The 114,000-nt window shown below is 47.6% G+C and overlaps 3 protein-coding genes across 8 annotated transcripts; 1 reads left to right on the forward strand and 2 right to left on the reverse strand.

Moving 5' to 3' along the window:
• Positions 1–297: 297 nt before the first annotated feature.
• On the reverse strand, positions 298–13,833 carry LOC306648887 (chemokine-like factor). Of its 2 annotated transcripts, XM_079119313.1 has the most exons (4): positions 13,626–13,827; positions 7,316–7,474; positions 3,251–3,346; positions 298–475 (listed from the first exon to the last, which is right to left on the reverse strand). In XM_079119313.1, exons 1-4 carry the CDS (start codon positions 13,701–13,703, stop codon positions 353–355), a joined length of 456 nt encoding a protein of 151 aa, XP_078975439.1. In that variant the 5' UTR covers positions 13,704–13,827; the 3' UTR covers positions 298–352. The 2 variants fall into 2 exon arrangements, with proteins under 2 accessions (XP_078975439.1, XP_078975440.1); XM_079119314.1 differs by lacking the exon at positions 7,316–7,474 and having other exon boundaries at positions 13,626–13,833.
• Positions 13,834–15,380: 1,547 nt separating this feature from the next.
• On the forward strand, positions 15,381–39,890 carry TK2 (thymidine kinase 2). Of its 4 annotated transcripts, XM_079119289.1 has the most exons (10): positions 15,639–15,835; positions 16,755–16,786; positions 21,763–21,837; positions 25,779–25,832; positions 28,052–28,141; positions 30,698–30,771; positions 34,096–34,184; positions 34,786–34,865; positions 37,115–37,195; positions 38,219–39,890. In XM_079119289.1, exons 1-10 carry the CDS (start codon positions 15,733–15,735, stop codon positions 38,315–38,317), a joined length of 777 nt encoding a protein of 258 aa, XP_078975415.1. In that variant the 5' UTR covers positions 15,639–15,732; the 3' UTR covers positions 38,318–39,890. The 4 variants fall into 4 exon arrangements, with proteins under 4 accessions (XP_078975416.1, XP_078975415.1, XP_078975418.1 ...); XM_079119290.1 differs by lacking the exons at positions 15,639–15,835; positions 16,755–16,786 and adding an exon at positions 15,381–15,429; XM_079119292.1 differs by lacking the exon at positions 16,755–16,786 and having other exon boundaries at positions 15,799–15,835.
• A 16,639-nt stretch (positions 39,891–56,529) lies between these two features.
• BEAN1 (brain expressed associated with NEDD4 1) lies at positions 56,530–103,335 on the reverse strand. 2 transcript variants are annotated; one of them, XM_079119310.1, is made up of 5 exons: positions 103,201–103,335; positions 93,464–93,570; positions 66,101–66,361; positions 60,414–60,564; positions 56,530–58,716 (listed from the first exon to the last, which is right to left on the reverse strand). In XM_079119310.1, the coding sequence occupies exons 2-5, from the start codon at positions 93,486–93,488 to the stop codon at positions 58,377–58,379; spliced, it is 777 nt and encodes a 258-aa protein (XP_078975436.1). In that variant the 5' UTR covers positions 93,489–93,570; positions 103,201–103,335; the 3' UTR covers positions 56,530–58,376. The 2 variants fall into 2 exon arrangements, with proteins under 2 accessions (XP_078975436.1, XP_078975435.1); XM_079119309.1 differs by having other exon boundaries at positions 66,101–66,364.
• Positions 103,336–114,000: the final 10,665 nt, after the last annotated feature.

The raw sequence follows: 114,000 nt of genomic DNA on the forward strand, positions 1-114,000 counted from the left end.
AGGGTTGGAAAACCTCTCCCTCCAGCTCCCGCACTGAGAGTTGGCAGAGCCTTTGGTCAGGAAGAGCCAGTGCCTTGGGCGGGGGAAGCAAGACTCCTGAATGGAGGGAGAGGAGGGGAGGTGACCACTCCTTCCATCTGGGAGCCTGAGGACCTATCCGGGTAAGTCGACCCTGGAGTGTGGAATTGGACACCTGGCCTCAAGGTCCTACAAGGGACCCTGCTGTGGCCTTTCTCTTGATTTTTCTTAATAAATGGTGCTATCCCTGCCAAAAAAAAAAAAGAACTGCAGATGATATGTGGAATAAGGAAACATGTTTAATACTTATTGCCAACTAAAAAGAAATACAAAATTAGAACAATTCTTTGTCGTGAACAGGTTTTTTCTGGTAAGGACCACTTGGATTAAACAGAAGCTTCCGGTAAAGTAGGGCGCCATCTGCAATACAGCACACTGCTGTCACGAGTCCAAACACCTGGAACAAAGACACGCTGTCATTGGCTTCCATCATCACACCAGTTTTAAGTGGTCTGTCCAAGGAGTTCCCCTTTTCCTAGGGTACTGAGATTGCTCCCTGCTACTGCCATTTAAAATTAAAATTGGAAAAGCCTTTACCAAATTCTCCTGCCTACAGAAAGGAAAAGAGAATTTGTGAGCAAAAATAATAGTGAAGTTGTGTATAAATACACACACACACACACACACACACACACACATATATATATATATATATATATATATATATATATATATATATATATTTGTGGTACTGGGAATTGAACCTAGTGGCACTCTACCACTGAGCTATAACCCTGACCCCTTTAATTAAAAAAAAATTATTTATCAATGGATCTTTATTTATTTATTTATTTATATGTGGTGCTGAGAATCATCAAACCCAGTGCCTCACACATGCTAGGTAAGTGCTCTACCACTGAGCTACAACCCCAGCCCAATAATTTTTTACTTTGAGACAGATTCTTGCTAAGTTGCCAAGGGTGAACTCAAATTTGGGATCTTCCTGCCTGAGTCTCAGGAGCTGCTGGGATTCCAGGTGTACCTTACCACACCTGGCTTGTCTTTCTCCTGATTTGCTCCTGCATGTATTCTTTTCAGTCCTACTGACCATATTTAGTTATCATCAACTGTTTGTCTTCTCTATTGCCAAACTATAGCAGAAAGGGTCAAAGCTAATACCAGTTCAAGATTAAATCATGGGGACTGCAACTGTGATAAAAGCATTGGAGAACTGGAGTGATAATTCAGTGAAATCCCAATGGCTGGCTACAGCTGCTTAAGGGGTGAGATTCTAAACAGACCTTGTGAAAGTGAAATTGAGCTGGGAGTGGTAGTGCACACCTATAATCCTAGAGACTTGGGAGGCTGATGCAAGAGGATTGAAAGTTTGAGGGCAGCCTCAGTAATTTAGTGAGACTTTCAGCAACTTAGCCAGATCCTGTCTCAAAATAAAAAATAAAAAGGAATGGGGATGTAGTTCAGTGGTAAAGTGCCCCTGGGGCAAAGTCTCAGTACCAAAAGGAAAAAAAAAAAAAAAAAAAAGAAAAGATAAAGGGACCAATTAGAACAGGAGGTGGCCTTTAGGTACTCTGATGGCTACTTCACAGCTAGCACCTGGGCTGGAGAAGGGAGATGTTATTCCCTCCATACACTGGTCAGCTTTGTCCAGCCACCAGGAAGTCTAACTTCCTGGCTCCTCCAGTCTCCTTTTCCACTTAGTCTCAAGCCACTCCCTCCTAAGTTCTACCACACTGAGTACCTACTCCCAGTTCTTTTATGACTTCGATGTTTCTGCACATTGCTGGTTCTTCCCTCGGGAAACTTTCCCCTTTTCCTCTCCTCATTGTAGGTGAACTGCAATTCCACTGCCAGGGGGAGGCAGTTATCTCCTCTCTTCTGTGCCCAGCAGTACTGTCAACTGCTTATATGTAGCCATTTGCAAGTCTTTCTCCTGGGAAGGCTCTAAGCTAACTTGAGGATAGATAGGGCTCACACTCTAGCCCAGTACCATCCGAAAGGGATATGTGAGTCAACAATACAAGCCACATAATTAAGATTTTCCAAGAGCCACACTAAAGAAGTAAACAGGTAAAATTGACTTCATTACTACAATTTATTTAGCCAAATATATCCAAGATGTTATCATCTAACATGGTGTTAATATGATAAAATTATTAATGAAGTGTTATTTTTGGGGGGATAGTAAATCTTTGACAGTCAATGTGTATTTGATACTTACATCTTATCTCCAGACTGGCCACATTTCTGGTACTGAGTAGCTACATATGGCTAGTGGCTACTGTACTGGATAGCACTGTCTTCTACTGTGTCAGCACTTAAGGGATGAATGAACAAATGAACAAGTAGACAGATGGATGCATGCAAGTCCTATGCCTGGTCGTTTTTCTTCATATTAGAGAGGGATAATAGATTGTCCTAGAAAACAGTTAGGGGAACTGCTATTATAGTGTTGCCTCATTTCTAGAATAATTCTGATCCCTCCAGAAGTTGCTTATGGCATAAGGAAGATGAAAACCATGGGCTCTGAAATATATGGCTGTCTGAGAGTGGTCCATTCTTCTAAGTGGTCCATACTGTGAAAGTACAAGGAAGCAGGAGGGAAGAACTTGGAAATTCAACTCTCCAGATTAGAACTTAGAGGTGAAATGATTTGGAACCTCAGAAGAATCTTAGATGGAAGCCTAATTAAATTACTTGACCCTTTTATTTTGGCTTCTTTTCTAGGATAAAGTCTGATTAAACTGATTTTCTCTTCTTCAAGTGGTGTTTGGAATTAACCTTTGATTGCAAGTCTTCCTACTACATTCCTTTATCATAAGGGCATCTATTATATTCTACCTGAAAAAGTATCAGAACAGTCTGTCTCACTTTAATGAGTGATATGTGTCTTTTTATTTAAAAATGTGAGCTATGAAACTCAATATTATTATTATTATTTTTGCTTGATATCAGGTTTCTCAGAGCTAAGTGTTGAAACTGATTTTGCCAGTATTTCTCTATCAATAAGGACTGTATAGGAACCTCATATCTCTTCGTGTTAATATAATCAGAACATGTATTCACTTATACAGAGCATCAAGCCAGTAGGCACCGTATATTGGCCTTGGAATTCCAAAGATGAATATAGTATAGTTTTTTGTACTTCTGTTTTTCAAATAAATTTGCATTCTGATAAAACCTGAAGAAAGAAATTAGGAAGACCTCTACTTACCCCTCCAAGGATTGTCAGTGTTGTGGTTTCTGGTATCAGTGCCAAAACAGATACGATAATCATGAATAATGTTGTTACCATCGAGTTGATAATATCCTAAAACACAGAGTAGGATACAGAACAGCTTTACAAAAGGATCACCAAAGGATAGGGGTGTAGCTCAGTGTAGAGGCCTTGCCTGGCAGGTGTAAGGCCCTGGGTGGTGTGATACCTGGCAGCACAAAAAAAGAAAAAAAAAAAAAAAAGACAAGTCCATCAAGCAACAACAAAAGGGCCAGTTCCCTAAAGAATTTGAAAATCACATTTTATTAAATTTATTTAGTATACATCTTTCAGGAAGCCAAAGTGCTACAGTAAAATGACATCTATATACTGTTTGGTCTACGATGACACCTAGTGGTTCTCTTTACCTATAATCCATCAAACATTTAACTACTTTAAGATGTATTTCTTTTTTACATAATATAAATGTAGTTGGAAGTAGGCTGGGGATGTAGCTCAGTGGTAGAGGGCTCCTGGAGTCACTCCCTAGTATAGGAAAAAAAAAGTGCCATTTATATTTTTGAATGGATATGTAGAGTGGGTAACATGGGGCAAGTACATTGTCTTTATTCTGGAACGGTTTATGTATGTTTGCAGATAAGCAGGCAGGAGGGAATCAACACAGGAATACTAAATGTCAAAATTGATAACTTAGAGAAGTAGTTATTCAAAAGAAGGCTGGAAGAGATTGGATGAGGGTAGGACAAGATTAGACACTTAGGAAAAAAGTTCTCATTTGCAGGAAATATTGAAACTGGCTATCCTAGGTTAATTTTCCTGTATGCTGAACATTTTGCTTCCATTCAAGGCAAAAGTCCACATCACTACTTCAGCCCTGTAGTCCTGCCTCTTGCGGGCAATTTGGTCTACATATGAATGACTTGGATAAAAGTGGTGTTTTAGGGAGTGTAAGAACCACAGGGAAAAAAATGGTGTGCCTGCAGAACATGATTCTTAGTGGAAAATTAAAAAGATTTTAATATTAAAAATGAAACATCAATATGCCATGAAGTAGAATATACACTTAATTACAAAAATAGAGATTTCACAGAAATTTTGAGCCTCAAATGCCTGGGTTGGCTCACTTGGTGTGCTTTCTGTTATGGGGTACTTGAGGGGGACAGAGCAGGCCTGCTCTAGAGATTGTTGTTGGGGACTACAACTGTGGGACAATAACAAATCCAAGTGCAGATGACCAACCCTTTTCCTGATCACTAAAAACACAAGCACTTCAAAGTTGCCTTGTCCCTACCCACAGGTTACCTGGAATCTTCAGCCAGCTGAGTCCGTCACTTGAGTTGCAGCTAAAGAGTTCCTGGCAAATTCTCCAGCTGTGTTCTGCCTCTCATTCCACTCTGCAGGGACCTCATTCTGTTCTTAACCTTTCTTTGTTCCTGGTCAAACTTCCTCCACTCTCCTGTGGCCTCTGTGGTTACAAGTGTCTTTCCTTTCCTGCTGTGTCCCACAACTTTCCTGTTTGCCACTTGAGGCAAACTGCTCTGGGAAAGACCCCTAGGGGCCTCTTTATTAATATAGCCAGTGAAAGAATGTATATGTATATCTCAGCACTTATCTTTCTTTCTATGTGACCCTTCTTCACGAAATGCTTTTCTATCTTGGCTTCTGTGACACTGTCTCCCTTGGGTCCTCCACTGCCTTTCCCTGGCCACACTCCTCACCATGAGTGTTGGTTTCCCAGTTTCACCTTCAGCTCCCTCCACTCTCTCTCTAGACCCATCTGGCCAGGCCAAGCTCAGTTGCTATCACCAGTTGATGACTCCCAAACCCCAGCTGCAGCTCCTCCCTCTAAGCTTCAAATGTAGTAAATATTGCCATCAGAGTCTCCCGTAAACAATTAAAATCTAACATTTCTTAAACTGAACTTGTTGCAATCTGGTCTCTCCCACCCTTTCTTTCTTAAGACTATTCTTCCTTTTGATATCCTCTTCAGATAGTTATTTAAAAAAAAATTTTTTTTTAGATATTGATAGACCTTTATTTTATTCACTTATTTATATGTGGTGCTGAGAATCGAACACAGTGCCTCACACATGCTAGGCAAGTGCTCTACCACTGGGCCACAACTCTACCCTTCAGATAGTTATTTAAACAACAAGTATTCTACCTAGTTCCCCCATCCTATCAATTCTACCTCATTAACACATCTTATCATTTTCATGCTTGGATTATGATGACAGACTTTTAAATGGTTTCTAAGAACTTCTAGTATTTTTCCTCTTCAAGTCATTATAGACATGGCCACCAGTGTCTATAATGGTAACCTGTAAACTTGTCATGCCCCCTTACTGAAAAACCTTCAAAAGCTCCCACCAGCCTTTCAGTTAGAGCTCAGGGCACAGAAACTTGCATGCTCTGACTCCCTGCTGCCTCAAGCCTTCCCCTCTGCCCCCTTTCTTGTTCACAACTTGATACCCCAGCCACTCAGAGCTGCCTGCAGGTCCTGCAGGGTAATGCTCTTTTTCCACCCAGACCCTCACATATACTACTACTTCTGAGAAAGCCCTTTCCGCTCTATCACTCTGCTGCTAACCACTTTGGCTCAAGCAGTCTTTCCTCACAAGCCTGTTGTGACTGTCTCCTTTTCTGGCTGGATGCTTCCACACCATCCTGTATATGTCAATCAAGCCCCGAGTCACTGCATTCTCATCCCTCTTGCTTTCTGACTACACTGAAAGTTTCTCAAGTGCAAGATTTATGTTTTGTTTTATCCGAGAACAGATTTAAAAACCTGGGATTAGCAGATGCTTATCATTTGTTGAATAAAGCATTACATTAAATCAAGATCAAGATCAGAGAGGAATCTGGGATTCATAATTCAGCAGTCACTTAATTACTCATATAGCATTATTTCTAAGAGATTACAACATTGGCAAAGTTGATCCTGAGACTTGGAGACTACCTCCAGTATGCTACATATAAGCTGCTCTCTCAGTGTATTCTGTTAAATTTAGGGCTCCAATTTTATCACTGGGACATATAAGAAGCTCCAGAAAATTATTGCATTTGGAGAAAAATACTAAAATCTGTCAGTTTTGTTAACTCTGGAGAAGCAGAGCAGGAAGACTAACTACACAACTTTTAAGCAAATGTGGACCCATATTCCTTATCTCCTTGAAGAAATCCTTGGAATAACGTATCTTACCTCTTTCTGCTACTGAAGGTCATCTGAGAAAGGCCTTGTAATCTCTTTTCCTAGACCTCCCTCCAATCAGGTTCAGCTCAGAAGTATAGATCAAGTGGGAATTTTGAGAGGGGCTATGAAGATGTTAATCTATTTCACAGCTTTTCCCTTTGGGGACTTCTTTAGCTTGTGATTAGCCTGAAATTTTCATCATTAGCTTTTAAAGGTGGTTCCAAAAGGTACCCTTTATAGTCAGAGTAAAACTCTGAAGTCCTCTCTCCTCAACAGGAGTTACTAACTTGGATATAATCACTTTGGAATCCAAGAGGCCAAGACATGGCAGCTACTAGTCCAGCCAAAGATGGAAAGGGCATTAAAGACTATAGACATTTTCAAGCAAGATAACATCGTATTATATTTAGCTTTCCCAATTGGTTTGATTTTCCAGTTAGTGATCAGGGTTGTATAAGGATAGATATTATATACCTGCTCTCATCTCCATCCCCCAGTTGTGAGGTCACATCAACATGCAGTTAAAAGGGAGGTAAAGATTAAGAATGCTGTAGAATTTTATTAACATGATCCTAAATTTAAATTTCTTCAGATGACCCATACTTGAGTGAATTCTTTAAACAGAAAGGTCAGCCACATCTACTGGTAGAAGGAGCACAGAGAGAATTTATATTCTGTGGCAGCCCAGGATCCCGGAGACCCTCTCCCAAGGACAATACAGAGCACATGAGCAGCAAGTAAAGTTCCTCCTTCTTAAATCTATCAGGGACCATCCTAAACATGTAAAGAACCAACCAACAGAGTTTACTAAAATGTGTCATGGTGGCAGGAAAAGTAATTAAATCTTAAGGATAAAACTGAACACTTACAAGCAAAGGCCAAAATAACCATTTCATCAATCGATCAAGTCTAAAGATATATAAAATTATGAAAAATAAAATAATAGTGACTTCAAATCCAGTGATAACAATGTATGGTTCAGGGGCTTGTGCGAGGATAAAGCAGGTCATAGATGTCACAGTTAGTACCTAGGAGAAAAACAAACAAACCATGCTTTATTCAATGATTTTTTGAATATAGTTTAAACTGTAAAAGTGATCATTTCTAAAATGATCAAATAAATAGGTTTCTGTCATATGCACATACATATAAGAGGTATGACAAAAATGTATGAATACTAACCTTTCTTTGTATTTTAGAGGATTAGGGGTGCCCCTTTATTTTAACTAATTACTCTACTTAATTAATTATTATGTGGTTTTTTTTTTTCAGTATTGGAAGTTGAACCCAGGGGCTCTTTACCACTGAACTACACCCCCAACCCCTTTTTTTCAATTTTGAGACAGGGTCTCGCTAAGTTGCTGAGGCTGGCTTTGAACTTACCATCCTTCTGTCTCAGCATCCTGAGTAATTGGGATCATAGGCAGGTACCATGGAGCCCGGCTTCACTTGTACTTCTGGTATGACAGTTTACCGCATCTGTTTCCTTCATCTTTTCCACCAAATAGCTCCTTTCCCTCTCATACTTTTAATTTGTCCTCCTCTCCTACTTATCCTATAAATATATGTGAGGGAAGCCAACCTTATTTAGCAGAATCAGACTGTTCCTTGTCTCGTTTCTCTGAGAGAATGGCTCCCTAACTCCATCCTATCCTGTCCATCACAGAAGAAGCTCTTCTGGGTCTTGGCCTCCATTACCTGTGTGTATATAAATTAAAGAGTTGGGCTACTCCATGTTGTTGTTAGAGGCCAGAGTTGGTATGGTCAGACCATCACACCGCCCTCTCATTTAGAAAGAGTATTGGCTCTTGTGTGTTTATTGAGTAGTAAGTTTTTGGGTAACTGACTGATTAACAGCCAACATCATCCTCTGGCAGTTAACACTTTTCTCATCTACTGGGGAAGTGGCATGTGCTTTAAGTTGTGTTTTCCTAAAACAAGTACACATACCCTTTTCTTCCATCCTGTTCCCCATAGAAATTCCTGTTGTTTTCTACTTCTTGTTATGCTTCTCAAAAATGTCTGTGTACTTGACTGTCTATAATTCCTTATTATTCACTTATCATTCCTTAATGCTTGGCAATCTGGAATTTTCTTCAAACTTAAGTTGAATGTTGCCATGAAAAATACCAGTTTAATACACGTTGTTAGAGAAAAAAATTTTGATGCTTAATGGCTCTATTCAAAATACATTTTTACATAATTTATCCCACTAAACACAATGCCAACAGAATTAAAGACATTGTAAGTGTGGGGAAAAAAACACCCCTGAAGATAATTAATCTAATTCAACTTTTTCATTTCTAAAGGAAGATAGAGAATATGGTAACATTAGGTAAATTCTTAAAGGAAAAGATGAGTTGGTGGATTCCAGGCAGTTCTGTCAATGCCACGAAGTTCTTAGGGAATAGAGCTCTATACAAAGTCTCTTTGTGTCCTTGGAAGTGGTTTAGTCAAGAGTCTTCCCTGGCTAGATATATATTAACTTTCCAGATAGTACCATCTACACATTCTTTTTAACTTTAAATCTACATAGGCTCAATTACTTTATTAGTGCAAAAGTACTCTATCTTTGAGTTTCTAAATTGGTGAGTTTGACTACCAATAACTAGTCATTAAATTACTTCATTCTTTTTTTAAATTTTAGTATTTTTTTTTTTTTTTAGTTGTAGATGGACACAATACATTTTATTTATTTATTTATTTATTTTTATGTGGTGCTGAGGATTGAACCCAGGGCCTCATAAATGCTAGGCAAGTGTTCTACGACTGAGCTGCAAATCCAGCCCAATTACTTCATTCTTTATAATTACTTTTAGCAATGTGTCATCTCAAATGAGTTCATGGATAAAAATCATAGTGATGCATGCCTGTAATCCTAGTGACTGGAGAGCCTGAGTCAGGAGAAGTTGGAGGCCAGCCTGAGCAATTCAGCGAGACCCTGTTTCAGAATAAAAAAGGGCTGGGGATGTAGCTCACTGGTGGAGAGTCTCTGGTTTTAATCCCCAGTACTGCTAAGTATATAAATAAACAAGAAAGTAAAATCAAGCTCATTTTTTTTTCAGTTCCCATCCTCTGTAGCCTTTTTGTATGATAGTTATTGGCACTGGTGATTGTCCCACTTCTTACAATTTCCTGATTTCTGTCCCACTAGGTTCTCCCTCCATGCACCTTTTCTAAACTTCTGGCCTTTGTTTCCAGTTATCTTTTAAAACCCCACTCACATCCCCAGCATCTCTTCAGTGTTCTATGGAAACTGACTTTGTTATCACTGATTTCAAAAGTACTAAATTTAATGAAGGCTTTCTCTCTCTCTCTCTTTCTTTTGTGTTACTGGGGATTGAATGTAAGGCCTACTTCCCATTCATCTGGCTCCCAGGTTATCTTCCCTTGTTATTGTACTTCCTGCAACTGTTCTCTCTTGGTGGGCTCCTCCCCTTTTACCCACCTCTTTAAAATGCTGGCTTTCCTCTGGATTTGGTCCACATCCCACTCTGTGAGTCTATCCCTGGTCTAAACCCAACAATTCACACTTAGACATTCAGAAACCCCAACCAGATTAACAGGAATTTCAAATCCATCAAAACTAAACTCATTTTGCCTCTCCTCCCCTATTCATCACCTCAGTTGGTGGTACTACAATCTACTTCATTATCCACCATAAGAACCTAAGATCTGGCTCCTTCTCTTCACAACTGAGCTGGCTTCATGCCTAAACCTGTTTGTCATTCTCTGCTCTTCAACCCTACAACTACTGCTCTTCAGCATCTTTTCCTTGAACTACCATGACAAAGATGCTACAGTAAAATTTCTAAAATGCAAATATGTTTGTATTGCTTCATCTACTAAAAATCCTTCAACAGCTGTCTGTGGACTTTAGAACAGAGCCTACCTCTCGTCTTGTATTCAAGGTCTTCTATGATTTAGCTCCTGTCTACTTCTCTAGCAGACTTGTCTCACAACTTACCCAAAAGATAATTCCAATGTTTACTTCTTGGTCCTCATTTTACTTGAATTAATATCAGTATTGGATGCAGTTGATCATGCCCTCCTGTCTTCACTGAGCTTCCAGGACACCATACTCTTGGTTTCTCTTACCCACCCCCCAACTGCTCCCTCTAGTTCTTTGCTAGTTTCACCTCTTCACCCCGATCTCTGAATATTGGAATGTTCTGGGGCTCAACCCTCAGTCCTCTTTTATGCTCTATCTATACTTCTCTTTTGATGACCTTGTTAGTCTTATGGCTTTAAATACCTTTACTTCTGAAGCCTGACCTCTCTACCAAAATCCAGTCTTGTTTATTCCAATTCCCTATTCAATATTTCCACTTGGATGTCTAATAGGTATCTCTGATTTAACACTGAAATCCAAAATTGAACTTCTGGTTCTCCTCTCACATATGATTCACCCATAGGCTTTCTGATCTCAGCAGATGACAACTAAATCTTTCCAGTTGCTTAGGCAGAAAGTGTTGGTATTATCTTGGATTCCTTTCTTTCTCCCATTCCACATCTAGTTCATCAGCAAATCTTGTTGGTGCTACTTTCAAAACACATATTGAGCATCCCTAATCCGAAAATCTAAAATGCTTCAAATCCAAAAAACTTTCTTGAGTTGCTAACATAATACCACAATTTGAAAAATTCCATACCTGACCTCTGATGGTGTGAACAGACTTGGTTTCATGAACAAAATTATTAAAACTAGTATATAAAATTACCTTCAGGCTATGTATATAAGTACCTGAAACATAAATGAATTTTGTGTTTACTTGGGTTCCTTCCCCAAGATATCTCCTTACATATACATATACATGAAAATCTGAAACTCTTCTGGTCCCAAGCATGTTGGATAAAGGATACTCAACTTGTATATCTCAAATGTGACTACTTCTTTTTTTTGGGGGGATACCAGGGATTAAACCCAGGGGTGCTTAACCACTGAGCCACATCCCCAAACCTTTTTAATATTTTTTATTTAGAGACAGGGTCTTGCTGAGTTGCTTAGAGCCTCACTAAGTTGCTGAGGCTAGCTTTGGACTTGCAATCCTACTGCCTCAGCCTCCTAAGCTGCTGGGATTACAGGTGTGCACCACCACACCTGGCTCAAATGTGACTACTTCTTATTATCTACTTGGCTACCACCAGCCACCATCATCTCTTGTGCAGAATACCATAATAGCTTTAAATGGCCTCCATGGTTCTACCTTTACCCTATAACAACCCCCTCCTGTCCCTTCCTTAAACTATTTATTGTTAGTATACTTGAAAAAAAAAAAAAGAGTCAAATTATATAAACCTTTACTTAAAACCTTCTCATCTCCACTGTGTTCCTCTCACTCACTCCACTCCAGGCACACCGGCTACCTTGCTCAATCTTGATCCCTTTAGGCACATTTCTACCATAGGGCCATTACTGGATTTTTCCTCTGACTTAAACACTCTCCTCCACATAACTCCCTCAACTCTCTGATGTCAAGTCGACAAGGACTAACTTATTACTGCAAACTTCCTCTTCAAACTTCCCCTCCCCCATCTCTGTATCCTCCCTTACCCAGCTTTATTTTCTCTTGTTCCATAGCACTTATCACCTCCTAGAACATCACATGATTAATTTTTTGTGTTTCTCTCCCTGGCTCTCCTACCCCAATATGTAAACTCCATGAAGATAGGGATCTTTGCTTTGTTCACTGAAACCTCTCAATGGCCAGGAACAGTGCCTGACAGATGTCATGCATTCAATAAATATTTGTTGAATGAATAAATAAGGCAACATTCAAAACTTCTTATAGTTTGCTGTATAAATCATGGATTTTTTTGTTTTCTTCATGCCTTGGTGAATCTCTCTTAGACCCCACCCTAAGTTCCTTTATGAAGAGTTTCCTAACACTTCTCTTTATTTCCTTGGTTAGAGGTCTTAACTTTATACCCTATCTCTACCTTGTTCCCATTATAGTTATTTGTTTCTGTGCCTGTCTGACTAAATTGAAGAATTCTAAGAGTCAGGGACTTGTCTTGGTACGTCTTTGTTGTTCCTGGTATTAGCCCAGAACCTGAAATACACTAAATGTTCAGATTGCTTTTTAAGGAAGTAATACAAAAAACTAAACTTTTCTCATGAAACCTGTTCCTCTTCCAGTGTACCAGAGCTTTTGGTACCTACCACAAAACTCCAGACCTTCAGGTCATTTTCCACCTGATTATTTATTCCTAACCAAAGGTCTCTCTCTCTCTCTCTCTCTCTCTCTCTCTCTTTTTACTCCAGAGTAGTTTTCTAAGCTTCTCATATGCATCCTAATTTGTATTATAATATAGGTATTTCTCAGAATCTCAGACTTTTCGTATGGAAGGATCTTAAATACAATTTGTTCTACTCACTCACCTAAAGTCTGAATCTTTACCACATCCTTCCCAAGTGCTCCTCTGTGCGTATTACCTTTGTTGCCTGGGAATTGACTGTTTTCCCAAGTAGCCATTTTGACACCTTTTCTGAAAATAAAATTCTTTCCTATGTTGTTACTTTAAACTATTTCAACCTCTTCTCCCATGTTAACTCTTTAAAATTTAAAACAATTTTTCCCTTTCCCTTGAGTTTTCTAGAATCCCTTCAGCTAAGATTGTCTCCACTTAACTACCTCAGGGCTCCCCTCCAAATGATAATTTTCTCCAAACCACTGTTCAGAACTGACAGCAATGCTCCTAATAAATATGAAGCCCTAAAATAGGCAAGTTCCCTCTTTGTCCTTGCTCTGGACTGTATGTCTTGAGCTTGGTCACATCAAAAGTCTGACTTAAGTAACCTTAGCATCTCCCGAAACCCCTAGGATCTTTCTAATTCTGTTTGGCTTCTGAGTGCTACAGCACTGACTGCATCGCCTGGTCACCTGAACTACAGTTCAGGTGCAGGCTTGGGAGTCCAAGTGTAGGTCATTCAGGTAGGTCTGGGGACTTTGTTTAATGACTATCCCTAAACCCTCTCAGGAGAGGACAGTGCTTTATGACTCTTTCTCCCCCAGGGGGCAGAGCAAAATGCCTTGCTTGTGGGGAAGCCCAGATAAAAACAAGATTGACAGAGCAAATGTGGAGTTCCGCTGCACACTTAATGACCGTTCTTCCGGCCCTCGAACACCCCTGCTGACTCACTTCGACCCGCGCCCTGTCCCCAGCCTTGTCCCTCACCAGCCGCAGCATCTTCACGTGGCCTTTCACGCTGCAGCAAAAGGGGCGATGTTTTCCTTTCGGTTGCACGGTCTCCATTGCACCAGCAGACTTGACAGCCGCACTTCTCCTAACCTTCTCTGCAGCGCCGCACCCTGCCAAGCTTCGCGCGGAGAACCTTAACCGCCGCCGCCCCTCTGGGCTTCCCGCCCTCGCGCGCGCGTGCGCAGGGCGCCACGGGTCCCCGCACTCGTGCGCATGCGCGCCACGGAAACCTCTCGCTCCGCCTGGTGGACCCTGGCACAAACGCGACTTAGCGGGGGCCAGCAAAGTGGGTCGGCCTCCTGTTAGTCCGCCTCATCCTGCCTGGTACTAAGGCTCACAGCTCTCCCTAGGAGCTTTCCTGTCTGCTGGCGCTCGCAGGGTTGGGGTAGGGGAGGACAGGCAAGGGAGGGTGACCCAGGATGACTGCTCTGCCTCCGCAGACCCTGGGCATCTCAAATGCCACCTCCGTAGAGAAAGATTTCCCTTGATCACCCTGTCTAGAGTGGCCACCGTCACTCTCTCCTCAGCCTTTATCTCTAGCTGATATCATAAGACTGATTTCTGTGAGGAAAGGTTGATTAATATGTACCGAGTTTTATATAGTTAGGAGAAAGTTCTGGTGTGCTATTGCACCCTATGGTGGCTATAGAGAATGATAACTATTTTACTTAAAATTAAGAAGCTCGAAGAAAGGGTTTTGAATGTTTTCACCACGAAGAGGTGATAATGTTGATCTACCCTGATTTGAACACTACATAATGTATACATGTATTGAAATATCACAGGGTACCTGGTAAATAGGTACACTATTTAAGTATTAATTAAAAAATAATATAAATTCCACAAAAGCAAGGACCTGTCTGTGTCTCTCCCTGCAAGGTCTGGCACACAGTAGCTGTAGCATATGTATAGCCTGAACTAAGGGTCTGGACTTCATACCCTATCTCTGCCCCCAGGGCATCACAGCCTAGCTGGGTAAGTCTGTTAGTTCTGCATAGTTTTACTTTTGCCTCACACTGATGCTAGTGTTTGCATATCTAGAATAGCCTTAGGTCCCTCAGATACTCCATGTTTTCCACAAGTGCTCTGTTGAAGGCAATGAGGTCACTCACAAAAGTATTGACCTTAGTCTTGAAGTTTATTTACAGAGAGCACACCTGCACTTGTGAAGTGTGTGAAAGGCAGGAATCTCAAGATGGGATGGTGGTTTTCTGGTCACAGATCTAGAGGCTAAGGTTAAAAAAGATTTCTTTCTCCCTGCCCAAGAATTACTGCCAATATCCTGTACTTGGGAGAGGGGAAAACTACCTACCTACTGAAACTTTCATACAGTCTAGGGTGGCAACAGTTGGGGTTACTCGGCTTGGGCCAGTCGAATTATATAATACCTTGTCTAGGGCTGGGTAATCGCTCAGTAGTAAAGTGCTGCCTAGCATGCATGCAGTTTAATCCCTAGCACCACAAAACAAACAACATCTAGTCTACCTCAAGCCGGGGCTGAATTTTTGTTACCTGACTATGGGGAGGATTTACAGGTTTCCTCCCTATACCCATTTGTCTGTCCAGTTGGAATACTGGTTGTGCCTTCCTGAGGGATCTAGCGCATTTACTGTCCTGAATTCCGGTTCCCCTGCCCCTCCCCACCCTTTTTCCGGTACTGGGGATCAAATCCAGAGCCATTTTGTCCAATTCTCCAATAGCGAACTCGGAGAAGGGGAGTGACAATATCTACATGTAGGGTTGTTGGGAGGAATACCTGACATGTATGCGTACGTGGCAGGTATGGATGGCGTAGGCGTCAATAATCTGCAGTAATTCACAAACCAGTCAGTCCCTGGGGATATTGCCCATCCATCCTCCAACTCTTGGGTGCATTCTGCTAGCTGCGAACCCCTCACTTGGGATCTCTCCCTTGAACGGAGTGGGTGAAACGCGACAGGGTCTCTTTAAGGGCCGGCCCAGCAGGCGCCCGGGCGGGCGGGGGAGGGGGCGTGTGGCGCGCCGGGCTGGACGTGCGGCGGAGCCGCGCCTGCACAGACCGGCAGGGAAGGAAGCCGGGGCCGCTGCATCCGCACGCCGAGCCATGCTGCTGCGGCCGCTGCGGGGCTGGGCCGCCCGAGTGCTGCGCAGCGCGGGGTCTGGGGGCGCCTGGCCGCGAGGGGCGCAGCGACGCGCCTGGCCTCCGGGTAACTTGTGCCTTTGCTACTGATCGGTGGTGTCGCCGTGCGGCCCCCGCTAGCCAGACCCAGAAAGTCCTCTTCCCAGGCGCGGGACTTCCCCGGGCCCCAGCGAGGGGCGGGGGCGGTCATTAGCCGCCAGCTGGTCGCGAGCCGGAGGCGCGCGGGTGGGGCCGCGGCGCGTGGGCGCGTCCCTCGTTCCGGGATGGGGAGTGGGGCTCTGAAGAGCGGGGAGGACGCCAGCCCGGGGGGCGGGGGCGCCCTGAACCTCCCGGCCCGGCTGGGACCCTCGGATCGTTCCCTGGGGCGGTTCTTTCAGCCTCCGGGGGCCGCCTGACGCCGGCCTTCGGCCTACGCAGGCGCCCGCGGGTGGCCTGTGGAGTTAGGCTCCCGGCGCCCTCCACCCTCGCCGGCAGCGGCGACCCCTTCCGAAATGGGAGCCCCTTTTATGGCCAGCTGTGGCGTCGCCGGCCTCGGGCTGTTGAGAGGCGACCTCAGCACCACCTGTGGGGCGGATGGGTGCAACGAGCCCTGGGGTTCCGGCCCCATACCCAAGGCCCGAGCCTGCTCTTCCCCAGTGCCGAGTCAGGGCGCTCTGCGTTTTCGTTTGCCGGACACCGATCAGTGAGGACCCCAAATGTAAAATGAGTGGAAAAATGAAAAGTGTAATATACTAAGTGAAAGAACCTGGGCATACTTGGGGCCCGGATGTGCTGACAGGACCCAGGCAGCTGCTGCAGTGTCGCACATAGGTAGGCCGCCGTGCCCTGCCTCCATCCACTCAGGGAAGGGCCCAAGAATGGAAAACATTTTTAGGCCAGGGAGCAAACATAAAAATTACTGTTTGTGGTCATTTAGGTTAGTTCAGAGAAAAGTGAGTTACTTAAAAACTAAGTGAGTTTAAAAATTGATTTCCTTTCTTTTGTAGATAGAGAAAATGAAAAAGAGAAAAAATCAGTGGTAAGTTCCAATATAGGATAATTCTTTTTGAGGAGGGAAGTGGAGGAATATGTGCACATAGTAAATAACTAGTCAATAATAGAAATATCAGATTATTTCCAGGGATAAGAGCATGTTCCTATCCTGGGCCTCAGAACTCCTCAGAGGCCACCTCTGTAACCAGTTTCTTGATGTTCCTCCTTAGAGTCTGCACAGGTAGGAGCATACTTGTATTCCTATTGTTTAGGTAGACTGGGGCTGCAGCTTGAACGATTGTAAAAGTATTGAAAAATGCCCATCCTAGGGCTGGGGAGATAGCTCAGTTGGTAGAGTGCTTGCCTTGCAAGCCCAAGGGTGTGGGTTCAATTCCCAGCACCAAAAAAAAAAAATGCTCATCCAGTATGGGGAAGGTCAGTTTCACTGTGGCTTGGGCAGCCCAGATGTGAAAGATCTGCCGATCACCTCCTTCAAATTGTCCAGTGCTGAGAATGGTGGGTGGAGAGGGGATCAGAGAGAATCCATGAGGGTCTGCAGGTATGTACTCAGTCATTCAGGTGACTTGGGGAGGTCCTGGCTCTGGGGTGGGGCTGGGGCTGAGGCTGGTGTGCAGTTGAAGGTAATAGACAGCTCAAGTTAGACATATCCATAGGGATGTTGGGTTCTTCCGCTGGCTGGGGTCAAGGACAATATTTTGGTCACCATCCATCCAGAGGCTCAATATCTTAAGGGAGCTGGAAGTCCATGGCTTCTGTGGCTGGGGAAGTGATGGCTTGGTTGGTGACGGCATGAGTTTGTTAGCCAGGCTCTGCAGAGGCTGGAAGGTGTGGGCAGGTCCTTGGTGCACTCGGGATGATGGAGAGGGCCTGGGAAGGTGTGAGATTGCAGGGAGGGGGCTGATGATTGAAATGCTTGAGTTTTATGAAAGTTTGATGAAATTATAGGAGGGGGCCAGGTATGGCAATGGGTATCATAGAAAGGGAGGGGAATACAAAGTTGGCAGTTTATGTATTGTTGATTATCTGGCTATTGGCCTGTTCGAGGTCCTTTCAGGTATCTGATATGCCCCCAGATACACAGTAGCAAGTCCATAGAAAGTGGTATCCTATAACCATTCAAGTCTTGTGAGGTCCTGTGTGGGAAGACACTGCATGAGGACCATAGGGACCAAATGACCCATGTCATTAGGGAGCCTGAGCTCAGTCTGCTGGGCTACACAGTAAATAGGACAGTGGTGGATCTAGAGCAACACTGAGTCTGGGGACTATGAGGAAGCAGGCAGGGGACTGATGACTGAGCTTTGAGAAATCTTGATGCCTCTAGACAAAAGAGAAGGAATCACAGGTGCAACTGACAAAAGGAAGAGAATCTGCAGGTCTGGGCTTGTGTTCAATTCCTAGAGAGTGACTGGGTAGGGCTTTAGGGTATCCAGAGGGACTGGGGATAGATCCTAACACCTACAACCACTGAAGGATTTTATCCCCATCTTAATCTGTTTTATGCTGCTATGATAGAATACCACAGACTGGGTACCTTCTAATGAACAGTAATGTATGCGACTCATGGTTCTGAAGACTGGGAAGTTCAAAATAGAGGAGCCAGCATCTGGTGAGGGCTTTCTTGCTTGATGTGTGTGTCATCCCATAGTGGAGAAGATGGTGAAGAAGAGAAAGAGATTGGGGAATGGGGCCCAATTTATTCTTTCATCAGGAATCCATTCCTGTGATAAATAACGCATTCTTGCAATAATGCCATTATCCATTCTGAAAGGCAGACCTCATAATATAATCAACTCTCTTTCTTGGGTACCAGGGATTTACTCAGGGGCACTCAACCACTGAGCCACACCCCCAGCCCTATTTTGTATTTTATTTAGAGACAGGGTCTCACTGAGTTGCTTAGCACCTTGCTAAGTTGCTGAGGCTGGCTTTGAACTTGTGATCCTCCTACCTCAGCCTCCCAAGCTGCCCTAGTCAACTCTTAAAGGTCTCACCTCTCAACAGTGTTGCATCGGGGATCAAGTTTCCAATACATGAATTTTGAGGGATGCATTCAAATCAGCATCCCTGTGCAACATGATTTGGTTTGCCTCTCAGGGAGAGACACTGGTGGGCCATGGGTTGAGTGCTCTCTGGGGTGAGGCTGGAGGTTGAGAGGCCAGTAGGGAGGTCACTCCAACAAGAAAGAACAGAGGCCTTTAGCTAGGGGTGAGGTGGGTAGGTATTGACTGCAGATGAGTGGGAAACAGGGCCCAGAGGGATTTGTTTGATTGGTGTTGCTGGGTAAGGAGAGGTGTTCCAGGGTGTGGAGCGTGTTGGGTGGATGGTACAGCCATCACACAGCATTATTATAATATCACACCACTGAGCACTACAATTTTTATAATAGAACAGTTGGACAGACTTCCAGCAGGAAGATTTAATAAATCATGATGTATCTTACGTGATGGGATATATAAGCCATTAAAAATCTTGCTGTTAAAAAAAATATTTAAAGCTAGGTGCGATGGTGCATGCTTGTAATCCCAGGGACTGGGGAAGTGGAGGCAGGAAGATTGCAAGTTTAAGGACAACCTGGGCAACTTAGACACTGTTTCAAAATAAAAAGGGTTGGAGTTGCAACTATCTCACTACTCCATTTATATCCAGAAGATTTTAAATCAGAATACTACAGTGATGCAGCCACATCAATGTTTATAGCAGCTCAATATATAATAGCTAAGCTATGGAAATTATTTAGATGCCCTTCAACAGATGAATGGATGAAGAAATTGTGGTATATATACACAATGGAGTATTAGCCATGAACAAGAATGAAATTATGGTATTTGCTGGTAAATGGATGGAACTGGAGACTATCATGCTAAATGAAATAAGCCAGGCCAAATGTTTTCCCTGATTTGTGAAAGCTAACCTACAATAAGTGGGGAAGAGAGGTAGAATAGATATTAAGTAGATTAGACAAAGGGGAAGGAAGAGGGGGATAGGAAAGGGAAAGAGTGAAATCAATCTGAAATAATTTTCCCATGTACTTACATGAATACACTATAGTGAATCCCATCATCATGTACATCCAAAAGAATGGGGTCCTTACTAGAACAGAGTATACTTCATGCTTGTACCATTATATCAAAATGAATTCTGACTTGTATAACTAAAAAGAACTAATAAACTGGAAAAAAAAGAGCTGGGGTTATAGCTTAGTGGTAGAGTGCTGCTGGGCTCAATCTCCAATACTGAAAAATAATTCAATGAAGCTTTTTATTTTTTTAAAAAAGGACCCAGTTCAATGTCATTTAATATCCAAAGAACTAAGGGAAGACTCCCCACTTTAACCTCCAAACCCTCATACACCCCTATTGTTAATACAACTTTCTCTTAATAGACTGAGAATTTCAGTTTGTAGTATTTTTTTCTTGCTTTTTCCTTAGGGGCAGTTTACTTTTTTTTTTTCATTTAGATCACACAATATATTTTCATTCTTGTTGGTTTGGGTGTGTGTGTATCTTTTTTCCTTTTATTTTTATTCTTTTACATAGTACCTTCCCATTTCCTTTTTTTTTCTTTCTTCTTTTTTTTCACACATATGTGAAACCACTCATTGCTTCTTATGATCTGGAACCAGAGCCACTGGGGCCTATGTCACCAGCAGTGCGTAACTGAGCAGAGCCTTATCTGAATTTCAGGGCAGTAAGTTGGAGGGCTTCAACCCAAAGTCTGATTCAGAGAGTCTGAGTGCTACCTCATTTTTAGCAAGCCCCTCTAGGGTTAGGGGTGTAGCTCAGTGGAAGAGCACTTACCTAGCATGTTTGAGGTCCTAGGTTTGATCCCTGCACTGCAGAAACCAGCCAAACATACAAAAAACCGAACTCCTTTGGTGTTTCCAAAGCAAGTGCCTGAGTTACACACTGAGACACACTGAGAAACCCTGCTGCAGACCAGCGATGTTCAACCAGGACTGCTTAAAATCACCTCGGGAGGGGCTAGAGTTGTGGCACAGTGGTAGAGCACTTGCGTAGCGTGTGTGAGGCATTGGGTTCAATTCTCAGCACCACATATAAATAAAGGTCCATTGACAACTAAAAAAAATTTTTTTAACTCACCTTGGGAGCTTTAAAAATTACTGAGGTCCTAGTCCAGTGCTCAGAGATTGTGGTGTGATTGATCTGGGTTGTGGCTTCCTTGTAGAGCTTTTATAAAGATTTCCAGGTGATTCTAACACATTGCCAGGGCTGAGAACCACTGCTTCCAACTCTTCCATCTATTACTTGATCTTTAATATAGATAGATCCCAGATGGCTGACTACGGCCCCTTCCACTAGTGCCATGACACCCCCTCCCCAGGTGAAGTTAGTGGGAGCAGGGTGTGGGTTCAAGCTGTTCCTTCTTTCTTCCTTTTTATAAGCCTCAGTTTTCTCTTCTGTGAAAAATGTTAGAACATGTTTCTCAAGTTCTGGTCAGGTTAAATGTGAGGATGGCATGTTAGCTGTCTTAAGGCTTGGCCTATGACAAAAGTCCTTGTTATATATTCCCCTTTCTTAATACTTTATAGTCAGTAACTGAGTGTTTTTTTCTGTACAAAGCAGTGAGTTAAGATTCTAGATAACATACATGTGTTTCTCTACCTTGAAACCATTGATTAGATTCTGGTTAAGGAGGCAGAACACTTACATGTAAAATCTAACAGTTTGAGGGGTTGACCTAGGCATGGGCAGATTTGGCTGGGTAGGTAAGTTGTCTGTGATCCAAGACTTGCTGGAAAGGCGGGCCTGGTCTGAAGGGACCACTTGAGCCTGCCATTGGAGGTGAGAGGGTGATATTTGTCTGTTATTGCTAACAGTGGGATTCTGGGGGTGTCTTGAGGAGGGAATTTGGTTTACCTGTCAAAGTCTTGGACTGCACCAGTTATGCTCTTCACCTGAGACCTCCCCTAGAAATCATCTCCTAATGTTGTTCTAGGCACTCAATTTTCATCTCTAATGCACATTTGTCATTTGCCAGATCTGTGTGGAGGGCAATATTGCAAGTGGGAAGACAACATGCCTGGAGTTCTTCTCCAACACGACAGACATTGAGGTACGGCATCCAAATGGGGTTCCAAGGAGCGTGAAAAGCCTTGGTGAGATAATTTATAGAGGGTTTGGCCCACCCTGTCCATGGAAATATAATGCAAATCACAAGTGCAAGCCACATATGTAATTTAACATTTCTAGTAGCCTCATTAAAAAAAGAAAAAAGAAGGGCTGGGGATGTAGTTCAGTGGTAGAGGGCTTGCCTAATGTGTGCATGACCCTGAGTTTATTCCCAGCACTGCAGAAACAAATAAAACAAAATCAACAAACAAAAAAAAGAATACTAACAAAAAATATTTTGAATATTATCATGTCAACATGTCATCAGTATAAAATCACCAATGAGCTATGTTGCATTCTATTTTCATACTAAATCTTTGGAATCTAGTATGTATTTTACACCTAGTAGCATCTCTTAATTTGGACTACAAATAGTCCCCAACTTCTAATGGTTCAACTTAACAATTTTGGACTTTACAGTGGTGCAAAAGCAATATGCATTCAGTAGAAACTGTACTATGATGTTCATAGTGTGTAGTTCATAAATTAGATGTGTTAAATGCATTTTCAACTTGGGATGTTACCAAGTTGGGGTAGGTTTATTGGGGCGTAATTCCATTGTAAATTGAGGAGCATCTGTAGTCAGATTTCAAAATTGTAATAGCTGCAAGTGTCTCATGGCCACTGTTTTGGACAGTGCAGGTAGATATAGACTTCCCATCATGTGGTTAGGAAAAGAGTGTATATGTGAAAGAAGAAAAATCAGACTATTGAGCAGGACTGGAATATTACTGTGTGAGATCTGAGATATCAGGGTACAAGCAGGGGAGTATTAATATGTATAGCCAGTTAATATAATTTCTAGTTCATTTAAAACCCAGTGTCTGAAAATAACCTCATAAGTGTTTAAGAATCATCTCTATACAAAGAACCTGACCTTTCTTCCTTATTCTAGATTTTAGTGGTATGATCATTTCTGTTTAAGGCTCCTTTTTTGTTATAGATTAAGTGATCGCATGTGTTTCAGATTTTGGAATATTTGCTCATGTATAATGAAGTATCTTGGGCATAGGACCCAAGTGTTAACATGAAGTTCATGTTCATCTCATATACACCTTATACACATAGACTGAAGGTAGTTTTCTGCAATATCTTTAGTGTCTGCATTCTGTGATCTGTCGTGTGAGTTCAGGTGTGGAATCCCACACATGGCATCATGTCGTTGCACAGAAAATTTTGGATTTTGGAGTAGTTCTTCAGATTATCAGATTAGGGATAAGTCAAACTGTACAACAGATCTTACAGTGCTCATACCATTATAGTACTTTTCTTCCTTCCTTTTCCTGTTTTTACTTCTATTAAAAATATGTGTGCTTTGATAAAAATAATAGACATCATATAGTTCTTGTCTTGCTGTGCTCCTGTGCTACTGGGCAGAGAAGAGTTGCCATAGCAGGTCTAAGACTGGTGTTATTAGGCCTGCTTGCAAGGAACATAGGAATGTAGATCTTGGGAGGATTCCCACCATTCCTAACTGATAAGAGTGGCTTTCTGTGTCTAAACTGTGCAAGCAATATTTATGTTGAACACCTGTTTTCTTCTTGGAACTTGGGATTTTGGTACATGTCAGGTGGTGGTTGCTTGTGTGATTGAGTATCACTGAAAGCCTCGAATTCCCAGGTTCAGGCCAGCTTCCCTGGTAGTCAACATTTCACACGTGCTCATTGCTGGGGGACTGAAGTGTGTCCTGTGTGACTGCACTGGGTGAGAACACTTGTAAGTTTGTGCCTTGTTTCTCCCCAGGTATCTTTTCCCTTTGCTGATTTTGCTCTGTATTCTTTCATGGTATGCTGTGTCTCCTGAATCATCAAACCTGGGGGAAAAGAGGGTCTTGGCAACTCCCCATACCTGCCCTGGGCAATATAACCTTCAGTAGAACTTTAGAAGCACTTGTATTCTCATTGAAGACCAGTCAACAACAACAGTTAATATTTATCTAATGAGTATAATACTATATGTCAGGCACACATTAAGTGTTCATCATATTATCCAATCAATTAAATCCTTACCTGAGTAGTTTTTTAGTTGTAGATGAGGTAACCAGTGCTCAGTAAGGTTAATTGGCCTATAAATTTACATGGTGGATAGTAGAATGAATCAGACATTATTACCCTGTGTACATATTTAACTATATGACTGGTGGGATTCTACATCATGTATAACCAGAAGAATGAGAAATTATACTCCATTGTATATGACGTATCAAAGTACATTCTACTGTCATGTATAATTAAAACAAATTAAAAAATAAAAAAAAATTTAAAAATTTACATGGTGTGATGGCTAGTTTTAGGCATCAACTTGACTGGATTGAAGAATATAGTAGTTACCCTCCCCCCCCCAACCCTTATATGTGGTTTTAGTTACCTGGAGTCAACCACAGTCTGAAAATATTAAATGGAAAACTCCAAAAATGAATAGTTCATAAGATTTAAATTGCATATTGTAATGGGAAGTACTCAGTGAAATCTAATGTCATCCTATTTCATCCAATCAGGATGTGAATCATCCTTTTGTCCAATGTATCTGCATTGCCTATACTATCCTCTTGTTAACTTAGTAGCCATCTCAGTTATCAGATAAGTTGTAGTTGTAATAGTGCTTGTGTTTAATTTATTCTTATTTTACTTAATAATGACCCCAAATCTTAAGAGTAGTGATGCTGGCAATTTTATTATAGTATATTGTTATCATTATTTTATTTTAATATTAGTTACTCTTAGTCTCTTATTGTGCTTAACATTTTTTAAATTTTAATTTTTTATTCTAATTTGTTGTACATGACAGTAGAATGCATTTATGCATTTTGGTAGATCATACATAAATGGAGTATAATCTCATTTTTCTGATATACATATTGTAGGGTCACATCAGTCATACAGGCATACATGTACATGAGGTAATAGTGTCTGTGCTTAATTTATAAATTAAATTTTACTATAGATAGCGGTATGTGTGCATAGGAAAAAAATAGTATGTGTGGGGTTTGGTTCTATCTGCAATTTCAGGCATCCCCTGGAGGACTTGGAACATATCCCTCATGAATAAGTATGTGGAGACTACTGTACCTAGAGAACTGATGGGTCATCATTTCTGGGTTTGTCTAGGAGGGTGTTTCCAGAGGAGATTGGTGTGTGAGTTGGTGGACTGAGTGGGGAAGATCTACCCTCCTTGTGGACAGGCACCATGCCATTGGCTAGAGGCCTGAATTGGACAAAAAAGAGAAAAGAATCTCCTCTCTCCTGGAGCTAAACATCAGAGCTGCAGGTTCTCCAGCCTTGGGACTTCAGGACTTAGACCAGAGGCTCCTGGGCTTTTGGGTCTTCAGCCTCGGAATGTGAATTACACCATTGACTTCTCTGGTTATGAGGCTTCAGACCTAGACTGAGCCATGCTACCAGCAACCCCAGGTCTGCAACTTGGAGACAATGGGTAGTGTGACTGAGTACTCAGCCTCCATAGTTGCATGAGCCAATTTCCCTAATTAATTTCCTCTCATGTATGGATTTTATATTTATCCTATTGGTTCTGTCTCTAAAGAACCTTGCTAAGATACATGGCTAGTGTGTGGACGGTCTAGTCCCAGCTCAAGCTGTCTGGCTCCAGGACCATAACCTTGTTTGTTTCTTCTGTGATATGAAGAGCTAGGTTGGTGTTGGGAGGACCACTCATCCTTCAGATATCAGCTAATCTTTGGTTATTCTCATATTCTTTCTGAAGTTATAGGAAGAGGCTGCGTCTAGATGGAGTTATAGCCTCAGAGGAGGTAGCTTAACTATTTTGTCTCACCCCAGCCACCCAAATCTTGACAGTGCACTTACATGCTGTCACAAAGCTCAGAACTGGGGAACAGCAGCTCTGATGTGATGTTTTCTTTCTTTCCAGGTGTTAATGGAGCCTGTGCCCAAGTGGAGAAATGTCCGTGGCCATAATCCCCTGGTGAGTGACTTTTTTCTCGTACAAACTGCCAGTTTCCCCTTAAGCACCTGGGAATGGCGATGCCGACACTCGAGTGTGTTATAGCTGTTAGGTGAGTTGGAGAAGAGCAGGAGAAACAAGCAGAAAATGGTGGCATGTTGGTTTTCTGAGTTTAAGGATCTTCAAGACCTAGTGGGGTGTGCACAGAGCCTAGGAACCTTCTCTCTGAAGTGCCTGTTAGAAACCAGGTCTCCTTGGGCCTACCCCTCCCCACTCCACTTCCAGGACTTACTTCTAAGTGTCAAGGTTCCTTGGTGAGCCCCGATTTGAGTTTGTGTTTGCAACGTTCGGTAACGGGCTGCTATGGCTCACCCTGAAGCCACCTGTCTGCTCTCTGTGGTGGATCTAGAAAGTGGAGGCTATAGTATGCAGGAGCCCCTTCTTCTTTCCCCATTCAGAAGGTCATACTCTGCCTGCTTGAAAGAGATGGCTAGAATCTGGGTCCTGCTGGAGAGGGTGTGATGAAGGATTGTTGGTTCTGGGCTTCCATTTCTTAACATAGGGATCATTTTTTAGCTGAGGAAACTGAAGCTTAAATAGATTGTCCAAGGTCACACAGTGGTGTATGACGGATACAGGTTTGAACTTGAGACTTGGAAGCCTGTGCTGCCCCTGCATTTTTAGCAATGCAGGACATTTCCTTGTCTGGTTCATTAGACTCTCGAGTTCCACTGCAGGCAGGGCCAGTGTCTGTTTTGTCACTGTTATTCACTCGAACATAGTTGCACTGCCTAGCCCTTAGTGGGTGCTTGTTCATTCATCCATATGGCCATTATTTACTGCATTTCTTCCATGTGGCAGACAGTTAGCACTTCAAAGCCCCTGTTCTCTTGGCCCTGATGTTCCAGTGTGGGGAGGTAGGAGACAGTTAGATACAGAATGTAGTGGGTGGTGATAGGAGCTGTGAAGAACACTAAGAGGTGAAAGGATGTGATTTAAATAAGGCAAAAGCTCTCAGAGTTCTTGAATAAAGAATCCCACAGAGATGTGAAATGAATTTCACCTGTGTGCATGTGGGAGAAGCTGGAATGCCAGTCATCTTCTTTAGGTATAACAAAGGACCCTTAGAAACATATTCTTCAGAAGTCAGGGAGGACCAGTGCTTGGTTATAAAGTAAAACAACTTGAGATTACAGGGAATATATCACAGGTCAGAATCACAGTCTCAGGGCAGAGTGTCCTTGATATAAATAGCATTTCCAGTGAGAGTATTGTGATAAGAAATAACAACAGAATTCGATAGTTGTACACAAGTTTCCACTCTGGACTTAAGAGCAAGATCAGTGCAGTGAGAAGTGTTGGCTCTCTCTTGCAGGAAGGTGTCTGTTGCTGCATTCGTCAGGCTCCTGGCCTTTCTAAGATTTTCTTTCTCATCTGCAGTTAGGAGGGTCTGCCATTTTCCTCTCAGAACCCTAGAGTGTCATGAGTTTGTACTACAAAAAAAGTTTAAAAATATATGGTAGGAAAGAGCAGAATAGGATTATTAGTGAGCAGACTAAGAAGTGTGAAGTGTCTTTCATCTGCAGGCAATTGAGTGATTAGGGCGGGCGATCTTCTCTTTTAGACAGCAAAGCCAGGGAAACACGTTTCTGATAAGGTGACATTTGAGCAGAGACCTAAACATGAGGGAAGGGGTAAAAGAGTCACCTGGAGGAAGAATGTTCCAGAGGAGGAATGACAGGTAAAAAGGCCCTAAGATTATCATGTTTGCAGAACACTAAGGAAGCTCATGCAGCTGGAAGCTGACTGGCCAGAGGGAAAATGGCAGGAGATGAGAGAGGATAGCAGTGATTCTCTAGGCCCCTGGGGGCCAATGATGAGAGTTCAGATTTCATTCTGAATGCAATGTGAAGTCCCTGGAAGATTCTGAGCAGGGAGGTGATAAGAACAGGCTCATTTTGGCTACTGGATGGAGAACAGGCCACAGGGGGCTCAAAGAACACTTATTGAGTAACTGAATGCATGTGCCTTAGGGAATATCCCTATCTAGTCATTACCGAGCTGTCCTGTAATTGCTTTAGTTTCTTTGTCCACCCTATTCTCAGGATTCTGTGATCATGCTGGGTTCCCTTCTGGCTCCAGTCCAGTCCCATGAAGATTCTTGAGATGACTTTCAGTGACTGATAGGCCAGGGTCCTTCCTACAGATGCCACTTTGATGCTGCGTTCTGCTTTCTGCAGGGTCTAATGTACCATGATGCCTGTCGATGGGGTCTCACACTGCAGACATATGTGCAGCTCACCATGTTGGACCAGCACACTCGTCCTCAGGTATGTTTCACATACTCAGTTCCAACCTAGTCAAGCAAAATTTTCTTCAAATTAGAGGTATGTGATTACCAGAAAGGGAACTCTCACAAGGAAGCCCACCCGGACCTTCAGTGCCACATAGCTTTCTCTGCCTGGGGCCAGGTCTTCTGTCCTTGCAGCTTTCTGAGGACCAGCCTTCAACATCCTCCACCCACCAACTTCAGCCAGCCAGGTGGCTGCCCCAGTGCCATCCCGAGTTCACATTTTCTATGACCTGGACCTGACCCACTGCTGGACTCAACACTGTTTATCTCACTTGTCAAGGTGTGGTGCCTGGACTGGCAGCAGCAGCATCACCTGGGAACTTGTTAGAAACGCACATTTTTCTGGTCCCACTTCAGATCTACTGAATCAGAAACTGTGGGGATGAAACCCAGAAATCTGTGTTTTATCACACCACCCGTGTGTTTGCAATGCATGGTTTGTATATTTGCATGTTTGAGAACCACTGATCTAACCTTCAGGGGTCTGGCTTTTAGCTCAGATTCTTGAGGGAAAGGATCTGATCAGTTCAGCATGGGTCAGATGGCCAGCTCCAATTCAGTCAGGTATTGGGGCAAGAGCACAGGACAAGTAGGGTTGCTTAGGACGCCTCCACAACAGGGAAGTGACTAGGGATAGACTTTCTTAAAAGATAGAGTGACTTGGGAGACCCTGATTGGCACCTGTGGGTCAAAGCTATTAGCACAACCTGAACACCAGCGTTAGAGGCTCTCCATGAAGGGGACAAGACATCCCCAGAGCCAGTTACATTGGCACAGCCACTGGGCTGGGCAGTGTGATCCAGGTCAGGGTACTTTCAGGTGTAGTTATTCTTCTATTGACACAGATCTGTGCCTTCTATTTGTGTGTGTGTGTGTGTGTGTGTGTGTGTGTGTGTGTGTGTGTGTCTGGTACTGGGTATTGAACCCAGGGTCTTGTACATACTACGTAAGCATTGTATCACTGAGCTATGTCCTTAACTCTTCTTGTTTTAAGCTAGCATTTCACGAATAAGTTGCCCAGGGTGGACTTAAATTTAGGAAGGATTACAGGCTTGTATCACCATGCCCAACTAATCGATGCTTCCTAAAATTGTGAGATGTAAGAACCTTTTGATGACTTATAAATTTCTTCCCAGTTAATGCATTTCCCCTTGGCTTACCCTGCTTTTCCCAAGTAGGCACTCAATTGCAAACTTAAGTTTGTATATAATAATATAAGAAGGGAATGGGACACAGGTAGAAATCTGCTGAATCTGTCCAGAGATAGAAAGAGCTGGACAGACCAGGGAGAATGAGCAGAAGGAGAGAGGTGACTGAATGGGGACCCAGGGAAAGTGGTCAGCAGTGCTGCAAGTACAGAGGGTGGAGAGAAAGATGGACAAGCAGGGGAAGGCATAGGTGATTCCCTGGTTACTGGCAAGCTTCAAACTTGCCTTTGGTTTGCTGACCAAGGTCCTAGGGGTGTCATGGACCATGACAAGTGAAAACAGTGTTTGTCTACTTGGCGGCAAAGGTAAGGGCCCCTCCTACTTCCTGAAGGGACAGTGTGGGCAAAGGGTATATGTGAGTACCCTGCCAATGTCTGGTCATTCCCTTCCCTGCCAGGCACAGTCCTTCCCAGGTTCCACAGGCAGAGCCCCAGAATGCTGCCCCTACCCCAGCCCTCTGGGGGCTCTACCTCAGCCACACAGGTGCTTTGCTTAACCAAATTCACCTTATTTAGGTCCTTAGTCACCACATTGTACCTTAAGAGACAGCATGTAGCAGGGAGACGGCATGTAGCAGTTTTTCCAGTACCTCCTCATGTTCTAGTTGAGTCTCCTGTCAAAAGAGGCTGCTGCTGTTAATTCACAATAGCTAAGCTGTGGAACCAACCTAGATGCCTGTCAACAGACAAATGGATAAAGAAAATGTCATATATATATACACACAGTACAATATACTTAGCCATAAAGAAGAATGAAATTATGATATTTGCCAGTAAATGGATAGAACTGGAGAATATCATACTAAGTGAAATAAGCCAGTCCCCAAAATCTGAAGGCTGAATGTTCTCTTTGATATGTGGATACTGACCCACGATAGGTGGGGGGCAGGGGAGGTTCACTGGATTGGACAGGGTGGAGTAGGGGGAAGGGAGTGAGGAGGGGAATGGGAAAGACAGTAGAATGAATTGTACATAACTTTCCTATGTTCATATATGAATACACGAAGTGTAACTCCACCTCATGTACAACCACAAGAATGGGACATTATATTCATGTAGGTATGATATGTCAAAATACATTCTACTGTCATGTATAGCTGGAAAGAATGACAACAAAAAAGAGGCTGCTGCTGCTGCTGAGCCCTCAGCCCGCCTTGCCAGGCTGTCCTGGCAGCTTGGGGTGGGATGTGTGTGGGTGGACCTCTTGATTTTTATGTTCAGAAAAGTTGGGTGGATATGACTGGGGGTGGGTGCAAGTTTTTCAAAGTCTTCTAACCCCTTCCTCTTTGCCTGAGTTAGCAAATCACTTTTTTGTTTTTTTTAAAGACCTCACCTGTACGACTGATGGAGAGGTCGCTTCACAGCGCAAGATACATTTTTGTGGAAAACCTGTATAGAAGGTACCATAGTTTGCATAATTAATACTTCATTACACCATTGATTTTTTGAAAGGGGATTATAACTTGTTCATTTAGTTGACAGATGTGGAGTGCCTGCTGTGTGCTGTCATCTGTTGCCACAGTAATGATGTTAACAAACGATTCCATGGCCCAGTTAGCTACCTTTGTTGCCAGGCCAGCTAGGGTCGTCTGCTGGGTGGCTCTCCCACCTTGACAGGGCTCAGTGGGACATCTGGGCACTGGCTGGCCTGGGATGGTGCCTGGGGCACTCATCTCTCTTTCTCATGCTCATCATCCTCCCTCAGAAGTAGGCCCCTCAGAAGCCAGCAGCCCTGTGGTCTACAGGGAGTCTTCTGTCCCTCTGCCCCTGCCCTTTCCCCAGGAGTCCTGCCCTGTGGCTTACTTGGGACATCACTGGACCTTTGGGGGTCAGGAGAGCAAAAGCCAGCCCTGAGAGTTGTCTTCAGGGCTCAGGACTTACTGTGCAGGATTTCCTGTTTCCTGCACCTGGCCTGCAGTTTCGTCATGTCACTTTTGTTGCCTCAGGTTTTGGTGTCTGGGGTTTTGTTATCTTTGTTTTAAAGTTTTCTGGGTTTATTTCTAGGCCTGGAGTCAGGCAGTCACAGGCCAAAGGTCTTTTCTCATGTGAAAAGTACTTTTGGCTAGAGGTAAAGGGAATGGGAGGAATAATAGGATTTGAGCTTTCTTTATGGTCACTCTTCCTTTAGTGCCAACTTCCTATCTGTTATGTCCTTACTAAAGTTTGCTCATGGCTGACTTTGTTCTCTCTTGGGCACCATACCCTCCTGTTGCTCTGTCAAGCTCAGCTCTGCTCTTTAGAGGGTATCTGCTCTCAGGGATAAGGGAAGAATGCTCTTCTCTAGTCTCTGCCAGGCCCTGCCATTTGGTCCCCAGGGCAGGGCTGCTTATGCCCTAGTCTCCCAGAGCACCTCCCTCAAATCTTTTCCAGCTTCTTAACCTCCTTCCATCACCCACTACCAGGGCTGAAGTGGTCCACAGCTAGGCAGGGACCAGCCCTTACCATGACCTGCCAGGACCTTCATCCTCCCTCAGTCAGATGTCCCTCTCACAGCACACACCCTGGGTGTGTCCACTCTTCCTGTGGCCAGCCTTGCCACACCCAGAGCTGAGGTGGGTCCCACACTCAGCTCCTCTACACTCCACTGGGAGGGTGGGGAGGAGGAGGAATTCTCCTGGACCTTCAAGGCCCCCTGAGCACTGGCTGGTGACCTCCAGCTGCTACCACTCCTATCCCTTCCCTGTCTGTGTCCTCTTGGGCAGAGCGCTCATGGGAATGCCAGGAGCTGGTCTTGTCCACACTCCTGGGTTTTTTCTTCCTTCCCTTTTTTGTTGTTTTTCTTTTAGGTTAACATTTGAAATTTGTAATAATATCCCACCCCTACTCCTGATTTGAGAATTAATATATTGTTAAAATTTGGAAAATACGAAAGATATAAAAAAAGAAAAACAACGAAAGTCTCCCATAGTTCCACAGCTCAGAGAAAAGCCCTGTTAACATTTTTGGTATTTTTCTTTCCAAATTTTAAAAAATGTGTGGATGAATATTAAAATTTTTTTTAAATTAATGCATTATATATTGGGGTTCATTTTGAAATAGTCATGCAAGCATGGAATATAATTTGCTCCAATTCAGTCCCCATACTTCCACTTCCCTTTCTCTCCTCCCTCCTCCTGTTCCCTTTTCTCTGTTCTACCAGTCTTTCTTCTATTTATTTAGGTTTTTTTTTTTTTTTAATTAGTGCATTATATGTACATAAAGGTGAAATTCTCTGTGGGGTGTGTGTGTGTGTGTGTGTTTGGTCAGCTTCATTCCCCTGTTTGTCATTTTTCCCATCCCGTCCCGCCCCTCAATTTCCTTCTTCTACTCCACTCATCTTCTATTTTCATGGAATTTCTCCAACTCTTTATTTTACTTTTTTTGGTATAGCTTCTGCGTATGAGAGCAAACATTCATCCCTTGACCTTCTGAGTCTGGCTTATTTCATTTAGCATTATGTTCTCCAGTTCCATCCAATTACCAGCAAATGCCATAATTTCATTCTTCTTTATGGCTGAGTAAAACTCCATTGTGTATTTTATATACCCTGTTTTCTTTATGCATTTGTCTGTTAATGGGCATCTGGGCTGGCTCCATGGCCTGGCTATTGTGAATTGTGCTGCTGTAAATATTGATGTGACTGTCCCTGTATAGTATGTGGATTTTTGATCTTTTGGATAAATACCAAGGAGTGGGATAGCTGGGTCACGTGGTGTTTCCAGTCCTAGTTTTTTGAGGACTCTGTATAGCTTTCCAGAGTGCTTGTACTAATTCGTAGTCCCACCAACAATGAATGAGTATGCTTTCCCCCACATCCTCATCAGTGTCTATTTTTATTTGTATTCTCAATAATTGCCATTCTCACTGGACTAAGATGAAATCTCAGTGTAGTTTTGATATGCTTTTCCCTGATTGCTAGAGCTGTTGAACATTTTTTCATGTATTTGTTGGCCATTTGTATTTATTGTTTTCAGAAGTGTCTGTTTAGTTCTTTTGCTCATTTATTAACTGGGTTATTTGTGTTTTTGGTGTTAAGTGTTTTGAGTTCTTTATATATTCTGGATACTTTTATGTATCTCTGTCAGATGAGTAGCTGGCAGAGATCTTCTCCCTTTCTGAAGGCTCTCTCTTCATGCTCTTGATTGTTTCCTTTGCTGTGGGGTAGATGAATATTTTTGAAAATGTGGTTGGGTCATACTGTATATGCAATTTTATATTCTTCTGTTTTCATTGAACATCAGATTCTGGGCATTTTTCGTGTCATTAAATATTATTTTACAGCATCATTTTTCAGTTACTGCACAGTTTTTCATTATAAAGATATACCAAGATTTAGTTGTTCATTATTTTAAATAGTGTGGCAGTGAGCACCATGATTATTTTCACAAAATAAACTTCTAAGAGTGAAATTGATGTACTTATTCATCTCCTAGCCCGAATGCTGTCTGTATAGTCAGTGGGTACATTTTAAAGTGACTTTCTCAGCTTGGAGCTCAAATTCCAAATGACCCTCCTGTCTTTCATTCCTGGGGCTCTTTCTACCTCATACCATAAACCATTCCCAGATAGTGGGAAGTCAGGAGTGCTCAGGTCCTGGCATTACTTCATGTCCAGCACCTTGTGGACTACACTGCTCTTGGTGACACCCTTTCAACAAAAGCCGTCCCTAGCTCCTTTTGGGGGAATGGCACACAACCCAGAAACTTTCTCATGGGTGAAAAAAACTGATGCAACTCTTGCTCCAGTGGGAAGATGCCTGAAGTGGACTACGTGATTCTCTCTGAATGGTTTGACTGGATCGTGAGGAATATTGATGTGTCCATTGACCTGATAGGTAAGATGCCCCTCCCCTGCCTTCCTGCCTGTCCATTCCCCTGGACCCAGTGAAGATGTGCTTGGCAGGAGCCCCCACCCCACAGGGCAGGGGGTAGAGGGTGGGGTACTGCTCATGGGTGTTTTTTCCCCCTTGCACTTATTTAGCCTCCTCCCTCTCAAAGAGCAGACAGAATTTGGGGGCTTCTGCTTGCTCGTGGAGAGGAATCTGACCCTTGGTTCCTTAAGCTGTCCTTTCCTGGGTCAGCTACTTTCAGACCTGGATCCGTTATGATTTCATGGATTTTCTGGATTGTGAAGGAGGGGGAGGGACAGAAGCTGGCCCTGTGCCAACCTCTGCTTGTGGATGGGATTATATTCAACCTCACAGTGACACTTTGGGATGATGACATGGAAAGGGGACAGAATTTGGGGAATGAGGGTCAAGATGCCTCTTTGGTCACACAGCTGGCCAGTGGTGAAACTGAGAACTGGCCTTGGTCTGTGTCTGGCTCAGAGGTGACAGTTCTTCTCCACCTGGCCCGTGTGCTTCCTTCCCCTCTCCTTGCTTTTGCTCCCAAGCCATGAGCAAAGCAATCAGAACCATGTATGTTTTTTATCAGTTTATCTCCGGACCACTCCTGAGACCTGTTATGAGAGATTAAAGAGGAGGTGCAGGCAAGAGGAGAAGGTCATTCCGCTGGTAAGAGGCCAGAGGCGGCTGGGAAACCACCCCCATGGCAGCCTGGCTCCCTCTCCCTGCCCTACCTCCCATGTCATCACTGTGCAGTTGTCTGCTGAGAGGGAAGCCGAAACAGAGTAGGGAGGGGTGAGCTCTGACTCCCTCTGTGGCTGGAGCCCTGTGGATGTTCAGAGCTGCTTCACTTCCCGTGGTCCTTGGCTTGGGCCGGGGCACCTCCCTTCCTGCCTTGGTGAGCCCAGGGCCTGCTCCATCAACCTCCTGAGGGTTGCTCAGCTCTGTGCTCTCTGGATCCTCACTAGAATGTGAGTTTGGGGAGGCAGGACTGAGCCTTTTGCTCCCTGCTGCATCTAGTGCCTAGCACAGCGCCTGATGGAGATGGTGCTCAATGCTTGGTGCTCAAAGCACCCTCGCTTAGTACAGGGATGCCTCGCCTTCTGGGATCTGGCCTCAGGCCACATCAACTCTGATTGGGGCCATTTTAACAAACCTGGTCTGTTCTCCTTCCCTGGGTCTTGGCTTTCCACATCTACCCCTAAAATCCAGTCTCCAGGCTGCTGCATGGGTGATATTTCCAATAACAGAACACTATCATGAGATTCCCTGGCCTAAGACCCTCCGGTGCCTCACTGCTGTCTAGAAGTCCCTGCTTTATAGCATGGTACATGGGATTTCACATGACCCTGTCCTAGCTGCCTCTCTGGTGTTGTCTCCCTCCACTTCTGCTTTCCATGCTCTGACCATAAGGAACAGGTTGTGACTATGGTCATGTGCACTATCGGCATGTGCACGTGCACTATCGGCATGTGCACGTGCACACACACACACACACACACACCATGAAGTTAGGCAAATGTGCCTTTGCAGAGTGTTTTTCTTTGCCTTTCAAGTTCATCTCAGATGTCCTGTTCTCCAGGAAGCCTTCTCTGTGCTTCCCTCCATTGTCCACCTGCTGATAGACTTACTGCAACCACAGTCTGTAGAATGTACTGATAGTATTTGTTTATGCTTTTGTTTCCCAAGCTTTAAGAAACTGTGATTTTTTTTTCAAAGATTTGATGTTATTCCCTTTTTTGTCCTCAGCATGTATCCTGGGGCCTGGCACCTAGTAGCTATTCAGTTAATATTGAACTTAACATCTATTGTGAGCAGCAACCCCTGCAGATATACAGAGGCTGGGTATGCATTTAGTGGGAGCTGGAACTCAGGATGACTGGGTGCCCTGAAAGACCTGTCCAACTCCTGAAGCCCTGCCCAGCCTGGTTTTACCCTGGACCAGCAAGGTACATTCCAGCCATGAGGGCTAGTGCCTGGCTTTGGGCAGCTCCTTTGAAATCCCAGCGGCAGGAGTGATTGGAGGATGAGAGTGCACTGGAGCAGGCCTCAGATGGGCCATGGCAGCTCTGTGTGGTGACCCAGATGTTCCCGAGCAGTGCTGTCAGGCGTCCTTCCAACCATTATCCATGTGACTGAACGGTTTTGATGAGGTCTGTGGGACAAGTCTGGTTTCTGGTATCCAGGGAGAGCTCAGTGGTGGATGAAAAGGTGGCTGCATGGTTTAGTTGAGAGCTTCTGGGGCGGCACTTGAGGAGGTCCCCGGGCAGCCAGCACACATTGGCTGAGCAGGGAGAGTGCAGTATCCATGCACAGGTAGAAGCGTGGGTGGCTTCATGGAGCATCTGTACCCTTTCCCCTTGGGCTGCACCTTAGCAGCCTTCTGCAGATGGTGGTCTTTATCATCTGGAGAATCCCTCCATGATGAGTGGGGTGGAATCTACACCGGGAGGGTCATGGTCCTTTTGGTGGCAAGCCAGAGGAGAGGATGCAGAGGCTGCTCAGGGCGGGACCCCTGTTCACTGAGTGGCTGTGGACCCTCTGTGATGGAACTGGGGCCCTGCTGCTGGAGAAGTGGCAGGAAATGGGACAAGCCAGATGGGCATTTCTGCCTTTGGACTTGACTTTGACTGGGCTCTTGGGGGGGAAGGGCCAGTATTCGTGCTCACAAAACCCAGTGAAGCAGGGCAGAGTGGCTGGTGATGCTTCTGAGTGTTGATTGTCCGGTCCAGTGTACCGAGCACATGGCTGCATTTATTGCTGCCCACCTGAACCAGGTTGACTGTTGTAGTGTTCCTTTGTCCCAGTCTCTGCCCTGTGGTCATTGAGAACTTTGTCCTACTTACCAGGACCCTTGGTGGGGACTTTTGCTGCCCTCTGTTCTCCTGACAGCCTGCACCTGTGTGTTTCCATGGCAGGAATACCTGAGTGCTCTTCACCAGCTCTATGAGGAGTGGCTCATCACGGGAAGCCTTTTCCCTGCCGCAGCCCCTGTTCTGGTAAGTGAGTCTCCCTCACAGGGCAGAAGTGACCCAGGGAATGTCAGCTACTTTGTAGATCAGGGAAGGGCTGGGTCCTTCAAGCTCAAGGATTTGGAAGGAGGAAGATGGAAGGTTAGAAAAGGCTTTCTCTCTCAGTCTGCAGTTTTGGACTCGCAGTGACAGGCCTGAGATCATCTTAGTACCCTCATAACTGGTGATTGCAGTAACATGTCACTTACCCAGCATTGGCTGCAAAGAAGCCCCTCAGGTGCCTGAAGCCTCTGGTTCTAGGTTTGGATTTGGACCTTTAGGGATGGTGGTCTCTCTGCTGTGACCTTCCCTCTTTAGTGGATAACACAGAGCTTCAGTTTACCATTGCTTGGTGACTTAAGTCATCAGAAGGCACATCAGTTGCTGTTCTAGGCTGTTACATACAGGGTGATACCCTGGGGAGTCTGTGCCCAGACTACTACCATTGCTGAGCTCCTGTGTTGGCTTTTCATAGTAACCCTCCTGACTCTTGCTGACTCATGCCATCCCTAACTGATGCTGATGTGTCTGCCCCTCAGTGTTTCCTCCCCTGTGTTCTGATTTGCTATTCCCAGATTTCTTCAGGCAGGCCAGCGACTACAAAGCCTGTTCCGCATGAAGTGGGGGATCATGAGCTTTCGTGCCTGGCCCTGGACTGCGTAGACTCTCATGGCTCTTGCAAGCATTGAGGCTGCTGGCAAGGGAGAGATTACTTTGGGGCATTTTTAAAGAAGTTTATGTTTTTTTCTTTATAAAAAATTGGAGGTTATAAAATGATGAGAAGAAAAAAATTATTTTTAGGTCACTGTGGTGGATTCTTAGGTGAAAGTTGAGTTCAGAGTGTAGACTGCCCCAGAACCGGGAATATTTGGCCCTGATCTTCCTTTCTCTCTCCCTGTGACCTTGACTTCTCTGCCTCTCCCCACCTCCCTCTGCCACCTCCTTCTCCCAGTGAAGAGAGGGTGATGTCCAGTTCAGTGCAGCCCTGTGACCTCTCTCTTTCATTTCCAGGTGATTGAGGCTGACCACAACATGGAGAAAATGCTAGAACTCTTCGAACAAAACCGGGCCCGAATATTAACTCCAGAGAATTGGAAGCATGGCCCATAGGTGGAAACGTCTGTAGGACCATGTCAGGAAAAACTCTTGTAGTGGCCAAGTTAGCTGTTAGGAGCAATTTGGAAAAATCTACTCTCAGGAGGGCCTTTTTTCTGGCCAGATTTATTTTCCTAATGGTCTTTTCTCCTTGGCCAGTGTCTTCATCATGAGTAAATGACAAGTGGGACCAATGGTTTGTTTTATAGCTTCCCATCCCCCCGAAGCCCTCAGTACAGCAGTTGCTGTGTGCTAGGTCATGCTGGCCTCTGTACATTCAGACCACCAGGAGAGTTAAGTAGCAGCTTTACAAATTCAACCATGGAATTTGAAGCCAGTAAGTTAAGGGACCCACTAGGATCATGCAGCACATGTGCAGAAGAGCTGGTATTATTTAGACTTTTAGCCCAGGCCATCTTGTCCTAAAACCTGTTCCCCCAGAGTCTGCCTTTCTTTGCCACAGACTCTTACGTCTTTGCAGGGAGAGCTGGCAGTGAGTGGAGTGACCTTATCTTGTAATTGATCAGTTCTCAAGGACAATCAGCAGTTCTAGACCTTACAGAATTGCATTTTTTGGCTTGAGTACAGTGTTTGGTGGTTTCCCAGCATGAAACTGTGGCCCCTCAATTGCCTTGTCATCTGGACTTTCCATGACCACAGAAGAAGCACGTGTCATCTCATGATCGATGCCTACTCTCCTCTCTGAACTGCTGCCAGTTCCACTTAGGGAAACAGCATTAGGGACCTGGCCACTTTGCCCTGTCCCAGGCTGGCCGGGGACAGCCAGCCCTGGCTTCAAGGCTCCATCACTCCCTCTTTTCCTTGTTGCCTTGGGAATTATTGAGCATTTGTGGCCCAGGGAGAGAGACATAAGTGGCCTTAAATCTTTTTGAAATGTTTTTCCACCCAAGGGGACACCTTGGGCCATAGAGCATGAAACCATCTTCATTGGTTCAGAAAATAATGTGGCAGTGCACTGCCTCCAAACTGAACGGGAAGCAAGAGAAAAGGAAGAACATTCCCCTTGGGCCTAGTCTGGACAGGAAAGTCAGGGTTAGTGAAGGAAGGCTTTTGAAACATTGTTGCTCCTGACATTTGGGAGGTGGTCGGAGAGCTTCAGGAGACTAGGTGCAAACACAAGAAGGATTATTGGGAACTCCAGAGAAATGCCCAGCTGATGGCCTGGGCCCCGCCTCTCAGGACGGACATCTGTGCATGTACACTCAGCCTCTCAATAGGTGCCAGGTACTCCTGCTGGTCCACGTACAGAGAGAGTGCTAAGAGGCAAGGATGCCAGTTTCTGACCCTGTTTGGACCAATTCTTGGGTCCAAACAGATAAAGGACAGCACCCAAGGGGACTGTGTCCCTCGGCTCCTGTGGTCCAAATGCTGGTGATTGACCAGAAAACTGGAGAAGGCAGGATCCTCAGCTATCAGGAATCCTGACATGCTGGGGCTGTCTTTGGGAATTTATTAATGAATAGTCCAGGATTTTTCCCTCAGCTCAATTTGAACACCTGTTTTTGGAAGAAATGTGATTTTTTTTCTTGCTTTATGGTAGCCAATAAATCCTTCACTTAGATCCTGATGTTAGTCTTCAGGTGCTTCCTATGCCAGCAACTTTACCTCCCTGCAGCATCCTTTTGCCAGTAGAATAATGTCTTTTTATTTTGTAAACATTGTTTCCTAATGACGTGGTATCATGCATGGGTCCAAAAAGATCCCACTGTCTTCCCACCTGGGTGCCTTGGAGAGGAAGCTGTGTAATCACTAGAGGATGCAGCTGGTTGCAGAAACCTCCCAGTCTTGAGCTCTCACCTTAAATGAATGGAGCCAGCTTGCACAAGAGCTGCTGTCCCCTGTGGCATGCAGGGGTCACAGAGAAGGTATAAACACCACCATGAGCTAGGGCCAGAAAAGAGCAGATGGCTTATGGCATGAGGGGGCCTATTTCTTAGTCCTAGGGGGCCCTCCCTAGAGCCTTCCAGGAATAGCTCAAAGGACCATGGCAAGGGCTGTCGTCCCTGAAGAGCCAGAGTAAACCAGGACAGTGACATTCAGACCTGCTAGGGTCACCCTGATCTTACTCAGGCTGGGGATCCCTGGAGTGTAAAGTCGTATACTCAGAGCTGCCTCAGGTGCTCCAACTCTTGTGAATATTTACTTAAATTCTTGAACAGCATGTACATTTTCTTCCAGTTGCATTTTTAGTGAAATAATTCCAATTTACATTTAAGCTTTTTCATCTTAGTGTACAGTATAGATTAGAACCATTAAATATATATTCATGTACCTTGTGATTAAAAAACAAGATAGAAATATTTTTCACACACACCAAAAAAAAATGTGTGCAGGTGGGTGATCCACGGCCAGGTTGGTGGTTTTGCAGTCACCACAGTCCAGGCTCTCCTTTCTGTTCCTGGTTCTGGGAGCTTCCACTTCCAGTTCCCAGCATCCCTTCTCCAGGAGCCTGCTTAAAATGGCTGCCAGGGCTCCTTTCTGGCCTGTGTTGGCATCATGACTGGCTTCTCCCCATTCACACTGTGGTTTGTATTCACATAATGACCCTTTCCGAGGCAGAACTAAGATGTCAGGACTTGCTAGAGGTCTTGGGGTGGGTAGGGAAAAGGCAGAGGGGAAGTCAGTACCCGCAGACTGGCTCACATGATCTGGCTTCCGTACCTGGTGCCCTTGGGGCACCACATCCCCTCACCCTCACTTCCTTCTGCGTTGCCTTTGTCTCAGCTGGACTCACACACTAGGTGTAGCCCCGGGAAGAGTGAGACCACCTTGCCCTTGTCCTATGATATGAGTGAGTAAATGTGGACTCCTAGAAGAGATTTCACCCAGCTTGTTTCATCTTTCAGTTTCTCTTCTGCTTCTTCCTCTTACCTCTGAGCCCTTCTCCCTAGATGAGATGAGCCCCCCTGTCTGAGGGACATGTTTATCCATCAGAAAACTTCCTCAAAACTCCTCCGAACTGTTACCGTCAGATCTGGGAAGGATGGTGATATTTAAAACTCAAAGCAGGTAAAAGATGTTTCTAAATCCTGTCTACTGTAGAGCACCGCTAAGTCCAGGCCACCTCTGTTTTCCTTGAGCCCTGGGGTCAGTGTGGATGCTTACTCAGATTTCAAGTGTACATGAAATGCATAACATTCATCCCCTTGATCTGTCCACTCTGAAGAGTTAGTTATTAAAATAATTGATGGGCTCTTGAAACTTGCCCGACTGTCTGTGCTGTGGCACAGGATTGCTCACTGCTGGCACAGGACCCCCTCACCCCCAAATAACACCAACCCCACGACTCCTGAGGCTTTAGAGAGTTTTGTGTTCCTCTGCTTTCTTTAAGATGGGAGCTTGGCCAAAGCTGTCATTAAACAGAAGTGAATATAAAGCCCATCTCATGGAATCCAGAAAGTGTTTGGCATTTACTGCTCTTCACAGAAGCTGTTTTGAATTTCTGTGTATCTCAACTCTTACTTCTTCAAGACGAGTGCATTCCAGACTAGGCTATTGGGATCACTAGCTCAGTGGTTCTCAAACTTTGGAACATCCCAAAGGAAGGCCCCACCTTCCCAGTTTCTAGCTCAGTTCATCAGGGATGGACCTGAGAACTTGTTCTCCAGCAACTTTACAGATGACTTTGAACCTGCTGGTCCAGGAACCTCCCCTTTGAGAACCACTTCTTTAGCTTTACCCTCTGTAGAATTGGACATCCAGGAATTCAAGGAAACCTTAGCATGCCTGCCCTTCACCCTGAGCATTGGTTATCTTACCTGTCAAGTGGGAGCATTGCTGCTCAGGGTTGTGAGGCCCTGGACTGGGGCCTGTTGTGTAGCAAGTGAGTTCAGTTCATGTCCTTGCAACAACTAGGCCACAAGGCAGTTAACGGATTTGTTAACCACAGTAGCGGACATTTCCCATCCTGGCAGCATGGATGCATACCCTTGCTCATCCATCAGGGAACATCTCGACTGACCTGTTCCTAACCTGGCCTGACTGAGCCTGATCTTTGGGGCTGTCCCTCTGAAAAGTGCCTCATGACCTTTCTGCAGTTACAGACCATGGGACAAGAAACTGACATTCCTTTTCTTTTTGAAAAATACTCCCATTCTCCAGAGACTCTGATCCCAACACCTATGTTATAGAGCATGAGAGGAGGGCTGGCAGAGCTGGGGTTGCTTCTGAGTCCATGGCGGCTGACACCTTTTTGTACTAAAAGGACCCTGGGATTCCTTATACAGTAAACTGATGGTTGTCTAGTCTGATGTCACATTTCTTGGCAGACCTCCCTCTCCATGGGACCTCAGTGACCTTATACCCTGCCCTTTTACTCATTCACAGAGCAAATTTATCTGTAGTCAAGGATGGGCAGAACTTGACAGTTACAGACTCATTTTAGGAAATGCATAGAAAAATGAGCAGTGAACAATGAATCTCACCTTTTGAGAGCCACTTGACTTTGTGGCTGGTGCCTCAGCTTTGGGGTCACAACAGGGGCTGCAATCCCAGTTTCTCTGGTTATTGGCTCTGAGACCTTGGACAGGTCACCTTGCTTCACTGGTCCTGTTTCCGCCCCCGGACACTGGAATTCTATTTCCTACTTTGCAGGGAGTAGGGCCACACAGACTAGGAAGAGGTAAGTTAAATGAAGGGGAGAGATGGTCTGCCTGGCTCCTTCTGGCCCCTTCCCCTGCTCTGTACTTGGCGGCAGAGGCAACCAGCCTTTCTTATGTTTTCACTGGAAAATTGGAGGGGGAAGTCTTTGGTGGAGTACTCCACAAGCTAAGGCAATGGATGCTGTGTTTACGTTTTCAAAACATACTTCTTGTCAGGGTGATGGGGGAAACATCTGCATCCTTTCCTGCCATTTTGCTAAATCCTCTGCCACAGGTGAGCATCAGCCACAGCCTGATTCCCTAAAGGCATGCAATTTAGCTCCTCACCGCTGCCTCAGCTGGAAATAGCTGAGAAAACCTCATGAAGGCAGGAACGTCAGTGCCGTCATCTGGTGAGGTACAGAATTATGATAGTATGCCCCAGAGTCCATGATCAAACTAACCCAAACGAAAAAAATGTCAGTGAAAAAATGTTTTTTCCCCCCCAGTGAGGTAGAAGTATATAAAATTGACACACAAAAGCAATGAACAGATTGTACTGGTGAAATCCTATTTACAATAGCAACAAAGACAACTAACTACTTTGGAATAGCCTTATTAAGAAACCATACGAGAAGATTGCCAGAATACTCCTGAAAGATCTAAATAAGACATGAGGGGGCTGGGGAGATAGCTCAGTCAGTAGAGTGCTTGCCTTGTAAGCACAAGGCCCTTGGTTCGATCCCCAGCACCCCAAAAATAAATAAATAAATAAAGACATGAATAAACCTTATTCATTCTTGGATAGGATGGCCTAACATAAATATGTTAATTCTTCCTACGCTAATTTATAAATTCAATGCAATCTTAATGAAAGCACCCCAAACTATTTTATAAAGTTAGACGTTTCATACTAAAGTTCATATAGAAAAAAAACCGTGCAGAAATCATTGTGAAGCCAATGAAAAAGAAAAACCATAATGTAAAACCTCAGCAATTCAAACCATGAGGAATAGCTAAATAGATTAGTGGAGTAGGACAGAGAACCTAGAAATAGAACCCGAGTACAGGGGGAAATCTAGTGTATGATGATGGTGGCATTTCAAGTCAGTGGGGTAAACTGGGCTCTAATGAGTGGTTCTGAGGTGACGGTAACCATTTGAAAAAAGACAAAAATAGATGCCATACCCAATGGTTAGGAATCCAAAGGTTAGGAATGAAACCATGGAAGTACCTGATGAAGTAAAAAATGAAATCACGGAAGTAGCTGATGGAAATAGCAGGGTCATGGTAGACAAGGAAAATCCTCAGCAACTCCTACAGACTGGAGGAGACGAAGACGAACAAATGCAGTGGGGGATCTGGAGAGGCTCCTGGGGTGGAGGAAGGATGTTGACTGAATACTGGTGAAATCTGAATAAGGTTTGTAGTGCAGTGAATAATATTGTATCCATCATTGATCAATGTTCTTGATCATGATAGTATGATTCCATAAGATGAGAACTTCAGAGGAAGCAGAGGAGGGGACATAAAGAATTTGTACAATTTTGCAACTTTTTAAAAAAGATATGTTAACTCCTTGAGAAATACAAGCAGAACACAACATAAATATTACTTTGTGTGTGTGTGTGTGTTTCTAAGACTGGAGTGCAGTAACACTGGGTATCTTGGGTGGGGAGTGGTAATTTTTTTTGTTTTCATATTCATCTTATGTACTTTAGAGTTTTCTTCTCATGTGATGGTGTGTTGCCCCTTGGAAAGAGTGGTGAGACAAGATGAAGTTTATCTTTCATGGAACTTATATTCCAGTGGAGGAAATGAACATTGAATACATTTAAAAAAACTTTGTTCAGAAAATTAAACTGAGTTGAGGTGACAGAGATATGGTTGGTCAGAAAAGACCTCTCTGAGGAGATATTTCAGGTCATGTGAATTACAAGAGAGAACATGGGTGGGGGAGAGGGCAGAGGGAACAGCCTATGCAGAGGCTTTGAGGCAGGGTCAGGTCTAGCATGTTCCAGAACTTAGAAGAAGCCAGAGTGGCTTGGCTGCAGTGACAAGGGCAGAGGGGCAGGAGATGAGGTCAGAGGGGAAGTGAAGGACCAGCCTGTAGGGCTTGGTATGGCCTTGGGTGCCCTTGGAGGAAACTGAGCAGATGAGAGTTGTGATGGGACTTAGGTTTTAATAGAATTCTCTGGCAGCTGAGGGAGCCCAGAAAATGAGGGCAGAGCCAGGCAGGAGGCCAGCATCCTCCAGGGACTGGGCTGAGAGGTGATGTTAGCTTGGATGAATTGTAGTCACTGGAAGGAGGAGGGCCGTGGTCATATTTGGATTGTTATGAAAGAGAGCTAGGGTTTGGATGAGGGACGTGAGAGAAAGAGGAAGAAAGAAGCAAAAAGAGGAATGAATTCTACATGGAGCTTTTACTAGTGAGTGGCTGGTGGGTCATTTCCCTGGACAAGGAATGCCAGTAGGTGAGGAGCAGGCTTTCTGGGGAGAAGCAAAAGTTCTGTTTAGATTTAGGGAGAAAGATGCTTATTATTTTAATGGTCAGAAAAGAATGAATAATGTTCAATGATTAAAGAAAAATAATTAGCTTGCCTTTTGGCCCCTGGAATCCTTGAGCCAGGTTTCTCTCCCAGGCTGCAGGTCAAGGTGCCCTGGGGACCATTCTCTGGAGTGGTTGCCATGCTTCCTGGGTAGGTTCGGTCTATCTCCCCATTCCTTCTCCTGAGTTGCCTCCAGTCTTGCTTCTTCCTGATGTTTCCTTCCCCTGAGTGGAAGTTTGTGGCTGGGATCTGGCTCCCTTATTCTCCCCTCCCCCAGTACCCCAGACACTGACAGCTGGCCAGCTTCAAAGTGGATTGCTGGGTGCTATGCTGAGGGACTGGGGTGGGCTGGTGGATGGATAGATGATTACTGTGTCCCTCTTGCCCCCAGTACACACAACTTCTTGATTGGGGTCTCAACAAGCCCACTAGGGGTTAAAGGACTGCTCTCTGTCTAGGATGGAGATGGGGCCAATGCTCCTCAAATCCTTCCTGCCTGAGATCCCCCTTGGTCATTTGTTTTTATTTTTCAGAACTGGAGATTGAACCCAGGGGTGCTTAACCACTGAGCAATTTCCTCAGTCCTTTTTATTTGTAGTTTTGAGACAGGATCTCACTAAATTGCTTAGGGCCTTGCTAAGTTGCTGAGGCTGGGCTTAAACTCGTGAACCTCCTGCCTCAGCCTCTTGAGTGAGTCACTGGTACTACAGGCGTGCCCCACCACACTGGGTTCCCCTTTGGTCTAAGGGAACTGAAAGTGATGTGGTCATATGCTCAGTTCCAGGGAGAGCAAAGCAAATTGCAAATTAAGTGCTTGCTAGGTTCCCTGAGGGGGCCTTCACTTATATAACTTTATTGCTCACCACAGCCCCAGTAGGCAGGAGCCATCTCCTCATTTCACAGGTGGGAAACTGAGTAGCCATCCTGGGCCAGTGCCACACTGTGTACTACTTCTATGGCAGAGAAGGTCTGGGCTAGAGGAGGGTGCTCTCTGTTGGGACCCCGAGATGGATTGCCTGAGGGTATGTGCCGGTGCCTGGCCTGAGTCGTACCCACTCATGTGCATGTGTGAGTGTAATGGGTGCATATCTGGGGGCAGCAGGGGCGTCCCCACTCAAGACTCAACCTTGACTCCTGCAGTCCAGATGAGCAGAGCGCCTGGCCCTGAATGGAGAGCAGGCAGGAGACTGACCCTGAGCTCCCCTCTGTGGTTATTTCTTGTATCAGCCAGAAGGAAGCCAGGAGTAAAGGGAGGCCAGCAGGGGCCCTAAGTGGGTGAAGGGCACACTCCATGTCTGACTGTCTCTGCCTCTCAGCTTCCTCTGCACTGAGGTGAAGTGGGTGTAAGTGCAGAGGGAAGCTGCAGGATGGGGAGGAGCTGGGATGTGGAGGGGACAGGAAGCCCCTTCAGGGGCCCTTCCCCGGGTCAGGCATTGGTGGGCACTGTGCGCATGCTGCCGCTAACTCTTCCCCGCCTCCTGTGGGGCGTCTGACCTTACTTTGGTTACAGATGAGGAGAGGGAGCTCAGGGATGTTGAGTGAATTGCCCAAGGTCACAGTCAGTAAGTGGCAGTGCAGGGGTTTGAAACCAACTGGGGTTAACAGATCTGTCCCTTTGCTTGATAAAGTATGGGCTTGGGCCCCTTTTTCCTTCCCAACCCTGGTGCCAGAGCTACCACATCCTTGTGGTCACCTTCCTGGCAGACATCATGGTCAGAGCAACTTGCTTACTCAGGGTGTCCGCCACTGTGATGTCCAGGGGTGACACCCTCAGATGTTGCCTTAGTGGTATCCTCAGGTGGGAACTGGTATCTCTGAGCCCCCACAGGACACACAGTTTGTGCTGGGGGCTCTCATACATAAGGCGGGGCCAGAGCTGAGTGACCCTACTATCTGGGCTGCCACCATCACCATCTGGCTCTGGCTCCATAGGAGGCTCTACTTGTCCATTCTCAACCCCAGGACTTGGGAAACTGCCAGGTGGCTGAGACAGTTGGGGTCCTGAAAGGTGGGGGAGGTGCTCGTGGAGCCCATTCATCCCAGAGGAGGCGCTTGGAGGAGTGAGGTGTGTGTGGTGGGCCAGCTCCAGCTGTGCTGGCTCTGGGTCTGAGGACCCCTGCAGGTTGAGGGCCTGGTATTGGGCAGAGTTGGCTGGGGATGGTGACTCTGTGCTCTCAGGAGCTGCTTCAGGGAGAAGAGGTTGTTCACTGCTGCTACTGAGGGGGCAGCCGAAGAGGAAGGCCTGGGGGAGAGGGTTGGGTTCTGAAATTGGTTTTCCTTCAGGCTGCTCAGGAAAATGTCCTTGAGTAACAAGGGTGTCTGGTGCAGAACAAGGTAGCTGGCAGCTGAGGAACTCTGAGTCCAGGGTGCTAGAGGTCTGACGGGACTGGGAGGCCATTGAAAGGGACTTCAGGGCTTAACAAGACCTCGGACAGGCTCAGAGCCACTGAAAGAGATGTCTGCTTGTCAGTGCCCTTGGCCAGGGCCTCGTCAGCCTCTGCCTCTGCGGAGAGGCCTTTCTGCAGCCCCTGAAACCCAGGTTTGTCCAACCCCTTCAAGGCAGTTGCGGGCCTCCAACAACCTTCTCTCTGGGCTTTGCCTGCCATTGGTTTGGCTAGTTTCTCTGTCTGGCCTGGAAAACTGCTTGCCTGGCTTCTGAGAAGGACCTCATATGGGACTTTGGCCAGGAAGACCTCAAACACCATCATCCTGGCATCCTGTTTCCTGGTGGCCTGGACCAGTGGAAACTTGGTTTCCATGTGGCTGTGGACTCCTGAATGGAGTCCAGTGTGTTTTACTCGGTAGGTTAAACTCTCAGTGTACATCTGGAACAAAGAAGGGTATTTGTTAGAGATGTGACAGGCTTAGCAGAGTGGCCAAGGTGGGCCAGGCCAGGCAGGACCAAAGGAACACTAGGGCTCTTGGGAAGCAGGTGGGTAAGAATAGCATTTAGCCAAAGGGAAGCCTGGTACATGATTGTGTTTTCCTGTCCCATCTCACAGAGGGGTACACTGAGGCCCAGATACCATAGGACCTTCTTAAGTCATGCAGCAAGAATAACTGAGCTGGGGTCATTCCCAGGCATCTGGCCCCTGGCCCAGCAGTCAGGGCTAGCGATGGAAGAGAGGACAGCTCTCTAGCATCCTTCTAAAGCCAGATCCCTCCCCCAGTTATTATGAGCTCCTTGCCTCTTCCTCTGCAGACAGGATCTGACATCTTGTTCTGTCATCTAGCAGTTAAGAGGCTTCATGCCACTTACTAGCTGTTGACTACACACAAAGGGCATTCCCTCTTCAGTCCTCAGTTTTTCCCACTGTCAAGTGGGACCAAAGTGGGTGGGTCTGATAGGCAGGCTGCTTTCCTGAAGGCAGAGCCCCAGGCCTACCTCAGACACCCTTGCTCAGGGGCATGGTGGTGCCTGCCTTCAGGTCCTGATTTCCTTCCTCCAGGGAAACAAGCAGGTTGACAGAACTTCAGCACCTGCACAGAGCTCTGATGTGTACAAGGGCAGACTTTGGGGAGCAGGAATGGGAACCCCCAGCAGCAGCTGTCAGAGTAGGAGCCACTTCCTCTGGGAGACAAAGCCAAGGAAGAGCCACCCCCCGCCCAATGCAGGAGCCACCGGGCCCAGTGGGTGAGACCCCTTGCCTGCAGACCCTAGCCAGTCCTCCTGCCTTCTTCTGGGTAGTGGCTGATGGGGGCACAGGTATCAGGGGCATTCTCATGGTGGCTCTGAGGGATAGAGGTGGGGAGAGGAAGTGCCATGGGTCTCCCCAGGTCAGCCCAGGTGGGACACTTGGAGGAATGGAGGGGCCTCCCTCTGTCTTGAGATCATGGAAGGAATTATATGAGCAAAAGAGAAAGCTGTGCGTAGTCCACCTGGCACTGCTTGTCACTCAGATGGAGGGCTGCCATCCAATCTGAGAGTCCCTGGGCCTGTACTCAGCCTGTCCCCATCCCCTCCCAGTAGAGCAGGGCCTGGGTCAGTCTGTGTCCTCACCTTGACCCCAAAACAAATGCAAGGAGAGCCGGGCTCATGAACGCTTGCATCCTCCACACCATACTGCAACCACTGTGTCCCCCAGGCAGCTCTGGGGGGCACCCGCTAAGCCTCCTCATGTCCATGCTTGAGACTCTCGGCTGCAGGAATGATCTCTGCTGGCAAGTGGAGCAGGTGGAAGTGCCTGGGAGCTGACAGGTAAGGGGCAAGGCTCAGCCAGCCAAGGACAAGTGGGGTGAGAGTTCGAGAGAGTTTATGGGTGGTGGAAGCCCTGGCTTCCTTCCCCTTGGTGGTGTGTTCTGCATGACTCTCAGAGTCCCTAGTGGGACTGGCCCATAGTAGGGATGACTCATGCATGCACCCTTAGTCAGCTCTCCTCCCTTCTCTGCCATCCTCATTCTCAGCTCCCAAATGAGCTGCTCACACCCAAATCCTGTGACTGCTTTGAGGGGAGATCCAGACTGAGACAGTCCCCTCCCCAATTTCCCTTCTTCCCCATCACCTCCCTCCCTCCCTTCCTCACATCCAACAATTAATGAGTTGATTCACTCATTTGCAATGACTCTTCACTCCACCTGGGTCAGCGTGTCAAGTGTGCTTTACTTGTTTGGACTTCTTCAACAGTCTTCTGTGAGTAAAAATTTCCTGTAGTCAAATAAACTTGGGAACAGATGGCTAAACAAGGTCCCTCTGGCCTCTTCAGGTCTTCTTGGGTTAAGCGTCAGGCCAGCTGGGTTGTGAACTTCTAGGAGGGAGCAATGCATGCAGAATTTCCTGGCGTCTTGGATCCTGGCTTCCTTTTTAAATAGCTTCACCCAGTGTGTGGAGAAGTGCTGTCCTTGAGTAGCCAGCCTGTGTTCCATCCCACTGGCCTGGAGGCTTCAGGCTTCAGAAGACAATGAGGTAAAGTCCTTGCTCTCTCATAGCCAGGAGAATTGAGCTCCCAGTGGGAGCTGGCTGTGACCTTTTCTTCTGTTTCATCCTCCTCCTCCTTCTTCTCCCAGTGCTGGGGATCAATCCAGGGCCTTACACTTGCTAGGAAAGTGTTAGCAGTCTACCACTGATCTATATCCTCGGCCCCGGACATGGTCCTTGCACCTGTTTGCTTTCTATGAGACTGCTGGGCTCCTGTGCCTCCTGTCACTGGGAAGGGCAGGACTATCTGGGCACTTGGGCTTGGACTGCCTCAGACCTGGGATCATCATGCCTGGGGTCTCTTTGTTCCCTGCCCCCAGGTCCCCTGCCCACCTGCAAAGTTTTCTGAACTCAGCAACCAGGGCAGTTCACCTCCCTTTAGTTGGTGTTATTTCCCAATTGCAGTTGGACTTGAAAATGGATCCCCCTTGAGTTGTACCAGGACGCTCCCTGTGCAGACCTTTAACTCTCCCTCTCATGGATTGGTCTGGATGAGTCAGTCTGTGTCTAATACTGAGTACGGCCCTTTCACACACATTAGCTCATCCGATCTGAACCTTAGAAAGGATAGGCAGCCAATCCAGGTTCACATCAGTCCACCATTTGGTTTCCCCCTGTACCTCACCTTGAACTGAAGACAGGTCCAGAGCAGGCCAGTGTGAGAGGGTGGGGAGAGGGTTGGCATCATCATGACCAGGGCCAGCCATTGCTGAAGAAGCCTCTGTCCATTGCTTATTCAAGTCCCCCTTCCTCCTTTTTGCAAAGGAGACTGAGGCAGAGAGCGCAAGAGCCAGGACTGGAGCCCAAGTGTATTAGCTTCCAATTGCTGCTGTAACAGGTATGATGTAACAGGCATGATGGCTTAAAAGTACACAGAATTTATTATTTTATAAGTCTTGAGGTCAAAATCCAAAATCAGTCTTCACTGGGCTGCTTTCTTTTGGAGACTTTCAGGCAGAAGCCATTTCTTGTCATTTTCCAACTTCTAGTGACCACCTGTATTCCTGGGCTTGTGGCTCCTCTATGGTTTCAACGTCCCCACTAAAACTCATGCTGAAAAGGAATCCCTATTGTGAAGCATTAAGAGGTGGGACCAGGTGGACCTTTAAGAGGTGATTAGTCATGGGGACTCTGCCTTCCTCAGTGGATTAATCCATCCATGAAATAGTTTTTAATGAGCCATAGGTTATTTTGTGAGTGGGTCTGTTATAGAGTCAGTTTGGCTTTGTCCTTGTATGTGCCCTCTCATCATGTGATATTCCCTGTACCACCTCAAGATTCTAGAGTCCCCACCAGCAAGAAAGCTCCTCCCCAGATGTGGTCCCTCCCTTGGGCCTTTCAGCCTTCAGAACCATGAACTAGTACACTTTTATTCTCTAGAAATTCACCTGTGGTATCAGGCAATAGCAGCAGAAAATGGATAGATCAGGCCCCTCTTCAGACACCAGCAGGGGAGCGTCTTTAATCTTTCATCTCTCCTCATTCTGCTTCTGTTCTTCTCGTACCTTCTCTTCAGTCCTCTTGCTTCCCTCTCCCAGGACTTGTGACTGTATCAAAGCCACTGGATAATCTAAGTTGCTTCATCCTGAGGTCATTAACTTAATCACATTTGCAAAGTCCCTTTTGCCATGTTAGGTAACATGTTCATAAATTCTTGGGATTAGTGTGTGGACATCTTTGGAAGTGAACCCAGGCTGAGACCAAAGCCATGCCTTGTCCATGATACCAAAAATTTTGTAGATGAGAGTGGCAGGGTTCTGGGCCCTACAGTTGTCATGAAGGGTATGAAGTGTCAGGTCTGGGAGGGTCAGACTATAAGCGAAAGCATCTCAAATCTCTTTCTCTTTTTCATTCCTTGGTCCCAGGCAGATTTTCTCCCTGCAGTGAGGACTGGAGCTGCCTTCATCTTTTCCTTTTCAGAGTGGAAAGCAGAGCCAAATTTCACAAGTTGGCACTCTCAAATCAATCCTTTTCCTGTCTTTCATAATTCTTCGATTGCTGTTGGTTACGTATTGGTTTAATCACACATCTTAGTTCTCAGCTCATTGGGACCTCAACCTGCCTGTGCCACCTGCCACCCTATCTCTGAAAGCACGGCCAAAACCAAGTGTGAAAATACCAGGCACGGTGCCTAGGTCCAGCCTTCCCTGCCCTCTGGGTTTGAGCCAGCCCACTTCTCCAGTGCCAGCCTCCCCACCAGTCTACTGCAGCCTCCTCCAGCTGCTGACTGGTGTTAATTGCATTATTCACACTTTCTAAGCCACCAAGGGAGTGATGGGCTTAGTGAGAATCTGTTTATTCTGCCTGCCAGTGTGACTAGCTTTGAAGTGGACAGTGGAGTGGGTGGGGGGAGGTGGGACAAAGGATCTGCAGGGCTGCTTTGGCGTGGACTGATGGAGGGTGGGGGCCCTGAGGTTCAGAGAAGGGAAGGGTCTGACCCAAGCACAGGATGAACTGATGACCGAAGCAGAGATGAAGAACTCTGGGTCTCAGCCCGCACTTCCAACAGCTCTCAGGAGCCCTGCAGAGCCTAGGAACTCAGGAGTCACAAGGAGAGCAGGTGTGTGTGTGTATGGGTGCTGCCTGGGAGGGAGTCCCGGATCTGGGAGTCAACACTTATGTCATCAAGTCTGTGTGTGACACACTAGCAGGGACCTATTTCCTTAAGAATGGAACTGCACATTCTTGCTAGATGTCCATTTCACACACCCCTGCCAGCCCGCTAGGCTCTGTGTTGGTCCCACTACCTGGAGAGGAACCAGTTTGGCCCTGACACTTGGCCCCCAAACTGGGAGGGATTACTCAGGTAGTTGGGAACAGTTCAGGAAGGGAGAGACTGGGAGGAGGAGAGTCAGGAGCTGATGGTGAGATGGCCCTTAGGGAGAAGACAGTGTCTGGGCTGGGGCTTCAGGTTCAGTTTCATAGATCAATACGTTGTATGTTTGTTTTGTCCAGATTTGTGTTGTTCTTCAGGAACAAAGCTATGTAACAACCAAACTATGGCCGGGTGTATTTCTTGTGAGTCTTGCATGTCCATAAGTCACAAAGTAAACTTAGTGTGAAGTTTGGCTAGTTTCTTCCAGCTGGCTAAAGTCCTGTCCTAGTGAGTATTGAAGCCAGGTTCCTCTGGTCTCAGTGCTCTGTTCCTCCACAATAGGGAAATCTTGGGAAAGAGCCAGGATGGATTCAAGATGGTGCCCAGTGAGTTGGGTGCTCTCAGGCCCTGCTGGAGGCTGAGTCTGACTCCCCTTACTGTGCTATGGGTGCTGGTCAGCAATGATTCCCTGCTCCCCTGCCCCAGCATCTGCACTCATTACCCTATGGTCATTGTCTACCTCTGGCTTGGTACTGTCACTTAGACTGAGAGCTGGTGGGTAGACTTTGGACATGTCAACCACCATCCTCATCTATCTGTCCCCTTACAAAGGGAACATGGTAGAGCCTGCTGTTCTGAGTGCCCGGTCCTTCCAACCTCTTTCCATCTTTTCCTCAGAAAACCCATTCCAGGACTGACTGATTTGGTTTTCCCTCTGCCACTCTCCCCAGAATGGGCATATGACCCAGGCCCAGCCAACCAGAGAATCTGCCCCAACCTCAGCCATTCAGAGGTTCAGGGATGAATATGTGTCTGGGCCAACCAGTTTTCTTTGAGGTTTGATATTTGTTTTTGGGAGAGAGTCTTTCTTCATTTTGGATCAGAAACCAATCAATTCAGACTTGAGGCTTCTATAGCTATTGTCCCAGTGGGAGAATGAAGGCAACAGAGTGGAAAGCAGAGTCCAAATAGACAACACATCTGCCCATATTCTAGAACTTTCTGGGTCTAGTCATGTCTGAAGTTAGAATCATCACTTGGACCATGGAGTTACACCAACCAGTAAGTATCTTTTCTTGCTTAAGAAGATTCAAATTAGGTTTCTGTCTCTTGAGATTGAGTAATGGGGGAGGATGATGGGGCTCACAGCTTGTCAAAAGATGATCTGCTACTCAACCCTGGTGGTGGACCATGTGCCACAGGAGCCCTGGGTTCCCCATAGTCACACTGTGAAGATGGTCAGCTGTAGTGTGGCTGAGGCTGAGACAACAGGCCTGGAGAACTGCAGTCCCAGGAGACAAGCTGGGCAGGCCCAGTAGCCCAGGGGGTAGAAGCACACCCACCCCCAAACCCAGAGGTAGCAGACCTGATTTGGGCAATGGGTCCTAGGCTCCAGAGGCTCACCTGGGCTCAGCGGGGTGCGATGTGACATCAAGTACAGCAGAGCCCAGAACGGAAGATTTGCTGCTCTGACGAAGCTGCTTGTCCTTCCACTGTTCATGCCCAGACTCTGGTCAACCAAGCAGGTGGACATGAATGGGAACTCCTAACTGTGAGGATGGTAGCATGGGAGTGTGTGATACCTGGGTGTGCACCGAGGGACTCTAGGGTGGGCACCAAAATGTCTGAGCAGATGTGTACAAAACCCCAAGTAGTGGAACTGAGATAGTTCCCTGGGAGCGTGTGTGCCCTAGCATCTCTTGGAACTTGGTTTGTATGCAGGCTTGGCTGGTGACAGTGGTTGGTCCCCTTGGTGGCTGTGGACAGCCATACTTTGTATCAACTCCTTCCTCCCTCTCTTGGGGGATGTCTGTTGTTCAGATATGGCAGATGCTATTGGTGCTCAGTCCAGAGACCTGGGAACTCACTGTCCCTATGCATGCTGACCCAGTGGCAGCTTGTGCTACCCATCGTGATGGCTTCATCGGCCAGCAACTACAACTCCTCTGTCTGAAGACCTCTGACCAGAGGAACTCACTTGACCTGCACAAGGCAAGAATCAACATCCTCCAAAGAGCACCACCAAACAATACCAGGAAGGCTGACGTGGAGGTGGCGATCCACTCTGTCTCTCAGAGTTGCCATATTGGACAGAACTCCATAGTTCACAAAGATACCTACTTGACAACTTCCTCCTTGGCTTCCTTCTCCTTGTTTTCCTGCCCCATCCATCTGATTTTCATGAGATCACCTCTCTAACCAGCCCCTTGGATCCATATCTTGATTGAGGTTCTGGCCCTGCCCCCTCCCTTTGATGCCACTTCACCTCCTGTTTCTTTGGGGCCTTGATAGGTCCAGGCCAAGTCCAGGTACTTAGAGTGTTGTCCTTGGTCCCTATCCCTTAGGCCCCTGGCAAAAATGTCAGCTTCCTTGTAAGAATGTGCAAAGGAACTTGAATGTGCTGCTATTTATGGACATATTTTGATGGAGGAGACAGGGAGAGCCAAGAGCCCAATGGTTACGAGGATCCATGAGATCCTGTGTTCAGAACGGCTCTCAGTATATATGGTGCAGGTTGAGGTCAGCATGTGACTGGACACCATCACCATGAAGGGGGAATATACTGCTATTTTGTGTGCATGTGTGAATATGTAACAATGAATCCCACCATTGCATATGTACAATTATCATGCACCAATAAAAAATAAGGGGTGGGAAAGAGAGGCTGGCCTGCAAGGGGTTTGTCCTGAAAATGGAATGCTTGAATGCTTTCAACCTCATAGACCATCCCAAGGGTGGAAGACAAGCCCAGGATCAAAATGACAAGTTTCATCTACAACTACCAGTGTCTGTGGGCAATGACTTTCAAAGGGGGAGACTGAAGTGTCCTCATTCTTGAAGGGCAGGCGTGTTCACTTTGAACAGTGGCAGCAGGGAGCCAGCAGGTGGCAGTGTGGGCTCAGAGTGTGGGTAGTGGGTGCTGGACAGCTGACCTCAGCCCCTCCCACTGGGATTGTGAGATTGGACCTGGGAAATGGAAGGAGCCTGTGCTTCCCTCTCTCAGTCACCTTCCCCACCACTGTGCCCTAGTTGAAAGCCCATCCTTAGTGACATTCACACCAGCCAAGACTCAGAAACGATTCCATGTTTCAGGGAGGTATAAAAACAAAACAGTAGCTCCTGGAAATCACCGACTACCCAAATACTTATCTCAACAGCAAAATGACAAGGCCTTAGTGACTCCTAATCCTGAGAAGGAACAGGACATGCCAGCCAGGTGGAGGTATATTTTCTGATTGTAGTTGCTTGAGTTGCTTTTCCTTTCAAATTTCAGCAGCAAGAGCTGAAATACTCTTCACCACCATATACTCTTCAAAAATGTTACTTCTTGCTACATTTTATTGATATGATGTATTTATTTTGAACACAGAAAAGATACAGTGTTGCTTATTCAGCGCCTAGTCCACAGGAACAAGAAAAGCTGTTGAGCTCCATCCTTCAAACACTGGTGAGCAGGCAGGGATTTTAATCTTCCCCCAGCACTCTCTAGAGTTGCAGACACAGGATGCATTTCTTAAGAGTCTCATCCCTGGGGTGCATTTTGAAGGCTATACAGTACAACAGACAGATATTTTTGCCTAGAAAACAGTACACCACAAAGTTGGACAGAACTGCTTGTAAACAAGGTCCCCCCCCAGGTGGAGTCTGGGGGCTCCAGGGTGCGGCCCGCAGGATGCGACAAAACCTCTGGGTGGACTCCTTTCAGCTCTGCACCAGAAGAAAAGCTATTTCTACAGAAAATAAAATTCAAGATTGCCATCTTTGCCACCCCTCTGCTGAAGAAAGGGAGTACTGAATTGTCTTAGCCCTTCATTGGAGGAATTGGAATGTGGGGAGAAGGAGGTTGGGGGGGGTCTGCTGTTTAAGGATAGGTGACAAAGGGTGGGAGGGAGGGAGGCAGGTTAGCTTGCTCCCTGCCATTGGCGATGTTGGCAGGGACACCTCAAAGATGCTTGAACATCTCAGCAGACTGGGTGTTCAGAAATCACCTGTGTGATGGACATGGTCTTGCTGGGGTTCAAAGGCCAAGAGCTGAGGCTTTCTACAACCAGGCTGACCCCACATATCTCCTATGGCAGGACCCTGGCAGCGAGGCTGGGCACTGGTCCTTTTATGGTGGCATGGTGGTTTTTAAGAGGTTCATACCCCTTTTATTCTGCCTGCACAAAATCCCTGGAGAGAAAGGCCAGGATATGTTGATGCTCAGTTCCCAGCTGTGAGCGGTCACCCAGGATGACAGCACCGGCTCCTGGGTGGGGTTTGGCTCCAGCCCATCTGGGCACAGGCCACAGTGGCTGGCTGGGCGCATGCTGAACAAGGGGCCCTTATCTTCCTCAGAGTAGTGCCTAGGCAGCATTGTGGTGAGGCCACCTGGACTTCTTTGAAGAACCTCAGCACTGGGCAGTGGTTGGACTGACTTGGGAACTACTGTGACCCACCTGCACCACTGCACACCTGCCAAGGGTCCTGTCCACCCCCATAGCTTGCGGTGGGCTCCTCAGAGAATTCCCCTAGCACCACCAGACTGAGGGTCCTGGGTTAAGGGGGGGCCTGGTGAGCTGCAAGGGCCTCCAGGTTGTGCCCAAGCCCCCAGACCTGTGTCCCCACCCTGTAAGTGGCAGGATGGTGATGTGGCTCATCTGCCCTGGAATTGAAAGATAGGCACAGCACACAGCGGAACCTCACTGGGGCCTGCCCCACCTCCCAGGAGAACAAGCCCTGGGGTAGGAGTCAGGGCAGGCAGCTGCCCTGGGGTGGCTGAGCGGTTTCTGGAGGCAGAATCAATTTGGGCACGGCCTGGGGAGAGGGACGAGAAAGCCTGGTTTCCTCCTTCACCCCTCTCCCCCAGCACTGTCCACAGAGGCGCAACCACCAGGCTGGGGAGGAGGAGACAGGAGGTCAGAGAGCTTCATTCATTTTTAATGAAACCTCTGCCAGTAGGTTCTGTGTGGGTGTGGGGGTCCCCCGTGTGTGCACACAGGTCCACATACATGTGGAGCACATCTATAGGTGCACATGGGGTATGTCAGTGTACGTGTGTGTGTAGCCATGTGTATATGTGTGTGTGTGTGTGTGTGTGTGTGTGTGTGCGCATATTGGGGCATCTGTGTGAGCGTGTGTGTTGGTGGCTGTGTATGCCACAAGGATGTAACTCAGCCTGGAGGGACCTATTGGACCTGGTGGGCTGGGTCATTTACACAATCCTCTCAGGACCAGAGGCTGGGGCTCGGGTCGGGGTGGGTGAGCCTTGTGAGTTCCTTGGCCCTGGTTCCAGTCCGGGCAATGGCAGCCGATCTGATGGGGAACCGGGTCCACACACAGCCTCGTAAGGGGGCAGCATGTCCATGGAGATGGTGCGGAGGCCACCCTGGCCCCAGCTCCTCTGCTCCTGCTGGTGTCCACGGGGGCTGCGGCTGCTGCATGAGTGGAGGGTGCCGTTCAGCATGGGACAGGAGTCTGTCAGCGAGTAGGGCGGCGGGGCGTCCGTGGGGACATACAGCTGAGTGGCCCCTGGCCCCACACACTCCTCATAGCTACAAAAGAAGAGGCTGCCTCAGGGCTCTGCTGAACCTGAGGTCTTGGGGTGGGGGTGGGGTCTCTCCCTAATCTGAAGTGGCGGACGTGGACCAGATTGGGCCTCATCCATGCTGGCTCCAGTGAGACCCCACTGGGGAGGGGCGCCCCCGTACCCCTGAGACCTGGGCTTTGGACCTGACTCACGGCTCCTGTCCTTTGGGGACTCCCTTCTCTGGGATTCAGATTCCTTAGAACGAGAGTTGCCTGGGAGGATTCCGGGCAGGGCGCCGTGTGGGTAGGGGCTGGGTAGGAGCAGCTCAAGTCACTCCACAGCTGGCTTCTAGCTTCAGGGGACCTCTGAGCTCAGGAGTACAGGCGAACAGCACCCATTGCCCCTCCCGGTGCCCCTGGGGCGGGGAGGGTGAGGCTGCCCAGGCCCTGAGGGTTCCTAAGCAGGGAACTAATGGAGGCTGTGACCCCTCTCCCCTCTTCATGTGCTAGCTGTGCAAGAGGCGGGTCTGCCTGTGGTGGCTGGGAGGAGGGGACTCAAGGCCCTCAGAGAAGAACCCCCTGGATAGGACCCGAGTGCCCTGAGTGCAGGTGGGACACCAGGACCCCCACCCTGACTGAGGTGATTCAGGATTTGGAGCTACTAAGGAGCTAGAGCCTGGACCCCCAATCTTAAGAGCAGAGGTCCAAAGTCCAGCAGACCCCCTGTCCAGCCTCCTCTCTTCTCTCTGCCACATTCCCTGGGGTCCTCAGGAGCAGTGGACATGACTTTCTCCCTCAGGCTCTAGGGCCCATGTCCTTGGCTGTAGATGGGGGTGAGTAAACCTGATTGACTGGGTGGGAAGAGGACACGGAGGATACCTGGAGCGTGACCCAGGGTTAGGCAGAGTCCTATTCCAGAGGCTGTGCCCAAGGATACGCAGATTTCCTTCCCCCAGGGAGCTCAGTGGCTTTGGCCTATGTGGGGAAAGGCCAGCTGGGCCCCAGTGATCAGGAACTGGGCCCCAAGGAGACCTCTGTCCAGTGTGGCTTATCTGAAGGACAGGCCTTTGTGCTGCACAGGAAACTTGTCTGGGGTCTGAGAGAGATGGTGCTCTCCCTGAGCTGGCTTTATCTCAGGCAAAAGGGGCACCTGGCTGAGTGCCCCCACCTTGCCAGGCTGGTTGGAGTTAGTGCCTGGGAAAAGCTAGGCAGGCAGCGGGGGCAGGAGTGGGGGCAGGGTGGGAAAGAGGAGGGACATGACTGGGAAGACAGGATTGACCACACGAACACCAAGACCTTCGGGGGCTGGCGAAGCCTGCAGCCACTGAGGTAGCTAAATAGATTTTCCTTCCTAAGGGGAAATTGATCCCGTGGGCCCTGGAATAACTCTACTGGTCTAACTCCCTGGGGAGACACCTGGAGGAGCAGAAGCCCAGTAGGCTCAGGTTAGCTGTTGTCTCCCAGACCACGAGGGCACCCCTCTCCTCTCCCTGCTCATCAATCTGAAGGAGCCCAGCTTATCTCTTTCTTGGTGCATCCTGGTGACATCTGCTGAGTCACACCCTGCCTCAAGGGGACCTACTTGGTCAGGAGGGGTAGGGAGATGACCGTGCTCACTGAGATGCTTGCTGTATCTGTGTCACATGCGCAGAGGTGTTGCTATTTCCCTTGGTGTTCAGAGCCCCACCCTCCCACGTGCCCCTCCCCCATGTGGGCTCCTTACCCTGGTGGAGAATCTGGGTACAGCTCCCTGAGCACTGTAGCATCCATATCCCCATCAGAGCTGATGTCCAAGGGCGGGGGCCAGTCCTCTGCAGGGCTGCAGGTGGATCGCATCCTGCGGCTGGAACGGCTATACGTGTGCCCGTCCGACACTGCAGGGAACAGACCAGCAGCCTGAGCCTCAGGCCAGTGCCAAGGACTGTCCTCTGCCTGAGGCCGCTGAGGCTCTGCTTCTCCCATCTGACCATCCCCTCACCAGTACAGCTACCTCCATCCACCCAGCAACAGCCCAAGCACGTGAGTGCCATCTCTGTGCTGGACACGGGGTCACAGGGAGGATGGAGAGCCTATCCTGTCCCAGGGACAGCTAAAAACTGGGTAGCATGTCATGACCTTTGACAGTTAGTCCAGGGGCTGTGGGAGAAGAGACAGGCCTGACCGATTGGGAGGCTGGGACGGAATTCCTGGAGGAGGGGCTGCCAGCACTGAGTCTCCTCTGGGATTAGCCTGGGGAAGATGGCAGGCCACAGGTCCGGAACTGAAAGGCTGAGGCACAAGGAGGGTGAGAAAAGGAGTGAACAGGGAGCTGTGGGTAGTGAGGTCAGGCTGGGGCATGAACCGGGGAGGAGGGGGCCAGGAATGAGGGCTGCAGAGGCCTCTGGGGTCAGCCTCCCCTCCCCTAGGTGTCCCGGGGAAGGAGGGGCTTCTGTAATGGATTAGGTGATTTGTTTTCCTTTGTTTTGTTTGTTGTTTTTACATCACACATTAGCACTGAAAAGTCCTGCAGCTAAGACTCGCAGTTAACTGTGCTCATCCAGCATTTGACCACAGAACGTCATTTTCTTAGACACTGCTTAGTGAGTGCTGCTGGAGCACAAGTCTCATCCTGCAACTGAGGTTCAGAGAGGCCAGGTGACTTGCTTGAAGTCACACACTGAATGGTAGGGCCAGAGGGCAGCTGAATGTCTTGGCTTCTCATCTGAGAAGTTTCTGGCAGTTCTAGTCCTGGGAGCTGCCAAGATGGCTGAAACACACAGTCTCCCCAGCCCCAAGGGCTCCTGGAGACGCCTTCCCTCAAGGGGCGGGGCTTGGCATTGTGCCCACTCTATAGACTGGGAAGCTGAGGCTCAGGGTCACATACTCAATAAAGTAAGGAGACGGAATCCATGCACCCCAGAGACTTCTTTCCCACTCTTGATTCAAGAGGAGCGGAAAGACCTCTATATGAAACCACATCCGCAGGTTGAATTCCAGGATGATTTATGGATATGGAGAAAGCTCTTAGAGGCCAATATTCTGAACATGTTCATTATCCACGGCTCTGTCCAGATGGCAAGATCATGACCCTTATTTCCTTCTTTATATTGTCTATATTTTTAAGGTTTTCTGTAATGATCACATATTACTTTTGTGCTAGGAAAAAATGAGCCCAACATCATATGCTGTTAAAAAAAAAAAAAAAAAAGGAACTAAACTGAGATGTGTTTCCCTTCAGGGGAGCAGCTGAAAGATGGGAGTTTTGGAAGGAGTTTGGGAAGAAATTCAGGAAAGATCAAAGCAGGAGACAACAGGACCTCTGGGCTCCAGAGGCCCCATGTCCTTTCCGTGCTGGGAAAGGTCTTGCAGAGTTCCACCCGCAGGGTGTGAGGCTGCGGCTGCCGTGCAGCCATCCCTAGGGAGCTGGGGCTATCTCCTAGACAGGAGCGGAGCCCTGAGAGCTGGTCGGGCCCAGGCAAACTGCTGCTGATCCCCTCTTCCTGGGCCACTGTCTCTTGGTCCTCTCAGAATCTGAGCATCTTGGGGAAACTAAGGCTTCCCTGAGCTGCTCTCCCAGCTCAGTCCTCAATTCTGAGGTGACCAACTTCAATCCTAGACATTCGGCTGAGCAGAGTCCCTGAGGAACAGCTGAGGAGAAACCAGTCCTCAGTCCTTTCTTATCCTCCATCTCTCCTGACTTCCAAGTTAGCACAGGTACAAATAGGTCAGGCCTCTGGAAGACCCACTTTCTACCTCATGGAAGGTGAAATCTTTCTATGGCCCCTTTTCACCAAAATTAAGAAATACCTCGGTTCATTATTTAACCCAGTCCTGGGTTACCCTCCCTCGACAGGTTCCTGGAGAGGGAAGGAGGAGATCTTGCACCCACAAACACCCACGCTTTCTATCAGATGCAGCGGCTGAGAGGCGAAGTCAGAGGAGACAGAGGCAGCCACCACTTAGTGCTCTAGATCTTTCCATCTTATGAAACACAATCTTTTCTTCTCCCTCCTCTGTCATTGTTTGGCTCCTCTCTGTCTGGCCAGACTGCAGAAAGGCCCTGTGGGCAGCAGAAGGCAGACACTGTCCTGAGGACCATGAGGAACCACTGAGTGGTGCTAAGCAGAGGATGGGAGTAGTCATGTCCAGTCCCTTTGGGTCCCTGGGAGACTAGGCTGGTGGGTGGGCAGGTGGGAGAGGGTGGTCTGTGAGCAGGTTTTCTTGGAAAAAGAAATAATGAAAATAGTTAACATTTATGGAGCATGGACTTATTAACCAGAGCTGCTCTTAGACAGTCTTTACAATCACTTTTTGAGCTGGCTCCCTGTGCAAGAATTTTGTAGACACAGAGAGGTTAGGCAACTTTCCCCAGGGTGCACAGTAAAAAGTGGAAGATGATTTGGATACTGAATCTGGTGCCTGTGAGCCCCCATGGAGGGGTGACTAGGGACCTGGGAGGAGGAGCTGGAGGCAGCTGCAGGGAGGAGATGAAGCGGCTAGTGGGTGTAGGGAGAGGACGGGGAAAAGGTCTGGGCTCTAACATGTAAGGGGCAGAAGAGAGAAATCCACAGAAAAGTCCGAGAAGCAGCAGCCAGAGGGGCAGGGACTGACCTGGAGGGCTTTGGTCTCCAGAGCAGGGGGAATGTCTGGGAGATGGGAGGCCCCCACAGGGAAGGCAGGGGCTGTCTGATGCTCTCTGCCCTTGTCTTCTCCCCGCAGGGGCTCACTGTGCATGTCCCCTCACCCTGGTGTCCTCTGGAGCTTCCCAGCAGCCCCTGCATACTCTCCAGAAGGCTGGAGAAAGGGGTGGGGCAGCAGCACCTCCGGACCCCTTGCCCAGGCCCCAGGGAGGTGCCAGAGCCAGAGAGCAGAGGCAGGGCAGGGAGGTAGTGTGGGACACTGCGTAGGTCAAAGGCCTGGCCCTGAACTTGGTGTGCCTGTGGCCTCCAGTCACTCTGACTGCTCTGAGGGTCAGAGCTGGGACCTTGCTCATGAGGGTCTGGCCTCAAGGCCCAGGCTGACCTCTCAGCCCTCTCAGTTGGAAACTCCGGTGGGCCCCTAGCCTGCGTTCCTAGCTTGCTGGGAGGATGAAGTGAGGTGGCGCCTTCCATTGCCCATGGAGAACTTCTGGGCTGGGCCCAGTGCCAGGTCCTGGGCCTGAGTGGGGTGAGCCACACGCAGGCCCTGCTGTCATGAATGCCACACAGTCACCCCATGACCGAGGCACTGACGGAGGTGTGGGTACAGTGCTAAGGGAGTACAGAGAAGGGGGTTAGGACTCGACTCTGGTAGGGGCAAGGAGGGGCTGGAGATTCTTCCTCAGGGAGGCATCTGAGCTAGGCCTAAAGGGTTTTGGTTGGGTGGGAAGCTGGGGAACAGCCGTCGGCAGAGGGCAGTGTCTGCACAAGGGGCCCAGACTGGACGGAGCTGGCTGGTCCTTGGAGAGGAGCAGCGGTACTGAGGGTGAGGGGCAGGGGGGCTGTCCTGGGTCTGGCAGGAGCCCGGCCTCCCCAGGCTCAGGATCGGGCTGTTGGTGCCAGACGGGGACAGGCCCATCTGATCTTGTCGGTGCTTCTGGCTGGTCCTCTTGGGGCACCCTTGGCTCCTTGGGACTTGGGGGGACTGGCCGGCTGAGTTTCAAGCATGTGAGCTGGCCTCTTTCGTCCTCATCCTTGGTTTCCGGTTGTCTTTCTTCCCTTGTGACCACTTTCCCTCTGGGTCTTGCCTAAAATCTGGCCCCCACTCTTCTCCCAAAGATCAACAGCCAGCTCGGAAGTCCTCCTGGCTGTGGGCGTGTCTGCTGGGTCCTCGTGTGTTCCCAGGGTGACTCCGTGGCATCTCCCCAGTGCTGATGCCCCCAGGGGCTGAGACTGCCCAGCCTCCCAGGCTTGCTGTGCGATGGTCAGCCCAAGGGCTTCCAGATCAGAGTGTCTGGGCTCAACTCTTGCAGACTGGGTGATTCTAGGCCCATTACTTAACTGCTCTAACCTCAATTCCTGATCTGTAAATTGAGGTGACAAGAAAAAGTAGCCACTCCAGGACCACTGTGAGAAATTTGCACAATGAGATTCTGCATAGGAAGTGCCCAGCACACAGGGAGGTGCTCCTGGCCCATCGGCCAGGGCTTCCAGCCTCCCTCTGCTTGTTGGCTTCCAGCATCTCTTATTGCTAAAGGAGGCTCCTTCCCTAGCCAATTAACTCAGTGGAAAGAAAACAGAAATGTCTCATTCCTACTGGATCATCAGGGTGTGTTGGGGGAGGCTGCCGAGGCCCAGGTTCGCCGGATTCAATGCTATCCATTTAAAAACTTTTCCAGCGAGGTGTGGTGAACAGGCCTCTGGCCCCAGCTACCCAGGAGGCTGAGGTAGGAGGATCACAAGTTCTAGGTCAGCCTGGCAACTTAGTGAGGCCCTCTAAAGATAAAAGGAGCTGGAGATGGATCTCTGTGGTAGAGTGCTTGCCTCGCATGTGTGAGGCCCTGGGTTCAATTCCCAGGATTGCAAAAAATAAACAAAACAAAACACTTTCCCTTCGTTCTTTCCCCAGGCCCTTCCTGCCCTGAAGGGGAAAGGACCTTAGGTCCTGCTGTGGCTCCAAGTCCCAGGAGGCTCAGGTCAGATCTGCAGTCCAGGGTCTAGGCCTGCTTTTCTTTACTGGGGAAAGACGGGTGGCCTCGGACACCAGATAGAGGCCCCAGAAGACCCCAGTGCAGCTCCTGTGGGGAGAGGTCTGGTTTTTCCCCGCCAGTGAAAACTGTCTGAGAACTGAATGCAACTGAGTTCCTTCCTGCCGATGTCAGACGACTGGTCCCTGCCAGGAATGAGAGGGTGTCAGATGGCTGCATTCTGGCCACATGGACACTTCTGGGTCTAGTCCTCCAAGGATTAGCCAACGACTCTCTTTAAGAGTGATTCTCATAGTTGAGACGCCGGACTCGGTTCTAGCGGCACCTCACAGGCCCTCTGGGTCATTGTTCCCTTGTCATTCATTCTATCCCCGCATCCACTTTAGCACATACCTACTCACCCACCCGCCCCACCCATCCCTGACTGTCCATCTCTCCACTCAAGCGTCGCGTTCAATCCCGTCATCTACCCAACCCTCGGGCGTCCCGTTCACCTGTCCTTCCGTCCACCCACTTATCCATCCCTCCCCTCCACCCGTCCATCCACAGACCCCTTCTCAGCCCATCACCCGCTCATGCCCCTACTGATCGGTCCCCCCACGCAGCCCCCATCCCTCTCTCCATCAGGCGGGGATCCATTCGGCCTCCCTCTGGGTTTCCCACGCCAAGAAGAACAGGATGGTGGGCACCGGGAGCGCTTCCTGGTGGACCAGGACCTCTAGGATCCCTCCCCTGACCACTCCGCGACACCCGGGCAGAGCCGTGGCCTCCTGGACGCCCAAGCGTCCAGGAGGGCAGTCGCTCACCGTAGCCAGGCTCGTATTCTCGGTGCCGGTGCCGGTGCCGGCGGCGATGGTGGTGATGGTGGCGGTGGTGGCGGTGGCGGTGACGCTGGAGCCGGTTCTGCCTGTCCCTACGGATGCTGCCCACGATGATGGTGATGCAGGAGAGGACGATGACCACCCCGATGACGGCACTTGCCACCAGCACGGGAGACACGAGCAGGTGGCTGTGCTCCGAGCTCTCCGAGAACGTGGGGTAGAAGTAGCTGGTGCGGTTGTATCGTGCTACTGTGGACAGAGGGAAAGGACGCTGAGCCCAGGCCTGCCACACCTTCCCCCGTCTGCTGCCCTGGAGCTATTGATTCCTAAGTCAAAGTTAGCTAGTCTGGGGTCCGTCGTGGGGTTCTATCCTGGTGGCTCCTGCTAGCGGGGAGGGAAACGGTGCCTCACCCCACTGATTGCCCTCCCTCTCCTCTGAAGTCTCTGTCCCTGAAGCTCAGCTTCTCACAGACAGGAAAAAGGAAACAGAGAGGGCAATGGACTTGTTTGAGGGCACTCAGAAACTGAGTGGCAGAGCTAAGACTCGAACCCATGACTCCCAGCAATGGACAAGGTCTGTAGTCCACCTAGATATGAGATGGAAGGTTCAAGGAGAATTTACCCAGGTCTTGGGAAGGGCAGGGGATACACAAGGTGGGCAGAGTTTCAGGACAGACTCTGCTGGCCTCAGGCAGGCCTGTGGCTGCAGTGACCTGGATATGTCAGGGGGTGGTCCAGGTCAGGGAAGGTTTCCTAGAGGAGGTGATTTTGGAGGGGTGAGAGCAGGCTAGCTCAGGGGAGGCAGGGGGAGGCATTCCAGGCAGGGCACAGGGCTGGAGGGGACTCCCGGGGAGGGGTGTGGTGTGGGGAACAAGGGGACGGGGCTGGAACCTCCTTTAGGACTAACAGCTGGGTCCCTGAGAGCCCTGTGGAAGGAAGCTCCTGGGAACAGTGGTGACTGTCCTCCCACAGTGATTAGATGATGGTCTTAGGGGCTGGAGTAGCCACAGGCACCAGCGACACTGCTCAGAGGCAGCTACGCCTCGTTAGTGATTTCCTCCAATTCACTTCTCCCTTTTCATAGATGGGTGGACTGAGGCTCAGTGGGGGCAGAAGACCAGCCCTCAGCCACCCAGTTACTCATGGCACAGCCAAGCCAGAAGCCAGGAGTGGCTTCAAAGTCCAGTGCTAACTCCTCTCCAGTGACTCCTACCCTGGGTGAGCCCTAACTTAGGCTGCCCGCCAAGTCTATGGCTTCAGATAGTGATTGAACCTCAGGGGCAGGGGCAAGCATGGGGGCGGGGGGCAGATCATTCCTGGGCCCTGTTCTGAGGGGTCCCCTTGCCTGTCCTCCCAGAGCCCAAGTCTGAGGCCCTGTTGCATGGGATCACATGTAGGCATTACGCAGAATCACGACTGGATTCCCGGTCTTGCATTGGATCACTCTGTGTCCTCAAGCTCAGCACCAGGGCTGGGCAAAGCAAAAGTGCCCAACACATGCATGAGTGGCTCCAGATGAGTCTGGATGGGGTGACGGTAGGGAGGCCTTGGCCTGCCTCAGGGGAATCAAGCAGAGTTTGGGTGGTGACCTGCTGGGTGGCTGTAGAAGGGCTTTCTATCCCAGGGGAGGGTTTGTCCATTTGCCAAGTGGAGGGGTTGGACATTCAGCTGTGATTGCTCTGCTCCCTTTCCGTTCCTTCCCAGCACTTTCCTCTAAAGTCTCAGCCACACTCAGCCCACAGCAGGCACAGCATCTTAGCTGGGGCTAGGAATGTGCCTTGTGGGCAGTTATGGCCCTTGCTGGTGGCTTCTGCAGCCTACTGACCTGGATTGGGAGGGGCTGAGCCAATATGTTATCCTTGTCTGAGATCCAAGCTTGGGGCATATGCCCCAGGGTGTGGTGGGATGCCAGCTGCATCAGGCTCTGACAGAGAATGCCAGTGTAAGTAGGTTCCCGGGGTTCCTTGAGGGCCACACATAGGCCAGCTTTCAGACCCCCTACTCTATATAGGCTCAGTGCTAAGACAATTCATCTCTGGAACTATCCAATTCTCCCCATTTATAGGTGAGGACACTGAGGCTCAAAGATGTTAAATGACTCACCTTTAGTCACTGAGACACCACCCTCAGTCACCTCAGCCTGACTGAACCAGACCTCTCTGGGTCTTGGTCTCCCTACTAAACTCTAAGGAGGTGGGTAGGAAGCTTTCTAGTGCCTAGGAATAATAGCACAAGAAGCAGGAAGAAAGAAGAGAAGTACGGGAGTAACTTCATCCTGCTGGAATTGTTTGTATAAATAGGAAGTAGATTCTGATAAATGAGGATGCACATGGTAAGCCCTGAGGCAACCACTAAGAACATAGCCCAAACACATATAATGGGAAAAAAAAATCATTAAAGGAATTAAAATATTACTTGAGAAAAATATTCATTAAAAGCAAAAAGGAAAAATAGAGGAACCAACAAAGACATGACATATATACCAGACAATAGGTAAAATGACTGATATAAATCCAACTGTATCAATAATAATGTTAAAAGTGAGGCAATTAAATAATCGACAGGCAGATATCTCCAGTCTGAGCCAAAAAGCAAGAGCTAAGTATGCACTCTCTATAGAAGTCTCACTTGGGAATGAAAGTTAAAAGTAAAAAAATGGAAAAATACATACTATAAAAATATAATGATAAGAAAGTTGGAGTGGCTATGATATTATCAGGAAAAAATAGGTAGGAGATCAAAAAGAAAATATAAGGCTTGAATACCACTAAACGCCATTAGCCCTAACAGACATCTCTAGGACACTCCACCACCAACAGCAGAATATACATTCTTCTCGAGCACAAGTGGAGTGCTTTCCAGAATTCACCATATGCTGGGCCATAAATGAGCCCCAACAGATTCAAAATGATTGAAATTCTACAAAGTATATTCTCTAATTACAATGAAGTGAAATTAGAAATTAATAACAGAAATTTGTGAAATTCACAAATATGTAGCAATTAAACAATATACTAATAAATAACAAGTAGTCAAAGAGAAAAATCATAAGGGAAATTTAAAACTAATTTGAGATGAGTTAAAATGAAGATGTATCATACTAAAACTTGGGACATAGAGGCAAAGCAGTTTTTAGAGGGAAACTTACAGCTGTAAAATGTCTACATTAAAAGAAAAAAGATCTCAAATCAACAAATAACTTTCAACCCCAGGACACTGGAAAAAGAAGAACAAAATAAATCCTAAGCAAGAAGAATGAAGCAAATAAAGATTAGAGTAGGAATTAGTGAACAGAGAGTGAAAAAATCAGAGAAACTCAATGAAACCAGAAGTTGTTTCTTTGAAATATTAACAAAACAGACTAGACTTCAGCTGGGATGATGAAGGGGGAGGAGAGGAGAGAAGACTCAAATTACTAAAATCAAATGAAAGAGGGAACATTACTACAGACCTTACAGAAATAAGTTATCAAGGAATACTATGAACAATTAAATGCCCACAAATGGGATAAATTGTGTGAAATGAAAAAATTCCTAGAAATATACAAGATGAAGCAAATGGACTCAAGAAGAGACAGAAAATCTGAATAGAACTGTCTACTGTTATGTTTTAAATCTTAAATGTTCCCTCAAAGCTTGTGTGTTGAAAGCTTGGTTCCCAGATGATGGCACTATTGGGAGGGGGCAGAAATTCTAGGAGGTGGGGCCTCGTAGGAGGAAGTAGGTCACTGGGGGTGTGCCTTGAAGAGTATATTTTTTCCCTGGCCCTAGGTACTTGTGCTCTCTCTCTCTCTCTTTCTCTCTCTGCTTCCTGGGCACCATAAGATGAGCAGATCTGCTTGGCCATGTCTCCACAGGCCCAGAGTGATGGGCCAAGTGACCAAGGATGGAAACCTCTGAAATCATGAATCAAAATAAATCATTCTTCCTTTAAGTGGTTTTTCTCAGGTATTTTGTCACAGCAACAGAAAGCTGACTAATGCAACTAGTAAAAGGATTGAATTAATAATAAAAAAAAATTCCACATATACAAATCCAGGACCAGATGGCTTTACTGGTGAATTCTACCAAAGGTTTAAAGAAGAAATTGTAACTTTAATAGGTACAGGAGTTCAGTTTGGGAAGACAGAAAAAAAAATGTTCTGGAGATGCATGCTGGTGATGGTTGTGCAACAAGGTGAAGGTACTGCCACTCCAAGGCATACTTAAAATGTAAACTTTATGTTGCATATATTTTATCACAACTAAAAAATTAAAAAAAGAAATAAGCCAATTTTCATAAACTTTTCTTAAATATAGTAGAGGTGAGAACACACATCAACTCATTCTATTGGCCAGTTAGCATTGCCTTGATACCAAACCAAAGATATTACAAGAAAAGAAAATCACACACCAATATTTCTTTTAAATATTGACATAAAAATTCTCATCAAAATGCTAGTAAATGGAATCCAATAATACATGACTTCAGGAATTTGGATATGGCAAATGATTCTTGGATCTGACAATAAAAGCATTATAAACATAACAAAACTTTTGTGCATCAAGGGACACCATCAAAAAGTGAAAAAACAACATATAGAATGGGAGAAAATATTTGTGACTCATATGTCTCATAAGGTACTGATAGCTGCAATATGTAAAGATGGTTACTATTCCAATAATAAAAAGATAACTTCATTAGAAAATAGGTAAAAGATCTGAATAGGCAATTTCTCTAGAGACAGCAACTGGTCAATAATCACATGAAAAGGTGCTTAATGTCATTGGCCATCAGGGAAATGCAAATCAAAGCCATAATGAGGTAGCACTTCACACTCATTAGGTTGGCTATAATTAAAAAATAGTTAATGCCAAGTGGGGGTGTGGAGAAATTGGAACCTTTGTGCACCCTTAGCAGAAATGTAAAATGAAGCAGCTGCTTTGTGAGGTCTCAAATCACAATACCATATGATCCTGCAATTGCCCTCTTAGGTATATTCCAAGAAAAATGAAAACAAATGTCCATACCAAAATGTTTACATTAACATTCATAATAGTGTTAGCATAATCATCGCAAAGGTACCTGGTGCATGGTTGCCTCTTTGTCATGCTGTAGATATTTCCTTTTAAGTTACCTCCTCAGAGATGGCTACAGTGTGGATGTTGAGTGCCCCCAAATGTCCATCTGTAAAGGCTTGGTCCTGGGGTGGTGTAATGGGCAGGCAATGGAGATTTTGGACCTTATGGGAGGTCCCTGAGTCATTGGGGGTGTGATCTCTAAAGGGATTATGGGATCCTGGCCACTTCTCTTCCTGTTGCGGCTGGAGATGTATGAGTTTTTTTGTTTTGTTTTTGTTTTTGTTTTTTTTGCAGGGCTGGGGATTGAACCCAGGGCCTTGTGCTTGCTAGGCAAGCACTCTACCAACTGAACTATATCCCCAGCCCACTGTATGAGTTTTGTTCCAACACTCTTTCCTCACCATTGTCATCTATACCACAACATGATGCTGTCAAGGGGAAGTCCTCATCAATTTGACGCATGCCATTTGGATGTTGAACCTTCAAAACTGTGAGCTCAACAAACCTTCCTTCTTCATAAAAGCCTCAGGTATTTTATCACAGTAACATAAAGCTGACTGATGCAGAGGTTGCCCTGATTGACTCCTGGACCACTATATATCATGTCAGCCCACGTGCTTTCTCCAAATGGCACTCAATACAACCTCTGGACATTCTGTTTATTTATTGTTTTATTTGTTTATATTGTCCTTGGGCTCCCAATCCACCTTACTAGACTGTTAGCTCCATGAAGGCAGGTATTCCAACTGTTCTGACTTATTTAACAAGCCTGCATCACCTAGCCAAATGCCAGGCATTTGTTGGATGACAGAGTTTAGTTGACTCTGTGTCTGTTTTACCATTAGCCGAGAATTCAGTTTCTCTAGTTTTTGGCTGAATGTGACAGCTTGAGTTTTGGATGAAGTGCCAACTTTCCATTTTTATTTCATTGGTTATCAGTTACTGTAAGATAATGTTTCCCATTTTTCAAGATTTGCAGATGAAAGATGAAGCTCCCCTCCATCTCTTTCTCACAGGTGAAAGGGGTCAGCTTCAATTGTCTTGTCTGACTTCAATTTAGCAGCAGCCTCGTCCTTGGCTAGATAGCATGCTTGCCACCATTTCCTGTCAATGCCAATGGCAGACATTACTAATCAACCATGGTTCTCTTTCCGGTTTGGCTCAGAAGACAGCTTCAGCTTCCTTTTCATCATGACACTCCATGCCATGACTTCAACTGCCTAGAGCTGATCACAAAATGGAGCTTCTGGCCACCACTCATCCAGCCTGACACAGTCCACCATGCTATCACTCCTGGTCCAATGGCTATGCTCTTCTCTCTATCATGTAGTCCCTCACCTTCAGAGCCAAGGGCAGAGACACTAGGGTCAGAGTGTGTGGGGTCTACACTGCTGTGGAACAGGATCTTGCTCCCAGTGGGGCTCCAGCCTGTTCTATTCTGACCCCAGGTGCTGCTGTGGTCTGGGATGCACTGGTCACACCATGATCCTGAGTGGACATGCTACTGCCTGCGTGGCCAGTTGGGAAATTAATCTCCCAGTCACCGCGACCTGCAGAGGAAGGTACTACTTCAAATTATGAGGGAAACTCTTCCAATTTCAAAATCCAGGGCCCATTTTACCAAGAAGATAAATGTGTAGGGAGGTAACATGTTGACTGCCTCCCTTCCCGCCCCCTCCCTCCCTGGCCCCTGTACCAGCTGCAGCAAGGACAGAGGATGAGGCAAGCTTTGTCTCCATCCTGGATTTTCTTCCCAAGCAGCCTATACAGAGATGCCATGATCAAATGGAAACCCTACTCAAGATGTATGTTCTTCTCTGAGATGCTGTCTTCTCCCACATTCTAGCAGTACTTACCATCTCCTGAGTACCTACTGTGTGTCCTGTGCCATATTAGGTCCTTTTCATGCACTCTATTATCTCATTTAATCCTTGTGATGGCCTGGGAGGGGTCCCCACTTAATAGGTAAGGAAACAGCCTCAGAGAGGCTATGTGGCCTCCTTAAAGTCATCCTCATCTGTAAGGGGCAGTGACAGTGGCATCCACACAGAGGGGAAGGCAGCCAGACTGGATCCCCACAGCCCAACTGGGTCATTTAGGACTTCTGAACCAATAGTCCCAGCCCTGGACCAGAAGTTCAGAGCCACCAGAGCTGATTTCTGCCTGGCCCAGCTGTGACCCACGAAGCCCATGGGGAGGCCTTGGTCCCCACCTGTGGAATAAGAACACTGCTAGGTTTATCTCTGAAGCCTGCTCAGGGGACCACAGAATGGAGCTGAGGAACTCTGCGATGTCATCGAGTGCACTCATCTGAGTCTTTCTCTGATCTGTGTCCTGCATAGTGTGGGGACTGGGCCCAGTCTCCTCTAACCCCAGCTCTGAGCTCCTGAATGCTTGATGGGGTGGGGGGACCTACTGTTATCGTTGCGGGGTGTGGGGGCGGGGCGTGAGGAGCCAGTTCTCTTCCTGGTCTCACCACTCACTGGTGTGACCTTGGTCATGTTCCTTGCCCTCTGTCTGAAGAGGCACTTATTCTTGACCAGTTCTCTTTCCACAGTGGGTGGTGGGTCTAGGAGGATGGGGAGGGGGTGCGGGAACCATGAAGGGAAATAGGCTGAAGTCCAGGGAAGCCAGGGAAGATGCAGGGTAGGGACACTGAGGCAGACCCCACTGCCACATCCTTGCTGAGAATAGCACGCAGGTGGCTCCACCGTTGCCCTCTCTGGGTACAGAGAAGTGCTTTTTGCAGCCCCAAGCTACCTGAAAGGCAGTGACAAAGGGACAGCCGGATATGGAGACACTGTGGTGCCTAGTCAACATCTTTAAGCTGCAAATCTTGCCCTCCCTCTCCAAGAGGCTGGTGAGAGGAGAAGGGCAGACAAGGACTCAGATCTGACTGATGGCTCCTGTCACAACGATTCTGAGGACATTTATCACAGGTCCACTCCGCTGGCGAATCTGGCCTTGGCAGGGCACTTCTTCCCCACTGCCGAAGTCTTCAGGGTGGGGCCATGCCTTGAGGGAGGGAAGGGAGAGGAACATCTTGCGGGCGCCATCTTCCCTCTGCTCACCACTGGAGGGCTCCAGTCTCCATGGGCTTGCAGAGGGGCTGAGGCACGGGACAGGCCCGGGCAGGGCTTGTTGGTTTGAACGCATCTGAGTCTTCTCTCTTGCTCTGTTGCGTGACTTCTCAGCTCACTTTCTCATATCCACCCTCTAGTCACCAAAAGATGGAAGGAAGGAGGGCTGGGGGTGGGTCAGGGACTTCTCAGAAAGGAGGATACAGAGGGCTGTGTCTTGAAGGATGGACCAGAGAACAAGATCAGGAGAAGGAGAGAGGAGCAGGGGCAGAAACAGAGAGAGGGGTAGCGTTCCTGGAACTTGGGAAAGGGGGCATACTCCCAGGGTGAGGCTGTGGGATGTCACCCTGAAGGCAGTTGAATGCTCCATCATTGGGGTGAGGAAAAGGTACCTGGTGTTTAGGATCCTTCCTTCAATGGGGATGCATCTCCACAAGAAGTCAACTAATATCATGTGGAGGTCCATTTGTGGCACCAGGAGTGGGCAGATTATGGTGGAAAGGAAGAATGGAACATGAAGTCCTCCACTTATTCACCAATCCTCCATCAATTTAGTCAGCTAACACATTATTCACCCTCGCTTGCACTTATCTACCTAGGCATCACTCAGCATCGACTTAATCATCCACTCATCCATTCATCGACCCGCAACCCTTCATCCATCCATCCATCCACCTGCCCATCACCCACTCACTCTCTCTCCATCCATCTACCCACCCACCCACCTTCCCTCCATCCATTCACATACTCACCCATACTTCATCTATCCATCCATCCACCCACCCACCCGCCTACCCTTCATCCATCCATTCATCCATCCATCTATCCACCCACCCGCCTACCCTTCATCCATCCATTCATCCATCCATCTATCCACCCACCCTCCTGCCCTTCATCCATCCATTCATCCATCCATCTATCCACCCACCCTCCTGCCCTTCATCCATCCATTCATCCATCTATCCACTGGCAAGTGCTTACTTGCCAACCACCAAGGGCTTACTCTATGCTAGGCACTGGGAACATGGACATGAATCAGACTGAAGTAAACTTCTCATACTGTGGAAAGCAAGCAGTCCTCACAGGTACCCTGGTGTTGAGAGGGGGAGACCTGGGGCTTCACGGAGCTTGCTGGTCCCACCTCAGCATCTGTATCACATGTCAGAGTTAAAAGGACAGTACTCTGCCACCAAGTAGAAGGTTTTCAACCATCGTGTTAAAATATAACTGGGAAAATAAAAGTGACCACCCACGGGTCCTCAGTGATTCTATAAAAATAAAATGAAAGTGATTTATTCTACAATTAAGACACATCCTGTCACTTAAATAAACTCACCAAAATGCCCCCCTGCCTTTCTCTGCACATCCAAATTCCATAACTTTACTGTCTGGTCATCATTCACTAAAGTGTTTATCTCTGCCATGAAGAGCAACTTAGTTATTGACTGGAAGACTCACTGAATCAGTTTCACAAACCACTTTCCTTTTTTTCTGCAGAGGAAAAGGTGAACTGGCTGACATTATAGGACAGAGCCATGGCAGAGCTAGACACTCCACTAGAATCAAATGCTCAGCTTCCTGCTAGAGTCAAGGGTCATCAGGGGTCTCGAGTTCCTTGTTTTTCTTTTTTCTTCCTCTCATCGCCATTAAGTTGGCGCTTGGGCCTTTTCCACAAAGAACCCAGGTTTTTATAACACCAGTAGTCACTGAGCATGCCCACTGAGTACAGAAGGGTGTGGACTGAGTTGAGAGGCAACTGCTGGCAGCTGACTGGGACCACCCACCGGTCAGGAGGACTGGCTCCTACACCCAGCTTACATCATAAGGCTCAAAATCATGGCTTAGAAAAATGACCATTGACTATAACGTGGACTTTCCAAGAAGCTCATGAATAATTGATAGAGAAAATGTCAAATTCCTGCATGGTGCAAAATGACCCTCAGCGGCCCCACTTAGAGGGGAGGATTGTGTGGAGGCCGTGTCATCTGCACCTGTTCTGTAGAGGAAAGGTTTAAGTCCCTGGAACACCCTGGATCAGCCTAGCGTTGTGTTCCTGGGCCACTGTGGCTGAGGATCTTTCCAAGAACTGTCTTTCTGGTGTTTTGCTTTGGTCTTATGCCTCAGAGCCTACGCAGAGGGGACTAGTTTAAGAAATAACTTTATCAAAAGTATTGTCCACTATACCTGTCAGTATCCCATATTTGAGGCTCCATGTAAGAAATTTTGCCAAGATATGAAGACCATGAAAAAAACCCTTTGCTTTTCCCAAAGAGCCACCTGTGTCTGAAAGACCCCGAGCATCACGCCACCGATCGTCTTTGCCTTTTCACTTTGGCCCCAAGGTGCTCAGAGATACTTCTGAGGCTCAAATTCAACAAGAGCGGAAACCAGTCTGTCCTTGGCCCTCTGGTGCTTGTTAGCATCATTCAACCCAGAATATCCACAGATTACCTCTGTGAGCCAGATTTGGGGGAATATATCTGATTTAGGGTCTGTGTGGGTCACTGTTACATTGTTTACAGTTGTAGCTGTGACAAATCAGTCTGATCTGGGGGTGTTTCTTATGTTGTTCCAAACAGCTCTAAGAAGAGGATGCCCCTGGCATGGTAAATACAGTGTTTAAGAGCCCGCCTCAGTGACATGGGCCAGGGCAGTTAGCATCTATGTATCTTAGTTTCCTAATCTTTCAAACAGGGTAATAGTCTCTCAGCCTGTTTCTGTGGCTAAGGTGAGATAATTTGTATAAGTTGCATACACAATCCAAAAATGCAACTATAAAGCTGGCTACACTGTCACACTATCACTTCAGTTCTACTTCAGAGAAGAAGAGTGAGATTCTGTGTGTTCTTGCCTGGTGCTGCCCCATGCTGCTCCCTAGCCACTCTGGCAGCTGGCATGGGACCAGCCGTGAAAGCCAGCAGCTCTCCTGCCACGTTGCAGCGGGCACCGCTGACGTGGAGTGCTGCTGGTAAAAGTGAATAAGGAGGACCAGCTGCTGCACAAGCCTGAAGCCGTGGCCCTGTTTGTGGCAAGAGGACTCATGGCTAAGTACCTGGAATGGGGAGCTCTGAGACCAGCCGGCTGCAGGGGGCCCGGGAAGTTCTCCACATACCCTGGTGGAAGAGATGTGCGTGTGTGGAAGGACTAATGCTTCTCTGGCTGATGGTGCCTCAATGATGTGCACAAGAGACGTGAGAGAGCTTAGTGGGAAGTCCAACTGGGGCAGATGTGAAGTGTCCATGTTCTTCCCAGCCTACAGCTAGACTCCACCAGCAGAGAGTGTGAGTCTTGCTATCCTGAGAAGTTTGAGTATAAGCTCTCACCGCTGCTCTTTGGCTGAACACAGAGCTACGCAGGCATATGTCAATGATTAGGGAGAAAACCTTTAAAAATAAGAAAAAAAACTGGGCAGAGGCATTAGCAGCTGCATGTTGCAGGGCAAATCTACTTTAACAGATTTAGTTAGGCCAGTCACTAAACAAATGGAAAAACGACAAAAACTCTGGAGGGGTTAAAAAGTTCAAATCTCCATTGACTACAATATATTATCTAAAATGTCCAATACTCAACAAGAATTACAAGACAAAGAAATGAGGAAGTGTGATTCATATTCATATTCAGAAAAAACATCAAAGAGCTGGTCAGTAGAAGCTGTCTCTGAGTGTTTCCAGATGTTGGATCCAACAGACAAAGACTTTAAAGCAGCTGTTATAAATATGTTCAAGTAACTAAAGAAAGTCATGTTGAAGAACTGGAGGAAAGCATGACAATGTCCTACAAGGTAGAGATGCTGATCTCATAACAACAGAGGACCGAAAGGAAATACTGAGTTGAAAAGTAATGTCTGGAGTAAAAAGTCATTAGAGGGACTCATCTGCAGATCTGAACTTTAAAATAAATCAATAGGAAGCAATCCAATGAGAGAAAACAGACGAAAAAAGATTGAAGAGGAAAAAAATGAACGGTCTCAGAAACTTCTGTAATAACACTGAGCCTAGCAAAATAAGGACAGTAGGAGTCCCAGAATGAGAGAAATAAAGGCATAGAAAAAAATACTAGGCAAAAATAATGAATGGACAAATTTCCTAAATTTGACAAACAACCCTGCATAAACAAGGAACTCAGTGCATCCCAAGTAGAAACACGGATCTCAACATGTCAATCAAATGACGGAAAGACCAAGACAAAGGAAAATCATGAAAGCAACAAGAGAAACAACCTGTTGCCGATGGGGGCTAACTTTTAATCGGGGAGAGCAGGAGGCAGCGGGGGACCCTGGGGAGGAAACCATCAAACCAGAACACCACGTGAGCAAAATGCACCTTAGACGTTGAAGGTGAAGACGTTTCCAGATCAAAAAAAAAAAAAAAAGAAAAAAAGAAAAAAAGAAAAAGAGACAGGGATTGTGTGGTTAGCAGCCCTCCCTTCTAAGAAAGACTGGGCCACAAAGAAAGGTCACTCCATGTTAGCTTGAACCCACCAGAAGAAATGTCGGGTTCTGGATATGACAAGTACATTTGTCAACAAAAGGTTCCACCAATGTTCTTTCTCACGTCTTCTCTTCACTTCTTTAAAAGACGCAGGATCTGATGAACAGTAATTCTAATGCCACTTGGTTGGGTTCATATCATACATAGAAATAATAAATGTGCTGATAAAAGCACAAAAATGGATAAGGAGGAAAAAGAGAAGTATCTGGAGCAAAGTTCCTAGATTTTATTGGATTTGACTTGATATTGTTCCGAGCTGGATTGTGATAAGGTAAGATGTGACCATTAGTGACCACTAGCAACTGCTGATCAATTTAAAAAAATAGTAAAAAGAAATACCAGATGAATCAAAATAGTACATTAAGTATGCTTATAAAGGAGGAACAAGATAAAAAGAAAAAAGACCGGAAACAAAAAGTAAACAAGCAGAAAAATGGCTGTGTCTCTCTAACTGTATCCATCATTTATATTTTAATTAAATAAATTCATGTTTTAAAAAAGATGTGATTGGCAGAATGGCAATTATCAAGAATACAAGCAACAATGAGTGTTGGCAAAGATGTGGGGAAAAAGGCACACTCACACATTGCTGGTGGGACTGCAAATTGGTGCAGCCACTCTGGAAAGCAGTATGGAGATTCCTCAGAAAACTTGGAATGGAACCACCATTTGACCCAGCTATCCCACTTCTCAGTCTCTACCCAAAGGACTTAAAATAAGCATACCACAGTGACGCAGCCACATCAATATTTATAGCAGCTCAATTCACTATAGCTAAATTGTGGAAACAATCTAGGTGTCCTTCAATAGATGAATGGATAAAGAAACTGTGGTACATATACACAATGGAATATTGCTCAGCCTTAAAGAAGAATGAAATTATGGCATTAAATGAATGGAGCTGGACAATATCATGCTAAGCAAAATAAGCCAATCCCCAAAAACCAAAGGCCAAATATTTTCTCTAATATTTCCTCCATAATGGAGAGGGGGAGCAAGGGAAGAATGGAAGAACTTCAGATTAGGAAGGAGGAAATGAGGGAAGGAGAGGGGGTATGGGGATGGGAAAGATGGTGGAATGAGACAGACATTATTACCCTATGTACATGTATGATTGCATGAATGGTGTGACTCTACATTGTGTACAACCAGACAAATGAAAAGTTGTGTATGATTTGTGTATAAAGAGTCAAAATGCATTCTACTGTCATGTGGAATTAATTGGAACAACAACAACAACAACAACAAAAGATGTCACTGGCTTAATAACCTCATGGAAAAAGCAGAGATTGTCAGAGTGAATAAAAAAGCAAGACCCAACTGTAAGCTAGTTACAAGACACACACTCAGGTTCAGAGACACAATGAAAGGACGGAAGGAGAAACCCCATGAAACCAGCTGTCGTAATTACACTGACATCAGACAAAACAGAACTTCAGACCAGAAATATTATTGGCGACAAAGACATTTCATTTTGAAAAAAGGGTCAATATATGGGGAAGATACAACAACTATAAATGTGTATGTACCAAACAAGGAGCCCCCAAAACATGAAGTGAAAATTGTTAGAATTCGAAGAAAAAGACGATTCAATTATACTATGATTTCAGTGTCCCAGTCTCAAGAGGAGACAGGACAACTAGACAGAAATTCAACAAGGATTCATAAGACTCGAACTCCATCACGGAGCAACCTCACTGACTTCCAGAACACTCTATGGACTGAAGATTCCACATTCTTTCCAAGAGCGCTGAGGACATTCTCCAGGATGTATGGGCCATAAAACAAATAGCAATAAATTTAAAGACTGAAATCATAACATCAAATGCCCTCTGATCACAACTGGGATTAGACTGCGTAATCACAATAGAAAGATACCACACTGTCTACCTACTTTTGCTAGTTCCTTTATGTCTTTATGGCTGGGGGTGGAATTACAGCTCTCACCACTACTGACTAAGCCACCTGACCTGGAGCTAGAGGCCTACAGGAGGCAGGGCCCTGTGGGTTATGATTCTGGAACATGTTAAAGCTGATGAGATTTTGCCTGGTGCAGTGGTGCATGCCTGTAATCCCAGTGACTCAGGAGGCTGAGGCAGGAGGATTGTAAGTTCAAGGCCAGCCTCAGCAACTGAGCGAGGCCCCAAGAAATTTAGCAAGAACCTGTCTCAAAATAAAAAAGTAAAAAGAGCTGGAGGCATGGCTCAGTGGTAAAGCCTGTCTGGGTCCAATCTCTAGTACCAAAATAAATCTATAAAAACAGTCTTAAGGATATTCCCTAAATATAGATTTAAATGTGAAAGTCAAAAACAATAAAGTTTAAAGTAGAAAAGGTCAAAGAACATCTTCATGATCTTAGTTTCCTTAAACAGGGTATAATAAGTATTAACCATGGGGGGATGAATAAATTGGGCTTTACAGAAATAAAGAACTTTGGTGGGATTTTGGGCTGCAAGTTGGCTGGGGAAGGGGGATGGGTGCTGAAGGGCTTTCCAGGGACTAAGAGGAGAACAGGGCCAAGGCCATCACTGGGGAGAGCAGGCTTTTGAAAGAAGTTTTTCTAAATACATTCACCATTTGGAACCTGCCCCAGGACCCTGGAGAATGCTTCACATGGAGGAATTTCTCTGCCCAGGTGCCTGGAACGAGTTCATAGATCCCCAGACACAAAAAGGTCCTTCTTCCCTCTTCATGGAATTATCCCATTCTTCACTATTAGCTTTTCCCTCTAGTAGGCTCGTTCTTTGCTGGATACACAAGAGACAAGTCGCACCATCGATTACAGCAGCTGGATGTCAAACAGTATTAGCAGAGCATAACTGGATCTGCGATGATACGGGAGGACCAGTTTGAAACCTAGGCCTTATGTTCAGTGAGAGGACCTAAAGCAGCTTTTCTTCAAATAAGTAAAATTAGTAAAAAACAAAACAAAACAAACAAAAAAAAACCGCCCCTCGGGATTCCTTTTCCGTGTGGAATATGCAGATGTCAGCAGCAGCTCCCAGGAAAACGTGCGCTATTTACCCAGACTGTCTTTGGTGACGGCTCTCGTGATCAGTGCCTTTGGCACCTCTGATCACCTGGGTTTCTGTAGCACTGTCACTCGAGTATGTTCCATCTTGCAAAGATCTTTGCAGTTCAAGTATATAGCCCTTGGTTACAGAATGAAACTTAAACACAGATCTTCATTCGGTTCTTTTTTTTTTTTTTTTTTGATGTTTTGCCCTCTGGACTATGTCAGAGGCTGTTGAGGCCAAGGTCATGAGGGAAGATGCTCAGTGCACCTTGTTCTCCTGCATGTTCCATTAGCTTGCCGTTCCCTGGTTCTCTCTGTGTGTGTGTGTGTGTGTGTGTGTGTGTGTGTGTGTGTATAATGTGGATTGAACTCAGGGCTGCTTAACCAACGGGTCACATCGCCAGCCTTTTTATTTTTTATTTTGAGACAGAGTCTCACCAAGTTACTTAGGGCCCTTACTAAGTTGCTGAGGCTAGCTTCGAACCTCCTGCCTCAGCCTCCCGAGTCACTGGGATTACAGGTGTGTGCCACCACACCTGGCAGCATTCCCTGGTTCTTAGAATAAGGTAACTGTGTAGAGCTGGGCCTTCTCCTCCTCCTCCTCCCACCCCTCTCCTCCTTTATTTTTATTTATTTATTTTTTTGGTTGTGCTGGTAATTGAACCTGCAGCCTCCTGCATGCTAGGCAAGCACTCTATCATTGAGCTGCACTCCTAGCTCTGGGCCTTCCATTCTTATGTACTGAAAAAGAAACCCCACAGCAGGAGAAACATTGGAAGTGCTGAGACTGAGCAAAAACTGATACTGAAATGATAAACATTTGTTAACCCAGACACTGAATTTCAGCCTGTCTTGTGCTTACAGTGTTTAATCCAGGGTTTTTACTTAATGCTCAGTGTAATTTATATTTTGAAAGAACTTAAAGAACATGCCACAGGTTTCTAATACACAAATTTGGCTATAAATTGCATAGTGTCTGGGCATTTGATAGTCATGTTGTTTTAGATAATTGAATTTTACGCTTGGTAGACAAGCTGGCGCGTTAGTACCGCGGGTATAATTGATCATCCCATTCCCTCACAAGAATAATATGGGAGCAATGCCACAATGCCACTATTCTCACTGTGCACAGTGTTGGGGACATCCTGTGTATGTATAATGACCCAAGTATTATGAAGTCCTGAAACTATTCAGATTGCTGTTGATATTTTCAAGTATTGGAGCTTTTTATCTTTAAGAAAAATGTGAGTTTTTTTTTAAAGATTCAATTATTTCATGAGTGATCTTTTAATTAAAAAATTTTTTTTAGTTGTAAGATGGACACAATATCATTATTTTATTTATTTATGTGGTGCTGAGGATCAAACCCAGTGCCCCATGAATGCAAGGCAAGTGCTCCACCACTGAGCTACAACCCTGACCCAATCCATTAAATTTTATTTGAAATAAACCCTGAAGTTTCAGGAACAATATACAAAAAGTCTTTAATAAGGTTGTTGTCCAACTCCACATGTGCCCAATGTGGCTTCCATTTTGTAAAATTTTATTCTCTGAATTACAGCAATAAGATCCTCTGCTCCTACAAGGTACAAGAGGGTATTCCATAATACTATGCTCTGTATAATTTTATTTTCTATAAATATTGAAGTTATACATAATTATACTTATACCAAAATCAATAAATACTTTATATATGAAAAATTAAGAATGTCCATTAATCCAAAGATACTATGATGAGAATCAAAAGGCAATCCACAGAGAGGGAGAAGATTTTTCACAATAACATATCCAACAGAGGATTCATAATGATAATATATAAAGAGTCCCTAGAAATCAATAACAAAAGGCTCATTAGAAAAATGGGCAATTTGAGCAATTTCTTAACAAAAGAGATGCCCAAGGTGCTATATTAAGTATCAAAGTTCAAATTAAAACCACATGTGCTAGCTTGACTCCCTACTAGAATGATTATAATGAAACAAATAAACCAAAAACCAAAACCAAAACCAAACTCAGATAATACCAAGTGTTAGGTTATAGAGTAATTAGAACTTTCATACATTGCTAGTGAGAAGGTGAACTGGTATAGCCACTTTGGAACACTGTTGAGCTCTATCAAAACCAAACTCTCTAATCCAAAAATCCCACTCCCTCGCTTAATGCATTTTCCAACAGAAAGACGTCCACGTGTTTACTATGTGCTAGAATTGTGCTTTCTAATATGATACCAGTGAGCCACACATAGCTACTTAAATTTGAATTAATTTAACTCAATCAAAAATTAACTTCTTTGGTTGTACTAGCCGGATTTCAAGTGCTCGATAGCTACATGTGGCTAGTGGCTATTATACTGGACAATGAAGATATAGAACATTTTCATTATCACAGAAAGTTCTATTGGACAGTGCTGTACTAGATTGTTCACAGCACTATTATTCATTCATTGCCCCAAACTAAAGACTACTCAGAGGCCCATTAAAGTAGAATGGATGAGCTAATTGGACTATATTCCCATGAAGGAATGCTCTATAGTGGCAAGAATCCATGGTCTGTAATCACACCCAACAACATGGGTGAAGTTTACAACCTACAGTTGCGCAAAAGAACTCAGACACAAAAGAGAACATTCATTATTTCATATAAAAAATAGGCAAATTAATTTATGATGATGGAAATCAAGATAACAGTTGCCCTTGGCATGGGTAGTGGCTGGGAAAGTCCCTGGGGAGTTCTGGGTGCAGGGAACAATGCATTTCTTGATGCGAGTGTGTGTTCAGTGTGTGAGAATTCATTCCACCGCGAACTGATGATTTGTACCTGTGTGTGTGTGTGTTATAGTTAGTGGTGTGCTGGTAAAGCAGCTTTCAAAGAAGGGGAGAGAGAAAAAACAAAGGAAGGAAGGAAGCGGGGAGGAAAGAAGAAGGAAGAAAAAAGTAGGCAGGAAGGAAGGGTCCCTGATTTGTGCTGTATGCCAATTTCCATGGTGTAAATATCCCCACCACAGGAGGAGTCAAGCTACCAATCATTTAACCACTGACTCATGAAAACCTACACATGTAACAGCTGGCTTTGTGAGTTGGTATTTTGACTTAAAACAAACAGAATCTCCCTAGAGAAGGAATCCCTCAGTTTTCCCTCTAGTCGTTGGGCAAAGGACTGGGGGCGCCGCAGCTGAGGAAGTGGGCTGTTCTGACTGTCCTGGGCCTCACAGGGGAGGCTGCAGGGAGTGGGGACGGTCATGACAACCTTTGCTTTCCTGAAAAATTAGCTTGGGAAATTAGCTGTTACTGAAGTTCAGATCCCTCTCTGGAGCATGTAGAATGTGCTCATCTGAATTTCCCCCACACTTGCTCATGACGGGTACTGGACTAGTTGGCACCCGGCCAGCTTCTGAGGCCAGCACGCCAAGCTGGGGCTGGCTGGGAAGGGAGAGAGAAGTGTTCTCCACTTGGAACAGTCTTGGGAAGACCCTGTGGGGGTCTCTGAATGTAATTCTGTAGCTCGCATGGTGGGATTGAGACACCAGAGGAGAAAGGATACAGTCAACACTGAGTTCACCAATTTTCAGAGCACATTGGAAACAGGATCTAATTATCCCATTTTACAGAAGAAAAGTAGAGGTCGCTGTAATGGTTTCTGGAGCTAGGCCTTTGAGTCCCTGCTGTTGTCACTGTATTAGGGTACATCCACTCCCACGCCGGTTCTTAGCCTTATTCCGGCAGGGAGACAAGTTCTATCCAGGGGTTTTAAGGTCTGAGCAGAGGAAAGCTGGAGAATTTGTCTCCCTAGCAAGAACTTGGCTGCAGAGGGAGGTGCCTCCAGACATGGGGGTGAGGTGGGTTCAGGTGGACACAGGGAATAGCCCCTAAGAAGCTTTTGGTTTGGGGCTTCCCAGGGGACTTACTGTTTCAAATGCAAAGATAAGCAGACAGAGAGAAGCCCGGGAGGCAGCAATGTGCTAGACTCCTGAGGGTCCAGCATGGGGTGTGCCCAGGGCCTGTACCAGCACTCCTGCTCCCGGATCCTGTCTGCTCCTGGCAGTGGGTCCCTGGGCATGCGACTTCTCTCTCCTGGTCTCCCCCTCTTGTCTCTGAGGCATGCTGGCCGCACACTTCTGTGGTGACATCACAGAGTACAACCAGCCTCTCCAACCACCCAGGCATGGTGCCAGGTGTAGGCAGAGCTGAGGAACGCCGGGGTAGCTAATCCAGGGGCACCCTGGGCAGAGGAACAGCCGTGACCTTGCTCATTCCTGTTTGGAGAAAGAGCCCCTGTAGTACACAGGGCACCTGGCTTCAAGATACCATGGATGACAACTCTGGGGACCACTGGCTTTCCTTGGCAAGATTTCTAGACGTGGAAATCATCGTGCCCCCCACAACCCCAGGCCCTCTTCAGCCTTATTCCCACACTTGCTCCTGGGCGACCTCATTGAGCCTCACAGTAGGGGGAAGCGTCCAGGTACTGACAACCCCCAATTGACATCTCTGGCTCCAGGCTTGTCCTTGAACTCTAGGCTCCTGTGTCTGATTGTCTGCCTGCGTCTCCACCCCGATGTCCACAAAGCATCTTAGAGCTAGTGTGTCAAAGCCTTCCATCCCGCTCAGTCCCCTGCCACACCTGCCCAGAATCTTTCCTTGCTCAGCAAATAGAAGCTCATTCCTTCCATGTGCTCAGGTCCCCAAACGCTGACATTGTGGACTCCTCCCCTTCTTGGAATCCACTCCAGATCCAATGAATTTGAAAAGCCAAACAGTTTCAGCTTCAGCTGAAACGCCTCCGTCATCAGTGCCCTGGCTCCAGGCACCATCATCACCAGCTAGGTGACTTCTGGCCTCCTCACTGGCCCCCTCCGTCTTCCCCCCGTCTTCCCCTTGGTTCCCCTACAGCCTCTTCCGCCACAAGCACAGTGAAAGACCCTTCTCATCTCTAAACCTGCCAGCGATTACCCAGAAGCAAAAGCTGAAGCCCTACTGTGACCTCCAAGGCTCTCTGTCATCTGAGCCTTGTTGGGCTCTGGAACTTTCCCTCTCCTTCTCTTCAGGTGCCTGCATGGCTTCCTCTTTCCCTCCAGTCGCTTCTCCAGTGTCACCTTCTTAGGACCCAGGCCCCTTCCTGTCACCGCTCATTGCTTTGGTTCACATCTCTGTTCACCTTTGACACACACATACTCATTTGTGTGTCTCTGTCTAACTCAGCTCCCTGAGTGCCAGGATGCTTTCTGCTCAACGCTGTGACCCCAGCACCTAGAAAGCTACCAGCCCATGGCAAATACTCAAAAAAATATTTGTTGACTGATGAATAAATGGCGGAAGGAGCCCGATACCAGCGATGACCATCCGCCATTTATGACAGCAGCCATGATGAAGCTGCACTGCAGATAACTAGGCGGAGACCCTGGCTCAGGCCAGGTGGTCACCATGTGCCTCTCCCTGGGGGCTGCAATGCTCCCACAGTGCCATGCATTGGGCCCACAGTATCTGAGCCCCCACGTCCTGCTGTAAAGCAATGTCTACTGTAAACCTCAAAAAATCAGGCTACCCCAGGTTCACATCTGGGGAAACCAAGTTCAGGGAAGTCAGGCAGAGTGTAAAGACGGACGGGATTCGCACTCAAGTCTGTGTGCTCCAGAGCCCGTGCTGTCACACTCCGCCAGGCTCTTTGTGAAAAAGCATGGATTATCAGTGTCCTCAGGCCCACATTCCAGACAGACCCACAGACGACCGCAACTCCACAGGTGGTCAGCTTGCCTTCCACTTTCCTTGTTCTCCTCCGCTCCAATCTCCTCCTGCCCTGTGAACAGGGCAGGGACTGTGAAGGGGATCTGCCTACAGGCAGAAGGTCTCCTGCCACAGGCTGCCCCACCTGCCGCCTCCAAGTCCCTCTACAAGCCATGGAGACTGATGTGCGCTGACCTGCAGGTATGACTCACTTTTGTCCTGGAAGGAGGAGCCGAGTGGCCTAAGACTCACAGGAAGGGAAGGACTGGCCTGAGGGCAGTCTAAACCCAGAGAACAAAGGAAGCTCTGACCGAGAGTTCAGGAAGCCCTTCCTTAGGAAATGGTGGACAGAGGGGAAAGGGTTGCTTCCAGGGGACAGTGAAATGCAAGAACCTTGCCAGCTGGGAGCAGCCTGCTAGAGCTGGGACCTACCACAGTGTTACTACTTTATTAGGCACTGGGCTGAGGCGAAAAGCCTCCTGCCAGAAACTCTAATATGACAAGATTGTGCAATTAACACTAAGTCCCATCAGATGTTGGGCACTTGTTACAACCCGATTTTGTGCTGGACCAGAGACCACTGAGGAGGGAGCTTCTGCTGCAGGGCATGCAGGTGGAGATGCAGACTGGACTCCACCCTTTTGTGGTTCAGCTAAATTCGAGCCCTAGACAGACTAGCTCAGGGCCCTGCTGCTTACTAGCTGTGTCACCTAGTCTAATTTCTTTGTCTCCCTGAGTCTCAGTTTCCTCATGCAAGGAATGGGCATGCTGACCCCTCACTTGTATAGCTTCTTCAAGGAAGCAAGGAGGTCCCATCAAGTACAGATCACAAGACCTGTAAGTCCTTCACCTTACAATAGCTCTCAGCAACCCCCAGAGATAGGTACTCTTATCAACTCCCATTTTACAGATGAAAAATTTGAGGCTCATGGACAAATAACTAGCCAAATTCACTCCTCTATCCCTTTGCCTACTTCAAAGTCAGACCTCGACAAAGGATGGACAAGGGTTTCATTACACAGGCTGATGATCTTTGGATAGTCCCTGCATGTGTGTAGAGAGAATCTGAAGTTGCTTCCAGGCTCATAGGAAAGAATGCTGCAATTGATTAGTGATGTCTGCTCTGGGCACAAAAGTGGGAAATTTTGGAGTTCTATCATTTTTCCTTCTGGCCCTCAAGTTCTTCCTTCTATTGATAGCTGAGTCTCTCTAGAGGTAACTGTTACCATGAGCAGAGCAGAAAACAGTAGCATCTGGTCTGCTATAGTTTGGATCCTGAATATCCCAAAGGCTCTCGGATTGAAGGTTTGGTCTCCAGGCCAGGGCACTATTGGGAGGTGGTGGAACCTTTAAGAGGTTGAGCCTAGTGGGAGGAAGTTAGGTCACTGAGGATGTGCCCTTGAAAAGGATACTGAGATCCTAGCTGCTTCCTCTTACACTTCCTGGGTTGCCATGAGGAGGACAGGCTGCCCTTGCCACAATTCTTTGCCATGATGTTCTGCCTCACCATAGGCCCAAAGCAATGGGTCAAGTAACTGTGAACTGAAACCTCTGAAACCATGAATCAAAATAAACCTTTCCTCCTTGTAAGTTGATTACCTTGGGTATGTTGTCACAGTGACAGAAAGCTGACTAATATGTGGTCCAAGCCCCAAATTCATCTCCAGAGACCCCACTCCTCTATTTTCCCCTATCAGTCATTAAGGACTTACATAATCCTAAGGCATATAGAGAGAAGTTGGCCAATAGGAAAAGACTTTCAAGTTTCTTGAGCACCTTTTCAGAGCCTGACACAAAGTCTGGACTCTCCCGACATGCCAAATGTGAGCATCAAACCACATGGGTGGTATTACTGTATCCATTTTATAGATCAGCCAATTGAGGTTTCTAGAAGTGAAATAGATTGCTCCAGATCTCACAGTGGGTAAGGAGGGTAAGGATTAGTGCCAGGCTGTGCCGGATCCCAAGAATTGTTCACTCCATTAACAATGACTGAGGGAGACCCAAGGCACCCAGGGGCCTGGCCAGGCAATTCCTCCCAGCCCGTGAGAAGCCACCATGAGCTCCGCAGAGTCAAGCCTGCTTGACTTCTCCATAGGTCATGGAACGCCACCTTCCCCTTCTTCATTTTGCTTTGCTCCAGGCTGAGTCTCCCCTGGAAACCCAAAGCTCCTCCTTCCCCAGATCTGTCCCTGGAGACCAGCAGGAGGCATGCTGTCCCCACTTCATGGGGAGTCCCACAGAGCTGCCATCTGCAGGGTGATGAAGAGGTTGTGAAGCATCTGTTCTTGGAGCCTAGGTCCCCTGGGGGTCCTGGGCTGCCCTGCCCTGTGGGGCCAGATGGAGAAGGTCCCTCCACCTCCAGCTTTCCTGAGGAGCCAGGCTGATGCTTCCCTGCACTCAGGGCTCGAGGCAGGTCTCTGAAGGTTGGAAAGTGGCTCAAGAAGCTGGAACTTGCAGGCAGGGGACCTGACTGCCTTCTCACAGTCACCTGGCCAAAAAGCCTGGGGGCTTCCCGGGCCAGGGCTCCCCTGCCTCCTGCTTTCTTGTTCTTGCCTTCTCCCTCTGCCTCAGTCTTCTCATCTGCCCAGTGCGGGGACATGGTGGGCTGTCGGAGGTGTCTCTCAAGGGGCAGAGGGGAACTGAAATGCCTGGGGGTGAGATGGAGGTGGGGCTGGTGTGTGCAGGGCCCAGCCTGGCTGGCCTACTGCCTGCCCAACTCCCAGGCCAATGGGTTAATCCCACCTCCCCTGTGTCTGCAGGGATTGGCAGATCCGTGCCCTTAGGTGGGATGGCACTGCTCACTCTACCACCCTCCCCCGCGCACCTGGCAGACATGACCCCAATCAGTCTCTCCAGACCTCGTGAGCTCTGCCTCCTTGGGGAGAAATTTTGGTCTTATTTTTTTTCTTCTGGGGACTTGTCTGGTTGCTCTTCTAAACTGGCAGGGGTTAAGAGTGGAGAAACCAAACAGGAACAAGCCAGCTCCTCCCCTAAGTTTTCCAGTTTCTATGGGCTTCAGTAGCTTCCCACCACCTGGCAAGATCATTTAGTAAGCCAGGAAAGTGACAAGTGACAGCAGTTCTCTGTTTTAAATGCACAGGGCAGCTCTGGACCTGGAAAGCAGGTGTTAAAAAGGAAGAATGTGTGGCCCTGTCATGGTCCCTCCTGGGACCTCTGGGTTTCTTCCTGAGAGTTTCTGAGCCTGGTATTTTCAGCGGTGGGGGGCATGTGCTCCCGTGTCCCTTCCAGAACCTATATGCGAAGGCCTTCTTCATCTCCACTCAGTCCCTTGTTCAGCTGTTCAATGGACATTTGCCGAGTACCCGCTACCTGTTGGGCACTGAGCACAGTGCTAGGGTTGAGCTGGGGAACACAGGCATGATCCCTGCTTTCTGGATGCTTCTCTCCTACTGGCAACACAAACAGGTGAGCAAGCATACAGGTTGGTTAATAAATGAGAATTTCTAGATGGATCTGAAGAGGGGGCCAAGATAGGGCTGAAGTCAGATAATGATCTGTGGACCCCATGTGAAACTAGAGGGTTCCCTTGAGCTGACCCTGGTGGGTATATGCACAAGAGGGGGACTGAGGGTCACCTAGATTTCTGGCCTTAAGGGCCTGGGTGGGTGGTGGTGCCCAAATCCAAAGAGCAAAATCAAGCGAAGCTGGCTTTGAGGGGAAGACTAAGGGTTCCATTTGGGACAGGTTAGATCTGAGGAGACAGTGGGGTTGCTCAGGGGACACAGGCAGGAGAAGGCAGAGGAAGGAAAGGGAAGCCCAGGAGACACCGGGGTGCGCAGAACCTGGAAAGTGACAGTGACTGCAGCTGGAGGTAGAGTGAGGTCTGCGAGAGCAGAGAGCAGGGCGGGGGCTGGGCTGGAGCCCTGGGCCAGCACCCTGGGTCCTGCAGGAAGATCCCCTCCTCCACTGCCAAAGAGACCACGGGTGGGGGCCAGAGGGTCAGAACAGCTGGAAGAAACCAGAAGGCCTCCAAGTCAGGGAACCCAAAGAAGAAATGACAGGAAAGCCGAAGCAGCAACAGGTCAGGTGCAACCGAGACCAGGAACTACGGAATAGACTTGGCAATGCAGAAGTTGATGGGGGCTGGCCCTGGGTGTCGACTCCAGCAGGAAGCAGATCGGGAGTGCTGAGAGGATAGGGGGAGGCTTCTTAGATGAGTTAGGAGAAAGGGGAAGGAGCAGGACTGGACATTGTGAGGTGAGGCGGCTCCTGGAAGCTAGTGGGTTTGGGGGACCTCTTCGTCTCAGCGATGAGGGCTGTGCAGCCCAAATAGCCTGGGGGTAGATTCAAGATGTACAGCTCCTCAGCTGAACCAACTTGTCCAAGTGTTTGGTTAAACATTTATTCATTCAACACACATATATTGAATGCCTACTGCATGCCAGGCCCTTAGGCCTGCCAGAGTTGAGGGCTGGGAGACAGGGGATTCAGGGATGTGCAGGTACTTCTTCTGAATGGCCCAGAATATTGGTCCTCAGGAGGTAGATGGGCAGAGCTGTTCTGCACTGATGGCCCCTATTAGTACAGATGACCAGGCTCCTGAGGGCCTGGGATCAAGCCCTCCACACTTGGCATCCCTCAGCCTTCTCTATACCCAGCTGCTCTCACCAGCAGGGAGGGGCAAGAACATTGCAGCCCACTGCAGGGCAGGTGTCTCTGGTCTCTGAGATGCCACTGAACAGCAGCTTTGTCACCTTGGGACTTGGCTTTCATTTCCTGATTATGCCACAGCAGTAGTGATAACAATAACAATGGATTGAGCATGTACTAACCCCCAGAAATAATCTCAGCAGCTCTTAACCCGTACCCCCCTTGAGCACCCACAGTAGCCAGCAGCCAGCGGCACATACTCTTTGGACAATGACCACCCCAGCTGGTTTATTACTCCTGCAGATGAGGGTCCCACTGAGATTGGATCTGCCAGTCTCCCCTGTCTCCTGGAACAGCAGACTCTGTGATTTAACAAATACTTAGACTTTCTTGAAGAGATGCCGCCACCCAATGACTCACGACATGTAACAAGTGTTAGAAATCTAAACAGAACTAGGTGAGGGGCGAGGTGTCAACCAGATGCCTAGGACCAGGAGTGGGTATGTGACAGCTGGGGCTGGGGTGGGGTTCCCCAATCTCACCCAGACTCACAGTCCTGGCTTATCAAGGAGAAGAGCTGGGCCCTATGAATGTCCCCCCAAATTAGGAGGGGCACAGAGGAGATAACAGGAGAAGCAGGTGGCGCCATGGAGGTGCAGGGTTGGCGCCAGTCTTTAAAGCGGAGCTGATGGGGACTGGGGCAGAGCTGTGCTGAGTCTGGGATCCCAGGATTCACTTGGCTGAATGTCACCTGGACTCTGAGCACCAGGGAGCCATGAGAAGACGCTGAGGGGCAAATGCATCTGCTGGATTCAGTATTGAGAGGCCTCCTGTGGGGTCCCGGGATGGAGTTCCTCAGGACGGTCAGCCTCGGGGCCTGTGTCCTGTGGAGCCCCAATCCCGGGAAACAGTCCTGGCAGCACTGCAGTTTGGGAAGTGTGCAGACTGTTTCCCACGGGAGCTCAGAACATGTGGAAGGCTCTGAAAAAGCCTGCATCAACAGGCGTGCTTAGCATGTCTCCAGCAGCGCTTCCCACACGTATTTGGGGTGTGTGTGTGTGTGTGTGTGTGTGTGTGTGTGTGTGTGTGTGCACGCGCTCATGCGTTTGTGATCCCATTAATAGGACTCCAATCCACATTTTGGGAAGGGCTGACCCAGGAGAATGGGCCAAAATAGAATTTTCAGTTTTGAAGGAGGAAGTCAGGGGTCTCCGTTCCCCTTCCCCCACCCATCTGCCACATTAGCCCCTGGTCAGACCCCTGCAATTCTTTGGCCAAATGTCCTAGGGCCAGTCTCTGTGACCCCAACTCCAAGCTCTGTCGTCTCTGGGCCCCGAGGGGCGGGAGGATGCTGGGGAGGAGACTTACAGGGGCAGGGGCGTTTGAAGGACATGTAATCCTTGGAGCAGAACAGCGGAGCCAGCCTGACCACGGGCACAGCTCTGACTTCTGGCAGGGAAGGCCCCTCCACTCACCTGCGGAGACACAAACAGGCAGGTGATGGGGCGCCCACACTGCACACGCCACCCCTGCAGACGGGCACTCAGGTGCTGCCTGGGACCCCTGAGCTACAGAGTATGGGGGTGTGGTGGGCAAGTGGGTGCTGGGGTCCAGTGGTGGAGTGGGGATATTTCTCTTGGACAGGCCCTGGAGTGGGAAATGCTGTGGGGCTCCTGTCTCATGGACGTGGGGGATCCCACTGGACATTGCCGGTGGGTCATGGCAGCACAAGTTGAAGTGGAAGAATCTACAAACACCAGCCCCGTGCCCTCAGTAGGAAAGAAGACCTGGAGAGGGTGAGGGGCTACTGCAAGGTCTCACAGCTGGTTTTGGAAAGGTGGTTTCTGATACCCAGCTCAAATCATATTGTTATTATTACCATCATAACTTTAAGAGAAGGATCCTCTTTTCTTCCTCTTTTTATAAATAAGGAAGTTGAGGCTCAGAGAGGCCATATAGCTTGCCTAAGATCACACAGCCTCCAACTACATGCCAAGACTAGAGTCTAGGTCTCTTTGGCTCCAAAGCCCAGAGTCAGCCAGCAAAGTCCTTTAGAAGGCACCTAATATATTAAACTACTGATTCAGAAAGAAAGGCCTCTGGAAGGTAAAGGCCTCTTCCCTCCTGTTTCCCCGCCCCGATGTAAACTCAGTTTGATGTTTAGATGTCTAGGACAACCAGGTAGCTCCACGTCGCTTGAACACTTATTTACAATGGAGGAAACATTTTCCAGAAGTAACCCATCTTCCCAATGCTGCTGAAGACCTCAACTGGTTCAGTCTCTCCTGGTAGGTGCCCAAAGGACACCTGCCTACGGGAACAGGAGGGAGACCGGATTCTTGTTTCCCAGGCTTTCCTCATTTTCTGGGACTTACTTTTGCTTGGCTTGCAGAAACCAAACGGCACCTTTGGGATGCTGTGTTCAGCAGGTTCCCACAGGGGAAACTGGCAGCCAGAAGACCAGGGGGGAATAACCTGTCCCCTCCAGGTCTCCCGAAGCCACCAACGTCCCTGAACCTGGGGATGACATCATCGTGGACAGAACTTTTCTGTAAGAAGCAGGTCCAGAACTTCCCACCTTGTCTCCCTTAGGGACCCCTTTATTATATATATATATTTCCCCTCCACCGGCCCCATGTTTTGATGGAGCCCATTGACCAAATGGCATTGACTAATTGATTTTTCTATTTAACAAATAAACCAGGGAGGAGCTATCTTTGGGGAATTTGCTCAGAAGTTAGATCCAACTCAGCCACTTCCTGGCAGTGTGACTTTGGGTAAAACATTTCACCTCTCTGAGCCTCAGGTCCTCATAGGTAAAGCAGCAACAGTGCTGGTGACTTGCTTCTGGGGGTCTGTGTGGAAAGCCCTGGTCTGATGTCCTTTCTGCTCTTGGAGGTGCTGGGGGTGGGGAGGCAGCTGACCTGGGACCCCACGCTCCAATTGGCTCCTTGCAGCCTCTCCTGACTCTGCTCCAGCTCCCTAGTGTGAACCGTGGGCTGGCCTGACACCCGCCCTCGGTCTCCATAGAAACCCAGGGGTTTCTGACCTGGGGAAGGGAGGGTAGGAGGTGATCTCCCCAGGCTGGTAGGGATGACTGCTTGGGGAACTGTGATCTCACACCAGAAGGTTCAAGAAGAATCCTGGGGCCTGCAAGCCTCGCTTCCTAAAAATACAGACTTTTGTGTCTGTATTCACAATTGTGGGTGTGGCCTTGTGCACTGTGGCTGCATGTGCATGTACACACGTGTGTCTAGGGAGGGGGACCTAAGTGGGCTGACAGTTCATCTCCCCGGCTGCTTCCAGAGAGATCTCTCTTAAAGGCAAAGTGGATCATGTCACTCCCTTGCTGAGAACTCCATGATTCGCCATGCCTGTGGGAAGATTTCTTATCACAACCTCCACAGCACTGGGTGCTCCCGATCTCTCCAGTGAATGGGTATAGGATAGGTGCTTAAGAAACGCAGGCTGAATGTCCCTCCTCTAGAGCTGCCCATGGGGGCCCCCTGCTATGAAGGGACATCCTCTCCTAAAGGGGTCGTGCTCAGACTTCTGCTTCTCCCAGAGAATCCCCCTTTCTTTTCCCTGTGCCCTGTGACTCAGATGAAGGCCCAGACTCCTTGGGGGAATGGGAAGGTGTAAGCAAGGGCAGGACTCTCACATATAATTTTCTATGGTCAGTTTGGGTGTTTGGAGGACAATATCCACACCTTAAGTGGCTCACGAGACTGGCAAGAGGCCAGCTGGTTTGGCCACTGTTCAAGTTCACATCCCCATATGTGGAGGCTTTCTGGGCAGGTGGGCCTTCAAGTGTGGCTCACATGAATCAAACACACATGCCAGGTAATGTCATCAATGTCATTGCAACAGACCTTTTGGGGTGGGGAATATCATTTCCACTTTATAGCTGAAACAACTGAGGCTCAGGGGGGTAACCTGCACAGGGTCACAGTAAAGAGATGGAGGAAGAGCTAAGTGTGGAGAGACTGTCACCCTCAGGGCCACTTACTTAATGCCAGGGACCCCCCACAGAGACCTGTTGCCCCCGGGGCTCTGGCTGGCCTGCTTTCTGGACACAATGGGCATCTCATATTTCCAGGCTCTTCCTTCTCCAGGTATGCCGATCCTTCCCCTCTACCTGGCAAACTCCTACACAGCTGTCAACACCCAGATCAAGGGCTCTCTCTTGCCTGCCGGAGACAGAACTGTCACACTGGTTATACTTCTGCAGCACCCGGACATCTTTGTAAGCCAACTGAGTCCTAAAGCATTCTAAATAAGCAGCCCCTCAGGGACATGGAGGGTCAGGGTCGCCTCTGCAAACTAGCTTAGGGCTGGCATTGAGGGAGCTTTCAAAAGCACTTGGAAATGCTGGAACAAGCCAACCCTGGCCTGATGTGAAGGCACAGATTGTGTGTTGGGCCTGCTTTCCTATGATGCTCAGTGGCCGAGGAGGATGCCCTTGTAAAGAGCTGAGATTCTCCCCAGATACCTTGTCACCCCTGGTGACAGCAATGCCCACCACAGCCAGGGCTACTGTTCCCTGGACCATCACGAGGCACAATCCCTCTGATTGCGATTTCCCGGAACCTACCTGGCTTGCGTCCCCTGAACTGTTCACCAGGTTCCTGTAAAGGGGCCAGTGGAGCCCTTGGGAACAGCGGGGCTTTGTGGATCCTACAGCAGAGGCTGGACTTTCAACCCCACTTCCCCCTCCCCTGTCCTCCACTTGAGGATTTCATCATGACCCAAAAGAAAAGCCATTTCCCAGTGGCCTCAGACCCTCTGCTCAGGTGGAGCTTAGCTGGAGTCCTCCAGACAAAGGGGCAGGATGTGGAGTGTCCTCGTGAGCAAGTGCCCACCCTGGACTCCTGTGTGTGACCAGAGCTGTCATGAGGTTACACTGATGAGCAGAGTGGACACGTCTGGCACAGACGGGCTGAGAATGAAGTCTGCTGGCATGCGCAGGAGTGGGGTCCACCCCAGCTGCCGGGGCAGAGTGTGGGCCCCACGCGAGGTCACTGCCCCCCATCTGCCTCTCTCTGAGCGCAGGATCAGGCTTGTTCCTGCCGGTGACTCATCTCAGACTGGATTGTCTGGCTGGGAACATGAGGGTGGGCGGGAGGCACTCCAGGCTTTGAAGTGGCTGAATGGTGTGTGGCAAGTCCCCGTCATCTGCGCTCTCCTTCACGACCCCACTCCTGAAATGCTTCTACTCTGGGCCCTCTGGGGACACCTGGGCTTGGGCTTGGAACGTGTGGTTAAGGGAAGAACCCTGGGTCTGGCGAGGGCCCGGGAACTGCCAGCCTCATGCCAGGGGCAATGGGCAGATGGGGAAGGGCTGTGGGAGTGGCTGGGCCCAGGAACAAGGCCCTGTGATGTCCCCCTGTGTGCACGGCATCTGCTGGCTGCTGTCGGCTCACCAGGTCCTCAAAAGAAATCCCCGTGTTACAGAGGACGACACTGAGCTGCAGAAGAATAAAGGGCCCAGTGAGCCCTTTTGTGGTGAACTGTCACCCCACAGGGCTCCTGGAGGACTGTAGACAGGAAAGACCCCTGTGCCCGGGGGTGGGGGGCTGCACCCGGTATGGGCAGCAGGAGGCAGGGAAGCCTGGCAGGCGGGGCAGAGGGATGGGATGACAGGAGGCGGAGGGCTGAGGTCCCTGGGACCAGGTTTTGAGTGCTGGGGACAGAGTGGTGGTCCCGGTCCTCACAGAGTTTTCCTGCTACAAGTGGAGACACCATGGCAGTGGTGAAGCTTGTTAGATGGCGGCAGGGGAAGGAAGTGTAGGTGGGAAATGCACTTAGATATAGGGGCTGAGGAAGGCCTTGGTGGGAGGGTGACAGGTCAGCAGAGACCAGAGGAAGTCAGCCAGCCAGCCGGAGGGGTAGATACCTGGAGGGGGAGAGATTCCAGGTGGAGGGAGCAGGAAGTGCAAAGGCCCTGTGCAGGAGAGTGCTGGGTGGGCTTGAGGGACCCATGGATTCCAGGGAAAGGGGGAGGGGGAGGGCCATTCTGTGACTGGTGGATGGTGGAGATGGAAGAGATGGAGATTGCAGGTCTAGACGGCCCACAAAACACTGCATCCCTGGCACCTAGCACTGTGCCTGGCACACAGGGAGTGCTTGGTAACTATTTGCTGAGTGAATGAATGATGTCATCTGACTAGAGTTCCATGGGCCTGTGGGAGGGCATGTGATTACCCAGGGCCAGAAGGACGTCAGAAATTCCAGAGGCTTTGATCAGACACACTAATTTTGAAAGAACTGCGTCCACTGCACCCAGGCAGGGGCTAGCTCCTGGGGCTGCTGGCCAGGTCCCCAAGCAGTGGGATCCTTTCTCCTGTCATAGGAAGCTCTTTATATTCTTTCCTAATATTAGAAGAACATTCCCTGGAAAGTGTGGACAAATCATGCAATGCTTGTTCTATGACTGAAAGCAGGAATGAGTGAATTCAGGAGCAGGGTACAAAAAGAGGGGGGGAAGAGCAGCCCAGAGGTGGGCAGGAGGCACTGAGGTTTGTCAGTGGGTAACTTGGTCCTGATGTTAGAGAAGTGATCCAGGTGTGCGAGACCTTCGGCAACAAGGAGGTCTTCCATTTCCATGCACCATCTGGCCACAACTGTTTCCCACTGGATTGGTAAAGATATGCCTGGAGGTTACTGGGTCTCCATGTTGCTTTCATTTAGCTGGAGTAGACCTCTGTAGGATCAACTGCCACCCAATTTCCTACCATCACTGTGGCCCAAACAGAAGGCTTGATTTCCTATATATACCATAAACCTGCCCAACTGCAAGTTAGAAATAGGTCCTGACATAAGGGTTTAGAGAAACCTAACTCAGGGCTCATAAACACTCAGAGACATACATAAGAGTTTATAGCACTGAAATAAGAGAGGGATCCTCAATGTGGCCCACCAATAAGAGAGGGCAGACTGAGCAAATGATGGTACCCACTTATAATGGAATATTATATAGTCATGAAATCATGTTTTTCAAGATTTTTAATAACATAAAGACTTTTGGTATAATTCTAAAAGGAAAAAAAATCCCAGGATATTAAAAAAAAAAAAAAAAACAGGTTATAGAACTGCACATACAGCATGATCCTTATTTTGTGAAATAAAAATCCTTAGAGAATATATTCATACATAGCAAAAGATTAGAAAGGAAATAGAATATAATATTCACAGTCACTGTGCTTTCTGGGCAGTGGTGAGATTAAGGAGCATTTTATGTTCTTTATATTTTTATGATAGTCCCAATTTCTATAGTGAACACAAATTCCTTTTATAGTCTAAAAGATCATTAAAATGAAGATTTGGGATAAAAACTTTTGTGCTAACGGAGTAAAGGTAATGAAGTGATTAAGTCAGTGATAGTTAACTCATTGAAAAATGTAAAGCTAATTTAATTACCTTGGAACTTATTCGTTATTGAAGAGGTTTTTAAAGTTAACTTGACTTCAAATTTACTGATAAGCACTTTTGTTAAAATATTAGAAAAATAGTCTGCATCATTTTAAAATTTCATTAAATTACCCCCAGTGCTTGAACAAGTCATATTTGCCAAAGGTTGGAGAGAACAGTTTCTTCCACGAACTGTAAATGTTTTGTTTTCAATCAATCTATACACTTGGCAAAAATAATAACAATAACAGACGTTATGTTTATAAGACACTTTATAATTTTGCAAAGCACAATGCTAACTACCATCCTAGGCTCTAGGGACATCATAATGAACAAGATGATCAGAGGTCCCTGCCCTTGCAGAGCTCACGTGATATTGGCAAAAGAAGACAATAAATAAATGAATAAGATATATACGTATTAGGGGAGTTGAGTGCTATGGAGAAAAATGGAGAGAAGGGGGTAGGCAAGGATCAGAGATTTTTCTTTAAATCAATTTGATCAAATCAATTTGATTATTGTTTGAATAAAAAAATGGTGTCTCTAAAAATTCTATAGTCCATGGACAATGAATATTTTCTTTTTCAGTTCTCAGATATAAAACCATTAAAGATCTCCATCAAGGAATCATCTCCGTGACTAACGACGTGTCCTCTATGTTACACGTATTACTTTTCAATTTTAAGGACTTGTATGAAATTATGATGAGTCACAGTGAAGTGTGAGTATTCTGTACCTAGCTAAAGCTAGGTGGCCCTGAACCTTTCCAAGCCTCAGGGTTCTCACTGACAGAAGGGAACAACAGGATCCCGGGATTCCTGCGGACTCCCTTCCCTACCCGCCCTGCCTCAAAGAACTGTTGTCAGAATTCAAAGAGTAAATGTTTACATTTAGGAAACAGTGTGTGCGATGCGTTTTCACAATGGAGACAGGGCAGGGCCACTGGCAGAGGGCCACTGGACATTCCTAATGCTTCCAACGCATTAATTCTTCAGTCCTCACAGTTATCCTGGGAGGTGTGGAAGTCAGTCTCGATTTCAAGATGGCACCAAGGCTCTGAAAAGTTAAGTCACTACCCAGAATCACATGCTGTTACCCAGACAGTCCACACCTCTACCTTGCCATCACCTGCAGAGGGGGTCCGGAAGCCCTCCTGGTCTCAGTTTCTCCTTTAGGAGGCTGAGCAGATTTTTGCTTCCTGCCCCTCACCCTGTGCTCTAGGCAATTCCAGGGCAAGAGCTTCAGGTAATGGTCCTCTCAGGGCGTCCAGCGGACTCTTTCCAGAGACAATCACACCCCATCCCTATCACATTCCCTATCAGCTGTGTTCCAAATACTGTGTGCACCAGTAGACATGAACCTAATTAGCTTCTGATTAACTCCTTTGGGAAGATGAGTGAGGATTATGGAAGATGCAGAGATGTGACACCCTAATGGGGAAGGGGGTGGGCCACAGAGGAAGAACAGGAGTGGGGCAGTCTGGGCAATAGGAGTCCTGGGGAGGCAGCCACTCAGCTGGCCTCACCAGGTCCCTTCCTGGTGGCATGTGAGCATGTTTCCTAACCTGAAATCACTCACCCCGGTTCTGGGCAGCTGCATAGGTGGCCAGGGACCAACATGAGTGTCCATAAACTGAACCTCTATTTTCTTTACATCAATGCCTACACAATGATGACCTATACCATCTGTGTCACCCCAAGGACCCCGGCTTTGGGGTCAGGGGTACCACTTGCAAGATTGGGGCAGATCCCTTCCTGGGGCGCATCCCACTCCGAATACTAACCTGTTATTCAGTCCCTGGGTCCATTTCTTTCCTAAGGTTCATCATTTCTGGGAGTCTCATGAGCTAGTCAACTGGAGGTGCACATCACAGTCAAGGCCAGCACCCCTCAACCCTCCTGGAAGTCTCCCTGCCCTGATCCTGTTACTTCCTGCTGCTGTCTGAATCATTATCAGTGCCAGATGCAAAAGCTACCTGACAGCCAGACAGCTCCCCTAGGGAAAGCAATCTTCCCTGTGCCCCTAATCCTGGAGTGGGGGGAGGTGTGTAAACTCCCTTATACAGAATGTGAGAAATATGTGGGGTCTCTCTGAATGGAAGCAGACATCAGCCTAGGACAAGGAGGGAAAAGTACCTCTTAGAGTCAGGTGAGCCTTTTCCAACCTGGAGATGGGATGGTAGGCAGGAAGGGGAGACCTGGGTTGGGCAGAGAGCACTAAGGGAGTGCCTAAGAAAGTGTGGGCCTAGGGAGAAAGTTTTGCTTTGCAATAAGATGCCAATAAACCTCAGGGGATTCAAAAGCAGGGAGGGGGGCTATCACTTGAGGGCAATTCACTTTGCCTCAGCATCTACTGGTGCTGGACACCTCATAGAATGACACCTGTAGTCAAATGCAGTTGGGTACTAGCTGTGTGCCAGGGATCCCAGGAAAATCATCTTATTGAATCCTCCCAATTCACCTTTCCCAAATTTCAGGTGGGGAAACTGAGGCTCAGAGAGGTTAAGTGTCTCACCTAAGGTCATACAGCTAGCAAGTCACCAAGACTTCCTTTTGGTTCCAAAGCCCTTAAACATCCTGCTCATAATAGAATCCCGCCTACTTTTCAGAGGAGGAAATTGAGGCACAGGATGGTGAATTCACTGGTTCCAGGCGGGATGTTTGAGGAGAGGGTGCAGAGGAGCATCCTCCTGGCAGGTGCCCCAGGACTATGTGGATCAAGACGAAGACTGCTATCCACGCCAAGCCCTTGGAGCCCCTGCTTCTCACACCTGTAACTTGTGCTCTCCTCTTCCCATCCTGGACCTGGCCATCCACGTTGCCATCTTAGAAGACCAGAAGGGCAGCCCTGGATCCTCACTGCCCAGCCAGCTCCCTGACCACAGAACACCAAGGAGAGAAAGGAAGGGCCGCGCGCGACTCAGCTGGGGGTGGGGTGGGCACTACCCGATTTAGGAAGGCCACCGGAGAGAGGTGGCTGTGCAGCTCAGCACTGCGCAGCCAGCGGATCCGCCTCCTGGGTCTCAGACTCGGGTCCCTCTTGCGGCGCACAGTAAAGTCTGCCCCCGAAGGGGAGAAGGTGCGCTGGAGGAAGCTCCCTCTTCCACCATCTGTGCTAAGATAGGCCGGAGCACCAGGCACCAAAGCAGGGGCATGGCCCGGGTGACCCGCCCGTCGGAGGGTCAAACTTCCCGGCTCAAGGGAGTGGGAGGAGGGTTCAAGCTCAAACTCAGCGAAACCTACTTCCTTTCCTACTCTCGCCAAGAGTGTGCCCTAGTTTTCTCTTCTTAGGTGGTTTGCTCAGGGATCCCCCAAACCGAGGACATGGGGTTGGGGAGACCGCCTTGGGAAGCCCCCACCGGGTAGATGCTCGTCCGGGACTCGAGTCGGGCAGGGAGACCTCCCCTTCCCCGCCGCCCGGAAGCGTGCTCAGGGGCAGCCTCCGCGCCAGTCCGGTCGGCCTGTCCCGGGGCGCGGAAGACGGGGCGGGGGTCCGCAGGAGTCCCGGGATCCCACTCCGTTCCGAGCGCGCTGCGGTTCCGCTCCGGACCGCGCATCCGCCCGCCTGGCGAGCAGAGGCTCCGCGCGGTGCGCCCCCGGGTGTGTGCGTTCGCCGGTGCCGCGGCGGAGCGCAGGGGACGCGGGCCGGGACCCCTCCCCGCCTCCCAGCGCCGCCCCCGGCCCCACGCCCCTTACTCGGCTTGGCTGCCGCGCTGCGCTCCGTGCGCCGCAGTGCCGGCTCCAGCTTCGGCTCCAGCTCGGGTTCCCGCTCTGGCTCCGGCTCCCGCTCCGGCTCCCACTCGGCTGCCGCGGCGCTCGGGCTCCAGCTCCGGCTCCGGCTCCGGCGTCGCGGGGGGCGCGCCGCTCCTCCTCGGCCTGCTCCGTGCGCAGGGGCGGGGCGGGCCAGACGACACGGGGTCGGGCCGAGCGGAGCTGACCCGCCGCCCGCGATCCCGGCCCAGGAGGCGGCGGCGGCTGCCCAGGACCCGGTCCCGGCCCTGCCCTGCCGCAGCCCCACCCGGCCGCCCGTCGTCCCCGCGCCGCCGCCCACGCCACCGTCACCCGCTCGAGTCCCCCTCGGCGGCGGCGCGGCTCGCGGGCCTCAGCACCGCTGCGCCGCGGTCCGGGTCATTCCTGAGATGGGGGACGCGGGGGAGGGGGGAGGGCCGAGCCGCGCCCCTCTGCGCACAGCCAGCCCGACACCCACACAGCAGCAGGCGGGGCAGGGCGGCGGGGAGGCCGGGAGATGCAGGGAGGCCGGCGCGCCAGCCAGACGTGAGAAAGGGACAACAGACAGAGACGAGAACAGAGGACAGATATACAGACACGTGCAGGAAAGGGTGGACCAGCCATACTCCAGTGAAGAACACAGCCAGATACAGGCTGGGCACTTGGCAGGGAAACCCAGTTACCGGCAAAGAGCAAAGGGCAGAATCGAGGGGTGAGGGGGTGGGAGGGACACAGCATGGCCGGTCCATTGGGAGGGGCTCTGGGAGGGAATCCTGTTCCCAGATGCTGGCAGGGGAGTTCTGGGATGCCAGGGCGTCACCTAGGCCATGCCGAAGCCTCCACTCAAAGTGAGGAGCGGGCCCATTTCCTTCGTGGCCCACCCCCTTTATGCCCTCTGCCCTGGAAGGTCAACCCTGGAAGTTCAGCCCTGGCAGATGCAACCCTGTCCCCACAGCCTCCAGCAACTGCTCTGCCGGTGCCCTATTTTGGGGCCTTAGACAAATCCCAGCCCATCCCCCAGGCCTCCTTTTCTTCCTTATCCCCATTTATTGCACCCTTGCTATGTTGGGGTGCTTTTTAGTTACTGATGGAATTCTTTTAAATCTCTACTTGCCTCGGAGCCCCGGAAGGGCAGCATCTGGGTGGGGCTGCAGGGGTCTGAATAGAGTGGACTCTCCTAAATTTGATGAATGAATTGATGAAATACATTGTTGCCAGCCCCGTCCCACCCCCCGACCCCAATTTATTGATAACAGATCTGGAGCTTAAAGAGGCAAGGGGATTGGAAGCCAGGTTTGTTTCAAAACCCAAAGGCCTGCCACTGCTGGAAGTTGGTTCTCTAAAACATGACAAAGAGCTGAGCATGTTGATGCTAACCCCTGGGGAAGCAGAGGAGCCCTGGGGATGCTGTGGAAGGGAAGTGAGCCAACCAGAGGCTCTGCAGGGAGGCTGGGGGCAGAGAAGGCTTCTAGGAGAAACAAACCTCATTCCACCCCAGCTCTGCCAGGCACCATGCTTGGGCTTCCCAGGGGAGGCAGGAGCCACTGGTTTGTCTGGGGCCTCAGTGGTGAAGACCTTCTGGGCCTGCTTTGGCAAGCTCTTCTTTCTGGTCTATGCCTCCAGCGCTGCTTCCCTCACCCTACCCAGGACCCAGACTGGCATGTCCCAGCTAATCTGGGGCTGCCATGGGGGCGTCTCCAGGTGTAGGTAATGGGACCAGAATGAAAGGAAAGTTCTCTCAGAGTCTGGAGAAAAGGGACCTGGAGAGGCTCTTTGTCCAACCTTTGCATTTATTTTGTATATTTACAAATGAAAAATCAGAGAAAAAAGAGCACTGTTCAGGGCCTCAGAGGCAGGATTAGAGACTGTAAGTCTCCCAGGCCAAGGCTCTGCTCTCTATACAAAGATGACCTTGATCTCCCTGAGTAGACACTAGCTGATCGTCACAGGATGGATATTCTGGTTGTTCTTTTGGATGTGCGTGTGCGTGCGTGCGTATGTGTGTTTTTGTGTGTGTGTGTTTTGTAGTGGCGGTGGTATGGAGTGGTTCACTTAGAGTGAGACGTTGGGGAAGACATCAGCCCTAAAGAGTTCATTCTCCTTCGCTGGTAACTTATGTTTCTCTGATCTGCCAAGGCTAGCCCGTTCCTCAGACCTAGAAATGTTTTCCCTGGGTCTAACCTTAGAAGTTGGATTATGGCTGTTTGCCTGCCTAGATCTCTCTCTCTCTCTCTCTCTCTCTCTCTCTCTCTCTCCTTTCTGTCATCTATCCATCCATCTATCCACAAATATTTATTAGTCTAGGCCACTTGGAAAACTCCAAAGGAGAAAGAAGAAAATAGATCCCAGCTATTGCTGAGTTTCTCCCTCCCTCCATCCCTCCCACCTCTCTCTCTCTCTCTCTCTCTCTCTCTCTCTCTCTCTCTCTCTCTCTTTCTCTCTCTTTCTTTCTGTACAACTCTACAAGTGTCCTTAAATGGAGTGCCTTGCTAACTATGACATTCCCTCTCTTCTCTATGTTACACTTTGGATGGCTATCTAGCATTGTATCAGATGGCTGTACTATATTTTATTTAACCAGTCCCCTATTGCTGAGTATCTATTTTGTTTCCATTTCCCATACTTCTAGACACACTGCAGTAGACATCCTCATGGGTAAGTTTGTGCACGTCCCTGATTATACTTTATGTCAATGGTTATGTCCATATATACTTGAGGCATTCTTCTGTATATGGTTTTGGATTTGAAGGAAGGGCATCTTCAGGGCATCAGAGAAGTTCAGCAATTTCTAGTGTCTTCTTCCTTCTTCTCCTTTTTTTTTTTTTCGGTACTGGGGATCGAACTCAGGGCCTTGTGCTTGTGAGGCAAGCACTCTACCAGCTGAGCTATCTCCCCAGCCCTAGTGTCTTCTTGATTAAGCTCAAGCAGGAAGGCTAGAGGGGGGAACCTTTGGAAAATCATATGACAGTGCTGTGGCTTGAATGTGTACCCCAAAGTTCTTGTGTTGGAAACTTAATTCCAAATGAAATAATGTTGAAAGGTAAGACCTTTAAGAGGAGAGTAACTCAGGAGGGCTCTGCCCTCATAGATGCCTCAGTGCCATTATCAAGGGAGTGGTGTTGCCAGAGTGGGTTCCTTGTAAAAGGACAAGTTCAGTCCTCTTACCTCTCTCTCTCACCCACGGGTGCCTTCTACCTTTTATGATGTACCAGGAAGGCCCTCACCAGGCCCTTGATCTTGAACTTCCCAACCTCCAAAACTGTAAGCCACATTTCTGTTTATTATACATCACAAAATGTGTTGCATTCTGTTACAGTAGCATAAAATAAACTGAGAGGTGACATCTCAGGACTTTGAGATGTCCTGATGGCCCCAAGTGCTGGGCTGTGGGGATTTGCCCTAGAGTCTGCTTCATCTTATCCCAGTTACTCACAGGGACTCCGGAAGAATGTCCTTTCTGTTTGTAAATAAAGGTGGGGTCCATGATGTCATTCATTCCAAATAGAATCCATGGGGTGGAGTTGCCGAGGGGCCCTCCTGGGCCTGTCAGCTGACCTGCCGCCCGTCCTTCCTCCCTTCAGACATCTTTGTTTCTCCCCCCTTGTCCTGGTGATGGCCAACGCATCAGTATTTTTGTTGGGGGTGGGGATTGTTTGACAATAAGGGTGGGTGAGGGGAAGGAGGAAGGACTTCAGGATGGCCTGGTCTCTGGGTAGGATATCTGTCTAAAGAGTCCATCAGGCCTTTTGGGAAGGTGTGTCCCTCTTGCTAGTGTGTCCCTTTTACAGGAGGATGGTGACTGTCTTCCTAGTCTTGACTTACATTACGAAGGACTTGGTCTTCCTCGTTGCCTTGATCTTGTGGGGGGCGGGGGGGCGGGCAGGGAGGCAGGAAAGCCTACCCCACCGGCTTTGTGAAGATTTTTCCTCTTTGCATCTGATTTTTACCAAAGGTGCCATGGAGCATGTCCTGGTGGTGCTAAAAGGAAGAGACCTTGCTTGGAGGGAGGTGGTAAGGACAGGGAGCAGGCTGTCCTAAAGTGCACAAGCTCAGAGGTGGCAGCTGGAGCAGAATGAGGAAACTTGGAACAGAGAAAGATCCAGAGTCCGAAAGCAGCTCCTGTTTGCTGAGAGCGCCGAGGGTTTTGTTCTTTTGCTTCCACGTTACCGATGAGGAGACTGAGGCCCTCAGGATTTAAGTGACTCTCCAGAGACGTGCAACTGGCTAAGTAGTGCCAGGTATAAGATTTAGAGACAGTTAAAAATAGGCAAAGAAGATTACCAGGTGTCCTTTTAACTGAATATTAGGTGTCATTTGTTTCTATGGGGGTTCGTACCGGTCATGATCTCTGAGCTATTTTATGATTGTCAATTCTAGAAAACGGGTAATAACACAAACTATTTTTGTCCATTGAGATGCAAATGAAGTTTTTCAATTAGGGCCAGTAGATAACTTGTGGGGAGAGGTGGGTTGCCAGTGTCCATGGGCACATGCTATTCGGAGTCCCCTCTGAATTGTGTACAACATCTTACTGGTTTCCTCATTAGTAAGTTAAATAAAATCCTGGTCATGCATGTCTTGTATGACATTCATGATTTCAGCCTTTAAAAAGTTTAACAGTAGTAAGCTTGAAATTTCATCTTGGGTCTGTCTTCTATCAGAGCTTTGTCTTTCATTGGAGGTCTTGGGGCTTTGGGACTCAGGAGTGGGGGAGAGAAATGAGTGTGGGCTGGGTCAGTCCTAAATGACTCTGGAATAGGATGTGGTGAGGGTACAGAAGATTTGCAGAGTGAAACCTGAGAATGAAGAACTGGGCAGCAAGACAACTGTTGAGAAACGAGAGTAATAAAAATCAAAGTGTTCCACAGCGTTGCAGAGAGGACAGAGTGAGATAACACGCACCAGCGTTCAGCACAGTTCTCGACAGGCAGTGAAGTCTCAGTTAACGTTGCCTACAAGTGTTGAATGTTTACTTGTGAAGGAGCAAAGAGAGACACTTTTTTAAAAAAATTTATTTTTATTGTAAACAAATGGGCTACATGTTGTTTCTGTTTGTACATGGAGTAACAGCATACCATTTGCATATTCATACATTTACATAGAGTAATGACGTTTGATTCATTCCGTTATTTTTCCTTCCCCCCCACCCCTCCCACCTCTCTTTTCCCTCTGCACAGTCCCTCCTTCGAGAGACACTTTTTTCTTATGACTTTTCTATTTGTTTTTTGCTCTCCTCGCCACACGACTGAGAGCTCTTTAGTCACGAAAATAGATTCCAGTGTTCAAAATACTGTCAACTGCCAGAGGCTACATTTGAGTCTAATTTAAAAGTTTAGGCATCTCCTGAACTCAAGCACTTACATGAATTTTTTTTCAGAGTAAACTCAGATAAAAATACCATGTGCAATCTATGAGACTATTTATTTTCCCAACCAAGAATGGATGGACCTGTCCAATTGCAGGAGAGTAACCGTGGCCAAGCTGGATGAGGGGATACTCAATACAAGGAGAACAAACCTATTGCACCTAAAGGCAATGACACGGGCCACTCACAAATGCAGGGTGGAGTGACAGAAGCCAGACGCTATTTGCTTCCATTTATACCAAGTCCCAAAGTATGGTGTTGGATGTCTGGGCAGTGTTTACACTGGGGGTAATGTAGTGGCGGGTGGGGGCTTCAGAGTCCCTGGAATGCCATTTCTGACGTGGGTGCTGTGTACAGAGGTGTGTTTTGTTTGTGTGAATTCTCTGAACAGCACGCTTATGTGCATTTAAATGTACATATACTACGCTTTCATAAGAAGAAGAAAAGGATGTTCAATCCTGTGCACGTGCCTCACTGAGGCAAGAGAGCTAGATGCCCAGCTTCAAAGTGGAAGAGGAATTTGGGATTCCAAACAGGGGCGGAGGGAAAGGAATTAATATTTATTCAGTCTGTGGGAGAACTTGCTTTCCAGGCTCAGTAACAAAAATGGTTTCATTTTTTTTGAACAACGGTTTGCTTTTTTACTTAAAATATCTCTCAAATATTGTGAATCTTGAAACAAAGGGCTTCCTCCTGCAATCCCTCCTGCAATCCTTGCTATTTAAAGCCTGTTTTTTGGGGGGCCACCTTTGGCAGGTGTGGGACTTGTGCCTTTTGGTGTTTTCCTGGTCTTTTTCTTTTATTTCCTATCCTCATTTTTCCTTTGTCCCAATTCACTCACTTGTATTTTTCAAACAGTTGTAGTGGGTATGCTTCCTTTGTCCTGATATTTAAAAGATTGAGATATGTGTTTGTTTTCTTTTTTTTAAATATTTTTTAGTTGTAGGTGGACACAATACCTTTATTTTATTTTTATGCGGTGCCGAGGATTGAACTCAGGGCCTCAGGGCTAAGGCAGCCCTCCACCACTGAGCCACAACCCCAGTCCAAGATGTGTGTATGTTTTCTTTGACCATATTTACTCACTGGTTAGAGAAAACATCTTACCCTGCATGTGTTTTTGAGTGACTTTGATTCTTTTGGAAGGAGATGGTGTATAAACAAACAAAACAGTGCAGAAAACATCCGTAGAAAGCCTATATGTGTGTGAGAGTCATTTCCACAGTTCATTTGAGAGGATAAGTGGAGAAGGGTCACATTCAGGAAGAGTAGAGGCTGGTCTGGCACACAGATGGTGTCCAATACCCTTGAAAGTCATTGGCCAGCAGAGAGAGAAATTCCAGAAAGCAAGGAGATGTGATCTCAGGGCTGGCTCAGGAGCTCAGGATTTGGAGCCAGGATACCTAAGTTGGAATCCCCTCTCTGCCACTTACCTGTGTGTGTCCTGGGGTAAATCACTTGTCCTTTCCTAATTTTGGTCCAGCAGAAAGGGTCTCACTAAGGCACCCCTGGGACCTGGGTGTCTCTGCAGCATCTTCCACCTGTGGCCCCGGCTGCTGGAGTGGCTGGTATGAAGGGGACTTTTGGCCTTCCCTCTCCTTCCTGTCCTGGCCCTCTCTCCCAGAGCTCCTGGTAGTTTTCAGGAAGTCTGAAAGTCTCCCTGTCACCTGCACATGTCTACGACTCAGAATAGGGAATCCCAGAACCCAGTGTGACACGGGAGGAGGAAGGGGTTCTTCTTCTTTAACAGGCTTCTAGGAGAACCGCCCAAGTCTGTCTGCCGTTTGTTTCTCATTAACAAAAAAAAAATTTTTTTTAGTTGTAGATGGACACAATACCTTTATTTACTTATTTTTATGTGGTGCTGAGGGTTGAACCCAGGGCCTCATATGTGCTAGGCAAGTGCTCTACCACTGAGCCACTGCCCCGGCCTTGTTTTTCATTTTTCATTGACTCGTGATAATTGTACATATTTACGGGGTACCCTGTGATGTTGTGATTACCATTCATTTTGAACTGACCATGATGAACTTGAAATGTTACTGGGAGAAGTTTTTCCCTAGAAGAACCTGAATGCAGTAAGTGGGTGACCAATTTACATCCTGTTCAGAGCAGCTGAGCTACAGGTGGGATGAGGCAGGGCAGCCTAGTGGGCAGCAGAGGCTTCTGTTTGGCTTCGTGGACAAGAGGCTATTTCCTTGGCATCTCTGTTTGGACTATCTCCTTGGTCCTTTGCAGCATCACACGTGTGCTGCCCTCAAACAGGATGCAGACTAGCCTCAATATCGCCTCTCTGTGACTCAGACACTTGAAGGAAGGACACCTCCTCAGCCTGGGCCTGGGGAGCTTCCTTCAGCCCAGGCTTGCCCTTGCTGAAGCCTTCAGGAGCTTCCCATCGCTGCAGGCTGGGCTCCCCTGGCCCTGGGGCTGGAGAGTCTAGATCCCTTCTGACTGGGGCCCTGCCCACCTCTCTAGATTCCCTCCCAGCCATTGTCTCCCGCTCTGCACCCTGGCCACCTATGATTCCCAACACCCTCTCCTTTGGACACTTCTCTGGTGTGGTCTTTTCCCAGGTTGAACAAATAGCTATTTCATATGAGGGCCCATAACACACTTTAGGGTTCAAAATTATAGAAATCTTGAATGCTGTTCTTTTGAGTTTGTGCATATTTGCCTCCAAAGGCAGAAACTGAGGCTGGTTCAATACAGTGTCCTCAGTCCAGGTTGTGGCCCAGGGCTCCATAAACATTAGTTGCACATTTGTAGTTGGGTCGTAAAGACACCAGCAATTGTGCTGGAACAGGGTGTGGGGTGAGGGGCGGAGGATGCCCCACAGGCTCCCCAGGTGGACAGGTCTCTCTACCCTGCACCGGCAGTTCAGAATTGCCTCCTACTGCTTTCTCTTTCCCCGCCACCTGGCAATGTGTCTCATCCAGTTCTCTTCCTCTGTCTGTTTGAGACTTCTAAACTCCTAGGTTTCTCGAGAGAACAATATGTATGATTGGGAAATGAAGATACTATGTTCATGAACAGTCCAGGCCAGCAAAAACTGGTTTGGTGGGAAGGACTTCATTCTCATCAGGATGTTGCTGGCTGCGTAGTCCTTTAAAAGACAAACAAAGCATCCTTTTCATTTTTTTTATTTTAAAAATTTTATTTTTAGTTGTGGACAAACCTTTATTTTATTTATTTATATGAGGTGCTGAGAATCAAACCCAGTGCCTCACACGTGCTAGGCAAGTGCTCTACCACTGAGCCACAAACCCAGCTCCACTCGTTTTATTTTTAATAATTTTACATTTACAGAAAAATTAGAAAAATAATATGGAGCGTTCATACATATGCTTCCCCCAATGCTAGTAATTCAGCTAACCATAGCACAGTGGTCAAAACTGGAAATTAACATTGAGCCGTTGGTGAATTACACTAGTTTTCCTCTAACACTATTTTTCTGTCCAGAATTCGATTCAGAATTTTGCATTGCTCTTAGCTGTTGTGCCTCCTGGTTCCTTCTTCTTGCCTTGCTGTTGTGGCCTTGACTCCTCTGGTGAGTATTGATCAGTTCCACAGAAGCTTTTTATTTATTTCCGATTCCCGGTTGGTTTCCAGACCATTGAAGTTTCTGGAAGTTTGCCCTAAGGCTTAGCTCTGAATAAGTGCTGCTTTTTTTTCCCTCCTCTTATTCTCCTTGCTTCCCTTGGGATTTTTCCGGAGCAAGAGTCAGTTAGACAGAAACACATTAGAAGGAGGTGATTAGTGTTTCTTGACCTTGGATGTCTGTCTCCCTTTTGTAACCAGAGTTCCTGAGGCCATGCAGTTGATCTTGCAATCAGTCATGCACATTGACTTTGGGATGGATCCTGACTCCTTCTTGCTCAACCTCTTTTTCTGCATATCTTTATCCAATCCCTCCATCCTGTGGGTTGGTCCCCTTTGGTAACTGATTGGCAGGGGTAGGACTCCAGATCTGGTAAGTGGGTGCATGCACTTCCTAGGAGTCATGGCATGCTGATGCACCTGCCAGGCTTGCTGGACAAAGTGGGTGATGGATGTGGAAAGTGGGGCTGAGCTCTGTTGCCCCAATGTACTTGCTGATGGTGTCATGGGCCCATTGAGTTAGGGACAGGATCAGTGGACTGAGCAAAAAGTATCAATTGGTGCAGCTTCCTAAATTGTGAACTAAAAATAAAAGTCTCTTCTTTATACATTATTCAGCTTTGGGCATTTTGTTATAGCAGTAGAAAATGAACTCATACATCATACTAGGGACAATGAAGTGGGCTCAAACTAAGGTTGGAAAAGTAGAGAAGAGAAGAATAAGGATTGAAGGGGTATCAGGAATAGAAGCAAGGAGGTTTGGTTGACACATTGTTTAACAGATATTTTAGAAAAAAACTGAGTGAATGAATAAGTGACTGAGTGTGCCTGAACCTTATGTACCAATGAAGTGAACAATAAATTGATCACTTATAAAGTAAGCTAGACCCTGATCAAATCTCTCTCCATTCTTAAGAAGTTTCTGTTGGCACTTTTTAAAATTAAATTTACATATTGTAATGTACGGTTCTCTGATGTTGACAAGTGCATAAACTTGTATAACCACAACCACAATTAAGATCTGGAACAGTTCTATCACCCCAGAAATCTCTCATGCAATTTTTTTAGTTAGTCAAATCCTCTATCTTCCCTAGAAATCCTGATCTGTTCTTTGTTGCTGGTTTTGCATTTTTAGAATGTTGTGTGAATGGAATCACACAGTATGTAGTCTTTTGAGTCTACAGCTTTTTGCATAGCATAGTTCATTTGAGATTCACTTATCTATTTTCTCCCTTTTTAATGTTCAATAGTATTTCATTATGTGGCCTTATCAGAGTTGGTTTATCCATTTGTCTTTTCTGTGTGGACTCTATAACCAAGTGCCATGGAGTAGGTGGTTTATAAACAACAGAAATTTACTTCTCACAGACCTAGGGGAGGGTAATCAAAGATCAAGGTGCTGGCAGATTTGGTGTCTGATGAGGGCCCACTTCCTGGTTTAAAGATGGTACCTTTTAGCTGTGTCCTCACATGGTGGAAGGGGATCCTCTGGGGTCTCTTTGATAAGGGCACCAATCCCATTCATGAGGACTCTGACCTTAACCTAATCACCTCCTCAAGTCCCTAACTCCAAGAACCCTCATATTGGGTCTTAGATGTCAGCATGCAAATTTCAGACAATAGCACCATTCCTCAGCTGAGGAATATTTGAGTTCTTTCTAGTTATTGTGTTATGAATAAAGCTGATATGTTTATGTGATGTGATTTTTTTTTTTTTTTTTTTTTTTTTTGTATTGGGAATTGAACCCAAGGACACTTTATCACTGAGCTACATCTGCAGTCCTTTTTATTTTTTATTTTGAGAC

This window comes from Sciurus vulgaris (genome assembly GCF_902686455.1).
Source record: "Sciurus vulgaris genome assembly, chromosome: 17".
Lineage (NCBI taxonomy): Eukaryota > Metazoa > Chordata > Mammalia > Rodentia > Sciuridae > Sciurus > Sciurus vulgaris.

Excerpts from the sequence above, each read along its gene's own strand:
- LOC306648887 (XM_079119313.1), bottom strand. The coding sequence starts at position 13,703 with ATGGAGACCGTGCAACCGAAAGGAAAACATCGCCCCTTTTGCTGCAGC. Across the intron at positions 3,347-7,315 it reads GGTTATTTTGGCCTTTGCTT|GATATTATCAACTCGATGGT; the intron begins GTAAGTGTTCAG and ends TCTGTGTTTTAG. Across the intron at positions 476-3,250 it reads CACTGACAATCCTTGGAGGG|GTGTTTGGACTCGTGACAGC; the intron begins GTAAGTAGAGGT and ends TCTTTGTTCCAG.
- TK2 (XM_079119289.1), top strand. The coding sequence starts at position 15,733 with ATGCTGCTGCGGCCGCTGCGGGGCTGGGCCGCCCGAGTGCTGCGCAGC. Across the intron at positions 25,833-28,051 it reads TCCGTGGCCATAATCCCCTG|GGTCTAATGTACCATGATGC; the intron begins GTGAGTGACTTT and ends TGCTTTCTGCAG. Across the intron at positions 37,196-38,218 it reads CTGCCGCAGCCCCTGTTCTG|GTGATTGAGGCTGACCACAA; the intron begins GTAAGTGAGTCT and ends TTTCATTTCCAG.
- BEAN1 (XM_079119309.1), bottom strand. The coding sequence starts at position 93,488 with ATGTCCTTCAAACGCCCCTGCCCCT. Across the intron at positions 66,365-93,463 it reads CTTCAAACGCCCCTGCCCCT|TAGCACGATACAACCGCACC; the intron begins GTAAGTCTCCTC and ends CTCTGTCCACAG. Across the intron at positions 60,565-66,100 it reads AGAATACGAGCCTGGCTACG|TGTCGGACGGGCACACGTAT; the intron begins GTGAGCGACTGC and ends TGTTCCCTGCAG.